The sequence below is a fragment of the Urocitellus parryii genome, chromosome 1, assembly GCF_045843805.1.
Source record: "Urocitellus parryii isolate mUroPar1 chromosome 1, mUroPar1.hap1, whole genome shotgun sequence".
Classification (NCBI taxonomy): Eukaryota; Metazoa; Chordata; class Mammalia; order Rodentia; family Sciuridae; genus Urocitellus; species Urocitellus parryii.
In genome coordinates this window covers 237,713,554-237,857,732 of record NC_135531.1, presented here as the reverse complement: position 1 = coordinate 237,857,732, position 144,179 = coordinate 237,713,554, and the positions used below count along the sequence as shown (strand labels likewise).

General features: G+C 35.5%; 2 protein-coding genes across 2 annotated transcripts; one reads left to right on the top strand and one right to left on the bottom strand.

Annotated features, from left to right (window-relative positions):
* Window positions 1-33,050: 33,050 nt before the first annotated feature.
* On the top strand, window positions 33,051-48,937 carry Zswim2 (zinc finger SWIM-type containing 2). The gene is made up of 9 exons (XM_026389074.2): window positions 33,051-33,215; window positions 34,387-34,463; window positions 36,225-36,265; window positions 40,972-41,179; window positions 42,225-42,476; window positions 44,302-44,386; window positions 45,050-45,165; window positions 47,090-47,243; window positions 48,128-48,937. Exons 1-9 carry the CDS (start codon window positions 33,051-33,053, stop codon window positions 48,935-48,937), a joined length of 1,908 nt encoding a protein of 635 aa, XP_026244859.1.
* Window positions 48,938-73,131: 24,194 nt separating this feature from the next.
* On the bottom strand, window positions 73,132-140,260 carry Fam171b (family with sequence similarity 171 member B). The gene is made up of 8 exons (XM_077799047.1): window positions 140,035-140,260; window positions 94,804-95,037; window positions 88,617-88,709; window positions 85,842-86,000; window positions 81,749-81,919; window positions 80,597-80,713; window positions 74,692-74,815; window positions 73,132-74,476 (listed from the first exon to the last, which is right to left on the bottom strand). The coding sequence occupies exons 1-8, from the start codon at window positions 140,258-140,260 to the stop codon at window positions 73,132-73,134; spliced, it is 2,469 nt and encodes an 822-aa protein (XP_077655173.1).
* Between the last annotated feature and the right edge of the window lie 3,919 nt (window positions 140,261-144,179).

Below are 144,179 nucleotides of genomic sequence, written 5' to 3'. Positions count from 1 at the left end.
TGGTAGGCACACATTTAACTCTTCTTTCCCTTCCACACCCCTCAGTTGCAAACCCTCCCATCCAAGCTGTCCCAAGGCTCCTAAACTGAACACCTTCCCACACTGAAAAGAAGAATGAATACAATAGACAAGGAAAATTGGGACAAAATAACAAAAGTATTCTCCAAGTTAAGAAAACAACTTCTGTTCAATTTCAACCTTTTGTTAATATAAGGAAATTTGGGAACAGTCTTACAGTTCTTTTGGTTTTTGTTTTGTTTTGTCTTGTTTTTTAAAGAGAATCCTAGAATTCAGATTTATACACAAAAGAAAACAATTTTAAAATGTTGGCAATATATTCAAAATTTCTTTTCCAAAAACACTGTGCTAGACAAACAGAAGAAAACAGGTCAGGTGAACTTGGCCCATGAGCCACTGTTTTGCAATTTCTAGTCTAAATTGAACTAAATGACACACAACTGGTCAATCTTCCAGTATCAAATTAATTTTGTGATGAGTAAGTAAATTGTGTCTCTGCTTTTTGTGATTTATATTTTTGCATCATGAACCAATTTGGGTAAAATAATTTCTAGAGGTTCCTACTACTTGAATTAAAGCCAGATAAAACCAGAGAGAACTATAGTGGAAAGGAAATACAAAATGGGAAGTTTAGGTTAAGTACTTTGGGTAAAAGAGAAGAAGTGCATCCAAGACTGTGTTGATTTCCAGTTCTATTTGCTAAATTAGTAAACTATATTAGGATTGGGGCTGAAACTCACAACCATAAAAGTACATGCTTGTCAACATGTTCTTCACTCATATGTCCTTCAAGTACAAACAAAGTCTGATAGGGCAACAGGTAACTGAATAGGGATATGTGATTCAGGTTCAAGTTTTGACATAACTTATAAAATCTAAGACTGTAGAAAATTAGACATATTATTAATGCCTGGGGATCATTAGGAACAAAAGAGAGGTAGAAGGTACGAAGCTGCTTCAGAGAATGTATCAAATATACATCAAATAAAGGCCAATGGAGAGTACTTTAAATATCTGACATTTTATCCATATTTTCTATTTTTTCACTTAATCAAGTCTATGAATAGTCAAAATTGGCAACTCTATCTAAACATTCACTATCTTAAGAATATTCACAAGAGAATTACTATAAATTTCTGAATTTAAATGTAGTATTTGTGATAAAGAAAGCCTGATATTAATGTCTACATGTAATATTTTAAAAATTCAATCAAAAAAGAGTAGTGACATCAGTAAGACATAAAAATAGTAAGCTTCAAGACAATGCCTCCCACAGAGACTAATTTGCTAATACCCAGATTAATTCTACTTATGAGAAATTCAGAAAACAGTTAAGAGGTTCTTGTATCCCAAGCAAACATGAAACCAGCTTCATCAAAGCCAGTACAAAAATTCATAGAACTCTCTCCTCACTATGGTCCTTCCCCAGGGAATAGTGCCAGCTGATCAGGAGGAAACTCTCAGCTCTGGCCTGTCTCTGTGTAATGGCTTGTCAGGGAAATGTCCAAAGGATTGATTTCTTTTTTACCTGTTTTCAGAGCACTGATGAGACCCACCATATTCTAGATGCCTGGGGATTATTGGGAACAAAAGAGAGGTAGAAGGCATGAAGTTGCGTCAGAGGATGTGTGATACATCAAATAAAAGCCAGTGGAGAGGAGTGAACTTTCCCTGAACAGGGAAAGAAGAGTGGGATATCTATTTCAACATTTAGAGGAGCGTCCTGAAGGACTAGTGTCTAACTTTTCTTTCAAATCATGGATAGATCCTGGCATATTTTCAATGCTTAGATGCTACCAAGAAGAAAGAAGAGTTGGGTAATATGCTGAGGACCATAGGATAGCAGAGGCCAATACAGCTTGGTAGCCTCTCAGAAAAAAAGAAGAGTGGACCAGTATCCAACGTTCCAGCTTTTGTGGGAGATGCATAAAGAAGTGTTTCTGTCAAGCCGGACTCTAGATGCTAATAAGACCTAGCATACTGTAGATGCCTAAAGGCCAGTAACAACAGTAAAGAACTGGGCAGCAAGCTATTGCTTCAGAGGACCTGTGAGAAAGCAGATGAGTACTAGAGAGAAAAAGAAGGAGAAGGAAGAGGAGGAGGAGGAGGAGGAGGAGAAGAAGAAGAAGAAGGAGGAGAAGGAGGAGAAGAAGAAGGAGGAGGAGAAGGAGGAGAAGTAGAAGGAGAAGAAGAAGGAGGAGGAGGAGGAGGAGGAGGAGGAGGAGGAGGAGGAGGAGAAGGAGGAGGAGAAGGAGGAGGAGAAGAAGGAGGAGAAGAAGAAGGAGAAGAAGAAGGAGAAGAAGAAGGAGAAGGAGGAGGAGGAGGAGGAGGAGGAGGAGGAAGAGGAGAAGAAGAAGAAGGAGGAGGAGGAGGAGGAGGAGGAGGAGGAGGAAGAGGAGGAGGAGGAGGAACAACCACAAAGTCTCTCTAAACAGGAATGTATATGCAAAAAAATCCAGGGGAAAAAATGTACTCAAAGAAAATGTTTCAGAAATTCTCAAAACCTCTAGCCTGTCTAATGGCTGAGGATCTTTACTTGTATAAAACCAATCTATAAAAACTAGTAGAGGCAGGTATATTTTCAAGTGTAGAAAAAGTTCTAAGGACCATGAATAAAAAGGTGAAATGGCCAAAGATACAAAAATTTCTAGAAAATAACCTTAATGAAAAGAAGGTGTGTGAATTACCTGACAAAGAATTCAAAATAACCTTCATTAAGATGCTCAATGAACTGATGAAAATGATACATGAACACAATGAGAATTTCAACAGTGGTGAAAAATAAAAAGAGCCAACCAGAAATTTCGGAGCTTAAGAATGCAATAAGCGGGGGCTGGGGATGTGGCTCAAGGGGTAGCGCGCTTGCCTGGCATGCATGCGGCCCCAGTTCGATCCTCAGCACCACATACCAACAAAGATGTTATGTCCGCCAAAAACTAAAAAATAAATATTAAAAATTCTCTCTCTCTCTTTAAGAAAAAAGAATGCAATAAGTGTATTGCAATTTTTACTGGAAAGCTTAGCAGTAGACATAGTCAAGAACAAAAAAGAATACAGAATAATTTTAAACTACCTAGTCAATGGAACAACAGAAAAGAAGGAAAAAAAGGGCAGGGGGAAAAAAAAAACAACTAAAGGTCTTGTGCAACACCATGAAGTGGACCTATATATGGATAATGGAAGTTGCAGAAGAGAAAAGGGGCATGAAATTTATTTTTTTTCTAATGGCTAAATAGACAAATTTAGAGAAGGAAATAAACATACAAATTCCAAAAGTCCAGTACACTCATATTAGCATGGTCCAAGAAATTTCACACCAAGCTACATTATAATCAAATTTTAAAAATTCAAAGACAAAGAGACAATTATGAAAGTAGCAAAAGTAAAGTAACATATGTAAAAGAAAGAAAACCCCCTTTAGACTATCAGGGAATTTCTCTGAAGAAACTTCACCAACCAGAAGTGAGTGCTTTAAAAAGTAAAAATTAAAAACCAGCCAAAAAAGAATACTATCAATGGTGAAACTATCTCTCACAAAGAAAGCAAAGACAAAGACATTCCCAGATAAACATAAGCTGAGAGATTTCATTGCCATCAAAACTGCTATGCAAGAAATTCTAAAAGCAGTCCCTCAAGTTGAAAAGGAAGTATAAGTATAAAGATAAATGGAAATAGTAAATATATAGGCAAATACAAAATATTATAATACTATTAACAATGGAAAATTAGTCACTTTTAATTGTAGTATAGAGCTAAGAGACAGACGGATAAAATTACTATAAAAATAAAAATGTTAAAGGATACACAATACAAAAAGATGTAATTTGATACATCAAGAACATAAAATGGGGAGGATCAAAAATACAGTTTCTGTATACAATTGAACTTAGGATGTTGTCAGCTTAAAATAGATTGTTATAAGGCATTTTATGTAAGCCTCATGGTAACTACAAAGAAAATGAGAAATACAAAATAAAGTGAAAAATGAGTCACAGTACAACACTACAATACAATTAATGAAACAAAGACAGTAAGAGAGGAAAAGAGGAACAAAACAGCTATAAGTCAAACAGAAAACAATTAGCAAAATAGCAATCATTAAGTCCTTCCAGGTCAATAATTAGTTTAAATGTATATAGACTATATTCACCAAAAAAACATAGAATAGCTACACAGGTTAAAAGAACAACAGATTTAGCTATAAGCTGTCTACAGATGATTCTCTTTAGATTTATGGACACACACAGGTGAAAATAAAAGGAGGGTAAAGATATTCCAGGCACATGAAACCAGAAGAGAGAAGGAGGCCATACTTACACCAGACAAAATAGACTTTGTGTCAAAAACTGTTACAAGAGACAAAGAAGGTCCTGAAGCAATCATAGCCCACTAGGAAGATACAACATACATAATGCATCAACATCAGAGCACCTTACTATACGAACCACATATTAACAGAACTGAAGGAAGAAATAGACAGCAACACCATAATAATATAGAACTCAAATACCCTACTTCCCATAATGACAGAAGATCAATAAAGAGAGAGAGGGCAAGAACAACACTATAGGCCTAATGAACTTAATAGACTAAACAGATAAACATTTTATCCAACAACATCACAATAAACATTCTTCACATGTTGTCATGGAACATTCTATTGGATCACAAGTCAGGTCACAGAACAAGACAGCAAATTTAAGAAGACTGAAATTACTATCAAGATCTTTTTCCAATCACAATAGAATGAAAATAGATATCAATAGCAGAAGGAAAACTGGAAAATTCACAAATATATAGAAATTAAATATTTGCTCTTGAAATGCTAAGTCAAAGACGAAACCCAAAAGCAAGTTAGAAAATATCTTGAAAGAGATGAAAACAAAAACTCAACATAGGAAACTTGTGGTATACAACAAAGTCAAATTAAGAGGAAAACAATAAACATCTGAATCAAGAAGAAAAGAAAAATGTCATCTCAAAACACTTAACTACTCTGAAGTAACTGTAAAAAGGACAAATTAAGTCCAAAGTTAGCAAAAAGAAGAAAATAATAAGTCTCAGAGAAGAAATACACGAAGTAACTACTAGAAATACAATGGGGAAAAAAAGAATGATCTTGGGAAAATATAAGCAACATCAACAAACCTTTAGTTAGACTATGAAAACAGATTCTAATACATAAAACTGAATTGAAAGAAGAGAAATTACAACTGATAGCACAGAAATACAAAAGACCACAAAAGACTACTATGAACAATTATATGGCAACATTGAGTAACTTAGACATAAACAGTACTTGGGATTGAAATGGAGCAAACTATGTTATATGCATTTATGAATATGTCAGAATGAACAGCATTATGTATAGATATGGTGCACTAACAAAAATTTTAATGATTCACATTCTTAGCTTTAAAAAACCTATCAAGACTGAAAATAAAGAAAATCTGAATAGTCGAGTATTGAGTAAAAAGACACTGATTCAGTAGCAAAAAGTCTCTCATCAAAGAAAAGCTCAGGACCTGATGACTCTACAGTTGAATATTTTTAAACATGTAAAGCAAACTGAATTTAACAGAGCATTCAAAGGATCACCAACCATGATCTAGTGGAACTGATCCCAGTGATCTAAAGATAATTCAACGTGTGCAAGTCAATAATCATGATATACCACATTAACCGAATGATGGACAAAAACTATGTGATCATCTTAGTAGACATAAAAGGACTTGAAAAGTTTTTAAAATTCTTTCCCAGTAAAAACTCTCAATAAATGGAATGGAACGATGTACCTCAACACAATAAAGACTATATATAAAAAAAACCTACAGCTAACCTCATCCTCGATGGTAAAAAGTTGGAAATTTTCCCCATAAGATTAAGAACAAGGTGAGGGTGCCTACTCTCAGAATTTCTATTCATCTTAGTACTGGAATTGCTTCCCAGAGCAATCAGGGAAAAGACAGAAAAGGTATCCACATTGGAAAGGAAAAAGTTAAAATGTCCCTGTTTGTAGATGATATTATATATAGATCATGATCATATATACAGAAAATTCCAAAGATTCCACAATATTATGTTATAATAAACAAATAGAGTAAAGTAGCAGGACACAAAATCAATGTACAAAATTCTGTAGCATTTCTATTTACTATCAACAAATCACCTGAAAAAAATTCCATTTATAACTCTAAAACTAAAATTCTTAGGGATAAATTTAACCATGGACATGAAAAATTGGTACACTATAAACTATGATGTGCTGATGAAAGAAATTAAAGGATACGTAATAAATAAAAATATATCCCATGTTCTTGGACTTTAGAAAAAATAATGTTGATAAAATGTCCATACTACCCAAGTGATCTACAGATTCAATAAAATCTTAACAAAATCCCAATATAATATTTTTCACAGCAATAGAATAAAAAATCCTACATGTTGAATAAAACTGCAAAGGAACCTGAGTAGTCTAAGCCATCTTTTAGCAAAAAGAACAAGGTAGAAGTATCATACTACTGACTTCGAAATAAGCTCAAAAGCTATGACAAACAAAAAAAGCATGGTACTGGCACTAAAACAGATACATAGACCAGCGGAACAGAATGGAGAGCAAATAAATTCAGACATTCATCATCAACTGATTTTTGGCAAAAGTTACAGGAACATACCACAGAAAAAGGATACTGTCTTTAATAAATAGTTTTGGGACAACTGAATATCCACATGCAGAAGAATGCAATTATACCCTTATTTGATACCATATACAAAAACCAACTCGGAATGGATTAAAGACTTAACTATAAGATCTAAAAATTGCAAAACTACTAGAAGAAAATTTAGGTCTCGGCAGTGATGTTTTGGATGTCTCTGAAAGCATAGCAATGGAGCAAAAAATAGGCACATGGGATTATTACATCAACTAAAAAAATTTCTTACAACCAAGAATACAATCAACAGAGTGCAGAAACAACCTAAAGAATAGAAGAAAATACTAAATAAACATACATATGACAGAGTTAAAATCCAAAATGCATAAGGAACTCAAATACATCAACAGCAAGAAAAATCATGATTTTTAAATGTGCAAAATACCTGGACAACTCAGAAGACATAAAAATGGTCAGCAAGTATATGAAGAAATGCTCAAAATCACTGATCATCAGAGAAATACAAATAAAAATGACTATGACATGTCACTGCAAATCTGTTAGAATGACTATTAACAAAAAAGATGAAAGATGGAAAGTGTTATGTGAAGAAGGGGAAACCTTTAAACTCCATTGGTGGGAATACACATTAGTGGAGACATGAAAAATAGTCTGAAGTCTCCTCAAATATTTAAAAACAGAGCTACCACATGACCCAGCAATCCTACTACTGGATATGTACACAAAGGAAATGAAGTTGGTACATCAGAGACATCTGTGCTGCCATGTTCACTGCAGCCCTATTCACAGTAGCAAAATATGGCATCAACTTAAGTGTCTATGAATGGGTGAATGGATAAAGAAAATATGGTATATTATACACACTTGAATACTTTCCAGACTTAAAAAAAATCTGCCATTTGTATCATGAATGAACCTAGGGTACATTATGTTAAGTAAGATAATCCAGGCACAGAAATAAAAATCCTGCATGACCTCACTTACATGAGCAATCTAAAAAAGTTGAAGTCACAGAAGTAGTGAGTGATGTGTAGTTCATAGGGGTTTGGTGTGGAAATAATGTTTGTCAAAGCATACAAAATTTCAGTTAGAATGAAGGAGTAAATTCAAAGGATATACCATACAACATGGGACTATAGTTAAGAACAATGTATTTTATTCTTGAAAACTGCTTGGAGAGTAGACCTAAGTATCCTTGTTGCAAAAAATAAATTCCTGAAGTAATATGTTTATTAACATTAATTAACTTGATTTATCAATTCCACATGGTATACATGACAAAAGAACATATTGTACATATTATGTACAATTTTTAATTTGTCAATTTAAATAAATAAATATTATAGACATAAAATGGAATATTATTCAGCTATAAAGAAAAAAGAAGGGAAATCGTTCTTATGAAATCACATTTATGAACCTTGAGGACATTATGCCAAGTAAAATAATCTAGTCACAGAAGGACACTTCATGATTTTACTCATAGGAGGTATCATAGTCAAGCCCATCATGGAAGAAAGTATAATGGTACTTTTCAGGAACTGACATGAGAGAAAAATGGGGAGTTGCTTTCTAGTGGGTGCAAAGTTTCAGTCCTGCAATATGAAAAAATTCTAGTGACCTATGGTATGACATTGTATTTATAGTTCACAATACTGTGATGTGTACTTATGAGAGTAAAACGTTCCATAGTTATATAGCAACACATCACTTTATTTGAAGATACAATCGCAATCCCTTAGGGTAATTAAAAGAATAATCATTGGAACAACATTTGTATTAACTTGTCTATTTTTTCCTAAAAGACGCAGGTAAAAACAATTCAATCTATGTCGTGTAATATATAGTAGTTAACATATTTTTACTGTCTTACAAGTGTAAAATGATGGCACAAACCTTTTTATTTAGACACCCCCTACAATCTGCACTTTACTCCATTCTCAGCTCTTGGGTTCCAGGACAGTTAAATTCTAAGCCCAAGTCTGGCACACAGCTATTATCAAAATTTCTAGGATTTCAAAATAATCATGACTTTGAGATCTTAATTCTCTCCATCTGTGCATTATTTTTGTAACTTGTGTCTCTGTGTCCAGCCTGGGATATAGTGCTACCAGCTTGGTATTTCACATGCTGCCAATAGCTTTAATACCCTGCTATTAAACTTCTCTGAGGCCTTGTGCTCAGCCTCTGATTTTCCAACATTTAATAAAGGCTTTTTTGTTTAAGGAACAAACTTAGCTCATGGGAAAAGGTGGAGAAAAAGGTATAAGGTGAATTTTATAGTGTAAAGAACACAGCTTTTATGAAAAACCAGACCTAGAAGATAAAAAGGTGTCAGTATTGTGCTGCTCTACTCCCTCTGCTTCTCTTACAATTTAGGAATATAGATCCCAAGTCAGACTACTTGAGTCTAAAACTTGTTCCATCCCTTACTAACTATGTGACTTTACAAAAACTAATGTATTTAAGCTTCACTCTCTCCATATGAAAAAATGGACCAAAGTGGTTTCTCCTAATAAGTCTGTTATGATACTAGAGATGTAAAGTGCTGAGAATATTCCCCATAGTATGTAGTAAGTGCCTCATATATGGCCATGGTATTATTATCTATCCTTATTCCTGTGTCTACACTGAAACACTCTAGCTCAACATGGCTGCCATTTCTTCTCCCTGATTGGCTCATTCTATTTGAGCCATGAAAACAATGATGTGGATGTAGTTAATATTGGGTTAACTTTCCACTGATGGCTCAAATAATAGTTGGCCATGGCAAAGATTATTAGAGAAGAGACAGGCGCATGCCAAATTCACACAGGCAAGGGATTCAATTTTGGACTAGTTATCCTGAATCTATATACTACATATTACTTAACACAGTTACTGGCATTTTTCTGCTCTTTTTTCCAAGAAACTGATGACACACACAGGGTTTAAGCCAAAGTGACTTATTTCTACTTGCAGACTTTTCCTTCTACCCTATGCCTCTAAATAGCTCCTCTATAATGAGTTATTGCATCTCTTTAACCACTAGTTTTCTCAAAAGTATAATGTAACTTATGTAAATCAGTGTTTTTCTAACTTTCTTCATGCATCTATGGAAGATAGCGGCTCCCAGGAGATAGATTCTCCCATGGACTATACTACAGATGATATGGAATGCAGATTACAGACGATTACTGGTAGTTTCTCTTCAGTTTCACCCCTTTTCCTCCAACTCAAAAGAAAGAAAAACACATTGATGAATAAATCAAAAACAGGTAGATGATCTCTAAGACCTCTGCCATTCTAAGTTACAACTCAAGGAAAGTTCAAGACAAATTCAAAGGAATTCTTTAGATAATCTAAATGATATAAAGTCATTGTTTCTACAGTTATCTATTAGCCTCATAATGTTAACTAAAAACTTAGATAAATATTCACAAGAATGAGTGTTTCATATGTCCTGGAAAAAAGCATAAAACAGTCTTTTGGACTGTTTGAAGGGATAAAACACATAAAATTATTCCTTATCTAATATTATTTGCAGAATCATTTTATGATATGTTGTCAAAGATATGCAGAGGTTATTATTAACCCCAAATACATCCGAATTTTTTTATTATCATTAGTTCAAGAAATAATTTATGAGATATCTTAAATATAAAAGAATAATTCATTTCTAACATCTTTCAAATTTACCTCTGGGTCATTATTGAATATGGGCCTTTCCTTCAGACAAAAACTTTCTCCCTGTTTGCCAAAGAGTTTCACATAAAACAGACATAAATATAAAATTATTGTCCATCTAATTTATTAAGATAAAAATTTGTTTTATTAACAAAAACATTTAATAGTTTCATATTATTGTATTCCAATATTTCTGCAGGGCCAATTACCCTCTCAGGCTATTCTCAGTAGGCACATCCCTACATTTATGGCAGAGAGAACAATTATTCAAGCACAGGATTTCCTGTTCAGTGGCTGCAAAATTAAAGGACTTTAGTTTGGAATAAGTTTGAGCCAAGTACTTAATAGTAAGGAATAATAACATATATTTGACACATTCCAGTTAAAAATTCATTCCTATCTACAGAAATAATTTTAATTCATTTTTTATTTTGTCTTAAGGAACTTAACTTTTATTTCTTCAATTCCACAATGAAAATGATATATTCTACTTTTATATATATATATATGTATGTATGTATCTTAAAATAATAAAATCTCTCCATTGAATAACTCTATTGTTACAATGATAGCATAGCCAACAGATTTTGATCTAGACTCCTTAAATTTTCCAGTTAATTCTCTTCTTTTTTAAAGAAAATAAAAGTAAAATTTATGATTAAATTTGACTCTAGAAGAATAATTCAGTATTTAATCAGTGAACAATATAGTTTTTACAGATATGAAACCTGAAAATATTAGGCAAGTATAATAAGTAGAATCCAAGAACAATCCTAAAAGGGTTATAATTGTATTAGTTAAATAAACCAATAGGTTGGAATTCCCCAGAAAAATGCTTAGGTACTAACATATTTCAAGTAAAATTTGAAGTTATTTAAAAAGTAGTGATGAGGATTTTCCAACTAAGGTAGTCAGAATTCTAAAACTGTGAACCCAATTCCTATCTGAACTGGCTTCTAGACTATATGACACTTTTCTCAGCAAGGAATCTCATTAACAGCAAATAAAATAATAAAATGGTAAATGAAGCAGGCTTGGTGACACATACCTATTATCCCAAATGTGTGAGGCTGGGACAGAAGATTGCAAGTTCAAAGGCAGCCTCAGCAACTTAGCAAGACCTGTCTCAAAATTTTAAAAAAGGGTTGGGGATGTTGCTCATCCTCAGTACCAAAAAAAAAAAAAAGGCAAATGAAAAATGCTTTCAATTATATCACATAATAAGAAAACTAAAGGGGGTCTATTTGTTGATGAGCTAATAATGACAAGGTTATGAAACTTTCTACAGTTCTCTTTACCTTTCCTTCATGGTTGTAATCTAGCTACCACAATTCCAGATATCACTTCTCTAAAGGCAAAATCTGGAAGGTGAAGGAACAACAAGAGGTAGAAGACTATGATAAATTCATGTTCATTCTCCTTTCTTACAAGGACTAGAGATAACTTTCCCAAGTATTCTCCAGCAGAGCTCCCTTCTCATTTGTCTCAACAGTTATGTGGACATTTCTGGACACAAACTGGGAAAATGGACTACTTATCTAAAGAAAATGAGATTCTCATGATTAGTCAGACTGCTTCCAAGTCTGCACAAATACATTTTATATTAAAAACATTAAAAAGGTGTGAGTCTTAGCAAAATTTAAAAAGGAATAAACTTCTGGTATGTGTAATAGAATGGATAAATTTCTAAAGAACTATACTAAATGAAAGATCCAGACTCTACAGGCTACATACTGATTCAATTTATGGCATTCTAAGAAAGATAAAACTAGAGGGACAAAAATAAAATCAGTCATTAACAGAGACTTGGGATGGTACATGAAGATTTTTAAGAAAATGTAAATATTATCTGTCTTAAGTGTAGCAAAAGTTCCATACCACAAATTTCTCCACATCCATAGAACCGTACACCTAAAAAGGGTTACTTTTCCTATATGCATAATATTCTTGAATAAACCAAAAAAGTTGGAGGCTTTCTCTTGTAAAGATAACAGCAGTGTGTATTATAACTCCCTCTCTAAATAAATCTCCATAAGACTTTAGTCTAGTTTGAAACTTAATCTGTGAATTAAGAATTAAATATTTTGTTTAAAGACATTTCTCCCCAAAAGTAGCCTAGTCCTGGAAAATTATTTCAATAGAGACTAGTTATGAAAAAAATCCAGGTGCTCCAGAAAGTTCCTGGAATAATCTCAGCATTTTTTTTTTTTTTTTTTTTTTTTTGCCAAAATCTGTTTCCCATGGTCAGCAGCAACACGTGGAGCCAGACTTGGCCAGAAAATGTTCCTCTGGCTCTGCTCTCTGTACACAGTATTCAGAATCTCATGTGCCTTTAGAGCATGGCTAATTAATACAAAATTGTGACCTAATACACATAATGGCAGTCATATTTCAGTATAAAAACTTTAAGAAAATGTTAATCTTGCAAAATAATATTGCATATAAATTTCTTACATTGAAAAACCTTATTTTAATTTTAAGGTCCAAGTCACTTTATATTGCTTCAATTTTATCATTATTACTCTAGTTCAAGAAAGCAAAATATAAATTACTTAATATCTTACAGTAGTTAAACCCAATATTTAATCTTATTAAAAGAGACATGGTGTAGATGATGCCTCTGAATTAATACTTAAGTGACCTTGGATAAACTTTTATGCACATTTCTAAAACACATATTAGCCATTGGTATAATGCTTAAATGAGAGCAGGGTTGGCTCAAAGGAGTGAATGCAGTAAACACTAAAACTAGATAACTTGACTTAAAAATTTATAAATGAGTTTCTACAACAGTACTCTTTTTTTATTTGTTTTAATTAGTTACACATGACAGTACAATGATCTCGACATATCATACAGTTGAATCAGATGGGATATAATTTCTCATTTTTCTGAGTGTACAGGTTGCAGAATTACATTGGTCATGTAGTCACGTATATACCCACAGCAATAATAATGTCTATTTTAGTACTCTTTCTTGATTTGGTTCACATGGCAGTGTTTTTGCAAAGTTAATAACATGCTAAGTAGACACAACAGTGAATATCAATAAAATCAGGAACTTGAACATGTCTATAATTTTAAACCTCTTGACAAACATTTAAGTGTTTAAATATTTCTTCTTTGCTTTATCCAGATATTTTGGAATTTTATAGAAAAGTTAGGAATGATAAACAATGAGACTAAAATACATCACTCAGAATTTTTATTTTAAGTAGGTTTTGAGAAACAGTCACTAGACATTTGAATGAATATTTGTGATTTTGAAACAATGGACAATCTCCATTATCTATTCTAAATCTTGAACAGCTATTTGCTACTGCTTTGCACGAATCTACTCCCTAAATGTGGTCACTCTTGAAAGGTCATATAGAGATCAACAGTACCCCATTAGTTTAGCTTTAGCTTTAAATTGCCTAGTAACTCCCAGGTTTCCCAAGCTTTCCTAGTTGAAGATTCAAACATAATACACTAACAAACACAGAGGTTCTGCTGAGTCACCAAACTTAACCTCTTTAAAACAAAGCATTTCTATTAAAATAACTTGTTTGGCACATCATTAGGGTTGTGCTATTATTAGTTTCAAGCAAACAGATGTCTTCCTGGATAAAATCCAAGCAAGGCATCCTTTTTATTTTGGCAAGCTGGTAACATGTTAAATTATACTTTTTCCAGCTTAGTAACTTTTTAGCATCAGTAAAAGATGCAATCTTGCAGTTCCATTAGAATTGAATTCCTAACTTACCCTTTTACAGTAAATATTATAACAATTTTGATTCCTTACAAAAACAAGATAGTAAATTCCATCTTTCCTAAAGATGTAGATATACTACTAGACAATGGCATTAAAATTATAACACAATATTTGTAATCATTTTGATATCATAATACCATTCTCTTAAAACTTAAAAATATGCTAATGTTCTTCCTAAAATGTGCCTAGATGTCAAATCTTGAAGCATTCCCCAACAGAGCCACCATATGCAAAGGACTCTAAAATCTAGTATACATACACACTGCAACATTTTTCTTTTAATCTAGAGCAGAAATTTCCTGTTTCATTTTCCCACATAAGCACACATTTCAGCAGTGTTTTCTGTAGTAAAAGTAATTTTTTAAATTTTCTATTTAAATGATTTTACATAAAAATTTAGAAGTGTTGCTGAGACAACCATTTGTCCCATGTACATTCGGACCTTCTTACTTTCAGTAACAGAACACCTCTGAACTCATGTAAATGCAATTGCCCAACTAGATGTCATTTTCCTAGCCTCCGTTGTCAATATGAATGGTGATATGGCCATATTCTGACCAATCAGATATGAAGGGAGGTGATGTGAGCAACTTCCCTATTATAGCCATAAAGAGAAGTTACTCTCTCCACCCTTTCCTCCTTCTCAAGGGCTGCTGCCAAAAAGCTAGCTTCAGCCTTTGGTCATGGAGAATGCAAAGTTAAAATAACCTTAAATCCTGAAAAGAATTCTAGAATGCTTCCCTATATCTAGAATATTCCTAGAGTTACAGTCTAATATGAATCACCATATATCTCATTTTCTTTGCTACCTCTGCTTCATCAATTTTATGCATCAGTGTTTATAATGTGGTTAATCAGTATAAACACAATATGTAAAAATGTTGCTTTATCTGCTAGCGATCCATTTGGGATATTTTTTTTTTTAAAGAGAGAGTGAGAGAGGAGAGAGAGAGAGAGAGAATTTTTTTTTTAATATTTATTATTTAGTTCTCGGTGGACACAACATCTTTGTTGGTATGTGGTGCTGAGGATCGAACCCGGGCCGCACGCATGCCAGGCGAGCGCGTTACCACTTGAGCCACATCCCCAGCCCCATTTGGGATATTTTTAATCCTTGTGGTTCAGCTTGGGATGCCTCTGTCATCATTCAGTTATCCAAAATTCATGTTGAAATGTAAGCTTCACAGCAATAGCATTAATAGGCAAAGTCTTTTGGAGGTGTAATTAAAAGTGATAATGGGTTAGCATCCTTGTACAGGGGCTCCATGTTGAAGGGAGCACCATTCTGCCCTTTCCTGCCTTTTGTAATGTCTCCCCCCTCACCTTGCTGTACCACATACACCACCTTAGATGCAGGGAAAGTAAAGTTCACTGACACCAAACCCAAAAGCATCTTGATCTTGAACTTCCCAGCCTCCAGAACCATGAAACTTAAGTTTCTATTTTGTAACAAATTAAAGTCTGTGGTAATTTGTTATAGCAGCACCAACAGGCTAAGACACCAATTTTTTCCACATGAATACAAATATCACAGTCTCTTCATTCAGTACTACACTGCTCTATCATGAAGGATGACTGTTTCAAGCTGGACATGTGACCCATACCAGGCCAAAAAGCTCTCCTAGCTGTTTTTGCTAAAACTGCCAGGAAAAAAAAAATCATTTTCTCCATTGGAACTTTAAGGGTAAGTACCACACAAGTTTGGAGACTCTTAAGGCTCTTGACCATCAAATGGGGTAAGTCTGCCTAGAAATCAATGCAACACAAAAGAAAATTGTTTTAGTCAACTTTCTTGCTGCTGTGACTAAAGGACCTGACCAAAACAATTGCATAGGAGGAAAAATTTATTAGAAGGCTCACAACTTCAGAGGTCTTAGTCCATAGAAGGCCAGCTCCATTCCTTGGTGCTTGAGGAGAGGCAGGACATCATGGCTGAAAAGCGTAGCAGAGGGAAGCAGCTCATGTGATGATCAGAAAGCACAGAGAGGGAGACTTACTTGCCTAATACAAATACATACCCCAAAAGCTATGCCCCCAATTAACAACTTCCTCCAGCCACATCCCACCTGCCTCCAGTCACAACACAGTTAATCCCATCAGAGATTGACCTACTGATTAGGTTAAGGCTATAACCCAAACATATCTCCTCTGTATCTTCTTGCACTTCTCACACATGAACTTTTGGGGGACACCTCACATCCAAATCATAACAACAACAACAAAAAAAAAGAATGAGGGAAAAAACGTCCTCTGGATTTGATCTTTTAAACCTTTGCATCCTGCTATGCTAAACCTAGATTAGATGCTCCCTGGGTTTCCCAGTTTTATGGGCCAATTTTCATTTGGGCTAAAAATGAATCGAAACTATGTGTGTGTCTGTGTGTGTGTGTGTGTGTGTGTGTGTTAACATACCATCAATTCATTCAACAGAAAATATCTGTGATCTTTGTATTCCTGTGGAAAAGGCTGGTATATTTGTCTGTTGGTGCTGCTATGACAAATTAGTGCAGATTGTAATTTATTACAAAATAGTATGCATTTATACAAAATAGTGTATGTAGGTGTGTGTGTGTGTGTGTGTATATATATATATATATATATATATATATATATATATATATATATATATATATTCTCTCCATATATATACTTTACTTTTTTAACCAGGGATTGAACCCAGGGACGCTTAACCACTGAGAAATATCCTCCCCAGCCCATTTTTGTTTGTTTGTTTGGCTTTTTTCTGAGGCAGGTTCTCAAGAAGTTGCTTAAGAGCCTCCCTAAATTGCTGAGGCTGGCTTTGCACTTATGATCCTCCTGCCATAGCCTTCCTAGCTGCTGAGATTCCAGGTGTGCACAACCACAAAAAAAAAACCTGGATTTCTATAAATTGCAACTAAACAACTCTTCTTAATTTTTTTCCCTTTCCCCCCTTTTTTTTGTTTTCTGTGTGTGTGTGTGTGTGTGTGCGTGTGTGTGTGTGTGCGCGCGCGCGCGCTCGTGCATGCATGTGTGTGATGCCAGGGATCAAACCCAGGACCTCATACCTATGCACCTGCCAAGCAAGTACCCTACCAATGAATTATACCCCTAGTCCCTAAGAAACAGTTGACTATAAAACAGGTATTAATTGTGATCATTTTAATGACCAGAAAATATCATTGACTTTACTCTAAAAATAGTTCTTAACTTCAAAGTTATCCACATGTTTCCAAGAATGTCAGTTGAAGATTATTGCTAATCTTCTTAATTTACATGATCATTTGGGTCTATTAAAATAAAATCTGGGAGAAATTTATCTTCATGATACCAAGTCTAATTAATGCTTTTAGCCTATTACTTCTTTGCTGTCTACCAAACACACAAATACTCTTTTCCTTGACACACATTGACATAAACAAATACTCTAGTATATAGAACTTAATTTAATTAATAGTATTATTTGAATTATATTTTTTTCCTATCTCTCTTAACAATATATATATATATATATATATATATATATATATATCACCTCTATCTCTATATCTCTTTTTTGTTTTAACTAATGAAAGAGATGTGAAAACTTTCAAACACAATAAGCTTTATTCAAAATTGACCACTCAAATTAGTTCCACCAAGTAAAGACTCAGGAGTCTTGGGCTATTTCCAATGACTGTCAATTCATTCAGCAGAAAATATCTGAGCAAACTGTGCCAATCAAAGTTTGAACATTGAGTATACAGCACTGAAGAAAGCCATCAAGCTCTTACTCGACAAGAAGTTTGTTTTCTGAAATGTACTGAATTTCCTCCCACCACCTAATAAGAAGTTTCTTTTCAAGATGGATCTATTCACAGTCATTGTTGAATGACTTCCTAAAAGTTATGTATCCTGAAGGGAAACTAGTGTCACAGAGTTTGCATCATTGGACAGCTGACATCACCTGAGGCCTCTGTCTACATCTGCTTAGTGCTCACAGACCTTGAGGCACTAATCCCATCCTGTCACTGTTCACCCAGGACAGCACCAACGCAAAAGTCCTACACTAACTTCCCCTCTCCCCTGACCTCCTCATTCCCACACACCAAACCCTCTTCTCTTTCCCAACACTTTCCTTTGTACCCTCTGGGGTTTCTTCTCTTTTTGTCTTTTAATTTACTTATGTAGCAATGAATAAATATTGTTTATGTAGAAGACAGTGTTCAGCATGAATTTAATTTCCGTTGTACTGTTTTTATGAATACTGAGAAAAATTGTTCACATAACAATGTGGGATGGGACAAGTAAAAAGTTTGGTATTAGCAACATAATTCAACTATTGATCTTCTTTCACATTATATGTCACAAATAACCTACAGCTCTCATTATATCATAATCTAAATCATATTATGTCATAATCTATCACAATCGATTATATCATAATCAGTTCCCCCAACTGTTTTGAAAGCAAAGAATTAGAAAGCCCCCCTGAGTTTCCAAAAGGTTTCTTTCTGAGCAATTAGATACATTCACTCCCTTAACATCGATAAATAATTTTCATTTTGTCTGGAGTCCCCATAAATTTATACCTTGAGGTGATGAATATCAGATTAGAGATAATATATAATTAGAGATAATATATAATTAGAGATGATATATAAGATCTTATAAAGTGATAGAAATGTGGTTGAAAAACTAAGTGGAAAAAAAAAAGAAATGCATGCTATTTTAACTGAAGTTCTCAGATTGGTTAATATTAGGAAAGAATGTACATAGGAAGTGAGGATTCAGACACTGAATCTCTTAAAATTATTCCAGGCTCAGGTACTTGGAAAAGTTTCTATGGACCTTAAGACATACACATATTTAAGTTTGAACACTGATGATCCACTGTCCCATAAAATTCCAACTTTGGAGTAGATTAGAAAACCATGAGCCACCATATTCTTTTGCTCTTTTCCTTTAAATATCCATAATTCACCAAAATATATTATATATTCACTATTTTAACTTCCTCATCTTCCACTTGGTTCTCAATCATACTTAAACAGTAACGCATTCTTATAACTTCACTGAACCAGCTCTAGTAAGAGTCATCGGTAATTTCCTAACTCACAAATGCATGACTTTTCATTGCTCATGACTAGATTTCTTTATGGCATTTGATCCTGGTGACCATTCCACTTATCTTGAACTTCTTGTGCTTATTGATTTATTCCTTCCTGTCTGCTTGTTTTCCAAGACCCTCCTTTGTTGTGCTCCTAAAATTTTCTTCGGCAAGGTTTCTTCTCTTGGCCTTTTTGTTCTCCTCATTGAACAAATTCTGCCCGGATGTTCTCATCCACCTTTCTGGCCCTTTCTACATCATGATAACTTTTGTATCTCCAGCTCAAACATTTCCACTAAATGCACATGCTTTACAACAGTGTTTGTTAGACAGCTTCACTTTGGTGTCAGCTTGTAATGTCTTAAAATGCCAAAATAGGAATTCATTCTCTTTCCTGCCAAATTTGTGCCTGTTCCTCAGTCCCAACTAGTTATGAATATCACCACCAAGGCCCTAAGAAAGCCCTAAGAGTCCTAATTCCTCAAACTTCTGCTTCAATAATTGACCAAGTCTTTTTAACTATTGCACAAAAACTCTATTTGTATCTTTAATTCATTCTTTTAACAAATATTATTGCATACCTATTATGTTTGGGGTATGATTAAAATTATAATAAATAGAGAATTAAAAGTAAGCATGCTTTTATATTATTGTAATATAAAAAAGAAGAGGATTTTTTAGATATATCTATTTGCCCAATATTTCTTTACACGTTTTCCCTACAGCCTGGAATAATCTAATCTCCCAAAATTTCTACAGTTTGTGTTGTTTAATATTGGCTTTATGTCACTTAACTGATTAATATTCTGAATATATTAACTTTTAAAATAATTTTTACTATGAGAAATAGCACTGTGAAGCAGAATTTTTCTATAAGTTTTGAGAAGAAAATCCAAAGAAAAGTTTCAAGATTATAACTGACAATCATTAATGAGAGGCTCAAAATACTTCAGTAAACTCAGATTACCTTTCCATTGAATACCACTCTGTTCCTTTTCCTTGTGTCTTAAAACTTAAGATGTTGACCACCTTAAAAACAAGTGCCTAATATTGCATGTTTTAATACATTTTTATGTATTGTTAATTGAGAAATACTTCAGCATGTAATGTTTTCCTTTAAAAAGTAGTAAGAGTGTTATTAGGCAAAATGACAAATCTTATACATAATCCAGGCAGACAGAAATGAATAGGAAACAACTTTCACAAACACTCATCTGTTTCTACCTGGTGAAAGTATGACTCTGGTCATGTTTGCCCTATTTAATTTAAGTGAAGCTTACCTTCAGAAGAATCAAGGTCAAGTCCACACAAAGCCAAAGCAAATGATGCTACTTGGAGTAGTGACAGGGGAAAGAAATAAGTTAAAAATATCTAGCTTATGAATTACCCAATGCATCCTCTTAACAAGAAAGCTTATCAGTCACCATGGCATTAAGCTACTCAATTATGGCTCATATCCTTTAAAGCATATTTATAAACTAGACAACAGAAGGTGGAAATGTTATACTTTTGATCTTCCCCGTCGGCCAAATGTCTTTCATAACCACTAAAGAAAAAAGCCACTGACTGAAAACCCAAAATACAGATACAGGAAGCAAACCCATTACTTTTATTCCTGTGTCGTAGGAAATTGCTTTCTTTTTCTATTCTATTGATGTAGATTAGCCTCAAAACTTAATGAATTTAAGCAGCTGACATTATTCTGAATAGGTTAAAAAGTTGGGTAGACAATAATAGTTACAATACACAGGACTATTGCATCATTGTATTTACATTTTATATCATCCTCCTTTGGGAAAAAAATAAAACCATGTTTATGTACAAGGAATGATTGAATAATTGTTAAGCCCAACAACATTCAGGTTCATAGTGATATACTGACACCTAGTGGAATAAAAATAGAATTCCAATGCTGCCAAGAAATCTGTTTTTAAGCTTTTCACATTTAACTTGTAGAATAAATAATATTCCCTCCCTCTCTCTCCATATATCACAAACATATGCAAAAACACAAGATGGCCTTGATGCCAATGAAGTTTGAAATCAGACACTATCAGATCTCAAAAACATCTCACCAAATTCTGAGAAGTGGCTTATTTAAAAGCAATCAGTATTCTTTATTTTTACTTTTGTTTTAATCAAAGTTTTTAACTAAAATAACTTAAAGAATCAATGTTTAAAACAAAAGTGTCCCTTGTCTTTCAATGCCTTATTGTCCCTTTGACAGTGGCAAGGGTGTGTTAGTGATTTTAGTTAATTCTTTTTATTTTTATTTTTTACTTTCTGGGCTGAGTGCTCCATTCTGCAGGACCATCTCCACAGTCTGTTTATCAGGATAGTCTGGAGTGGGGGCAGGGAAACAATCTACCCGGCACTTTCTGTTTTCCATTAGTCTCCCAAGGACCTAAAATCCCCCAACATTTCCAAGCCCTGGTTTTACCAGGTTTAGTATGAAGATCCTGCTTTTGGAGCACCACCCTCAGCCCTCAGGCTGACAGCCACAGGTCACTTTGAGGAATGTGAGGCCAGAAACGCACAGCCTGGTATAAGAGGAGGTGCTGTCAGTGTGTACTCACGTGAGATTGTCAGTCCTTCTGCTTCTGGGATGATGCAAGTGCCCAAAGGCCCCCAAAAGAGCTGTGGACACGCTCATCTGAGGTAGTATATAAGAGAGATCGAAGATAATTTTTTTTTCTTAATTTCAGTCTCTATCTCTGATTCAAGGAGAATCTCTAAAAACTAAACCAAAAACATCATATAGTCTATCAGTTTCATCTTATTCAAGATAACAAATCTGTAATTTTCTCAACTGCTCCAGTCTGGGCTCTTCCACTGGTGCACAATAACTCTCCTGGAGATTTCCCTCTGCCTATATCTCCTGTATGATTCACTGTGTTCTATGTCTTTCTCTTAGTGGTGTATCTCTGTTTTGCTGGAGCACATACTCTACTGAGGGAAGGTAAACAAAAGGGAAAAGAGATTGATGGGAGGTAAATATTTTAAAATAGTGTATGTCTGAAAATGGTTTTCATCTGCCTAATTCTTAGTTTGGCTAAGAATAGAACCCTAGGTTAGAAATCATTTTCCTTAGAATTTTGGAGACATTACTTCAGAGTTGTTGATAAATGAAAAGCAATTCTGATTGCAGATTCTTGAGTCTCTCTCTCCCTATTTTCTCTGTCTCTATCTCTCCATCTGTCTTCCCTCCTCCTCCTCCACCTCCTCTTGCTCCTTTTCTTTCTCCCCATCCTCTTCCTCCATAGGCCTTGACAATGAGCACTCAAGTCCAGCCCACAGGCATGTACTGCTGATCTCCAGTTATGCAAGTAGGGTGCTCCCCTGAGTGGTTCTCCTACCTGTTTGCTTACACTCAACAGACAGATTAAACTTGAAGGGCAATTTTGGTTAGTTCTAGCAAATTTTTAAAAATTACTTATTCAATTTTTTCATCCCATTTCTTTTCTCTGGTCTCTTTTTGTAATTTCTATTATTCTAGATTTTGAGCTCTAAGATTCTCTTACAATACTTTCTAACTTGAATTTTTCTGGGTTTGTTTTTTTTTTTTTTTTGGTGATATTGTTGATGGTAGTAGTGGTGAGGTTTAGCTAGGTTTTATTGTTTACTTTCTTTCATGGGGCAATTTCAACAACTCTTACAAAATTCTTGAGTTTTCTTTTGCCATAATTTAAATTGCTACAAACTCTTTTTCATCCTCTTAATACTTCTTTCTTATAGCATTCTATTCTTTTTTTTAATGGGTTCAGTAGACATCTCTGAAAAGATGGTGCAAAACTTTTCATGTTTTTCTCACGGCAGAGTCTCTTCTTCACGGATTTTTGCTTTCAGGAGTTGATCTCATTTAGGCTAAATTTCTAATCCTTAGTTTCCAGCTCATACTTCAGAGGGGACAGTGAGAAAACCCCAGCATGAAACTAGGGACACAGGGGTGTTAAAGTCTGTAAACAAGTCAGGATGGCGCCTGGCATTTTGCCAGGGGAATATTAGAGTCTGTAAACAAGTCTGGATGGTGCCTGGCAAAATGCCAGAGGGAGTGGTTTGTGAAGTAAGGCCAACGAGCCATTAAGTGTGGAGATTTCTTATTGGTTGACTGATGTATCTAGTTTATGCTAATTAAGATAAGCTGTGTGGAATGTATAAATACTACTCCTGTCCTACAATAAACGGCTCCCATTCCTGCTGTATCAATCTACACAAGTTGTCACCCCACCCCACCCCCCCACCCCGGTTAGTTTGCTGCAGCCGGACTGCAGCACAGGGGCTTCGTGACTGTAATACTACAGATGATCTGGTCATCACTGAGCCCCTTTCATTACTGTTCATATTGTGAGCTGGGCAGATTGTCTGAAGACTCTTCCTCTCTTCTTGGAAGGTAAACGCCTGACCACCAGAGCTACAGTTTGGGTGTTGAATGCCCCTGTGTTGAAGGGTTAGTCTGTACAGTACCACTATTGAGATACCTTGATCCTTTAGGAGGTGAGAACTATTGGGAGGGCCTTAGATTATTGAGGTGAAGGCATACCCTCAAAGGGATTTTTGTTTGTTTGTTTTTATTGGTTGTTCAAAACATTACAAAGCTCTTGACATATCATATTTCATACATTTGATTCAAGTGGGTTATGAACTCCCATTTTTACCCCGTATACATACAGATTGCAGAATCACATCAGTTACACATCCACGTTTTTACATATTGCCATACTTGTGACTGTTGTGTTCTGCTATCTTTCCTATCCTCTACTATCCCCCCTCCCCTCCCCTTCCCTCCCATCTTCTATCTCTACCCCATCTACTGTAATTCATTTCTCTCCCTTGATTTTTTTCCCTTTCCCCTCACATCCTCTTATATGTAATTTTGTATAACAATGAGGTTACCTTCCATTTCCATGCAATTTCCCTCAAAGGGATTTTTGGACCCCATTCTCTTCCTTTTCCTTTTCCTCTTTCTCTCTTTCTTTGCTTTTCTTTTTTGTCATTCACCCCACCACCACTACTTCCCTTTAGCTTTATAGGCAAGAGATGAGCAGTTTTACTCTACCCTGTCACTTCTATCCAGAATGCCCACCAGAGGCCCTAAGTAGTGGGACTGTTTGCTCTTGGACTATAACCTCCAAAACTATGAGCCAAAATAAATCTTTTCTCTTTTTTAAAAAATATTTATTTGTTCTAATCAGTTATACATAACAGTAAAATGCTCTTCGATTCATTGTACACAAATGGAGCACAATTTTTTAATTCTTTGGTTGTAACCAAAGTAGGGTCACACCATTCATGCAATCATACATGTACCTAGGGTAATGATGTTTGTCTCATTCCACCATCTTTTCTACCCACATGCAAATCTTTTCTCTTTATAAGTTAATTGCCTCATATATTTTGGAATAGTTATGGAAAGCTGAATAACAAAACTAGTGATCTAGTTACAGAGTAAAGTAAGTGGCTTAAATGCAACCTCTAAAATGCGTTATGTTGACTTCAGAACATTTTTTTCCAGTCTGATAGAACTACTTTCATTTATGCTTGGTATCCTCCAATATAAAGCCCTTCTTTTCTACTTCCTGCAGAAAAAAAAAATCTCTGCTGATTTTCCTGGGTGGAGGCAGTTGCGTAAATGTTCACAGTGGGAAATGGGAACTAAAGAATAACTCCTTCCTAAACAGCTTTCCATCAGCTTCCCTTATTTTAAAATATCATTCATGGCACTCTCTGACTGCCAATGGTAACTGTGCCAAATCTTTGGGTTCTTGGAAATCTTCAGAGTAAATGATTCTGTCTCACCTTCTCAATACAGAAGCTTTCACCAGATTGTTCTCCTTCCTACCACTCATCAGTCATTCCATTTTCCAAACTTATATAGCTATTGTCTCTATTCTGGTTCCTTTTGTACTTGTGGGAGTACTACACCCACATACATCCACATGTGTACAAATATGCACGCATGCACACACACACACGCGCGCGCACACACACACACACACACAACAATAACTTCCCTTCATGTCTTAGTTCAGTTTCCAACAAATCCAGCCTACTAGGTCACCTTCGTGAAGCCATACCACCAAAATCAAACTGATCTATGACCTTGTTCAGTATATGTCCACTCCTAATCCACCTGACTATAATAGAAGGTGGTGATGCAGGCTGCCTCCTATCAACAAATATTGTAGAAGGAGAGAGTTACTGAGAGGCAGGCATGGATGTGCAGTAGAGCTCTCTCTTCTTTTCTTTGTCTTACTTATGGCAACATTATCCAGGCCTACATAGAACTATACCATTGGAGTGCAAGAAACAACTTTTGGAAACCAAAAGATAGGATAATATTCCCATAGGGATATTTACTTCAAGTCATCATCTCATTTTGAAATTTCTCCCAAGACTTAGGTCTAATTATCATACACTCTTCCTGAATCTGAAAGCACATGCACACTATACACACAGAGACACATTTCAAATCCTTTTGCCTAGGGAATGTCATATTTTTCTGTTTATAATCATATGCTATGGCCCTGTCCTGAGAATGGAAGGTGTTGTCACTTTTTACAAAGGCAATATTTGATAATATATTTAAACTACAGATCAGCTAAATTCAGTTCCTACTATGCAGATGAGCATAGTGCCAAAAATCATACCAGAAAAAAACACCACCTGGATGGTAAAGAGAAAAGATAAACTAGATTTTTCCAGGTTAATGACTAATCAAGACAAAATAAGATGCAATTTTATTTAATATTCATTTATTTTTTTATTTACATAGATCCTATATTGAATATTTACACTGGTGACATTCTGGCCCATGAAGTCTACAAGAAAGATTCTCCAGTGAATAAGGTACTCAAATTTACACATAGAATATTGAAAGTTGTACATCTATTTAGAGAACTCTCAAGATGTTTTTATTTGATTTTCTTTCAATATGGTAACTAAGATAATATTTCCCTATATTTATAGGAAGATTAATGAATGCTACTGAAAATTGTATAACAAATCTTAATTTAGACATAACTTATATATGTCTTCAATAAAACATGTTGAAGTTATCCTTCAATGACAAGTAACAAAGAAAATATTCTGTAACAACAAAAGGCTCACCTTTCAAGAGGCAGAGGAAGGGTATTTTTAAAAAGACATTATAAATATTAGATTGCATATCTGTTTATATGCTTAGTAAAATTCATGAAAATATGTTGTCTATTAAAAAAGAGGGAAATAGTGATATGATAACTGTCTGCAATGAAAAAAGTGCCTGAGACGAAAGGAAAATTATGTGAACAACAGGCAGATAGCAAATGAACAATAAAGTGTAATAAAATAAACATGTCATGCAATAACTTTCAATGCATTAGAATGAAAAAAAAATATTAAAAGCTCACTTGAAAGCAGAAGAAACAGAAAAAAAAACAAGAGACAATAACAGATAAATACAACCAAAAATTAACAAATTCAGCTATAAAACATATATTTTGTGTTCCTTCAAACAATAACTGGAGGACTGGGGCTCAGAGGTAAATCACTTTCTTCGCGTGTGTGAGGCACTGGGTTTGATCCTCAGCACCACACAAAAATAAATAAAGATACTGTGTGTTCATCTACAATTAAAAAAACTTAAAAAAAAAAAGAAGCAACAGAACAGAAGCCATAATCAACAACATCACAGATGAAGACATTGCACTGGCCAAATGCCAGGAAAATTTAATGAAAAACTACTTATGAAATGATCTTGCTTGGAATCTTAAACACAAAGAACATACAAGCTTCCAGGAATAAAAGGGCTTGAAATTGAAAATTCTGGTTTCAGACTTATACCCTGTATATTATGGCTCATTTGCCAAATATATAGCAATTATGTTTATGGTTAAAGAAAAAGGAGATGAATTTAAGTATTTTATAACCAAGTAAAATGTCATTCATCTGTGAAAGCAATTTTGAGACAACTTGGATTATTCAAGAATAGAAAAAGCTTTTTCCCTGCAGAAATTATTCAAGAAGTTGTTCAGACCACTAAAAAAATGAACCAGCTAGATGGTATAAAAGGACATATGTCACCATTTCAACATAAAAATAACAAGTCTGGTTTTTTCTAGTATAATTCTCTATTGTTTTAATCACTAATCACGAGTAGTAAACTTTCTGAATCCTACATAAATGAAAATGACTTTCTTTTGTCTTTATATCTTTATGTCTTGTTAAATAACTTAGAAAGATATAAAATTCTTTTGTCAATTTTATTTTCTCTCAGAACATCTGCAAGACTTTTAGTATCATATAATTAAATGAAAAATCTAATACTTATCTAGTTTTGCCTTTTTGCACCTATTTTTGCATTCTGTGAATGGTCAGATTTTTTCTCTTTATCCCCCGCATTCTGAAATTTCTCAGCCACTTATTTAGGTATGAACCATTATTTATTCGTATTGCTTAGCACTTCATAAACCCTTTCCATTTGAAAATATACTTCTTCTAGTAAATTTCCTCTATTATAGACAATTTCCTCACCATTTTCTTTTGTGAAATCATAATAATCTGAATTCATACATCTCAAATTAACCTTCTTCCTTTCTTTTAAATATTTTTTTCTTCCTTTTAGCTCTATATTTGGATCAATATCTTTCAGTTTTTCTATTGAACATTTTATTAGTCTATCATTTTAAAAATAAACTTTTCAAACTCTTTCTTATTCTGATTATTCTTTTCTTTTAACCCATCTTCACCTTGTCACTAGTCAAATTGCTTTAGCCTCCTCATCTTTTCACCCCTTTTGGAAGCTCTCCAAATTTTTAACACCAACTTTCCATATTCCCCAAGATTTTTGTTTTATCCTCCAAATTTAAATACATAACTATTTTTTGCCAAGATTTGAAAGACATAGTGAAGCTCTAGAGAACATTGAAGTCCAAATGCAATCATAGTTGTGAAGTCCTTTACATATTATACAGCAAAGATAATGGAGGTATGATGTTTCTTGAATGACTCAAAGGTATTTCACTGGGAAAATCTGTTATGAGTGAACATTTCTCCTGAGTACCTCAGAGATCAAATTTTGTGGCCCTTCCTTTTACACTGTTGGTGACATTGTAAATTAGTACAACCATTATGGATGTCAGCATTGAAGTTCTTCAAAAGACCTTATGACCCAACTATCCCACTCCTCAGTTTTTATCCTAAAAAATTAAAGTCATCTTACTACCAATAATATATGCATACCCATGTGTATAGCAGTACAATTCATAATAGCCAAACTCTGGAATCAGGCTAAGTGTCCATAAACAGAGGAGTAGGTAAAGAAAATGTGATATATATACGCGGCTGAGTTTTATTCAGCCATAAAGAGAAATGAAATTATGTGATTTTCAGGAAAATGAATGGAATTAAACCATTATGTAAAGCAAAATAAGCCAAATTCACAAGGTTAAGGATCATATGTTTTCCCTGATAAGTGGAAAGCAATGGCCTCATATCCACTTTTTGTTACTGCATAAGAAAATTACCAAAAACACGGTGCCTTTAAAAAAAAAAAAAAAAAAAAAAAGCCTGTTTCCTAATTTACAGGCCTGTGGGTCAAAAATCCAGGCAAGTTCATCTAGATTCTCCACTAGTGTCCCGAAAATTTGAAAATCAATTTGTCATTCAAATTGTGTTCTTATATAACAAATCTGTGCAATAATATACTTTCAAACCAAACCCATTTAGTTTGATGGATGAAAACTGTCAACCAGAGGCCCCAGAATTCCTTGTAATGTGACCTCTTCCATCTCCATCTTGATTACCAGGAAGGTAATAACTCTTCCATTCTTGTCTCTCTTTTTGCTACAAGCTAGAAAAAACATCTCTGCCTTTAAAGGATTCTTAAAATTGGATTAGTCCAACCCAAGTTATCTCTCTTTAACTCAAAACCAACTAAATTTTAAAATTTTCTTTAAAAATGTTTTAATTGGTGATTTTTTTTCAACGTACTATGGTTTTAACTCATACATAATAAATTAAATAATAAGACAAACAACAACAACAACAACTGATTAGTAACTTTAATCACATCTGCAATGGCTCTTTTGCCAGGTTACATTACATATGAATATGGGAAGAACTTATACAATGGCAAGTGACATTGGGTCAATTCTAAGAGTTCTGCATACCTCAGCCCTTTCTAGTTCTCTTCATTGCAGTAGTTCAAATTTTTTTTTAACTTGAAAAAGAGTGGCATTACCTATCCAGTTTGGCATCTTCAAATAAAAGCCCCAACCACTAGTAGCAAGTTGTTCATTTATTTATATTACACATGGTAGCACAAAAAGTTGAAGTGTGTTTTCTCCATAAATGATTCAATCATCTTTGGTACCCTCCACTCTCTTTTATCACAAAAGAAAAAAACACCTTAGTAAAGTATAATCTAGTCTGATTTAATAATTTAACAGTCTTCTTAAATAAGTGACATTTGTTATCAAAGAAAAATTGCATTATCTAGAGTTAAACAGGTTTTGTTAATACTATTGCACAAAGGGAGAGAGAGCAAACTCAACTTCAGTTAATAAAATACAAGAGTTTTTAAGCATTGGGATGAGCTAGTGGGAAAATACTAGAGGGCATTAGGAAGGAGGTTGGTCCATGTAAGTAGGCCATCTGCATTTGTTAATTGGCACCTATTCAGGTTAGTCTCCTATATTGCCACAAAGTCCAGGATTTAGGAGTCCTATCTTTCTTGATGATCTTATTTCAAAGGGATGGCTCTAAGGTTCTTGCCAAAAAAAAAAAAAAAAAAAAATATATATATATATATATATATATATATATATATATATATATATATATATCTATCTATCACTGGGTTGTTATACTGGCAAGAGAATTGGAGAATATTAGCACCTCAATGAGAAAAAAACAAATTGAAAGTTTTCTACAGTGATATTCGAAGACCAGGAGACCAGGAATCTACATTGAGGAAGGAGCTTTCTTTTTTTTAATATTTTTTTAGTTGTAGTTGAACACAATACCTTTATTTATTTATTTTTATGTGGTGCTGAGGATCTAACCCAGTGCCTCGTACATGCTAGGTGAGTGCTCTACTGCTGAGCCACAACCCCAGCACCAGGAAGGAGCTTTCTTAAAGTTTAGTAAAGTTAAATGGAATGTTAAGACTATCTTAATCACTACTAAGGATAAAATGCTTCAAATTCCAGATTTCCACACAATCTCTATTTCTCCCCAAATATGTATGTACAATATAAGGAAACTGAAGCTTTCATAACCCTGTATCTGATAACAAAAAAATGTCCCCTAGATTCTTGCTGGTCCCTTCTGCAATGTAGCCAATCTGAACTGGTCCCTGTTGGTGACTGATCCTATTTGACTTTTTAAAAAGATGTCATATTGGCACCTCCCACTGGAGTCCTTGGTCATGACTACATGCTTTCAGTCTTGAAGTCAGTGAATTCCATTTTTTTTTTTTTGTCAGACACCAGTATTCTGCCTTTCTTTGTACCCTTTCACTAGAGTTAAACACAAACTAATATATTCATGGCACATCTTTAATCCTTCAGAACCAAGGCATTACATCCAGTTCATTTATCAGTCTTCCACAGGTAACTCTGCCTATGGTTACCATGTGTTAAACATAGCAAAAAGCTGAATATTCCTAGCAGATTACCTCTCCATAACTAAATTCCAGAACTATACTCCCCCCACACACACACCTCCCAGGTATTCTCAACCATCCCAAACCCACCTCAATCCATAACTCCACATAGTCACACCCAAACTTGTGCACATCTTTGTTGAACTTGGCAACTGACTTCTTCCACTGGCTTCTGTTACTCTTCTTCCCACCTTTCTAAAGTCAGTCTAACTTTTTACAACTTAAATGGGAGCTATAGTAATTTATTAATTTCTGTCTTTCACAATCAATTGTATTGCCAAAAAGGCTAAAAGTTAGTACATGAAATTCAAGTTTATCAATCCTAGAAACTCCCCCTATATTTGTTTCTAGCAGTGACCAGCTCTTTCTTCCCTCAGGCAATATGTCTCAAAATATACTTTGGAGGAGAATTTAAGAAGAAAATTAACTCTCAAATTTAATATTTGTAAAATATATCCTCTGTTGCACACTGTTGAAAGATAAAGCTAACATAAGGGACAGTCACCTGGCTATAAAAATGCTTCCAAAGTTTTAACTGACAGATATAAAAACAAACGTCTTAGAGCGAGACTGAAATTCTGTCTAGCAATCTGTGCCTTCTCCTAACTTTCATGAGGGCATGAATATTGTTATTTTTTTCAAGCCCCCAAAATGGAATTTATGAACCTGTATTCAATTTAAATAATGACTATTGTGTCTTAAGCACACGACTTTTTGGAAAAATGGTGTTTATCATTTACACATGGATCAAGTATCACTAATCTAAGTAAAACACAGTGGCTTTAACAATTATTGTCATGATGATTTTTAAATTCTTAACTATGTATCTATTTATATACTATATATGGCATATATTTGTGTATATAAATGCTATATACACATATATATAACCATTTATATATATTATACATACACACAGTGGAGAGGGTGATGAACAGTGATTGAAGTGCCTTAACTATGAAACACAATTTATCTTTTTATACTGGAAATATGAGTTATAATTTTAAGAATTCAAATAAATTAATAAGTATTAATATAGAAAATTAATTTAATTGATAATTTTTGTTCTCAGTATGAGATTTTTTTCCAGTGTATTTTATTTTACTTTAACATCTAGTACCATTAAGTTGATGTTAATGTTGGAAGTACAGTAATATGCATATTAGTTGTTATTACTCGAATAGAGGAGCAAAAACAATATTTGGTGGGTTAAAATGTTAGACCTAGGGACAGATGGTGTTTATCCAGGTATCTCACACATGAAAGCTGCCATTTCCATCATCTATTTTAGTATTGTGGTTATCCATTTTCTTTTTTCCTGATCTCAACATAATGCAGTTGTGGCTTCCTCCCATGATAAAATAGAACCAATATCTATGTCCTTGTCTGGGTCACCAATTGATACTATCTCCTGCTTTTGATTTCTTAGATTCCAGCAACATGGCTTCTTTCTCAGTAATTATGGCTCAAATGTTGACCAGTACTTTATTACAGTTCTCCTTGTGGTATGTGATAGGAAAGCTCAGAGATGACTTACATGATTGGGTCAACCTTGCATACCCTGAAAATACTAGAGGCTTATAAACGTAGAGGGCATGTACCCATAAGTCAGCAGATTCTCTACTACCAGCCCCAAGTCCCAATCTCTCTTCAAACATGAAATTTAGAGATTTCTCCTTGCTTTACAACACACACACACACACACACACACACACACACACACCACCCCATCTTACAGCTCCCTAGGGGTTGGCCCTGCTTTCTACAGCCCTGCCTATACACATTGTGAACACTAGGGAAATGTTTACGAAATATGGTGAAGTCCACAATTACTTCAGGCTTTCCAAGGAAGATGATGAATCACCATTCGGAGCCCAAACTGTTACTGGGCTTGCAACTGTCGTAATACACAAGATTTCATCAGCCCAGCAGAAGGAACGCAAGAGATTTGACAGATAGGCTTTCAAGACCGTCAGTTGGTTATTTGAAACACTTCTCAGTCAGGAGCCTCACTTCAGAACGCAGCGCAGGCTGTAGGAACTGCAGAATCCACACCCTCCTGCACCCTTGTCTGGAGCTCCACCACAGCGCAAGGAACGCTGGGAAGCCACGGAAGCTAACCACCATCACCAAGGCAACCGGCTCGCAGCACGCGGTTGTCATGGAGACCCTAGGGTGCCTCCAAAAGCCTCGCAGAGAAGCCGCCTCCGCCTGCACCCAGGCAGGATGCTTCGCGGAGGCTCCCGGCCCTCTGAAAGGCGAAGACTCTTGAACGACAGCCTCAGCTGGCAACAAGACCAGGCATTGAACAGCAGCATCTACCTCCTACGACAGATGGGCCCCACCGGCTTCCTGCTGAGGGAGGAAGAGCCAGAGAACAGGGATTTCCGAGTAACTACCGCCCCCAATTCACCTCGGGTCCCCCCAGGCCCACCCAATGAATTTAGCCACTGCAGACATTCGCTGCCTGACCCGAAAGGTGTATCCCTGCAAGTGTCCCAGACTAGAAAATGTACAAATTACAGAAGGAAAAAATATTCATCAGATTAGTTTATATATGGAAGTTAGGACCCCAAATTGCCTCCAACTCTTGTAAGATAATGGCCCTTGATCTTCAGGCTGAAAATGTTTGGTTTTTATAGACATGTTCGTTTTGCATTTGTACGTTCTGTTATTAGAAACCACTAGCCCAGTAAATTAAGCAAAATGGAAATCCTAAAAATCATCTTAGGTAATGTAAATATTTACTAAATAAATAAAATCAGTTTCTCTTTAAAAATATAACAAGGCCTGGTTAAAGGATATTAATAAATGGTGGTGGTTTGGATAGATCTTAATGAATAAAAGTTATTATTTTGCTGAGGGACCCATTCTCACCAGTCAGAATCCAGTCACCACACCACCTGCCAGGTGGTGAAACTTTTAACTTAAGGCTGAATATATTTTACAGTACTGAATATAACTTATTAATCTATTCTTGTCCAAAACACTTTTTTTTAATTGTTGCTTATAACATTTGCTTTAAAACTCTTCTGTCCAATAGTTTTGGTGAATAAAATTAGTTCTCTTGAATAAAATGATATTCCAAATGCAAAATAAAAATGAACAAATAAAAATGGAAAGTAAACTACCTTACAGAGAGCTTTTAACTCCACTCCAGCTAGAATGTCCTTACAGTTAAGAAATTTATAGTTTCAGGCCAGTGGTGTTTGGTTTGGTTTTTTTGTTTGGTTTGTTTTGTTTGGGGATTTTTTGATTTCATTTTATTTTTATGATTTCAAACTTTATTTTCATTGGAGTACATATTATTTTAAAAACTGTCTTAATTCACACTGTAAGTCGTTAACTAAGACAAAGAATATGGAAGTGAAAAATTAGCCCATAATGAGGGGTCAAGAATTAAGATTTCCCAGTAGACTCAATTCAGTAATAGACTGAGTTTGAAGTTACCTAAACCAAATTACCGCTTCAAATCTCTTTTAATCAAATTATATACCAACTCAGTTTTGCTCTCTCAAAATTACCTGGAATTTTTTAAAAGCATACCTTTCCTTTTTTAAAGGTTTTTCTAGGAAATCCTCATGTTTGTAACTGTTCCACATTTCTGAAAAAAGGGGAGCTTTGTAAGCATATATGCTGGTAAGTGACTTTTTAATGAAGATCATTCACAAAGGACCATCTTGAAAAATTACATATTTTGTGATTTTTCATGGTTTAAATACAACAAAACTAAACAAATTTAGTGTTGAGGAAATGTAAAGATTAAATGCTCATACCTTTCTAATTTGTTCTTCAATATTTCCTTTCATTCTGAAAACTAAGTTTAAATTGGGAAACATTTAATAATGTAATTATTTTAAATTTACAAAAGCAATGTTTAGATTTTCATTATGTGTATAAATGTAAACTCTAACTACAAAACTGGGTGGGGGAGGGGGAAGCATTCACACCACTAATGATAATTGTATGGTTCATTTTGAGACATTACTGTGCTTTAACAAATTTGTGTCTCCAAAAATACATTTTCTTAAAAATCAAAAGTGTTCTGTTTTCTTTACATAGCCATAGGATTGGAAAGTATTCACCCTTTTTCATACTGGTATATGTTGGTCAAGTTTAATAAAGTTTTCCTGCTCAATGAACATTTAGTTATGAAGCCTTAACGATAGAAGTAGGACCCTATTGAAGATCATTTTTCTCAAATCTGAAATTCGGAACCTATTTGTAGGCTAATTAACACCATAAATGGAAACAAAACAATCTCCATTTAGTTTAAATCCAATTCAATTCAATTTATTTTGCCTGCCTATATTTTTATTAACAAATAATTAATTAGAAATAATTTATAACTGATATTTGAGGGGGAAATAAAACCAAAAAAAATGAAACTCTGTATATCATATATATAATGCTTTTCTTCACAGAAAAATAAAACAGTATATATCTTTTTTTTTTTTCCTAATGCTTTTACTCACAAGTTTTTTGCTGTTTCATTTTGGTAAGTTTTCATTAAGTATGTAGTGACAGGTTATTTGCGCCTGTTAACATGAAGATAAAAATATAATCCTTTCAACACTTGCAATTTAGTATTATTATTATACTTACAATAGGTTTTTCCATTCTTATTTTATGTCCATTTTTATTTTATTTTTATATTCTATTCTGTTTTAATGTTTGAAACTCATTTTGTACAGTATTTTAACCATAAACTAAATGGAATCATAATTCAATATTCAATATGCAAAAGTATATTTAAGATATTTAAGTAAAAGAACTTAAAATGTATTTCCCACTTTTTAAAAAGTCACATTTCAATTGGTGAGACTTGAAAATATTTTTGTATTATCCATTAAAGTGGTATTTGTAGAAAAACAATTGCTTGACGTTCTATCCAGAAAATTCCATTGTTTTCAGGAATTTTTTTAATTTTTTATTTTTTTTTTGTAGTTATACGTAGACAGCATACCTTTATTTTATTTTTTATTTTTAATGTGTGCTAAGGATAGAACCCAATGCCTCACATGTGCTAGGAAAGCACTCCACCACTGAACTACAGTCCCAGCCCCTGTTTCCAGGGAATTTTAAAGGTAGTGTGATGAATATGTAAATTTGCTCACTCTCCTCTCTCTGAAGGATTGTATCTTATAAGAAACACATGGACTATCTAATAAATCTCTTCACTACAGATGTCTTTTGTTTCCATTAATCATACTTTTTCACATGTTTACTTTAAAACATAAATTTAACTACTAGGAATACAGAAATTTGATGAGCTTTAAATTTATTCATAACATTTTCAGTGGTGCAAATTCTGTAATGTTATTTCTATTTTAAATTTTTGAAAACTCTGTGGTCTTGTCAAAAATAAATATTTTACTTTTTTCTACTTGTGAATATTAGGGTCTTATTGAAAAAATTCAAGCTTCCAAGGAATCATGAATGTAAGTGTTCTGTTTGTTGTTGTTGTTGTTGTTGTTGTTGTTGTTGTTTTACTAATTTAAAATTAGCAAATAGAAAAATTTTTATTTAAGCATAATATAAACTTAGATGCTTATTTTTCAGGAGAATCTGATACCTATTTGTAACCCAGCTTGTTACACTTAAAAAAGTTGGAACATTTTTCTTCTTTAGTAGAAAATGTAACTTTATATGACATTTCCAAAATTAAAGGCACTTAATTAAAAACAGATAAAACAATGGCCAGTTATTTGATAGAAAATAACTTTCCTAATCCTAAGCAAAGATTCACAGTATGTTTGTACTGAAAGCTATTTTTATCATGAGAAATATAAAAATGCAGTTTTTCCAATCCCACAAATAGATAACATGACATATAATATCACTCAAAAAAGTAAACTAACCGAGCTGGGCACGGGGGCGCATGCCTGTAATCCCAGCGGCTCAGGACTGAAGTAGGAGATAGTGAGTTCAAATCCAGCCTCAGCAAAAGCAAGGCACTAAGCAACTCAGTGAAACCCTGTCTGAATAAAATACAAATGGGGTGAGGATGTTGCTCAGTGGTTCAGTGCCCCCGAGTTCAATCCCCAGTACCAAAAAAAAAAAAAAAAAAGTAAACTAACTGAATGTGTTTTGAAAAAAAAATATTTTAAAAAAGTAGTTTTCATGTCAGTACTTAAATAAGAGTTTAGAGTCAGGCATATAATTATATAATCTTAAATTTCAGAGTCCTCAAAATAAAAGAAAAATAAATACAGTTACAGATCATTTAAATTTTTATATTTTATAATAAAGCTACTATCATTATGAAAGTTTTCTCTGCAATAGAGGAGTTGATTTATCTATATTAGACCCATCTAATTTAATTTTAAAATTTATTAATAAATGTTCATAAAATCCCTAAAAAATTTAAGTGATAAACAGTTTTCACATTTTTTTCAATTCAAAGGTTCTATTTATACACAGTCATGTCCCACCCCCTACTATTATAGAAAAATATGTTAAAATTATATTAGGAAATAATTTAGTATTAGTATTTCACAAGAATTTTCTTTTGTAGTCTCACTTTACATGCTCTCTCAGATATTCAATTGTACCTACTAGATTCTACATATCCTGTTTCTCATATGTTCTAACGTGGCTCAATCTTCTTCAGCCTTTGGCTATATTTCTGTGCAGCTTTACTGTTTTCAGTTCCTGAACTTTGTACCTCCTCCTTCACACTCTAGACAGAAAAACATTTTTATAAAATAATCTCACTCTGTCCTTAATTCTCCCTTTGAATCCCTTCATATGTGATAACTGGGTTGTTCAATTTCATACATATTTGCTCATCCATCCATACAAAGTTAAATGTTGACCGCCTCTCCAAAGGCTTAGTTATTCTTAACATTGTGTATCCAAATCATTTTCCCAAGCTTCTATACTGAGAGGGTTCCAAATAGAAATAAATATAAGATGAGCCAAATAAGTAATTTTATAGTCATTTGGTAAGAATTTAAAAGGAACAAAGAGGAAATAACTTTAATAACATTTTAACTTAATGTAATATATCAAAATATTATCATGAGAGCATGTAATCAGAGTAAAGATTATGAGCCATGTTATTTTTGTTTCCACACTATCTTTTTGTTTTTATACTATCTTGTGTGTATGTTATACTTACAGTGCATCTCTGCTCAGTCATTATATTTTTATTGGAAATATTTGATCTGGATGGGGACTTCATAAACTTTTCAGTTGAAAAATAGATTCACAAAATACACATTGTTACAAACAAAGTTTTCGTAACTTTATAAATGTTATAAAGTTATAAATTTAAACAAAATTTAAAAGTCAGTTTTTAAGTCACATTAGCTAAATCGAAATGCATAATATATAGCCAATGGCCACTTCATTAGATGATATAAAACCATTCAATTAAATTCAACAAACATTTATTGTACTACATATCTGCCAGAAATTTCACTAGGTACTTTTTTTTATAAATTGGGCCATGTGAATTGCTAATATTTAGATTTTTTTTATCTACAAAACAGCAAGTTCTTATGTACCAATCTAATATTTTATGTTACATTTTCCTTTGCACTTTTTGAAGGCAAACTATTCTTTTTATAAAAACCAGAAGGGAATGTTTAAAAGTTTAAATTAATTATGTATATTAATTTTGAAAATGTATACTTCCTACTGAAATAAACATTTTTCATATCTTCTATATTTAAAATAAGTTTTAATTAGTTAACATCAAGAAAATCCTAAATTATACACAGTACAGGAATGTTCAAAAAAAGTAGAAAGCTTAATGACCTTGAAGTTTATCACATAAAATTAAGGCAATAGTATTATATGCACAAAAATTTAATTCAAAGAAAGCTATGAACAGTTTTTAATTGGGATTATATAGAGTACATAAATAAGTGTGGAGGGGGTGGAATTAATACTGAAGAGGGAATGCTTTGAACATCATTTATATACTCTTTCTAAAAGGATTTGGGGAACAATAATTTTACACATTAGTGTTATATATGAGAAATTTGAGATCTTTTTTCTCTTTGAAGCTTATAAAAAATTATTACAAGGAATTTTATTGTGCAAATATCAATTTTTAACACTAAACATTCTGTTTCCCATACATTCTCAAGAAAACCTAGATTTGTCACCTCATAGTTTCTTTTAAATGCTATTTTTTAAAATTATTTATGGATTAAAAATAAGATCACATTTAAGGGAAATTTTCTAAGTGTATATCACAAAACTATAATAAAATTCCTCAATTTTATTTTGCTTTTATGAAAATATATAATTATAAAAGATTATGTATATATGTATATATATACATACATATGTAGAATATATATATATTCATGTCTAATAGTATTTTGGAATTTTGTGTTCTGCTTTTATCACACAGAATTTCTGTTGCTTTGTATTTTCAAAGCTATATAATCTCTGCTTAAAATAATCAAAAGCTAATATTATATTTTTATTATACCACATAGAACAGTTTCTGAACATCTCCTTTTATGAAATTGCATTCTTTAGCATTTTCTCTGCCTTATAGAATCTTCATTTTCAAAACATGATCTTTTGTTCTTCATTTTTCTCTTCCTACTTTTAGAGAGCAGATGTTGCTGTGTCTCTGTGACAAATAGTCTTTCTCATCCAATTCTACTACTTTGGGATTTTTCACTAGCTGCTTTCCAGTTAGGTTAATTAAAGTATCTCCTCCCATAAGGAACAGAGGTCTCAGTATTGAAATATAACATGATGTCTTCAATATTTTTATTCTTAACTTAAGGTCTTTCCAGGAAAACAAAGCTTTTCATTATCTTATAAATCATTTTATATATATATATATATTAAATAATGTATAAGATGACTGGAATTCAGGAGATTAATAACAGTTAGCATTTAAATTATGGTTTGTTAAAGAAAGAGAAAGGGAGAGGGAAAATTAGGATAGGAGTAGGCCAGGAAATTAAAAATCTAGGATGTTCTGATCAAAACTATAGGTTCTTAGAACATAATTCCTCGTGAGAACATCAGAATAGAAAAAAATCAGAATTCAAAGAATGCATATCCCCAAAGGTACAAGCAATATAGTACCTATAGCATCCCAAGGCAAACTGACCAACTCTGTGAAGAACTTGGCCACTAAGATGTTCTTGGACAAGGAACAGTAGGCTGAAACAGGAAAACAGGCACAGTTGTTTTGCTCTCTCATTATCTGTTCATCTAAAGAGGAGTAATTTACACCAAATACAGTGACGCAGCCACTTAATGTTTATAGCAGCTCAATTCAGAATAGCCAAGCTATGGAACCAACTTAGGTGCCCTTCAACAGATGAATGGATAAAGACAACGTAGTATATATACACAATGGACTATTACTCAGCTATAAAAAAAAGAATGAAATTATGGCATTTGCCAGTAAATGAATGGAACTAGAGAATATCATGCTAAGTTAAATAAGCCAGTCCCCCCCCCAAAAAAAGTCAAATATTCTCTCTGATATATGATGCTAACCCATAATAAGAGAGGGCAGGGAGGGGAATTACAGAAGTTCATTGGATTCAACAAAGGGGAATGAAGGGAAGGGAGCAGGGATGGGAATAGGAAAGACTGTAGAATGAATTGGACTTAACTTTCCTCTATATGAATACACTATCAGTATAACTCCACATCATGTTCAACCACAAGAATGGGATCAAAATTGTAATGGGTTGTACCCCATGTATGTATGATATGTCAAAATACACCCTACTGCCATGTATATCTAAAAACAATTTTTTAAAAATACCTATTTCTTGCATCTATGCCCTATTTCTTTTAATACTTTTGTATGCAATGAAATATTAGCTTATGGACAAATGAACAGATCAAAGTGTAGGACATGATTATGACACCAATCTGAAAATAAACATTATCATATCCAAAACTCTTATAATGCAGTTTTACCTGACCCTTTTCACTAAAAGAAAAAAAGAGAGATAATTTTTATTCTTTTTATAAATGGTTCTTTTCTGGCATTTTTGTTATAAAGGAGTACAAAGACATGGTCAATGTCAGTATAATAATTCAACTAAAGATTTTTGATATTGGAAAGAAAATTCTAACTTTCAGCATAATTTATTACATCTATATTTCCAAATTTGCCACTGAATTCTTCTACTTTGGGATTTTTCACTAGCTGCTTTCCAGTTAGGTCTTGTAGAAGGAGAAATAAATGACTTGCTACGGGGAGTACATCAAGTTCAAACTCCCCAACCAGGAACAAGTGAAAATGCACATGTGAAAGAAGATGGGTATATTAAACAGAAGGAAATTGATTCAGAGGATATCTGCTCTATTTGTCAAGAGGTGCTTTTACAGAAAAGGCTGCCTGTCACCTTTTGCAGGTGACAGTATTTTCTCTTGTGATTCTAAACACTTGTGAAAATTTCTAATTTAACATGTTTCTAATTTATTGTATTATGACACATGTTGATGGAAAAAATAGAAATCTTTACCTATGACTGATATATATACTTTCTTAGTGTTCTTTTGTTTCCTAATGTATAGCTCATGAGAGGTTCTATTCTTACTCTAAATATTACTGAACTACATTTTAAGAGTGAAAATTTGAAACATTACAATTAGTTTTCCCTCTATTTAAGTAATTAAAGTAGTATAGTTTTTCATGTTTTTGTTTCATGCACATGAATAAATGACTTGGCTCAGGGTAGTACAAAGATTTTGAATTTATTTTGAAATTATAAAAATTCTCAGTTTTTAAGACTTCTATCTTTAAACTTAAATAGTTCAAATTTTGCTTATGCAAAAATATGTTCATTGAGAGGCTCATATTCATACTATTATTCATGACACTTTAAAGTTAGACTTAAAGAAATTAGGCATCTATTACTACTGAAATATTTCATTCTTTTTCCTCCTGATTATTTGACAAAATTTTCATCAATATTATAGTTTTTAATGTGTCTATTTCTGTTGTATATTGTAAGATAATTAGTTATTTCACCAAATATTATTTTTCCCCAGTAGATATTTCTTAGGGGTTCATTTTAGCAGATATTGTATGTTTTTAAAAAAAATTGTACCCCTGTTCTCAGTGAAGTATTTTATTTGAATAATAATTATCATCATGATTTTTCTTGGTGTGAAACTATATTCATTCTCACTCTATAAATTTCGATGCAAATTCCATTTTATTGGGATGAGAGAAATTTATGTTTGGATTTCTGATACACTAAATTAAAGATAGTAAATTAGATTTGTGTGTGCATGTATGTATAATCAAGCTATATCTAGGAAATTATTTCATAGTCTAATTTTATGGTAAATAAACATTGTAGTGCAAATTCTTGTTTATATGAATATATACAATGTATATATGGATATAGTTTTCTCTATGCAAATGGTAAACTTAAATTTTATTTCTGATAGATTTGGCTGTGGCAATAATTTCCATATAAAATGCATGAAGATCTTAGCTAATTATCAGAATGCAGTATCAAACACTTCCACGTTGAAATGTCCTCTGTGCAGGAAGGAGTTTGCACCACTGAAACTTATTTTGGAAGAATTCCAAAATGCTAGCAAACTTGTGACTGCAGCTGAGAAAGAACGACTGAACAAACACCTTGGAATTCCCTGTAATAACTGTAAACAATTTCCAATTGAGGGGAAGTGTTATAAGTAAGTATCACTAGTAAAATTATAAGTATGAGAAAAAAGTTTTGTTTTCTTTTCTTTCTTTTTTTTAACAAAACTTTAGCATTAGAGTACCTATCTTTAATATTGCCTTGTTCCTCCTACACTTATGGTATTTTCCCTATGACAGCTTTTATTTTCTTCACTTTGCAAAAGTAGTGGCTTTGCATTCTTGTCTAGGTTGCATATGAAGTAGCATCCTGTCTCAGCAGGATGTTTTGGCCTAAATAAGGTTTCAAGTACAGAGCCCTGCTGGATCTCTCACTCCTTCTAAAATGCTTTGGTCTACCAATGAGGTCATTGCTAGAATCTCCTAAAATAAAGCTAAAAAGATATTGACATCTATTTACTGAATTTTTAATTCAGTTCTATCTATTCCAAATTGCAAAGAGTATAGATTTTTTTCTTTCATATCTTATACCTCAACAATAGCAACAAAGCAAGATAATTAGAATGCTAATAAATTTTACTGCTATTATGAGTAACTCCAAACTTTCCTACAATTTCCACAATTAGACATCAGCTAATTGCTATGCATTGAATATTGTGTTTTCTTAGTTAATTTTTTTAATATTTTATTTTTTAGTTGTAGATGGACACAATATCTTTATTTTTATGTGGTGCTGAGGATCAAACCCAGGGCCTCATACGTGCTAGATGAGAGATCTACCACTGAGCCACAACCCCAGCCCTAAAATTTTTAAGTTAATGATATGTTAAGAAAATATTTTCTTTCAAAATTTATTAAAAACTTTTCTGAAATGCATTTACTTTTCTGTCTTCTTTGAATTACATTGTGATGAGCCCAATTTGAATTATATGTTTTAAATTTTCTCATAAAACCATAAAACATTTTTTACACCCCAACTACAAACATACCTTTATCTTTTGGATTTATTCCTTGGTTTTCTGTATGTGTCACACAGAAAATCATTATCATTAGTGAAAGTCTTTATCAGAAAATTGTTAGCCTGATAAGGCTCCAAAGGAGCACTGCAGCTTGAGGAAAAAAGGCGGAATTTTGACAGACATTTAGCAGGAGATGTCCAACTAATTTAAGGAATATTGGTTAAAGAGGATTCTAGGAAAAGCATGAACACAGCCAGTGTTTGTGGTTGGGTGTAAAAAAAAAAAATCCTATAGGAAATTAGAGAAAGAGATGACTAAAAGCTTTACATCCAGGACAGCATCATGAAAGGGGCATGTGGTAGGTACAATAGTGGTATCCTATGTATTTCAATACCCTTATGCCAAGAACTTTTAGGTTAGACTACAGGTCATAGGGGAATTAGGTTGCAGATGGAATTAAGGTGTGTAATCAGCTTACCTTGAAATAATGAAATTATCTTGACCTGCGTAAACCCACTATAATCATAAGCTATCTTAAAAGTGGAGGAGGATGGCAAGAAATTCAGAGGGAAAGGAGGCTGTTGGAAGAAAGGCAGAGAGATACTCCATTTCTTGCTTTGAAGATGGAGCAAAGAACAGGACAAGGAAAGGTCAAGGAATGGATTCTTCCCTAGAGTTTCAAAAAATAACACAGACTTGCCAATGTCTTGTTCTTAGCCCATTGAGGCCCATGTCAGACTTACCTTACAGAACTCTTAAGATAATAATTTTGTGTCGTTTAAGCTAATAAAGCTTTGGTAATTTTTACAGTAGCAGTACAAAACTAATACACAGTGAGACTTGAAATAGACCTTGTCATGTTTGGATGGTTCCCAGAAAGTTTTGATAAGAATTTTCATGAAAAGCCATCACAATAACTGGATTTTTTATTCTTGCACATTATGGTGTTTTGCATTTGCAGGTGTACCGAATGTATAGAATACCACTTATGCCAGGAATGCTTTGATAGCTACTGCCACCTTTCTCACACATTTACATTCCGTGAGGTACAGTATCCATCTCAAATCTAATATAGTGTTTAATTTATTTTGTTGTAAAGCTAAGTAAATCAAAGAAGAAGAAGAAGAATAGATAACACTGTAATAAAGATTTTTTTAAATAAAAACCTAAAACCATATACTCAGGAGAACTCTTTGTTGCGGGGGTACAAAAGGTACAAAAATTGCACTGGTAATTTATTAAAACCAAGCATCTGATGACATAAATAAATCTTAAGAACTGTAGCCATCACAGTTGAAAATTAGTTTTAAAATATTTTAGCCTTATAAATTGGCTTATCATAACATCAGTAGTAAACTTTATAGTTTTCTCTTTAAATTTTTTAACCAACAATAATGAAACATGGAACTTTATAAGATCATTTGAACTTAAAAGTATCTCCTAGTGCTGAATAATAATGCTAGCTTTTCTTTCAATTATCATGAATATTTTTACCTTAAAAATGTCATCACTGTAGCTGTGTAGTATGTGAAACTCAAAAACTTGCTAACAATTTGTAATCTTTAATGTAGTAAAAAAAATAATAGATGTTTTAAAATAATGAGTATCATTCACATTATTATCTTATTGATGTGCAGCCTACTAATTTTAATCCACAAAATAAAAATCCCATGACTTACAAAGTAACATATACTTTTTACATATTATAGAAGAGAAACCAAAGATGGAGATCATTAGACAAGAGACTGGATGAAGGTATAAAATATTTAAATGTTAAAAATGAGATAGAAGAAGAAGAGATGCTACATGTTCAGGAAAAGCAAGGGTGAGATTATCAGTAAAAAGTACATTTCTTGTATGGCTTGGAATTTTTTAATAACTTTTCAGTTTGAAAAAATTTGTATTTATCCCTTGATTTAATACTTATATTTACCATATTCTAGGTGACATTGTAGCATACAAGTGGAAAGCAAGACTCTGAAGTCAGACTATTTGAATTCAATCCTAGTTCAACCACATGTTGTCTATGTAAATTTTGGGCGAGTTACTTCTCTTGGCTATATCTTCCTCACCTTAAAAATGGAAATAATTATAAAATCAATCTCATAAGATATTTTATTATGAAATAAGTTAATACACATGTAAATAGTCAAATAACCTTGTCTGTTATTAATTCTATCAGATTGTACTTGGTTGAGGACACAACAGTTTTCTCAGCAAATAATCATCTAAATAGATGTTAAACTAAAACTATCATAAATTATATAAAGAAAAGGTATAAAGGGATTTGATATTGGCCTCTAGGAGAGGGAGGTGTTTGCTGCTTCATTCCACCCTTTTACCTGTCTACTTCAGCCCATGAACAGATTTGTCATATTTCAGAACATAGATTGGACTGTTTACACTGGATGGATCTCCAGAACTTTTATCATATTCCTTATTAATTGAATAAAATTGAACATTAATAATATTGTTAATAAATTATATGCATTGTAAAATATATTCTAAAGAGACTATTTTAAAGGACAGGGTAAAATTGAAATTATTTTAAAGTTCTAATGAATTAACCAAATAAAACTTATGCTTATTCTCATTAAATATATAGATATACATATAATATACCCCCCCCATACACACCACTACCACATATACATATATTCACACATATGTAAGTTTCTATTCAAACCTCAGTGGACATTTGACTTATGTCCAATGGATATAGCACACATTTTGGAGACTAAAGCCCCTGTGGGACATATATTTAGCTTATTCAAAGGCACTTCATCTTCATATCCCCTTCAGGTATCACATTTCATCCTATTGATTTAATTGTATAACTAAGAATTGGATTAGAAGATAAGGGAATAGAAGGTTTAGAGAGAGAACATTGGAGTAAGAAGGACATTCTGGGCAGAGAAAATGGAATAAACAAAGGAAATAATTTCAAGTTAAAAAAAAGGGGGGATAACCTTAGGAATACTATAAACAAACATGTTTAACTGAAATTAGATGACCTTTATGAAAGCAATTTTATAGCATGATGGGAACACATCTGAACAGTAATGAGAAATATGAGTTTTTATCAAGAATATATGGAGACTATTCTGAATGACTTCTGAATAATGGGAATGCATCTGGCCTTTTAACTCAGCTTTTGTTTTTAAATATTTGTGTTATCTATTTTGCCAGTTGCTAATAGAATCAAATTAGGTTCATTATCAATTAACATATCAACTTCATTATGATGGTTAGTCTAACAATATTATAGTAAGGATATACCCCAAGGGAAAATGAATTTCCTCACAGATTATGATTACCAATTTAACAGAGTAGCCCAGAATATGTAATGTGGTTTACCTGTACACCCCACTTCCTACCAGTTAACAAAGTAAATTGGATTTAATTTTTCTAAACATACACTGAGTGTTGACTCATACTGAAATAATTTGAGTATGTAGCTCTCATCAAAATTTTGTTCTAGTTTTGTAATTCAGATTAATATATAGATATAGATATACATATATTTAGACTAACTACATTAAATTTTGTTCTTTATATTGTTGGATCCCTCATCTTCAGGATAGATAAAATAGACTTTTTAATTCTACAATGTATGAGATTTATTATCATTGGTTCAAGAAAATCTTGGGTTCTGTTGCATTACTTATGTAGAAAACCTGTAATATGGATTACTTTCAGATCTGTAATCACATATGAACATTCAGGTATCTCTGCATTTTCTCCCTCAGTCAGGTTTATACACCAAAACACGTTGTAAAGTCACTACCTCTCCTACTAATTACAAAAAATAGTAAGCTGCTTGCTCCAGGGTACCAGTGTCGACTTTGTTTGAAGTCATTTCATCTTGGTCAACATGTAAGACTGCTACCATGTATTCATAAGGTAAAGTCACAGCATTTTATTTTGACTTCCCCATGGGACCAGTTTTCACAAACGAAGTGACAATTTAAGTTTCTACTTTCATTTTTCAAGTTGTACTATGTGCAGAGATGTTCAGATTGCACAATAGAGGCAGACAATTGCTGCAGGGATTTCTGAGAAGGCAACTCTGCCTACTCATGATTAGGACTCACTTCTGTATATGCTGTCTAGGAAAGATGAATGGTATTAGGTTCATTATCTGCTTTGATTATCTGTAAAAAGAAACAGAATGCTAACATTTTGTTGTATATTTTTATAATCCTTTAGGTGAAATAAATACCTAAAATGACATAGTTAATTATTTCATATAAACTCACTACAATAAAAGTCTTAGTATTGCATGATTACTATTTAGTTGATAACCAAGTTTTTTCCAAAATAAAATTGTTTCAATAAATACCTTTAGGGTCACCCATACTTCAAATATCTGATAACTCCTTTTACAACCAAAAATGTGATTTGTTATTTTACATATTACTATTATCAGATCAATTTTTAACTCCAATTGGTTGAAAATTTCTAATAATTTTTATTCACTAGAAATAATTACATACCATGAAATTAATAGCTTGAATGGTGAATTTTTTTACTGACTTGATATTCATACAAGACTTTGCATTTTATTATTGAAAATTGGAGATAAGTCCATAAATCATTTGTAAGTAAATTTCAAAATATTTTCATAAAATTTGATAAATTAAAGTTACCTTCAATTTTTTTCTAAATAATTTTAATACACAATTATGAAGCTGGGAAATTTTGTTTAAAAAGCAGATTTTAAACATGGTAATTATACTTATAATTAACTTATAATCTAATTAACTTATAATCTTTTTTGTTTTAAGTTTCATAGGAAGTGTATTGACAATTGGTTATTCCACAAGTGTAATTCATGCCCTATTGATGGACAAGTTATATATAACCCTTTATTATGGAACAGTACAGCAATGAATGGACAAGCCCATCAGTCTGCTTCTAACATAGACATCGCCCATCTGTCAAAGCAAGAAGAACCAAAACTTTTTGTTCCTGGTACTGGATTAGTCCTCAAGACAAATGAACTTAGAATCTTACCTAACATATCTCAATGTAGTTTTGAAAAGTTAAATACACTTCCAAGTCCAATAGATACTTATCAGAACATAACAATAGATGATCTATGCTCAGTCAAATTAAGTGATTCAAATTCAAGAAAATTAATCTATAAACATAAAATTAGCCAACATTTCCCCAGTCATCTTCAAGATTTACCCACTGGACCTTTTGGAGAAATATCTCAAACATTCCTTCCTTCTATTGCAAAAAAGAATATTATGTGTCCCACTAGAATAGAAAGCCCATGTAACAATGAAAAGTGCCATGCTGGTCAAAATCAAAAGATGGCCAAAAGCCGTAAACATATTACCCTTGATCCAAAGAAGACTCTTGGTACTAAAATAAGGGAAGACAACAGGAAATCAAATACTTTACTTCCAGAAGATTTAAATCTTATTATCAATTGGGGTAAAACTAAACTTAGTTCACCTAAAAGGTATAATAATTGTATGGGAAAAATTAGAAAAAGATGTAGTCATTTATCCAGACAACCTGTATCTCGCCCTTTAAATACAAAAAGTACTGAGCTATCTTTAATAATGGAAGGAGTTCAGTTGTAAAAAAGTATTTTTGATTGGCACCAGAAAATATTTCAATATTCAATATAAAAATGTTTTATTTATAGAACATAAAACCATATACTCATTCTTGACAAATGTATATAAAATTCTGTTATCCTCTTTCCTATTTGTCTATGAATAACTTACCATGCTTAAAGGAAATTACCCCATTACTTACAAGACAAGGCACTGTCTTAATGAATATGCTCAGGATATTATAAATTATGAATAATTATTAGAGCTTTCATATTTTATTTTACACTGATTAAATTTCTTATAAAGATACAGATTTTCTCTGCTTTGAGTCACTGCTTTCAATTGTTCCACTTGAACAAAACAACATGTAGGGATTATTTCCAGGTACTTGTATAGTTTTGTTTTGTTTTTACTTTTTGCCAATAATTACCACAAACCTATGGAAAATCTAGATCATGGTTTTATGGTTTACTTTATTTCCTTGAAGGAGGTTCCCTATACATGAAACAAATGTCAATTATAATGCTATAAACATTTATAATGTTCTTACCATTTTAAAGAAATTTATGTTCTATAGGTACTACCAAATTTTTTGATACCATAATTATTTAAGGAACTGTTTTTATAAACCCATTCTATTCTTAAAACAACTATATCTTCAAAATTCATTTGAAAAATGTAACCCTTAGATTCTTATTTTGTTTAAATTTTAATTTCTATGTTCTATAACTCAGTGAATTTTCGAATATCATTTTTAAAATCAATGATATTGATTTTTATTATCTGTAAATAGGGAAAAAAACTTACATGGTATTTTTTGTCATGGTGGTAATGGAATACATAGTTTTATGAAACAAATTTTGAAGACATCAAGCAAAGCTCTATTAAAATACCATTTGAATTTAAATAAATGATTAATTTGAAGTTAATCAGACAGAAAGTAAATTACAAAAAAATGTAGCTCAAAAACTTTACTTGAGAGAAAAGGAGTTGCGTTTAAAATTGAATGAAATTTTTTTCTTGTTTTTGATGTATCAGCAATCTAGGATTTTAACAAATTAATTGCCTTGAAAAATAGGTTTAAGGAAACTGCAAAATAATTTTTTAATTAACCAAATATTATTTATGTTCTAATAGTGCAGTTTTCTTTTTAAAATCATCCCTCAAAAGTGAATAAAAAATGCTTAGGAAGCAGAACACTTAAAGAGCTATGAAAGAATTTGGGATACTAGTGGAGAAAAACCAATGCCCCCAAGTTCATTTTTTATAAGAAAATTGTAATAAGGACACTATTCTTGTCAGGATTGTTAATTATCATCCTGCAATTATTTCAGTTTCATTTTTCAGTAATATATTGTATACAAAGTGCTCATGATTATGCTGAGCATGCTGGAGAATGCCTTGTAATCCCAGTGACTTGGGAGGCTAAGGCAAAAGTATCCCAACTCCAAGGTGAGATGCTGTCTCAGAACAAAAAATAAAAGAAACGAGGGATGTAACTCAGTGATATAGCACCACTGAGTTCAATTCCCAGTATGAAAAAGATAGAAAGGAAGGGGGAGGGAGGAAAGGAGGAGAGAGAAACAAAATACCCCTAATTATGAAAGTAGAGTAGAAGTTTTTACAACAGCAATTCCTTATTACTAGATGAGCAAACTTTGCTTAGAGTTAGGGTGACTAAAAGAGGAAGTTAACTAATTTTTTGTTTGTTTTTGTTGGTGGTGGTCAAAATAAATTTTACAAAGTGTGTCTTCCTATTTGTGAGGAAGAAGAAGTGGCCCCAGTGTTAGTATAATGCATATCAAGGGCAGTAGCAAATGACCTAACAATCTATCCAGGACCTAGGAGAAGATGAGAAAATTGTAGATAACTGGTCTAGGGCATGCGGATGACATATGGTCTAGGGCATTGCCAAAACTCTACCTGCTGGGAGGATTTTCTCTCCCTGTTTTTTAACACTACTCCTAGTAACAGAGAGCTGTTGCCATCCATCTTTTAGTATATACCCATATACTCAGTTGACCCATCCAGAAACCAAATCTAAATTTTTTGCTCCTCTGTCACCTCTTCACAGATGTGAGCCTAAGTAAGGTCAACAGTCCAACACTGGTGGATAACGGGAGGCTGGACTCTGCTCAAGGAAATTAACTTCAGTAAATGTTGGGTTTTGTAGATTCCCCATAGATAATAATCATCTGATAAGACTCCTGGACTTAAAAAGTATATGCACTCTAGTATGTCCACATCTCTGAATTTTTAGGTGCACCTAATGTTAAGGCATTCTGGTATCTCAGCTTCACCTTAGGAGTCATCTTGTAGTGACTATGCACCATCACCTGGAATGTTTACCAAGTAAATAAACCCCATTTCACAAGAATACTCTCAAGTTAGAAATTCTCCTCTGCCCAATATTATTTTGTGACCTTCTGATTAAGTACACTCAGAATTCAGATGCCTAGGTTCTATTTCTCAACACTTCTATTTCTATCCTATACACAGTAGCTAGGATATGCAACTTATTTCAAGGATTAGACCTTATTAGAACAGGCACATCCCTGGCTGGGTTATGCTATGATGGCTAATAATATGCCATGCAATCATAAAAAGAGGTAAAGGTAAATCCTAAAGAAGAATATATGATATTTTATGGGGGAAAGGATTCTGCATTACTCTCAAGCAAGAAAGATGGACTGTTCCTGTATTTTCAGAGTTCAAAAGACTCTGGACGCAAATATTTCAGGGCCACCCACCTAGGTATTCTCTTTTTCAGGTGTCCAGGTCCCTGTCGGGGGCTAGAGGGGGCGGGGGACAGGCTCATTTTTTCTAATGGGACTCTGATCTTGGCATAACCTGCCTAATCTAGTTGAACATCCTTGGGGCAGGCCCAAAATGGCTATAGTTAAGCCCCTTCACCTAGACTTCCAGCAGGCTATATTGTTTTATGTTGTTTTTAGTGTAGCCAGGTCTAGGAACCATCTACATTACAGTTTATCAAGGCCAGAAACACACTGATTCAGCACATATACTCAAGGTCATAAATATTAACTTGTGAAAATGCATCTCCCCTTATGTAACCTGTTGGCAATGTGCCTTATTTGAACTGTACATAAAACGGCCTATAAAAATAGTTTGGGGGGCTGGCCAAGGACTATGGCTATCTCCAAATAAAGGATGACCAATATCCCCAACGTGCCTCACATCTTCTTTCAACTGCTGGATTCTCAAACCTTCGTTCCTGGATGTGAGCCTTGCTCTCCCTCTAACAAGCATTTGACCTTATGTGGAGCTCTACTGCACAACTAAAGTCTGGTCCTCAGCTTCCTCTGCCTTCCTGAGGTGCAAAAATGTTTCTGCTCACTACTAGGAAAGTCCACTGGCTTTCATGCTAGGTGTTCCATTGCCCACCATCTTTCATTATCTTGCTCTAGGGTAGGTAGGGATTAACAGTAGCCATCTATTTCCATTGTCTTTGTAGTTAATATCTGTCCAGTATTTCTCAAACACTTCTCACCAACTACTACATACCCTCCTCCTCCAGTGGAGAGTTTCAATAATTGGACATCTTACCTTATTGCACAGAGATGTCTGTGTTCCACTTTTCAGGGATGGGCTCCTCATTGCAGTTGGGCTAAAAGTGTTCCAGTTCCCAAGATATCAGCTGCTTTTTCAGACGTCTTCCATTACCAACTGTAGAAGGTTTTTTCTTCCAATAGCAAGTGGCTGAACAGAATTCAGTAGGCAGGCTCTGTGTTAAGCATTGACACCTGTGAAAAGGGGCCTGCCTCTTCCTGTTTAACATTTTGATGTTTTGTTCATCTCTCTTCACCTTATTCCCTTTTTCTGGGGAAAGCAAACAAGATTTGGCAAAGGAAGAAGTAGAACCGTTAAGTCTTAGTCATACTCCTGCTTCAAGCAATTATGGGATAGAGGTCATTACAGGAAGGGTATGCACTTGGGTTAGGTTGTGCTCTGCAACCCAGGCAGAAACTGAAGAAGCTGACAGCTGCAGTCTATTGGCTGATAGCATTCTCAGCAGCTGAGATAACAAAGCCTGCCTTGGAGACTGATTAGGCAATATATCCACCATAAACAGAAAATTAGACAATTGGGTGGTGATAGATCAAGGAGGAAAAATAAATTCAAACAAATTCTTTTTGTGGTAGGACTTGTACACCTGGTTCCTTCCCTGATATTTTCCTGTGAATTACATGATTCACTCTTCATTATGGATGAACAATACTCCATTGTGTATATGTACCACATTTCCTTTATTCTTTCATCCACTGATGGATATCTATGCTGATTCCATAACTTCGCTATTGTGAATAATGCCATAATAAACATGGGTATGCCGGTATCTCTAGTGTGTGCTGACTTTGATTTCCTAGGGTATACACTCAGGAGTGTTATAACTGGACCACATGGTAATTCTGGTTTTAGTTTTTCTGAGAAATCTTCATACTGATTTCTATAACAGGTTTTTTTGTTTGTTGGTTGGTTTTTTGTTTTTGTTTTTGTTTTGCTAATTTCGTTTTCTTTTTTTGTTTGTTTGTTTTTGTTTTGATAATTTCATATTCTTTTTTTGTTTGTTTTTGGTTTTGTTTTTGTTTTGGTAATTTTATTTTCTTTTTTTGTTTGTTTGTTTTTGTTTTGGTAATTTCGTTTTCTAACAGGGAAGATAAAATCTAACGGGTAAGATTGAATCTCAGTGTAGCTTTGATTTGCATTTCCCTGAGGGATAAAAGTGTTGAGCATTTTTCATCTCATTAGTAGCTATTTGCACCTCTTTTGAGAAGTGTCTGTTCAGCTTATTTGCCCATTTATTGAATAGATTTCTTTTGAATTCTTTGTATATTGTTGATATTAATCCTCTATCAGATGAATAGCTGGCAAAGATTTGATCCCGTTCTGTAAACTGTCTTCACTCTGTTGATAGTTGTCTTTGCTGTGCTGACCTTTTAATTTGATGTAATCCCATTTGTCAATTCTTGCTCTATTTCCTGAGTTATTAGAGTCCTAGTCAGGAAGTCATTGCCTACAACAATATTTTGAAGTGTATCCCTTATATTTTCCTCTATCAGTTTCAGTCTTTCAGTTGTCAGTTTAAGGTTTTTGATCCATTTTGAGTTCAGTTTTGTATAGGATGAGAGAGAGGGATATAGTTTTAATCTTCCAGTGTGGATACCCAATTTTCCCAGCACGATTTGTTGAGGAGGCTTTTCTCTCTATTTCTATGTCTATTTCTATAGTAAAATGATGTTTTGTTATAACCGCTCTATAGAATATTTTGAAATTGGGTATTTTGATGCCTCCAGGTTTGTTCTTTTTGCTCAGGATTTGTTTGGCAATTCAGGATGTTTTATGCCTTCATATGAATGTTAGGATTATTTTTCTAGTTCTTCTAAGAATGCCATTGGTTTTTTGATGGGATGGCATTGAATTTGTAGATTGTTTTTGATAGTTTGAACATTTTGACAATATTATTTCTCCAAATCCATAAATATGAAATATCTTTCTACCTTCTAGAGTCTTCTTCAATTTCTTTCTTCAGTGTTTTATAATTTTTCATTGTAGAGGCCTTTCACTTCCTTGGTTATGTATATTTGTAGGTATTTTTAAAAAAAGGATATTGTAAATGGGATTATTTTCCTGATTTCTTTCTCGGGAGTTCATTATTGATGTATAGGAAAGCTACCAATTTTTGTATGTTGATTTATATCCTGCTACTTTCCTGAATGTGTTTATCAGTTCTAGGAGATTTTGGTGGATTATTTATGTGTTATTGGTAAAGAATCATATCATCTACAAACAGGGATAATTTTACTTTCTCTTTCCCTATTTAAATTCCTTTACTTTCTGTCTCGTGTCTGCTTGCTCGGACTAAAATTTCCAGTATTATACTGAATAAGAGTGGTGAGAGTGGATAGCCTTGTCTTCATTTCTAGTTTGGGAGAAAATACTTTCAGTTTTTTTTTTTTTTTTCCTCACAGTACAAAGTTGGCTCTGGGTTTGACATGTATAGTCTTTATTATGTTGAGATATGATCCTTATACATCTAGTTTGGTTAGTGTTTTTAAGTCATGAAGGGATGACGGATTTTGTCCGATGTTTTTTCTGTGTCTATTGAAATGATCATGTGATTTTTATCCTTCATTCTATTCATGTGAATTATATTTTTAACTTGAATAAGATGAACCAAATTTGTGTCTCTGTAACAAAACCAATATGATGATGGTTTATGACCTTTTTGGTGTTATGTTGAATTTGATTTACAAATAAATCATTGAGGAGTTTTGCATCTATTTTCATGTAGCATAAGGGTGTATAGTTTTATTTTTCTTTTGTGTCCTTCCTGAGTTTCGGTAGCACGATAAAACTAGCTTGTTAGAATGAGTTTGGGGAGCACGGGATCTCAGAAGGGGAAGGAAGCGGTACAGTCCCATCCCCCACAGCGGACACTCCACCGAGGCAGTCAGCGGCCACCATCCGGTAAAGCTGAAGGATACACCGCCACTCTCCCACAGAGTGCAGCATCAAAACAGGTTTGTGTCAATCAGCTCACCCCCCAGACATCGGGAATTCGTATAAAATCTCTCCTAGGCTTGCCGGGAGAGGGAGTATCAAGCTGAGCCTCCATAAAGACTAGGGGGAAACTAGAGACACCTGACCTCCAACCCCTCCTCCCAGTAGCTGCCAAAACGAAACCTGGCTAGCCAGCGCTGGGGGAGGGGCAAGCAGAAAAAATCAAAGTGATCCTCCTTCCTGTGGAGCACAGATAACTCAAGGAGAATAGGAAGGTGGCGGTGAAGATAACTCAAGGAGAATAGGAAGGTGGCGGCGAAGGGAGTGCATCACCCCAGGGCGCCGCGTCACTAAGTGGGAGAAAGACGATGCAAAACGGCTGAAGGATATCTTTGGGAAGTTCCAGTGAAATTGAGGTGCTACAGAATCTAGTGGACAGATTTCCATCGTGCGAAGTTCGGCTCTGAGAGCTCCATTTCTCTGCACGGAGGGTTGCATAGCCTGACAGGCGATCGCCCCGAGGCTGGAGTCTGTGGCACGCGCCGGGGAGCGGCAGGGTGCCGGAGCGGGGGGAACAGCGATACGGATCCGGGGGGGCTCCCGCCAGTGGTACATCGGAGCCCTTAGTGCTGAGTTCCGGCTTTGAAACAGAGGAGAGAAGCGGCCCAGTTTGGTTCCAGACACCGGTCGGACCACAGTGGAGGACAGCAGCCGCCATTTCGGAGAGATGATGTAATCATCCCCGTGTTCTACTGATCTCAGCCCACTCAACTACGGAACAGGTGATATCAGGCTGGTATTTGCCTGCGTCTAGCAGACAGATTTCTTGCTCAGGCTCGGGGCAGGGGTTCTTGTGGAAAATACTCCTAGAGGCGCGTGCTGGGCAAGGCATGTGCCGGGCACTGAGCAGCTGGATTCTGATTCCCGGGGCTAACCTGGCCCAGGTCTGAGGAAATTGCAGAAACTACCGGTGGAGGCCAGCTCCAAGTGGAGCGTGCGCTGAGCTTGGGGCGACTGGGTTCTGACTCCCGGAACAGTTTTGGCCTGGGGCTGGGGAACCCGTGGGGGTCGCTCCCTGGAGCCAGCTCCCAGCAGAGAGTGTATCGGGATCGGAGAGGCGGGGTTCCGGCTACCTAAGCTGCTTTGGCCCAAGGCTAGGGAACCGGCGGTGACTGCTTCTCAATCAGGGTCCGGCGGGGTGCTGTAGGGGCAGAGTGGAGCTTTCACCTGCGCCCAGAGCAGGCCAAGTGACCCGCCGGCATGGTACCATGACACCCCAAACGCAGCTGGGGCTGAAGAGAGCAGCCGCCCACGCCTAGAATAGGACCAGCGATTCCGCGGCGCGGTAGCCAAGAAACCTCATTTGGAGTAGAGGCTGTGCAGAGCTGACATCCGAGCAAGCAGGGCAGGCAGACCTGCCGCCAACTGGCAAGACAGGCCAGGTAGCTTGCCAGCGTGGTGGACACGTAACACCGAGGCAGTCGCGTCACACTGGTTGGAGTGGGGGTGGAGCAGGGTCGCCGCCCGGGTCCGGAGGGGGCTCAGCGACCCATTGGAGAGGTAGTCAGGTACCCCTGTTGGGAGTGGGGGCTGTGCAGAACTGCGACCCACCGGCCTAGAGTTCTGCCAGCGCGGTAGACTCGTCACACCAATTGGAGTGGGGGCCCAGCAGAGCCGCCACCCACATCCAGATCAGGACCAACGACCCCAGGGCGTGGTTGTTACATTACCACAATTGGAGTGGGGGCAGAGCAAAGCCACCACCCGTGCCCGTAGGGGGGGCAGACCTGCGACCGATCAGCGGGGTAGACAGACCACCATAATTAGAGGAGGAGCACAGCCAATACCCGCCCTGCAAGGGAGACTTCCCAACTATACAAGAGCAACATAAATAAATAGGGGGTAAATTTCAAAAACACAACAGTTGCACCAAGCAGAAAGAAACGCGAGCAGTATGAAAAGACAAGGAAAGAAAGGACCACAAGCAATGCAGGTCAACTCAACTCTAGAAGAGGTAATAGCTGCAACAGATGGAATGTCTGATAAAGAGATCAGGATTTATATGCTTCAGATGATCTGGAGTCTCCAGGAAGACATGAGACAGCAAAATCAGACAATGAAAGATCACATTGACAAACAAATCCAGGAAGTAAAAGATCAATTTCACAGGGAGATAGAGGTAATAAAAAACAAACAAATAGAAATTCTAGAAATGCAGGAAACAATAAACCAACTTAAAAACTCAATTGAGAATACTACCAGCAGAGTAGATCACTTAGAAGAGAGAACATCAGACAATGAAGACAAAGTATTTCAACTGGAAAAGAACATAGACAGCTCAGCAAGTCTGCTAAGAAACCATGAGCAGAACATCCAAGAATTATGGGATAATATCAAAAGACCAAACTTAAGAGTCATTGGGATACAGGAAGGCACAGAGCTCCAAACCAAAGGAATAAAAAGTCTATTCAGTGAAATAATACGAGAAAACTTCCCAGACTTGAAGAATGAGACAGATTCCCAAATCCTAGAAGCCTACAGGACGCCGAATGTGCAAAATCATAAGAGATCCACACCTAGACACATTATAATGAAAATGTCCAACATACAGAATAAGGAGAGAATTTTAAAAGCTGCAAGAGAAAGAAAGCAGATTACATTTAGGGGTAAACCAATCAGGATAACAGCTGATCTCTCAACACAGACTCTGAAAGCTAGAAGATCCTGGAATAACATATTTCAAACACTGAAAGAAAATGGCTTCCAACCAAGAATCGTGTATCCGGCGAAATTAAGCTTCAGATTAGAAGATGAAATTAAAACCTTCCACGATAAACAAAAGTTAAAAGAATTCGCAGCTAGAAAACCATCTCTTCAAAAAATCCTTGGCAAAACATTACAGGAAGAGGAAATGGAAAATAACATTGAAAACCAACAATGGGAGATAGGACAGTAAAGGGGGGAAAGTAGTCAAAGAGGATAACAAATCAGGGTTAGTAACATCAATAAACAAATATGGATAGAAGAACAAACCATATCTCAATAATAACCCTAAATGTTAATGGCTTAAACTCACCAATTAAGAGACACAGGCTAGTAGAATGGATCACAAAACAAGACCCAACAATATGCTGTCTACAGGAGACGCATCTGATAGGAAAAGATATTCATAGACTGAAGGTGAAAGGCTGGGAAAAATCATACCACTCATATGGACTGTGGAAACAAGCAGGAGTGTCCATACTCTAATAAAATAGATTTCAAGCCAAAGTTAATCAAAAGGGACAAAGAAGGACACTTCATACTGCTCAAGGGAACCATACACCAACAAGACATAACAATCATAAATATATATGCCCCAAATAATGGTGCAGCTGTGTTCATCAAGCAAACTCTTCTCAAGTTCAAGAGTCTAATAGACCACCATACAATAATCATGGGAGACTTCAACACACCTCTCTCACCACTGGACAGATCTTCCAAACAAAAGTTAAATAAGGAAACTATAGAACTCAATAACACAATTAACAACCTAGACTTAATTGACATATATAAACTATACCACCCAACATCAAGTAGTTACACTTTTTTCTCAGCAGCACATTTAACCTTCTCAAAAATAGACCATATATTATGTCACAGGGCAACTCTTAGACAATATAAAGGGGTAGAGATAATACCATGCATCTTATCTGATCATAATGGAATGAAACTGAAAATCAATGATAAAGGAAGGAAGGAAAAATCAAGCATCACTTGGAGAATGAACAATAGGTTGCTGAGTGATCAATGGGTTTTAGAAGACATTAAGGAGGAAATTAAAAACTTCCTGGAGTTAAATGAAAACACAGACACAACATATCGGAATCTATGGGACACATTGAAAGCAGTGCTAAGAGGAAAATTCATTGCTTGGAGTTCATTCCTCAAAAAAAGAAAAAACCAACAAATAAATGATCTCATACTTCATCTCAAAATCCTAGAAAAAGAAGAGCAAAACAACAGCAAAAGAAGTAGAAGGCAAGAAATAATTAAAATCAGAGCTGAAATTAATGAAATTGAAACAAAAGAAACAATTGAAAAAATTGACAAAACTAAAAGCTGGTTCTTTGAAAAAATAAATAAAATTGACAGACCCTTAGCCATGCTAACGAAGAGAAGAAGAGAGAGAACCCAAATTACTAGCATAAGGGATGAAAAAGGCAATATCACAACAGACACTTCAGAAATACAGAAGATAATCAGAAATTATTTTGAATCCTTATACTCCAATAAAATAGAAGATAGTGAAGGCATAGATAAATTCCTTAAGTCTTATGATCTGCCCAGATTGAGTCAGGAGGATATTGACAACCTAAACAGACCAATAACAATAGAGGAAATAGAAGAAACCATCAAAAGACTACCAACTAAGAAAAGCCCAGGACCGGATGGGTATACAGCAGAGTTTTACAAAACCTTTAAAGAGGAACTAACACCAATACTTTTCAAGCTATTTCAGGAAATAGAAAAAGAGGGAGAACTTCCAAATTCATTCTACGAGGCCAACATCACCCTGATTCCGAAACCAGACAAAGACACTTCAAAGAAAGAAAACTACAGACCAATATCTCTAATGAACCTTGACGCAAAAATCCTCAATAAAATTCTGGCGAATCGGATTCAAATACATATCAAAAAAATTATACACCATGATCAAGTAGGATTCATCCCTGGGATGCAAGGCTGGTTCAATATACGGAAATCAATAAATGTTATCCACCACATCAATAGACTTAAAAATAAGAACCATATGATCATCTCAATAGATGCAGAAAAAGCATTCGACAAAGTACAGCATCCCTTTATGTTCAAAACTCTAGAAAAATTAGGGATAACAGGATCATACCTCAACATTGTAAAAGCAATCTATGATAAGCCACAGGCCAGCATCATTCTGAATGGAGAAAAATTGAAGGCATTCCCTCTAAGATCTGGTACAAGACAGGGATGCCCTCTCTCACCACTTCTGTTCAACATAGTCCTCGAAACACTGGCCAGAGCAATTAGACAGACGAACGAAATTAAAGGCATAAAAATAGGAAAAGAAGAACTTAAATTATCACTATTTGCAGATGATATGATTCTATACCTAGCAGACCCAAAAGGGTCTACAAAGAAGCTATTAGAGCTAATAAATGAATTCAGCAAAGTGGCCGGATATAAGATCAACACGCATAAATCAAAGGCATTCCTGTATATCAGCGACAAATCCTCTGAAACGGAAATGAGGAAAACTACTCCGTTCACAATATCCCCCCAAAAAATAAAATACTTGGGAATCAACCTAACAAAAGAGGTGAAAGATTTATACAAAGAAAATTACAGAACACTAAAGAAAGATATAGAAGAAGACCTTAGAAGATGGAAAAATATACCCTGCTCATGGATAGGCAGAACCAACATCATCAAAATGGCGATATTACCAAAAGTTCTCTATAAGTTCAATGCAATGCCAATCAAAATCCGAACAGCATTTCTTGTAGAAATAGATAAAAGAATCATGAAATTCATATGGAATAATAAAAGACCCAGAATAGCAAAAACAATACTAAGCAGGAAGTGTGAATCAGGTGGTATAGTGATACCAGACTTCAAACTATACTACAGAGCAATAGTTACAAAAACAGCATGGTACTGGTACCAAAACAGGCGGGTGGACCAATGGTACAGAATAGAGGACACAGTAACCAATCCACAAAACTACAACTATCTTATATTTGATAAAGGGGCTAAAAGCATGCAATGGAGGAAGGATAGCATCTTCAACAAATGGTGCTGGGAAAACTGGAAATCCATTTGCATCAAAAAGAAGCTGAATCCCTATCTCTCGCCATGCACAAAAGTTAACTCAAAATGGATCAAGGAGCTTGATATTAAATCAGAGACATGGCATCTGATAGAAAAAAAAGTTGGCTATGATCTACATACTGTGGGATCGGGCCCCAAATTCCTCAATAGGACACCCATAGCACAAGAGTTAACAACTAGAATCAACAAATGGGACTTACTCAAACTAAAAAGTTTTTTCTAAGCAAAAGAAACAATAAGAGAGATAAACAGGGAGCCTACATCCTGGGAACAAATCTTTACTCCACACACTTCAGATAGAGCCCTAATAACCAGAATATACAAAGAACTCAAAAAATTAGACAATAAGATTACAAATAACCCAATCAATAAATGGGCCAAGGACCTGAACAGACACTTCTCAGAGGAGGACATGCAATCAATCAATAAGTACATGAAAAAATGCTCACCATCTCTAGCAGTCACAGAAATGCAAATCAAAACTACCCTAAGATACCATCTCACTCCAGTAAGATTGGCAGCCATTAGGAAGTCAAACAACAATAAGTGCTGGAGAGGATGCGGGGAAAAGGGCACTCTTGTTCATTGCTGGTGGGACTGCAAATTGGTGCAGCCAATTTGGAAAGCAGTATGGAGATTTCTTGGAAAGCTGGGAATGGAACCACCATTTGACCCAGCTATTCCCCTTCTCGGTCTATTCCCTAAAGACCTAATAAGAGCATGCTACAGGGACACTGCTACATCGATGTTCATAGCAGCACAATTCACGATAGCAAGATTGTGGAATCAGCCTAGATGCCCTTCAATAGATGAATGGATAAAAAAAATGTGGCATTTATACACAATGGAGTATTACTCTGCATTAAAAAATGACAAAATCATAGAATTTGGAGGGAAATGGATGGCATTAGAGCAGATTATGCTAAGCGAAGCTAGTCAATCTTTAAAAAACAAATACCAAATGACCCCTTTGATATAAGGGGAGTAAACAAGGACAGGGTAGGCAGGAAGAGCTTCAGAAGAAGATGTACATTAAACAGGGATGAGAGGTGGGAGGGAAAGGGAGTGAAAAGGGAAATCACATGGAAATGGAAGGCGATCCTCAGGGTTATACATAAGGACATATAAGAGGAAAGGAGGGGTAAGACAAGATAATACAAATCGAAGAAATGATTTACAGTAGAAGGGGTAGAGAGAGAAAAGGGGAGGGGAGGGGAGGGGAGGGGAGGGGGGATAGTAGAGAATAGGACAGACAGCAGAATACATCAGACACTAGAAAGGCAATTTGTCAATCAATGGAAGGGTAACTGATGTGATTAAGCAATCTGTATATGGGGTATAATTGGGAGTTCATAACCCACTTGAATCAAATTGTGAAATATGATGTATTAAGAACTATGTAATGTTTTGAACGACCAACAATAAAAAAAAGGAAACAAACAAACAAACAAACAAATAATCAAATAAACAAATGGGCATGCTCAAAGGGAACCAGTTCTGTTTAGAATGGTAGAGGTAAATGAAATTTTTATCTCATTACTTATATAACTAATGCTAGTTATTGACCTGCTACATTAAAAGAAAAATTTATGTATAAAAAGTTGTAAAATAAATTCCAATTGTCATACATTAATTGGCAAACAAATAAAATAAAATTGCAAAACAAAAATAAATAAATAAAGGTCATACGTACTTGTCAAAAAAAAAAAAAAGAATGAGTTTGGAAGGGTTTCTTTCCTTTATATAATTATATAAATTGTTTGAGGATCATTGGTATTAGCTCTTCTTTAAAAGTTTGGTAAAAGTCATCAGTGAATCCATCCAGTCCTGAGCTTTTCTTTGTTGGGAGACTTTTTATTATTACTTCAATCTCAATGCTTGCTATTGATCTGTTTTTTAAATATCTTCTTGGTTCACATGTGCCTAGAAATATGTCTATTTCCTCTACATTTTCTGTCAGATAATTTTTTGAAATATTCCTTAATCATTCTCTGGATTTCATTGATATCTGTTGCAATATCCCCATTTTTGTCTCTGATTTTATTTATTGGATTATTCTTTCTCGTTCTTTTGGTTAATTTAGATAATTGTTTGTTAATTTTACCTTTCCAAAGAACCAAGTCTTAATTTCATAGATCCTTTGTATGGTTCCTTTAGACTCTATTTTGTTTATTTCTGCTCTAATCTTTATTATGTCCCTTACTAATTTTGGGTCTGGTTTTATCTTTTTTTTTTTCCTAAAGCATTGATGTGCAGCATGAGATAATTTATGTGAGATCTCTCTGATTTTCTAATATAGGCACTTATAGCTGTAATTTTTTTCTTATAACTGCTTTCAATGTGTCCAATAGTATCTGATACGTTGTGTTTTTATTTTCAATTGATTCTACAAATTTTTAAAGTTTTCCCAAATTTCTTCAATGACCTACTGCTCATTCAAAAATGTGTTGTTCGATCTCCATGTGTTTGTATATTTTCTGCAACTTCTCCTGTTGATTTCTGATAATATGAGAAATCATTTCAATTATTTGTGCTTAAGATTTGCTCTATTGCCTAAAATGTGATATATTTTGGTGAAAGTTCTGTGTGCTGATGAGAAGCATATTATTCTGAAGCCACTGGATAAAATATTCTGTAAATGTCTGTTAATACCATTTGATCTTCAGTGTGATTTTTAACTCTGATATTTCTTTGTTGATTTTGATATATTTCTTTGAAAAATAGAGTGTGGGAAAATGATTGGGAAGTTGTTTGAAATATTCCCTTATTTCCTTGGAGAATTTCATGATTAACTGCAGACATACACTTTTCTTTTTATATGTTTCATGCCATATTCAAAATATATTCAAAAGGAGTTTTGGAATTGTGATTGTTTCCTGCATATATTGAAGCTTTTAGGAAGTGAATTTCATCAGTATGTGAGTAACATTAAAGTTAACCTTGTCTGGACCAATTTTATGTACTGTGGTCTAGCTGTATTAGTTGTCAATTTGAATACCATCTTATTTACACAGGAGTTCTTATCTCCCCCAAATTGGCACATCTTATTCATTTCCTATATGGCCCCTTCATTATAGCAGGCAAATTTCCCAAAGAAAATGAAATCCAAGAGGCATCTTAGAATAATTTCACACATCACTCTTTTCAAAATTTGAGCAAGTTTCTTTTTCCCTTACTATGAAAGTGAAATTAACAAAGTCTTCTTCCATCCAAAGCCCTTCTTCAGCTATGTAGGTTTGTAAGTTATCCCTAGTTTTCATTTCCATAGTCTCAGGTAGGGGAACAGAACTAATGAAGCATAAATCATTTTTCATTTTTAAGTTTTAAATATTCTCCTCAGAGCAAACTGGGAGAAAATAAGATGTGCATGTGAGTGCTATAAAAATGAAAATATGGGAATATTTTCATATATTCCCAGTGAAGCTTGGGACTGATCTATTGTTTGTAGCATCTAAGGATCGGTTATGGCCTCGTGTTTGTAGCACATGATGATCTAATCTTTCTCACTTGCTCTGTTGTAGTTTATTGACAAAGGTCAGAGAAAATCAGCAATTTTGGTATTCCGTTTTCCACCAATCATCTATTTTATTTTTCTACCTAGCTAGGGCTAACATTAGAGTAAATATTCCAAGAGATTTACAAAAGTCAATCTAAAGTCTAAATAATTAATATCAAAACTATTTTGTAGCTTTGGCATTTATACTTTTTGTGTCTCAGTTTCTTTCTTTAAAGAATATAGATGATTATGTCAATCCAGTGTACTACACTTATGATCTAAAGAAACAAATACAAATATAAGTATCAGTTCAATATAGGAATTTAGTACATTCATAAAGTAACAAATACATAATTAACATGGAGATTTTATTTTCTTTAGAAGCGAAGCCAGGAGGGGCTGGGACTCTGGCTCAGCAATAGAGCACTCTCCTAGCACAGGCAAGGTGCTGGGATCTATCCTAGGCACCATGTAAAAATAAATAAATAAATTAATTAATTAAATAAAGGTATTGTGTCCAACTACAACTAAGGGGAAAACATTTTTTTAAAAAAAGTGAAGTAAGGAGTCTGTCTTGGAGCAGATGAGATTTTAGAAATTCTTTTTTTTTTTTGTTAATGTAAACTGAGTTTTTTTCACATTTTTTAATTTGTTCTAATTAGTTATACCTGACAGTAGAATGCACTTCGACACATCATACACAAATGGAATATAATTTCTCATTCTTCTGGTTGTACATGATGTAGAATCATACTGGTCATGTAGTCATATGTCTACATGAGATAATAATACCTAATTCATTCTACTATCTTTCCTTCCTCCATACCTCCTCCCCTCCCTTCACTCCCCTCTACCTAAAGTACCTCTATTTTTCCCCTAGCTACTGCTCTTATTGTGAATTAGCATCCGAACAGCTGAGAAAACATTCAGCCTTTGGTTTGGGGGGGATTGGCTTATTTCATTTAGCGTGATATTCTCCAGCTCCATCCATCTACCAGCAAATGCCACCATTTCATTCTTCTTTAAGGTTGAGTAATATTCCATTGTGTATATATACCACAATGTGTTTATCCATTCGTCTGCTGAATGACACAGTTCCATAGTTTAGCAATTTTGAATTGAGCTGCTATAAACATTGATGTGGCTGCATTACTGTAGTATGCGCTGATTTTAAGTCCTTTGGGTATAAACTTAGGGGGATTTGAGAAATTCTATTATTCGGACTAAATTTGGTTTAATTTTAATAGTATTAAATTTTAATAGTATTAAATTTCACCTTCACTTCTACAAGGAACAGGAATTGTTTCCAATATCAAGAAGAATAATTTGTTTATTACAACTTGCCTCTATGTCTCATCATAAAAAAAGAAAATGATGGACCCATAGTAAGATTGTATTTTGAGAAACCAGGGTTTTAGAAGACAAAAATACATTAAAGATCATTAACATAAAATTCACTTTTAGAATTTTTTACCATTTTATTTACACATTAAAAAAAATAACTGGGTACAGTGGCACACACCTATAATCCCAGTAAATCAAGAGGCTGAGGCAGGAGGATGGCAATTTCAAGGCAAGTTTCAGCAATTTAGTGAAGCCCTAAGCAACTTATCGAGACCCTATCTCAAAATAAAAAAAATAAAAACGACAATACACTAAGAATTCATATCACTCCAGTCAGAATGGCAGCTATTAAGAATATAAACAACAATAAACATTAGCGAGGATGTGGGGGGAAAGGCAAACTCATACATTGCTGGTGGGACTGCAGCCAATATGGAAAGCAGTATGGAGATTCCTTGGAAAGCTGGGAATGGAACCACCATTTGACTTAGCTATCCTACTCCTCGGTCTATACCCAAAGGACTTAAAAACAGCAATACTACAGGGACACAGCCAAATCAATGTTTATAGCAGCACAATTCATAATAGCTAAACTGTGAAACCAATCTAGATGCCCTTCAGTAGATGAAGGGATTAAGAAAATGTGGTATATATACATGGTGGAATATTTTTTATTTTTTAAAAAAAGTTAAATGACAGTGGAATGCATTACAATTCTTATTACATGTACATAGCACAATTTTTTGTATCTCTGGTTGTATATAAAGTATGTTGACACCAATTTGTTTCTACATACATGTACTTTGGATAATGATGTATATCACATTCCACCATCCTTGCTAATCTCTTGCTCCCTCCCTTTCCCTCCCACCCCTCTGCCCTATCTAGAGTTTGTCTATTCCTCCCATGCTCCCCCTCCCTACCCCATTATGAGTCAGCCTCCTTATATCAGAGAAAAAAATCGTATTTGTTTTTTGGGGATTGGCTAACTTTACTTAGCATTATCTTCTCCAACACCATCCATTTACCTGCAAATGCCATGATTTTATTCTCTTATTGCTGAGTAAAATTCCATTGTGTATATAGCAGCACAATTCACAATAGCTAAATGTGGAGCATATATACAAAGTGGAATATTACTCAGCATTAAAAGAGAATAAAATCATGGCATTTGCAGGTAAACAGGTGGAGTTGGAGAAGATAATGCTAAGTGAAGTTAGCCAATCCCCAAAAAACAAATACCGATTTTTTTCTCTGATATAAGGCTGCTGATTCATAGTGAGGTTGGGAGGGGGAGCATGGGAGGAATAGACGAACTCTAGATAGGGCAAAGGGGTAGGAGGGTAAGGGAGCAGGCCTGGGGGTAAAAAAGATGGTGGAATGAGATGGATATCATTACCCTAAGTACATTTATGAAGATACGAATTATGTGAATATACTTTGTTTTAACATTAACACCCTCTATAATTGTCAGTATTCATAGTTTTATTAAATTATCCATATAATAATGTGAAGCTACTCATTTTTTAAAAATTAGAAATATAAAATGAACAAAAGGAGCAACAATGAGAAAATTACCCATAAAATGTTAACAATTAAACTTTTTGTATTTATTGGTTACAAATCTTTCAGAAATTATCTAAATTAGAAATTTGGGTCACAAAATAGTATGTATTACACAATGTTGGATAACAGAGATAGAGTTAAGCTGAAAACCTCAGCAAAGTACTTTCTATGTAAAACAAAAGTATTTTCTGATCTGAAATAGGAACACATAAAAGTTTTTCTAGGATATTTATTCCATGTTGCTTTACACCACAATTGTCCTCTTTAGTATGTTATTTAGGAAAGGATTTTAATGAAGCTGTTCAAGAATAATAAGCCCAGAGACTCCTGGGAATGTAATTATCTGGTTTGTTTTGAATCAGACAGTCTGCAGTTTGTCTAGTGTTTTAATAAGGTCTACAAGGATTAGAACCAGTCAACATATGAATTATGAAAACCCTAATCAATCTGAAAAGGGAAAAAAGACTAAATCATGTGGGAAATGGAAGAGTCCTTACAAAACCTTGGAATATTATTCATAAGCATATCTACTATAGACTTGAAAATCAGGAAATATAGGGTTCAACTAAGAAAAGTTTGTCTGCATGTACTTCTCAACATGTGAGCCTTCCCAACAGAAATAGGAAGGTATTATGTATAACTAACGAAGTGGATAACAGTGAATTGCAATATTTTGAGAAGCAACACAGGTAGTAAAACCTGAGATCTTTAAGCTTAGCTCTTTCAAAAAGATAGTTACCTCATTTTTTTCCTATGAAATTTGTCATTGTATATTTGATGTTTTTCCATGTGTAATCGATTTTTTCAACTTTTTGGTATTTAGCCATCATAAATTGCAACCAACTTCTAGACAATTTTTCTGGGGTCAAACCCTGACAAATATGCATCAAAGTGCACTCTACTGTCATGTGTAACTAATTAAAATAAAAAATGTAAAAATCCTGATAGAAGTCTACAGTCCCCAAATAAACTAGGGCTCAAAATAAAGGAAAAGAAAAAGGAATCTATATTTTGATGGAAAGGACAAATACAAATGCAAGATCATTGGCAGTTTCCTCAGAAGAAATTAGCTCTCCAATTGATTTCAAAGTAGGCTATTATCTCACTGTGTATCCTGATAAATATAGCTATAAAAAAGTGGCCAAAATGTTGATTTTATGGTCTATGTAATGCAATGTTGTGGCATAGTTTAATATTTTCCAATATATGGTTCAAAGGAAGGGTCCCTAATTATTTGTCACAATCATTAGTACTAATAGGTGAATCACTCTTGATAAAGTAAAATATCTCCTCTAACTTCCTTTCCTAGAATCTATATTTCCCATAGTTTTTCCCACATCAGTTTTCCTTCTAGGATGAGAATGTGATGACCAGCTCACTAATGTCATCTGCTTGGCAGTTGTGTTTGAGATTCAGAAAATCTTTTGTTACAAACTAGTTCCATGTGAGCCTGGGTTCCCGGGTGACTCATTCTGGAGGCACATCACCCCTGACTCTCCAAAGTGGAAACCTGGCCCTAGAGCAAGGGCAGCTATAAACTGGCTGGCACCTACAGGGCTCCAAGCAGAATCTCTAGCTCAATGCCAGTGGTGGGGGTTATAATGTCCCATTAGAAGTGACCAAAGGTATTTCTACTAACATACTAACATAAAAGTTAGGGTGGGCTATAGCTCAGTGGCAGAGTACTTGCCTAGCATGTGTGAGGCACTGGGTTCGATCCTTAGCACCACATAGAGGTAAGTAAGATAAAGGCATTCTGTCCATCTACAACTACAAAAATTTTTTTAAAAAACCATAAAAGTTATAGGAACTATCTAAAAACATGGAAGCCAGGACAATTCTTAAAACTAAAACTCCCAAACTGCCTGAACTTAAATATTGCTCAATTGACTAAGCAGAGGCTCTCGAAGACGTAACACTGCAAGTATAAGCAGCCTTTGGGTTATCAGCTTTAGTTATCAAGTCCAAATAATATTTGAAATGGGTGAATACAGGAGTTTTGTACTAAGAGTTTTGAGGAGTTGTAAATTATTTTGCATCTACTGAACTCTTTTAATCTCATTGCATGAAACAATTTATCCACACTCAGCTTCAACAGAAAAAAATGTGAACTACAGAGACATGAAATATATAGATATCTAATTTATAAACAGGTTTATTTTACTATGGAGAGTGGAATGAATAAAAAGTAATGAATATTTATTAAATTAAATGACAATGTAGGAAGCCCTTGCATTTTACCAAAAATTAAACAGCACATCAAATATGCTTTTACATTTATTTTATTATCTTTAATGAATTATGTTGAACATTTTACAAATCTTCAGACTGTTACAGTTTTCAGCAGTAAATATAGTAATAACAGCAATAAATACACTGAAATATGAGATTTCTCTGATCAAAGAATACAAAAGAAAGCAGTTGGAAACGAGGACAAAATGCAGACTCTAGATCTGAAATAGAAATTAATACAAATTCCTTTACAATGTTGGTGTATGGAGAGGTGAGTAATCCATACCTGATAAATGAATGTGTAACTCTGAGCTTCACCTTTCTGGGAAGTTTTGAGGGGCATTATTTGGCCCCCATCTCTCTAAAACCCTACAATATGTATTGATACTAGAGAATTCAAACACACAGAAGGCGATCTGAAAGTGATTGCTAAAGCAAAGAAGTGCTTTTATTCCTCAACATCTGTGATCTTTGTGATAGACTGTGTATTATAAAAGGGCATAATCCCTATACAACTGCATAAAGTCATAAAAATTGATTTTATAAAGTCTCAAGATCATAATATGTATTCAAAAATACATATAGCTGTGCTTTAGTAAAGGAATCCAACAGTTGAGTGATAGTTTTGCCTCTTATATCCAAAGTATATACAAAGGATCCACAAATGTTAACAATTTGTAATCAAAATTACCTAGGTTTATATTTGCAAAAGGCTGTTGGTTTTTAATTTAAAAATTTAAGAAAGTAGTGAATATTGTTTATCATCACTTGGGCTAAGAAAAAGTAGATGGCTTCCACTTTTTTAAACAGGAAATTTGTAAAGTACTCACAAATAAGTCATATTCTTTGATCACTAGAAAAGATAAACTTCCTATAATTCCCAATTGAAAACAGTATGTGCAGTGTCCAAAAAAAGGGGGGGCGGGGTTTGTTCTGAAACCAAACAACTAGTTCAAGAAAAGCCCTTGGGATACATTGTTTCATTTCCTTTACACAGAATGAATAAAATAAGTGGCAAACATGAATGGTATACGTATACCAATAAATCTATTTTACTACCAAGCTGAGAAATGAAACATTTTTACTTAAAGGTGGGGAAAAACATACATGCAATATATTGAGGAGGTACAATATTTTGCTATATTGTTTCTAACTTCATTCCAACATAATTTATTCCAACATAATTTATCAACATATGCTGAATTTTTTAAAGGGATTAAATACACAAAAGAAATATGACTTACATGCAAAATTCATTGTTCCAACATGAAACACTAGATCTATATTTTTAAATAAAAACTGCACATCTTTTTAATTTGGGTAACAAAAAAATGTACACTTAAGAAATGTTATTATATCCTTCTAATAATGCAAGTCTGTATCAAAGGCACTTCCACAGAGCATTAACTCCTTAACCTTTTCAAAAATCTATTTCATTCATGCTACTTTTACTGTATTGTTCTGTATATGACCAATAAAAAGCCTCCTCTAATTGTGAGCCTTATCGGTATTTAAAAAAAGAAAAAAAAAGTAAGCCTACATATTACCCAACACATTCATCTCTTCTATGGATCAGGGTACTATGTAGCAAACATATGTTCAGGTCTTTAAGTTCTTTGGGATACCACAGAAAGGGAGGAGTTATATGACAGAGTAGATGTTTCAGAACTGGTTCCAGGAGAATAATTGGATGAAGTCTACTCAGGAGGGAAAAGCTGCTGTGTCTCATTGTATATCTACCTACAATTTTACTAAAGCTCCTGTGGCTGATTTCAACTCTTGACTTGTTTAAGTGGCTTGAGTCTGTATGCTGCTTCTATGTTGAACAGTAGAGGATATGAAATAAAGCAATTTAGTTTCATTTTTCCCCCACCAAGAAAAGAAAAAGGTACACCAGATGGGTCTTCATGCAATTTTTTAAAAATGGGATGGGACCTTTATTTTTTTTTTTTAGGACTTATGAATGATACCTCAGAGCTGAAGACACATAATTAAAAATAGATGTTAACTGTGTTCAAACTGCATTCTTTGCTATGATGAAAAGGACAGGGATATAAGACTTCCAAAACTGTGGGGGGAGGAGGGGGGAAAGCTGCAAAAACTACAAGTGATGTAAGGAAAAGCTTACATTTGCCCTGAAACTGAAACTGTTTTCCTCAAACATCTTTTTAAAATGTCAACATTTGACACATATAAATAATATCCTGAAGATATTTTTTTTAGCCTCAGGAAAATGGCATTTCTTTTTCTGCTCATTGACACAAATGATTATTTTTCTCTGCACACTTTGTTACATTTTTTAAAAAAAAATTATATCATTTTAAAATCAAGTTTTATAGCCTTAAGTGACTGAGTTTGGATTTTTAGAATAAAAGAAATAAAACTCATTTGAGCCTCCATGTTATTAGTGAGCCTTAAACTAAAATAGATTTTTTTTCCAGATTGGAAAAAAAATTGATATCTAAGTATTTCATTTTTAAGGAAAAAATAAGAAACATTAAAATTCAAATTCGGTTATCAGAGCTTTCATTTCTCAAATTTCTATGTAACTTTGATTTATTATGTGAAGTTATATCCAAAACGTTGGCACTTCCCCTCTCCAAGGACCAAGAAGCTTCTTGCCCATCTTCCATGAGTGTAGGATTTACTTTGGGGATGACACAATATACATGCTATTTATCTCAAAAAAGAAAATGTTCTCTAATCTCTACAATAACATCAGTGAAAATGTTTATGTAGTGGCTTTTGAGTGCAGGCAGAGAAGGACATCATAGTGACATTTTACAGGGGTGATGCCTGAAGAAGACAGTTTCATTTCTAAGGGATCCATGGGGCAGTCACCAAGGCAGAGGTGACAATTTGGGGAACAGCTTTAGAAGTACACATTTTACTATGTTATTCTTAAGAGTCAGTACCAAATTGGCTAACATTTTCAGATACTAACATCTCGACGCTATTTTACACCTTGAAAGCTTGGATACTTTAAATTCATCACTCAAAATTACAGAAAAGAATAGGCCAGAAAAGGCATTCCTCAACATCATTCCCTCTGATTACTGAATTACCATTTTACTATTTACTCTGCTCAGGGCATGTCCAGGGCCAAGAGGTCACTCAGTCTCAACTTCTTAAGAAGTTCATACTGCAGTTTATAACAAGAAGCAAGAACGCACAGCACAAGACAGCAGAGACACAACCACCTTTGGAACTAATTGATGGGAATTAGGGGGCGCTCCTCTCGCTTCTTCCAGATGTTAGTCTTGCTATCTCTTTTGGCTAGTGGTGGTCTGCCCCGTCTTTTAGTGGGAGATATATTGGCTTCAAAATCTTCAACAGTGCTTTTTCTTCCTGGAGATTCTTCCCCAGGGTGCTCCATAATAACCCCACTCCCTCCATCTAAGATGTGCCTTAAAGCCGGGTCTTCTGGGGAGCAGACAGTGGTGCCACTCTCGCTGCTGCTCAGGTCTAAATCTTCTAAGTACAGGATCTTGGGCTGATGCATGCTTTTGATGAATGTTTTCTCCCTCTCAAGCTTTCTACTCGAGTGATGCTCATTCATGTCCACCCCAGAGTCTAGACTCGTATCATTGCTCTGGGTTCTCTTGCCCTTTTTCAGGTCTATAAAGGAGTGCCTCACTTGTGCTACTGGCTTTCCATCAAGAGACACAAACCATGCTCGGGGATGGGGGGAGGGCTTTCCTTTGGACAGCTCCAGGAGGGTCTGTTCTGAAATCCCTTGAAGTTCCGATGAAAATGGAGTCATTACAACAGCTTCATTCAGTGTTCCAGGAACAGAGACAGATTCCAGCAAGCTGTTGGAATAGCGGCTCCAATCTGAGGTCTGAGAAGGCAAGCTCTGTTGACCTTCAAGGACGATATCCTCTTCCCTGGCATCTGGGGTCTGTGTATGGGAATGCATTGGCATTTTGGGCAATGTCTGCGTAAAGTTCTCTCTGTTTACTGGTTCCATCAGTTGGCCATAAACTAACTGGCCCTTTCTTGGCAAAGTGGCTGACTTAGCAGCATGTAACTGCTCTGAAGTGGGGAAAAGATCAGATGTTTGAAGGATGGCAATGGGCTGGCTATAGATATGCATAAGCTGCTCAGGAATGTGGGAACGCCCATACCCCTCCTCATCACCTGTGAGATACCTCTTTTCCTCTTGAGCATCACCTAACGATGAAGATAGATTGTTGCTGATATGTTTTGATTGTTTGGTCCCAACATTGGGCTCCAAAGACTGTGCTGGATTTCTTGAGTAATTATTTTGATTGACTGATACAAATGAAACATCTTCATTGTAGATTTTGAAGTTGTCCCGGGTTTTTACCATGGAAACTCTTTCATCTGCTTCTGCCTTTGATGGTTCTTTTTTCTGAGGGCTGTAGGAGGAGTTTTTGGCATTGTATAACTGTGACTTGTCCTCAGCTTTTAAAGCAACTTTAACTGAACTTATATGATTTATGTGTGTTGTTGAAGTTGTCTGATCTCTTTTGAGGACCTCCAGTTTAGTGATATTTCTTTCTCTTTTCTGTGGAGTAACACACTTATCCCTAAAGAGGAGGAGTAGGCAAAAGTTATGATCTAGAAGGTTAACTTTTTAAACACATCACAATATATAGTGCTATTGTTAGAATATATTTTTATTTCTAATCTACATATTTTAAAGACTAACCTATTTCTACAAACTTTGTAATGCACAGAATATGCTGAAGTGATACTATAATAGTTTTCTGGATTTATGCATATTGATTAATGTTGTTCTTACCTGCAATAACAAAGTAGTACAGCAAAAAATCCAATGACAATAACTATTGTTCCTCCTAATATGGCTGTAAGAAACACTGTGTGATAGGCAGTTATATCCTTGGAATCCTCATTCAGACCTGAACCTAGATGGTTCAACATAAACCAAGAAACAAAGAGAAAACTTTATTTTAGGTCAAATTTTCAAGTATGTCACATCCTAGATAAGGCAGCTTGAATATGTATGCACACTTTTGTTTGCTTCCCTCTGATGTCAGAATTCCCCGTGAATTAGCATGAAGTATGCTTTCCCTACCTTTTGAGATTAATCAACTGGTTTGCTTTGACCAATGAACTATGAACACTTTAAATTGATGGTATAGCTCTACCCTCTTTCTAAGGCACTCTAATATGTGAATAGCATATCCCAGAGTGTATGTAACTAATCCTTCAAGCTGAGTTCTGGAATGAGAAAATAGTTGAAACTGAACCAAGCCAAATGCAACAGTACAGCAGTCAGCCTAAAACACTTCTACAAGCCTGGTGCAGGGATGCACACCTATAATCCCAGCAGCTCGGGAGGCTGAGCCAGGAGGATCTCAAGTTCAAAGCCATCCTCAGCAAAAGCAAAGCACTAAGCAATTCAGTGAGACCCTGTCTCTAAATAAAATACAAAATGGGACTGGGGACGTGGCTCAGTAGTTGAATGCCCCTGAGTTCAATCCCTGGTACTCCCCCCAAAAACAAACAAACAAAAACACTCATACAATATGGAAAGCAAATAAATGTTTGGTACTGTTAGCCACTGAGAGTGCAGGTTGGCTTTTACAAAAATTGGAATCTGGATGCTGAGATGCTACTAAAACAAAAACCTAAAATATATAAGAATGGCTTTCAGAACAGACAAAAAGCAGGGAAAAAATTGTTTCAGAAGGCAGTAAAAATGGTGATTTAAGATAAAAAACAGTAACAAAATATTTGGTAAAATAAACCAGGAAAAAAATATTTCTAACTAATGTGGGCTTTGTTCAATCAGGTTTTGAGACAGAATGTTGTGAGTGTTGATTATTAGTTGCATTTAATTAAAAAAAAGAAATTTTAAAAATATATTCAAAAAATGCTAAAGCAAGCAAGAATGTAAAGAACAGAAAAGTCAGAAAATCCTGGGACTTGAAGAATTAAAAGTTGCAAACTCCTTCTGTCTGGGCTCTGCAATAAGAAGACACTGTGATCCCAGGTAAGTTGAACCCAGCTGGGGCACAGTAGACCCACTATCCTCTTGTTCTGAGGGAGCACACTCCTGCAAATGCTGTGTAATAAGTTTTATTGCAGCAAAAGCTGGCTACTACAATAGGATGATCAGTGTAGCTTAATAAATTCTGCATAAAAGTGAATTCTACTGAGAACTAATTTATGAAGACTTCATTTTCCTCTGAAAAGTGTACAATAAGACTAGGTGGTTATCAACTAGATTGTAATGTGTATTCAGGGTGATGGTACAGCTGATTTTCTGATAATCTCTACCATGAGAAAACGTCCAGAATAAGGACCTTAAGTACACCAAGGACACTGGAAGAAAGTGAGGGACCACAAGGTCTTTAAGTCTATCCTTTACATTTTGCATCATCCAATTTTAAAAAAGTAAAGAAATAACAGCAATATTTAAAAGATTTGGAATACAGCATTGTGGTTATGCATATAAACCTTGGATCCAGAGTGTGTGAATTAGAATCCTGGCCTTGCCATTTATGTTTCCGTGGTCTTGGCAAGTTTCTCTTCTTTGTGTCTCATTTCTCTCGTCTATAAATCAGCAATAACAAAAGCCATACATAACCAATGTGGGTTGTTGCAACTTAAATGAGTTAATAGTTATGAAATACTTAAATCTGTGCTTGGCCCATGGTAAGCACTCAAGTGCTAGCCATACAACACCACGGTTGTTACAGAATGAAATGTTAAGGTTCCATAACAGGCACTTTTGTATTAGCTACAGATTCACAGATGGTGACTAAAAATAGTGTATCATATCTAACAAGTAAATAAATACAGCATTGTTCAATGTAATTTCTCTTAAAAAAAAAAGAAGAAACACAAGTGGCTTATTCATATCTGTAGGACCAAGAGCTACAACAGAAAAAATATCAATTAGGCAAAAAGCAATTTTGTGTGTGTATATATATATATATATATATATATATATATGCCTTTACAATAGAGTGCCACTAATAATTAACACTTCACAGAATTCTAGCAGAACTGGTTCTGGAAATAATAGGTTGGTATTGTTGGACTGGCTCAAATCTTACATGTATGACAATAGCAGAAAGTGTATGTCTGCTCATGTGCTTGTTAGGTACATAGAAGAGGTCAGAATACTAAAAAAAAATCACATATTAATTCAAATATATATGAAAATGCATATTTGAAACATTAATAAGTGGTTGTTTATTAAACTCTGCACTCATTCACCTACTTTCCTTTATCAGTCTGAAAAATTACTTTTAATCACTTAACCATTTTCCCCCCAAGGAATTCTAGAATTCTATTTTAAAATGTTAAAAACAAATTCAGTATACATTTAACCAAATTGTAACCAAAGTAACTCCAGCATACCAGACACTAACCTATCTGGGACTAATTTTGGCTTTACAGTAATATATCCTAAAATATTTAGGGACATTAATGATTGCCACATTAAATATATATATATTTAATCTCTTCTGTGGGTTCCTGCCTCAGAGCTCCTAAAAACCCTTGGGATTTCCTAGGTTATAGGAGTCATTTTGTTCTAATGAGATAATTCCTGGTGGGCTCCTGGAAGAAGGATGATCACCAGAGTGAAAGCCCAAACCATAAGGAAGATAGGAACTTGCAGACCAGTCCCTCACCCAGCCTCCAGAGTTTTCCACTGAATTTTCCTCCAGAGATTTCAACTCTCCAGAGTTCTGTGAGCTAGCACAGAAAATTATTAAATCTAAAAAGGCAATTGTGGGAACTCCCAATCTGAAGCCAAGTCATACAGAAGTGTAGGTAACCTGGGGAATCTGCTACTTGCAACTGGTACCTGAAGTGGCGGCAATCTTGAGGGATTGCCTGTGGTGTATGAAGATAATTCCAAGTAAGTACTGTCAGGATGGTAGTGTAGTACATGCAGAGAATGTTCACTAATAACTAGAGAGTCATGCAGTGTAAGGAAACCCCCCCACACAATTTGTGTCCAAAGTGTTCTGTGGTAACATTAAAAAATGACAACAAAAAGTTGATTTCTCCCTTTTCAGGGATGACCACATCTGTTAGCCCTAACCTTCATATATTGGATCCTTAGCTCCCAGTGTTACCATATTTGGAGACAGGGCCTATAAAGAGGTAATACAGATTAAGTGAGGTCATAAGGATAGGGTCCAATCAGATAAGACTGGTGTCATTGTAAGACGAAGAAGAGACACCACAGAAGTCTGTTTCCATGTATGCACAGAGGAAAGGCCATATGATGACTTAATAAAAAAACTATCATCCATCAGCCAAAAAGAGAGGTCTCATCAACCCTGAGAGCACCCTGATCTTGGGATTTCCAGCTTTCAGAGTGTGAGAAAACAAATTTCTGTTGTTTAAGCTGCCCAATCTGTAGTATTTTGTTATAGCAGCCAGAGCAGATAAATACAATATCCAACTCCCCCTGTTTAAGAACAAAAAAAAATGAATACTCAGATGAATACCTACTTCTTGCTTACTTAATTATGAGCAAAGTCAGAGATATTATCAAGTTATACATTTAATAGTGGAGTGTTGCTTTTACTACTATGTTTGCAGAATCGATTTTTCAAAGGCATTACTAGAAGGTGTCTAAGTGAGAATCCCATAATTCTATTTTAGTACTCTGTCACACACAAAATCTTTTACAATAAATAGATAAGCTAGAAAAGAACTTCTGGGCTGAAGGTTTAGCTTAGTAGTATAATGCACAGGATACTCTGGGTTCAGTCCCTAGCACCAGAACAGTTTAAATTGAACTTAAACTGTTTTTAAAAATTATATTGGCTTTTGTAATTCAAATGATCACATAGAAACTAGTCCTTTCGGATATATATTTTAGTGGAAGTACACTTTTCTGTAAAACTCAAGTACTCCTGGGTTATTTTTTACTTAAAATGAAATAACTAGATTTGAGTTTAGGCATTAAATATTAATTGTTCTTTTTAATCAATATTTCATTATCGTTGCAAACTGAGAATAGGATAAGGCCAGACAGCTGGCCAGACTGCATGATATTTTACAACATGAAGAACAAAGGTAACCACCCTCTGATTTGTGAATAAACAATCTCATAAGCACTAAGTTCAAATAGAAACAGAAAGAATATCCTTCTTGATCACATATGGCTAATGGCTCACATTTCATCTATTGGAATACTAAATATATTGCTTTCATTTTTTAAAAAACAGCCATGTTATCTTGCATGTTTTAAAATTCAAATGTTGCCAATGTCAAGTGAAAATCAAACTGGATTAAAAAATTCTTTTCAGAAAAAACTCTGAAATAATAAAATCACTCTGTTAGATTAGAGAATACTACAGAGAAGTATGTGTAAAATGTCATCCACATCCTGGATCAGAGTGCGTACTGCAACTATTTTTGACTAGCATGAAATAGCCAGGGAGTGGCTGCCTCTCAGCTAGGAGCCAAAGCACTTCAAAAGCCAAAAGAATGATCTGTGATACTCGATTGAAGATGGAGGAATTATATATGTATTTAACGTTCAATCCCAAGTCTTCCCTAAAACAACACTAAATGTTTTCATTTGTTTTGATCCTATAAATACACAATCTACAAAGATAAAAGAAAATTGAGATAACAGACAAGAGCAACAAAATGTTGAAAACTAGAAAGTTGACTTAACAAAGCTTGGTGTAGGGAAAGCCCTGAAGCAACTCGATTTCTGCCAGCAAACATCCAAAGGCCCAGAGAGCGGTAGCAAGCCTACCATTCAACCAGTCTGGACGACAGCAGGTTTGAGGATCTTTGTTTATTCATGAAAATTTAATGGATAAAATAAGCAGTCATTCAAATTTTTGAGAAATTTACTGAATGAGATTAATGTAGAGTCTTCTTAGGTTCAGATTATTTAGATCATCTGATACCATGTTAAATGGAAGAAAATAAGATACTCATTTATCCTAGAAAATTATAGTTCTTCCCTAGTGAATAATTCTTGGTTTGTGGCCACCGGCCCCCACGCACCTTCTGTTAAAAATGTCAGGTCAATTTTCATTTGGTATATCACCTATATTCTCTTCAAAACAGTCTGGAGACACTATTCTCCAAAAGCCCTTTCTTCCCCCAATTCCCACCAGAGATGTCCTTACTACCCAAGCAAATTCTTCACCCCTAGGATAATCAGGAATCAAATGAAAAAAAATGCTGGAAAGCAGTGGATTTGGCCATCACACAGCAACAACCTGGCATGGACAGCAGAGAGAATCCCCTAACCAGCCCCTGTGGAGTGCAGAGATTCTGCCTTTTAGCATCTGGTTGTCAACCTTCCCTAAGACCCTATAAAGTCCCCATATGCTTTTAAACTTGTTTTAAATTATCCAAAATGTTTTTGTTGCTTGCAACGAAAAGCATCAACTGATCTAGACAGAATTTATTCATGAAAAATGTAAACTAAGAAATATTTGATTTGAATAAACTTCATTGTTTGCAGACTTACGGGACACTCTATAAGGGACCTTAGAGTTTATGGAGCTTAATCTTCTCTTCTGTGCATGAAAAAGAAAGAAAAAAGAAGAAAAAAAGGTGAAGATGAGGAGATTAAGTGCTTTTCCCAGTATCAGACAGCTGGTAAGTGGCTGAGTGTCTATGAATATCAAATCCAGCATGATATCTAGATTATTTTTAAAAATTACTTTGTTTGACTTTCACAGTACCTCTAGTTCCTGGAAGTGGAGCTGCTATCCAGTAGCCCAAATGTGGTGCATCATAAGTCCAAATTAAGTGATTGTTATATTCTTTGACCATTCCCCGGCCATGGTTTACCCAAGCACCTGAAAAGAAAGGTAAGCAAAACACTAGTTAGCTTCTCTTATGTATCTTTAGGGTGATAGGAATTGATTGATAGTAATGTGAAGAATACAATACTTTTTGAAAAATTATGAAAATATATAATCAGGTAATGCATATTAAACATTAAATTATATTTAGAATCTATTATAATATGTAAAATAGAATTATTTGAATGATTTGTTATGACCAAAGGGAAAAAAATCATTATAAATAAACTAAGAATGCAGACATACTTAGAAGAATCATGACTTTCCAATTAGTGCTCAACTTGTGTATGCTCAGATATCTTTGAAGGTTATAAGTAGTGGAATCCCAATTTAATCAATAAATGATAATTGGTCCTTTGTCCTGGGAATTTGATTAAAAACTAACAGTGTATGTTTTATGACCTTATCAAGTTATTGAATATTGTTTTGTTCTAGTACTATTGGTATAGTTCTTTAAGAACTTATTTTTTTAACTTTAAAAAAATGTCATCTATTCTAGTAAAATCTTGCCATCTAGAGAAAACAGTTCAGTAAAGTCCTTACCTTTTATGAAGTTTTATGAATGTACAAATTTCATAATAAAGCTATTATAGGTTTGTTGTATAGTTATATATTTGTATTTTGGTGTACTGACTTGTTATAGTAAATGTCAATTGAAAACAATGTCTATTTTATTTTTCAATTGACACATTTGTATATATTTATGATGTGATACATTTTGACAATGTATAAACATAAATTTCTCAATTGCCTTAATCAAATTTTTAGATAAGCTCACATTACCTATCAGGAAAAAAAACTAAGAGGATAATTTTTTATTTTTTTGTAAGTAATTAATGTTGTATTTTTTCCTGTACATTATATATTGGCACCAATTCCCCCATGGTTATATTAATCAAAGTAAGGCCGACTTTAGTCACTAAACTTAGTGCATAAAATTATGTTACTGAAAACCTAGAACTGTACCAAATTCTAAGACAAGACATTCAACAGAAAAATATTCAAAATATATTCACCTAGCTAACGTACCTGTGTTCATATCAAACGTCCAAGCAGGTATGCGATCCCCCACGTTTATATCATTTGTATGTAAAAGGGGAAGAGAAACTTGAATGGAGCCATCCACCTTTAATTCTTTTCCTCCAGAATATATTTTCACACATACTGCAGCAAGAGGAGTCAGTTCAATATTTTCAAAACCTAGAAAAGACAGTTTAATAGAATCATGTACAAACAAAGGTTGCAGTTATATAGTAATTATTATGGATCTAAACTATCTGATTTCTCCATTTCACTCAGGGTTATGCATCCTTTGGGGGGGGTGTTGGGGATTGAACTCAGGGGCAATTGACCACTAAACCACATCCCAAGCCCTATTTTGTATTTTATTTAGAGACAGGGTCTCACTGAGTTGCTTAGCACCTTGTTTTTGCTGAGGCTGACTTTTAACTCACAATCCTCCTGCCTCAGCCTCCTGAGCCGAGTTATACATTTTAATGTCAAATAGTTAATGAATCCACATTAAGTATTTTTATAATGTCATTTCAAAATACTTTATATATATAATTTATGCAATGCAACATTGACAAATCAGTAGGAGTCTCAGTTTCCTAATTTTCTCAGAGTCGTCTGATTTAAGGGATCTTGAATCTAACTGAATGCTTTTAAAAATGAACTAAAAAATAAACAAACATGCCCAAATAAAGGCTCTACTGTACCATACCATTAATCCAGTTACAGGTTTGCAGCATCTGGCCCTGCTCCTCCCAATACCATCTGTTTCAAGGAGGGCCACAACAAACAGTTGTGGCTGCACTACTTAGTAAAAAGTATTCTTATTCAAAATGCAATTATTGATCGCTAGGTTTGGCAATTCAACATAAAACAAAACCACCCACAATACCATTATTTAATGAAGGTGATATGCTTTGATATGTACTTACTAATACTATAATGAAAAGAATTAGTATAACTGAGATTAAGAAACTTAGATTTTAAATATTAGTATCACTTAATTCAATGCCCCAAAAGTAGGAGAAAAGCAGGTTAATAGAAGGTTGATTTTACTGTTTTCCTAAAGGGTTTTGTTTTGGTAGCAGGGATTGAACCTAGAGGTATTCAATTACTGAGCCATATCCCCAGCCCTTTTTATTTCTTATTTTGAGAAATCACTAAGTTGCTTAAGGCCTCACTAAATTGCTGAGGCTGGCTTTAAACTTGTGATCCTCCTGCCTCAGCCTCCTGAGCCACTAGAATTATAGGCATGTGCCAACCTGCTCAGCTGCTTTCTTGATATTTTAAAGATTTGATTATATAATTGGTAGGATGACTTCTGAAATATCAGGAGCTATCTACAGACTTTGACTCTGGAGGAAAAAGCGTAGAAACTGCATTTCTTTTGATTTTGAAATATAAACAATGCCCAAATTATAAGATGTACCAGAATATCTACAGTAAATAAAAATATGATTAGATGTATAATGTTAAAATTCCAGTTTTAATTTCTATAAATAACTAATTATAAATTTTCTAAGTACTTTACTAATACATGAGAAATAGAAAAATTATACTTTTTACATCTTATTTGCTTTTGGTCTAAACTTTTTAATCTTTGACTTCAAAGCTTAAGTTTTATGCACTCAGTTACTGTTTATTATAAAACCCCATAGGTACCACACATTAATATGGATCACAAAGATATGGTAAGTACATGATCTCTTTTTGTATCACCTACTGTATATTTTTAATTGCTTGTTACTATCAAAAATCTTTTCCTTTAATCATGGTCAGCTTCTCTCCCACCTGAATGTAAGCACATGACAATTCAGAAAGGCAATGAATTAGGTGATCTAGGAAGAATCCCAAGGAGGGACTTTTGAGCTATAGCCATATGGTAAGGAGCTACCCAAGCAAAGACCTCAGAGAATACCCTTCCAGGAAGAATAAACAAGTACTAAGCCCCCAAACCAGATGTCATCCTGGTAGGTATAAGAAAGAGGTGGCCCAGGGCTTGGAAGGCAAAAGGAGAGAGAAGCCATAGTGCAGGGCCTTGGAGAATATGGAAAGTAGTTCATTCTCATTATTACTACTACGAGACCTAGATCTTCAGTTAGTAGAAAGGGCAAATACTGAATCACTGAAAATGTTCAGTTAAATATAACAATTTGTTGTAGTAAATTTCTTGAAATACTAATATCAAATAATCATAGTGAATATGTCATGAGCTTTGCAATGTTTTGAACAACCAATTAAAAAATACCAAAAAAAATAATCATAGTGATACCATACATATTTTGTAGACTAGTTCACTTGTTAGTGATCTAATGTTAGCACAAACCAAGCATTATATAATCTGCCGAGTAACTATTTCAAGATACATATTAAAGTCCATCAGCTGGCTTTCTGAAGTCCCTGCTTCAACCCCATCCCTCAGCTCTATGTAGTCAGTGGCTTCACAAACTATGAAGATTGACGCCCCATTTGAGATAATGTCAACTCAAAGGAGGAAATAAAAGGAAATGTGTGAAAGACAATGAAAAAGTCAAAAGAAACTTTTGACTTACAGAGCTCTAGAACTGCACAGTCCAACAGAGTAGCCACCAACTGCATGTGGATATTTAAATTAAATCCATTTCCTTGTTAAATTACTGGTCATATTTCAAGGCTCAATGGTCATATGTGGCTACTGGCTACCATGCTGGACAAAGCAGAAGAACATTCCCAGCTGGGCAGCACTGCTCTATAACTTGAAATGATAGTGACATTCTCAGGATAATCAAACATTTAATGAACAATTTCAAAAGCAGGTGGTAGAGAATGTTAAGACACAGAACTCATTTGGACCCCTTCCCACTGTATCCAGGGAGTCTTGTCCATAATACGCCCAACACAACTGGAGCTTCATTGCCACCATCCTATACATGCTTTCATTTTGAGCATGCTTTAATTTATATCTAGGGAAATCTTGTCAGGTATCTTAGATTGGCTTCCTCAAAAAGCAGACCATCAGATAATATGAGCTTAGACTGTTCATTTGGAAGGTAATCTCAAGAAGCATCTACCATTCAGGAAGTGGAAACATCATACTGAAGGAAGCCAACACAGGACATGTCAATAAGCAGATTATCACTGTGGCAACTCCAGCTCAGTCCCACTAGGGACAGAAGCCTAGCTGAGAACTGTCCTAGCCAAAGCAAGGAAACCACAGTATTTATGTATCATGTGTGCAATAGGAGTTAAGGTGATAGCAGAAGAGTGGGGATCATCTGGCTAGGCACTGATACATCAGCTATGGCAGGTAAGAAAAATACCTATGTACCCCCAAAGGTCCATTTGCCCATCTTAATCTCATTTATACTGCTCCTCAAATGAAATGAAACAAAAATTTGACATAACCAAAACCACCAGAATTTTAAATTGTTTGAGGTGATTATACTCAGTGGAGTTTCAGTTGTGTTGCAATAAGTGGTAGAAATCATGGAACAAATGTGGATATATTCTTAAGTGTGAAATTCCACCATTCCCTTAACTTTTAAACCACGACTAATATTAGTATATTAAAGCTATTGACTTTGGAAAAGATGTATTTTCAATATTTATTTGTATTTCACCCACAGAGAATAGCTAATAGCAAAAGAAAAAAATTACAATATTTACTCCAACCCATAAACTTAATAATCTTTTTTATATCTTAATAATCATGGACACTTCTCATCAGTTTAATAAAATTGAATAGGAAGTCAAATTACAAAAAGATATGTATAAATATCTTTGAATCTCTATTTGTATGTGTATTTTTTAATTTGCTATGTTTTATAATAATCAGTTATTTTCTATATTTTGCTTACATGTTTTGGATCAAATGAAATTTAAGGAACTAAAACAAAATTTTCATTAACTTGAAATAATGCACACCAAAGACTTAGGTATAATTGTCTTTTCATTGAAAAAATGGGAGTTGCTTATAAATATTTAACCCAATTTGTTTCAAATGTGACATGTATTCTCTAAAGTTGAATATCAAATTTTTATTAACTATCTAAATATCCAAATACATAATGTTTGGTTTATGTGTGACTATTTCTTATAAATGGTATTACATTATGTAAAAACTAGAAAATACCTGGTTTATTGAGAGTAATTCCAGGGGTATACAGAAAATTGTCCGCTTTCAAAAATTGTTGTAGAACTGTAAGAAAGCCGGTAACGTTGCTAATATGATGGTTGTCAGGAAGTTTAATTAAGGCTTTTGAAAACTGAACACTTGGTTGAGATTTGGCATCTGGAAAAAGGAAACCTCATTAACAAACAGATAAAACAAATGCATGTTAAGTATATCACCATTGGTCAGGATTTCACTTGAAAGGAAGTGATTATAATTATTTTTAAATGTCACTATCATGTCCTCACATAATTATTTTAAATTCAGAACTGAATCAGAAGTTGTCCCTTTCTTCAGATCACACAAAAGCACCTTTGTGCTGTTTGATTCTTTTGCCCAGAATTTCTTCATCGTTTTTTTTGGATTTCACTCTAAGGAACCACATACTGACCCTTTTTAGTTCATATGGTTCACTTGGGGTTTCCTTTATTTTCCAAAATGAATGGACAGTGTATGCCAGGAAGGCTGAAAACAGTCAAAAGCATTTTATTATTCTCTTGGCCAAAGTGATTTGTCCAAAAATAGGCCTTTCCCCAAGCACAGTAATGAGATATAATGTGAGTTTTGCTTGAACATGGTGGGAGTGGGGACTTGGTTTACCTCTACAGGATTTTCTGTGAACAGAAATATATCTGGGAGTAGCAACAGCTGTCTTGTAACCAAAAATGAGAGCTTGTTTAAAAATTGAGGCAACATTCATACAGTGGAGAGTTTAGAAACAGAAAAACTAGTTTTCGGTAATTTCAACTGAAGTACTGATCAAGCACATCTAAAGTGGGTCCTACTAGGGGAAGAGGGCTTCCCTTGGGTGCAAGCTTGTTTAGGACTATATTATCAGCTCTTTGCAACAGAAGGTGTCTTTGATGACATTTGGCCCCATACTTAGGTGGGTAGGTTCTCTATTAGATACCCAAGCATTCATTAAAAGTCTTCCAAATACCAGTTCCTCAATTTATAAATATTACCTTATTTCAATAACTTTGAATTGACTATCTTCTAACCTTTATCAACTGAGAACTCACAATACTGATATTTCTATAACCAATACACTTATTTAAGTAAAGGACCAACTCCTAAATAAAATTAGAAATTATTAGAAACATCAGCTTTTATTTTGGACTTTAATAAGATCACTGATAAAAGCAGAATAAATAAGTTGAATTATTAATAGAATGGGAAAAAAGCAATTTTAAAGAGTTGTGTGATATTAAATAATAAAAATGTAAACTAATTCTCAAAATCACTCTCTAGTTGATTTTTGATGTGTAAAGCTAGAAAAATAATGCCCAGAAAATAGAGGTTAAATAAAAGCAGCACAATCACATATAACTGTTCCCTTATTTAACAGAATAACCCAATACCCTCATATCACTTACAAGTACTATCTACAACTTACTCTTAAAATATGTGGCTTAATTGTATTAATATACCCTTGAAAATGAGCACTGTATGCAAAATATCCAGTTGAGCATCCTGAAGGATTCCCAAAGTTTCTGATTCATCCTTTCATCACAAATACATTCTCATGCCAAACACTTTATCACTGTACAAACTGAAGAGCTTTCTGTTTACAAATTTTATGAAAAAAAATGAAAATGTACAATGTCTACAGAAGTTTTAATACCACCAGAAACATCCATCCTTTCTTGCTTGCCTTTACCAATAGGTCCCCTCCCAATGGGACCTGCCAAGGGATACCCAATCCTGTCCAGACAAATGAGTCCTCCTCACTGCTTGGTACAGAGGCCAAGGAGTGGACAGGACATGCTCAGACAGGTCCAATGCATGGATTCCAGCAGAAAGAACAATTTCTAGTAGGGTTTGAAGAAGCCCATAAGGGGTAAGAAAGTGTAAAAAGACCAAACTGAATAAACCCAACACATAAGTGGGCTATGGAGAACCATATTTTAATAGGGCCCCAGCAACATAAAACGTAACCTCTGAAGATATGTGGTTCCTACTTCTTCCGATTCCTCCACACACAATTCCACATCCTCCATTCTGTCATACCCCAGCAGAATTAGTGGTTCAAAATTCTGCCACATTTCTTGACAGCTCAATAAGAGATCTACCACCTCACTCCAAGATTAACCAGGCCCAAGTTCAATGTCCCCGCTCCCCCCCAAATAATAGTATTAAGTTTTCTCCTAAGTACCAATTAAAGGGCCTGGGGACTTAAGGTAAGGACCAAAGGATCTTCATGGTTGGAAAAGAAGAACAGGAGGACTCAGCTTGAATCAGTACCCAAATAAGGCCATTTGCATTCTTTCCTTTGGGATAGGCAAGTAGGGCAAGCTATATCTGCCTAGCAGATCCACTACCCAGTCTGAGACCTCTCTCACCCAGGCAGCAAGGTTAACCCAAGGGACAAAAAAGGAATGACCAGCAATCGGAGAGCCCAGATGGTCTCTGGAACTTTTTCCTTATTTCACCAGCCACAATGCCCCAGTGAGAGAAGTGATGTAAAGTGCAGACAGACACTGTTTTCAGTATTTTCTAAAATCAACTATTCCTGTTTGGGTGTTAAAATAGTAAAAGAAAAAAAAACAATTCCCAGAATTGTTTTCTATATCTATATAAAACACATAATATAGTTTTATACTAAGATGAGAATCAGTTCAGATTATAGTCAATACTAATCACTGACCAATTTAGGTTTTTCCCCAAGTTATAATCCATATTAATTCATTTACATAATAATCATTTCAAGTGTTAAGTAAGAATTTCTGTACTTACCAGCTAATTTTCCAGTAATCAAAACAGTGTCTTCAAATAGCCATATATTTGCTTGGCTTTGTGGGAACAGTGAAAGTGTAATTGATGAATAAACTGTGAAATATAGCACAATTAAAACATTTAATGTAGGGGAAAAACTGAGACCAATATAGTTCTATTATCAGAAAGTCCTAAAAAGTGGAAAAAAGCAAACTACTTGATGGGAAGAGCAATTTAAGACAAAGGAAGAATGGATATGAAATATGACAGAGAAAAGTAATACAAATAGAAAAAATATTGACATCACTATTTTATTCTATTGGTCTTTTCTATTTCAAATAGTTTGCACCAAGGTGACTTATGAAGTTCTATAATGGGACCCAGATGCAAATGATGAAGTGCTTAAATAACTGTGCTATTTTCTCTGTATAATTGTTATTCAGTTCTTAGGATTTTGAAAAAACAAATTTTGGCTTCCTGACTCAAGGTTCTTTAGCTAGAGATATTTATGACATACCTACTCTTCACTTTTAACTGTCCACATAAGAGCACAATACTCTTCTGCTTACAAGTTAGTGTGTCAAACGAACTCAGAGTTGGCAGAGGAGGAACCAATTTAGCACACAGAAAATGATTCACAGGCAACATTTAGTAGTAATGCCGGATGAGTAAAGGTGGATCATTTGAAACAACTTATTTTCTCCATTTTTATTGGCACATTATAATTACACATAATGGAATTCAATATGCTATATTTGTACATGCACACATCATAATTTGATCCATCTCATTCCCCAGGACCTTCCCTTTCCTTCCCATCTCCCTGCCCCTAATTCATTTGGTCTGTTACTGATATCATTATTTTAATTAGTATATTATAACTAAATTGTTTCAAGATTGGGGTCAAGAAACTGGGACAAAATACATCTTATAAATAAGAAATCAAAAAAAAATAATAAGGCACACGCCTGTAATCCCAGTAGCTTGGGAGGCTGAGGCAGGAGGATCATGAGTTCAAAGCCAGCCTCAGAAAACATTAGTGGCTAAGCAACTCAGTGAGGTCCTGTCTCTAAATAAAAAAATACAAAATAGGGCTGAGGATGTGATTCAGTGGATCAGGTGCCCAACCAAGTTCAGTCACTAGTACCCAAAAAAAAAAAAAAAAAAAATGAGTTTTAGGATACTATCAAAACCACAACTTCTCATTTTGCATCTTTACTCTATGCTAGGTAAGCATCTAAAATGAAGGAAAATAATACAGTATCCTCAAACCTCTTAGAAGACAAAATACATTTACATGGAAATAATTTTAACACTTTTAGATATTTAAAAGACCGTTAAAGGAAATATGAAAAAAAGGGAAAAATGCTAAAAGCATCCAATGATGGGTGAAAGTAAAATGAAATATACTTCTAGTTACTTGCACAGAAAATGACTTGCCAAATGAAAGTGTAATTTCAATTTCAGGATACGTTAGGATTTGAAGTAGTGAATTTATTATACTGGAGAGGAGGTGGAGAGGTTGTAGCTTGGACCTCAGGAGGATTACAAGCAGGGCCTTAACCCATATTTGTATACTTTCTTTGTAAGAGGGATTTCCCTGACAGCTTCTTAAGACTACAAAACCTGAGGAGAATCTTTCTAAAACTCACTAAAATAACACTTTGATTTCTTTTCACTTAAAATTTTTTTCTTACTATAAAAGGGATATAATCTCCATGGTAAAAATGTTAAGAAATATAAAATGATGGTTATTGCAAAACCCCACAGAGATAATCATTAATATTATATCCTTTGATAATTCTTACTGTGATTTTTAAAATAAGTATATTATACAGAATATTTTCACACTGCTTTTGTCATTTAATAACATCAGCACTTCCGTCTCTAAACAGAGTCTTTTCATAATGTATCTAAGGCCACATGTCTCATTTGTTAAAGCATCAAGGTTTACGTAAGCCCTATACTACGTGCAATAATATTATAGATTTAGATTTCTAATAGTTCACTATTATTACAGAAATATTAGAACTAACATTCTGGTAGACGAATGTCTGTCCACTCTATTATTTGTATGTTTGTTTTCACAAGAGATTCTAGTAAGTTTGTTGATAAAGACTCTGAAGTCATTAATGCTACTACCTGTTGCTTCCTTACCTGCATTAATGCTCTCCTTTACAAATCTATTAGTTCAACCAAAACGCATAATGCAAGTTCCCCTGACACTAATCTAGGTGCAGGTTTGAAACTGGAACTCACTTTTTAAAAATTTGTTCTGATTAGTTATACATGAGAGTAGAATGCATTTTGATACAAACATAAATGGAGTATAATTTCTTATTCTTATTCTTCTGGTTATACATGATATAGAATAACACTGGTCGTATGACTATACAACCTAGGGTAATAATGTCCAATTAATTCTATTATCCTTCCTACCCATATCCCTCCCCTCCCTTCACTCCCCTTTACTTTAATCTAAAGTAACTGTATTCTTCCCTAGCTCCCCACCACCACCATTATGGACCAGCATCCACATATCAGAGAAAACATTCAGCCTTTGGTTTTCTGGGATTGGCTTATTTTGTTTAGCATAATATTCTCCAGCTCCACCCAGTTACTGGCAAATGCCATAATTTCATTCTTCTCTACTTTTTAAAAACTTTTCCATGGTGAAAATCTTAGAAGTGTGTATTTGGTGTTCAGCTCTTGGTTTATTAGGAAGGTACAGCATGCTAATTTGGAGGGAGGGCACGGGCACTTGCTTACTAATTTGTATAAGTTCTTCCATAGCAAAGACATCATCTCTTACTGTTTCACATACATTTCTCAGTGGCTCTTTATGTACAGGAGTTTGTGGGCCTTTTGCTGTTGTGGCTTTTTGATGTACAGGAGTCTGAGCCTTTTGTTATTTAAAAATGATAAACTTTTATGACATCTCTTATTGCTTTTAATTTAAACAGATAATTCCTAATTCAAAGTTCAGACAGGTTTTTTCCTTTATATTTAATATTATTTGATTGCATCTGCTCTCTTTGAACAATGTATGTTGGCATATGGATCCAATTAACTCATTCCAAACAGTTAACCAAAACAGCTCTATACCATTGATATTTCACTTTTCTCAATGATTTATAATGGTTCCTTATCCCAGAATACATATTTAATATGTTCAATTTGTATCACAATACAATTTCTTAGTCTAGAATGGCAAATGGCCCCTAGCAAATCTTTTTTTTTTTTTGAACAAAATGAATTAAGACTATAAACCAATTTAAGGAGAAGTGAATCTGGGGTTGTGGTTCAGCAGTAGAGCACTCACGTAGCATGTGTGAGGCCCTGGGTTTGATCCTCAGCACCACATAAAAATAAACAAACAAAATAAAGGTATTGTGTCCAACTATAACTAAAAAATAAGTATTTTTTTAAAAAGTAGTAGTAGTAAAATCATTACCATATTCAGGCTCCCTAAAAAGAAATGTATTTTTCCAGTTATCCAGGATTTTGGCTTATTCAGTTTTTTGGTAGTGGTTGATTTGTGTGTGTGTGTGTGTGTGTGTGTGTGTATTTTTATGTCTGTCATATTTGGTAGTTTTAGTTTCCTAACACACATAGCTGTTTTAAGGTTTTTTGTTTGTGTTTTTGGTAGGTTGCCCTAAATAACCTTATTGTTCTGTGAGAGATTCTTATTTTTCCTAACTGGTTACTATTGCTGAAATATAAGAACATATACTAATTTGTACAAATGCTAATTTTGTGATCAATAAATCTTGAAATTCCATTGATTTTAAGAATTTTAAGATTGATGCTCTGTAATTTTCTAGGAATATGATCATATCAAAAAATAATGTGAGCCGGTGCACATGCCTGTAATCCCAGCAGCTCAGGAGGCCGAGACAGCAGGATCTTGAGTTCAAAGCCAACCTCAGCAACAATGAGGTGCTAAGCAACTCAGTGAGACCCTGTCTCTAATAAAATACAAAATTAGGCTGGGATGTGGCTCAGTGGTTGAATGCCCCCGAGTTCAATGCCTGGTACCAAAAAATAAAAATGGTTTGATCTTCTCTAATAGTAATCCCTTCCCCCCGCCCAGTAACAGCTTTTTACTCTAAGAACCTCTACAACGTAAAATAGTATGAATATCTGTGTTTATTTATTTTAGTAGGATCACATCTAATATTTTAATTAGGTGTGTTTGTGAAATCCTTACCATGTTAAGCATACCTTCATTATTATGGGATTTTAAAGACTTTATTTACATGTAGATTCAAATATTGATATTATAAGACAGTAGTTGTAATCTGTTCTATTACTATGATACCTAAAGTTAATAGAGTTTAACATAGTTATCATCCCACAATCCTACAAGAAAAGAAAACTACTTGGTTTTAATAGGATGTTACACCTAAACAATGATAAACAACTTCTTACTATTCTGTTTTAAGAATGTTTCCTTTGGAATTACAGGTAAGATTGGTCTATAGAAGAAAGAGAACACATACATAAGAGCATCTATTGATATCACCTCTATTAGATCTTAGGATCACAGTACATTAGTTTTGTGAAAGATTTGGAGTACTTTTAAAGTAATCTTTGAATCAGGTTATTTTTACCTAGAATATTCTGGGCCTACTTCATCAGAAACCAGTATAATCATTTGTGTATCAGAAAGTTATTCATTTTATTGAACTTTTAAAGCTTACTGCCAAATTTGGTGTGGAACATTTTATGACTCTAAAGTTTTTATGTATTCCTCTTCTTTTCCTTGTCTTTTATTGCCTGTTTTCTGTTTAGGTTCGCTAGATACTGTGTTTTCTTTTAAATTTCAAAGAATCAGTATTTTGTCAATCATCTCTTTTTTTATATTTTCCTGTATATATCAATCCACTTTAATCTTCATTAGTTCTTTTGGATCATTTTACCTGGTTTCTTCTTTCATTATTGTTTTTCTGTTTATTGCATAAATAGTGTGGTTAAGTTCTTTCTTTGGGAAAAAAAAAGCATATATTTAAAACACAAATCACATTAAGCTCATTTCTATTATGTTTTTCTGGTTATGACTTTATTCAAGTTTTACTTGTGCAAATCTTATTTTTCATTTTGTTTATTATTAACAATTCAAGAATTCAAATGTTTTCAATATGAAACCAAATGAATTATCTAAATTCTAACAAGAACCCTATAATAAAAAGAAACTGATAATATAATGGGTCATCCTTCCAATCAGTCAGGCTTGCATTTCAGTATCTTAGGTGGCACAACTTTCCCAATATCCAATTAGTCACACTAAGCCCTGCCAATGCTTTCTTCAGTTTGTCTCTCGTATTCCCCTATCCTTTTCACTCCTTCTCCTAATCTAGGCTGTTGTCCCTGTACACCAGGAGCGCTGTCACAGTTTCTTAGTCAGGCTATCTGAGTCAATTTTAACACTGTTGCTTATACACTGTTGCATAGATCCAGTTTCTATATTTAAACTCACTGTGCTCAAGGATCTACAATATCTGCCTTACTATTTAACATACAAATCTAAATCTTTTGTCTAATCTTTTCCAAAGGTTCTTCCATCATCTGTCCCCACTACCTGGCCCACCCTGCTTTTTACTAATCCTTTGAAAATGCCAATCAATCTATTACCACCTGCAGACAAGCTGTGTACAGAGCAGAGATCATGCTCACAATTCCTTTAGGCTTCTTTAGAAGAAAAATGACTTCATGATTGCTATGGTTTGAATGTTTATGCTTCCCCCCCCCTCCAATTGTACTGAAATCTAACCCCAAGGTGATGGTATTAAGAAATGGGGCCTTTGTGTGGTAATTAGGTCAAGAGGGGAGAGCTTTCATGAATGAAATTAGTGCCCTTTAAAAATAGGCCAAAGGGAACTCCTTTTGGCCCCTTCCACCAAGTGAGGGCACAGTGAAAAGGTGCCATCTACATCCAGAAAGCAGACCCTCACCAGACACCAACTCTGCTGTTAGACTTCCCAGCCTCCAGAACATGAGAAATAAATCTGTGCTATTTACAAACCACCAATCTTCAAATTTTGTTATAGCAGCCCAAACAGACTATGTTTTCTTCACTGGCCTCCCTTCTTACCTACTTCCGTAGACTTCTTTAAGAGAAAGTCATTTTCAGTTTACCAGAACAAGGTAGTCCCAAGAGAGAAAACACATTTACATTTAGTGAATGCAAAGCAATTTAAATGCTTACTTGGCATTCTTCCAGTCTTCCAAGGCAAAGCAGTCAATACGTAGCCATCTTTGTAAGCAATAATGGTTAAGCTGAGGCCTAATTTATAGGGTACTTTTATCAACACTGCTCCATTGTTTTTAGTTACTGTGGAATTTGTCTTCGTGTAGTTTACAAATACTTCAACAACTGCTTGACTCAGGTATTGACGACTGATGATGTCATTCACCTGAACTTTCAGCATAAATACAGACACTGGAAGAGAAAAAGGCAGAAATTGTAACCTATTAGATCCTACAGTGCATGTCACTGTACTATAAAATGTCCCTCAAGTCATTCAAATAATAGTACAAAAATGGTTAAAGAAATATTGATGAAAGGATAAAGAGAAAAAAAATTCAACAAATTGATTCTTCTTCCTAAAGCTAAATAGATTCAAACACTTATTTTTAATAAGGCACAGTATTTTCTCCATTTTTTCTATTAAAAGAAAGCAGTACCCATTTCTTTTGACACATAAATACACTTTTATCATTTCACTAATTCCAATGAATCAAGTTACAGAAATTTAATACTAATTCCAAACGCAGTCCGAATTCTTAGATAAAATGCATCTCAATACCACAGAAGTGCATGACTAATTCCTTTATCTTGTTGTTTTCTCTGGAAAGCAGGGGATGCTTTTTAATTCCTAATATACAAAGTATCAAACAGAAATTATTCCCTAAAATATCAAAAAGTACAGAAAAATTAACATAAATTGAAGAAAATTAGAGTTAAAGCAGTCTTACTCCTCAAGTGAAAATCTTGACCATGTGTTCGCTGGCTTTACTAATGAGAGCGTCCAGCTAAAAAAGAATTTGTACCACACTAAAAATGCCTTTGCAAGCTTGCGTCACAACATCTTTGCCAAGCAATCATACATGTGCCTAGAGTAACGATGTCCATCTCATTCCACCACCTTTCCTACCCTCAACTTCTTCCCCTCCCCTTATTCCCCTCTACCCAATCCAAACTTCTTCCATTCTTCCCTTGCACCCCCAATATGGATCAGCATCCACACATCAGAGAAAACATTTGGCCTTTGGTTTTTTGGAATAGGCTTATTTTGCTTAGCATGATATTCTCCAACTCCATCCATTCACCTGCAAATGCCATAATTTTATTCTATTTTAATGCTGAGTAATACTCCATTGTGTATATATACCACAGTTTCTTTATCCATTCATCTGTTGAAGGGCACCTAGGTTTGTTCCATAGCTTAGCTATTGTGAATTGAGCCGCTATAAACATTGATGTGACTGCGTTACTGTAGTATGCTGATTTTAAGTCCTTTGGGTATAAACCAACAAGTGGAATAGCTGGGTCAAATGGTGGTTCCATTCCAAGTTAAGAAATATCTTTTAAGGACTAACTATTTTGCTCTGTATTTGCATAAAGTGATTTTCATCTAACATTTTTCTTTTAACCAAGAAAAGCATGTCAGATAAACATATCCTAGTCAATGTTGACTATGCTACAATATTAATTTTAAAAAGGCCATTAAGCCTTGTCTATTATTTGCTAAAATACACTGGACTTTATATTGCTTTTGAATAATAGGCATTCTAAGTACAAATAGAAAAAATTAACAACCACTCAGTCCTAGGGAAGGTACAATGAAGAAAGTTAAAAAAATAAATTAGCTCTGATCCTTTAAAAACCCTCACTGGAGAGGCAGTGTTGTTTTCTTCCTTTTTACATATATTGGTAACAGAGAGGTTTGACTATTGGCCACAGCTAACCCACAGCAGATGGGACAGGCATAAACTCAGGACTGCTCTCTTCAAAGCTTGTGCTCTTTTTTTTTGTGGTGGGGGCGGGGAGGGGTGGCAGGGACTGAACTCAGGTGCACTTGAACACTGAGCCACATCCCCAGCTTTATTTTTTATATTTTATTTAGAGACAGGGTCTTACTGAATTGCTTAGGGCCTCACTTTTGCGGAGGCTGGCTTTGAACTCGCAATCCTTCTACGCCTCCTGGGCCACTGGGTTTATAGGTGTGCATCACCGCACCATGCACAAAACTTGTGCTCCTAAGCCACTGCACTGTCTGATTATGTGCTTTCCAGCAATACTAGCCCCAGTTTGTAGGGTGGGGAGAAGAATTGATTGAGAAAATGTAAGAGAAGGAATCCATCAGTCCTTAAACTAAGGATCCATCAGTCTGTGTAAGGCTTTGCTAATTTCCAGGACAGCCAATCTCACATACAGTCCTATACTCCACAGTGAGGTTTTGGTCATGATGAGCTACATGAATGCCAGTGGGTTTCTCAGATTGTAATACAGGTGAAGAACTCCTATTATTTATGGACAACGTGGCCATCATAATTTCAGAGTACAAGGCTTTCCTTGTGTGTTTGTGGATATGCTGTTGGAAACAAACCATCTGGGCTGCCAATGCTATAAAAGCATATCACATACAATTGTGTACAATATGTAATGCTTGATGACAGGTAACAAGCAACTATGTTTCTGGCTTATTTATTTACTATGCTATTTACATTATTTTAGAATATACTCCTTTGACTTAGAAAGTCTTTTGTGAGATAGTGTGTCGTGTTATGCTGACAGCAGACTATCTCACATCTACTCTGTCCAATGGTTTGTGTGAGTACATTCTATAATGTTCACACAATGACAAAATCACCGGATGATGCATTTCCCAGAACATTCTTGCCATCAAGAAATGTATGACTATATACTCAAAGTAAATCTAAGGAAGAATTTCAAGACAAAATATAGAAAAATGAAAGATATCCACAATTCTGTTTTCTTTCACATTTTTAATACTAGCCATGTGGGAAGTCAGATTATTTGTGAGTAGTCATTACTATCATTACTTTTAAGATTTTTGGTAGAGGTTGGAGAGAAGATGGCGAGGAAGCAGCGACTCCAACGTCTCCACTTTAACGGGATAAGAAAGACCCACCTGGACAGCTGCAGCCTACATACGGAGGAACTCCTAGCATAATTCCCTTTAGAGGAGAGCAGCCATGATCTGGTAGGTTTATTGGAAGTGACAGTTTGTCCCAGAGAAGTGGATCTTGGGCGGCCACTCGGGCACAGAGGTCTAGTCCGCAGACATTAGCCACTCCGGCAAGGGGCTCCCCCGGGAGGCCTAGCTCTCACTTTGCAAGCAGCCACCCCACCTATCCGGTTCCTAACCACGCGGCCACAGATAACCGGCTCCACAGGTGGCAACGCGGCGGGTGCAGAAGTCAAGTCCCGGAGCCAGCAATCGTTTTTGCAGCGGCGGTTACCCTGAGCGGCTTGGGCCACCCCGCCCGAACCCGCAGTGGGCCTCCGCCATCCGGGCTTCCCCGGAAGGCATAGCGCTCGCTCTGGGAGCAGCTGTTTGTCCATCCCGGTCCCTAACCACGAGGCCACAGATAACCGGCTCCACAGGTGGCAACGCGGCGGGTGCAGAAGTCAAGACACGGAGCCAGCAATCGTTTTTGAAAGCGGCGGTTACCCTGAGCGGCTTGGACCGCCCCGCCCGAACCCGCAGTCGGCCTCCGCCATCCGGGCTCTCCCGGACAGCATAGCGCTCACTCTGGGAGCAGCTGCTTCTCCCTCCGGGTCACTAAACACGCGGCCACAGATAACCGGCTCCTCAGGTGGCTCTGCGGCGGGTGCTGAAGTCAAGTCCCGGAGCCAGCAATCGTTTTTGAAAGCGGCGGTTACCCTGAGCGGCTTGGACCGCCCCGCCCAAACCCGCAGTCGGCCTCCGCCATCCGGGCTTCCCCGGAAGGCATAGCGCTCACTCTGGGAGCAGCTGTTTCTCCACCCCGGTCCCTAACCACGCGGCCACAGATAACCGGCTCCACAGGTGGCAACGCGGCGGGTGCAGAAGTCAAGACACGGAGCCAGCAATCGTTTTTGAAAGCGGCGGTTACCCTGAGCGGCTTGGACCGCCCCGCCCGAACCCGCAGTCGGCCTCCGCCATCCGGGCTCTCCCGGACAGCATAGCGCTCACTCTGGGAGCAGCTGCTTCTCCCTCCGGGTCACTAAACACGCGGCCACAGATAACCGGCTCCTCAGGTGGCTCTGCGGCGGGTGCTGAAGTCAAGTCCCGGAGCCAGCAATCGTTTTTGAAAGCGGCGGTTACCCTGAGCGGCTTGGACCGCCCCGCCCAAACCCGCAGTCGGCCTCCGCCATCCGGGCTTCCCCGGAAGGCATAGCGCTCACTCTGGGAGCAGCTGTTTCTCCACCCCGGTCCCTAACCACGCGGCCACAGATAACCGGCTCCACAGGTGGCAACGCGGCGGGTGCAGAAGTCAAGACACGGAGCCAGCAATCGTTTTTGAAAGCGGCGGTTACCCTGAGCGGCTTGGACCGCCCCGCCCGAACCCGCAGTCGGCCTCCGCCATCCAGGCTCTCCCGGAAGGCATAGTGCTCACTCTGGGAGCAGCTGTTTCTCCACCCCGGTCCCTAACCACGCGGCCACAGATAACCGGCTCCACAGGTGGCAACGCGGCGGGTGCAGAAGTCAAGTCCCGGAGCCAGCAACCGCTTTTGCAAGCGGCGGTCACCCTGAGCGGCTTGGGCCGCCCCGCCCGAACCCGTAGTAGGCCGCCGCCAATTTCCAGCGAAATCGAGGGGCTCCAGACAGATTTCCATCGTGCAAAGTTCGACTGCGGGAGCTCCTTTTCTCCGCACGGAGGGGCGCATAGCCTGATAGGCAATCGCCCTGTGGCTGGAGTCTGTGGCGAGCACTGGGGAGCTACAAGGTGCCGGAGCGGGGGGAGCAAAGATACCTGCGGCCCACTGGAAAGACAGGCCAGGGGGTAAATTTCAAAAACACAACAGTTGCACCAAGCAGAAAGAAACGCGAGCAGTATGAAAAGACAAGGAAAGAAAGGACTACACGCTATGCAGGTCAACTCAACATTAGAAGAGGTAATAGCTGCAACTGATGGAATGTCAGATAAAGAGTTCAGGATATACATGCTTCAGATTATCTGGAGTCTCAAGGAAGACATGAGACAGCAAAATCAGACAAGGAAAGATCACATTGACAAACAAATCCAGGAAGTAAAAGATCAATTTCACAGGGAGATAGAGGTAATAAAAAACAAACAAATAGAAATCCTAGAAATGCAGGAAACAATAAACCAACTTAAAAACTCAATTGAGAGTACTACCAGCAGAGTAGGTCACTTAGAAGAGAGAACATCAGACAATGAAGACAAAGTATTTCAACTGGAAAAATACTTTCTCAGCAAGTCTGCTAAGAAACCATGAGCAGAACATCCAAGAAATATGGGACAATATCAAAAGACCAAATTTAAGAGTCATTGGGATACAAGAAGGCACAGAGCTCCAAACCAAAGGAATAAACAGTCTATTCAGTGAAATAATACGAGAAAACTTCCCAGAATTGAAGAATGAGACAGATTCCCAAATCCTAGAAGCCTACAGGACGCCGAATATGCAAAATCATAAGAGATCCACACCTAGACACATTATAATGAAGATGTCCAACATACAGAATAAGGAGAGAATTTTAAAAGCTGCAAGAGAAAGAAAGCAGATTACATTTAGGGGTAAACCAATCAGGATAACAGCTGATCTCTCGACACAGACTCTGAAAGCTAGAAGATCCTGGAATAACATATTTCAAACACTGAAAGAAAATGGGTTCCAACCAAGAATCGTGTATCCGGCGAAATTAAGCTTCAGGATAGAAGATGAAATTAAAACCTTCCACGATAAACAAAAGTTAAAAGAATTCGCAGCTAGAAAACCATCTCTTCAAAAAATCCTTGGCAAAACATTACAGGAAGAGGAAATGGAAAATAACATTGAAAACCAACATTGGGAGGTAGGACAGTAAAGGGGGGAAAGTAGTCAAAGAGGATAACAAATCAGGTTTAGTAACATCAATAAATAAATATGGCTAGAAGAACAAACGATATCTCAATAATAACCCTAAATGTTAATGGCTTAAACTCACCAATCAAGAGACAAAGGCTAGCAGAATGGATCACAAAACAAGACCCAACAATATGCTGCCTACAGGAGACGCATCTGATAGGAAAAGATATTCATAGACTGAAGGTGAAAGGTTGGGAAAAATCATACCACTCATATGGACTGCGGAAACAAGCAGGAGTGGCCATACTCATATCTAATAAAATAGATTTCAAACCAAAGTTAATCAAAAGGGATAAAGAAGGACACGTCATACTGCTCAAGGGAACCATACACCAACAAGACATAACAATCATAAATATATATGCCCCAAATAATGGCGCAGCTGTGTTCATCAAGCAAACTCTTCTCAAGTTTAAGAGTCTAATAGACCACCATACAATAATCATGGGAGACTTCAACACACCTCTCTCACCACTGGACAGATCTTCCAAACAAAAGTTAAATAAGGAAACTATAGAACTCAATAACACAATTAACAATCTAGACTTAATTGACATATATAGACTATACCACCCAACATCAAGTAGTTACACTTTTTTCTCAGCAGCACATGGAACCTTCTCAAAAATAGACCATATATTATGTCACAGGGCAACTCTTAGACAATATAAAGGGGTAGAGATAACACCATGCATCTTATCTGATCACAATGGAATGAAACTGAAATTCAATGATAAAAGTAGGAAGGAAAAATCAAGCATCACTTGGAGAATGAACAATAGGTTGCTGAATGATCAATGGGTTTTAGAAGACATCAAGGAGGAAATTAAAAACTTCCTAGAGTTAAATGAAAACACAGACACAACATATCGGAACCTATGGGACACATTGAAAGCAGTTCTAAGAGGAAAATTCATTGCTTGGAGTTCATTCCTCAAACAAAGAAAAAACCAACAAATAAATGATCTCATACTTCATCTCAAAATCCTAGAAAAAGAAGAGCAAAACAACAGCAAAAGAAGTAGAAGGCAAGAAATAATTAAAATCAGAGCTGAAATTAATGAAATTGAAACAAAAGAAATAATTGAAAAAATTGACAAAACTAAAAGTTGGTTCTTTGAAAAAATAAATAAAATTGACAGACCCTTGGCCATGCTAACAAAGAGAAGAAGAGAGAGTACCCAAATTACTAGCATACGGGATGAAAAAGGCAATATCACAACAGACACTTCAGAAATACAGAAGATAATCAGAAATTATTTTGAATCCTTATACTCCAATAAAATAGAAGATAGTGAAGGCATAGATAAATTCCTTAAGTCTTATGAACTGCCCAGATTGAGTCAGGAGGATATAGACAACCTAAACAGACCAATAACAATAGAGGAAATAGAAGAAACCATCAAAAGATTACCATCTATGAAAAGCCCAGGACCGGACAGGTATACAGCAGAGTTTTACAAAACCTTTAAAGAGGAACTAACACCAATACTTTTCAAGCTATTTCAGGAAATAGAAAAAGAGGGAGAACTTCCAAATTCATTCTACGAGGCCAACATCACCCTGATTCCGAAACCAGACAAAGACACCTCAAAGAAAGAAAACTACAGACCAATATCTCTAATGAACCTTGATGCAAAAATCCTCAATAAAATTCTGGCAAATCGGATTCAAATACATATCAAAAAAATTATACACCATGATCAAGTAGGATTCATCCCTGGTATGCAAGGCTTGTTCAATATACGGAAATCAATAAATGTTATCCACCACATCAATAGACTTAAAAATAAGAACCATATGATCATCTCGATAGATGCAGAAAAAGCATTCGACAAAGTACAGCATCCCATTATGTTCAAAACTCTAGAAAAATTAGGGATAACGGGATCATACCTCAACATTGTAAAAGCAATCTATGATAAGCCACAGGCCAGCATCATTCTGAATGGAGAAAAATTGAAGGCATTCCCTCTAAGATCTGGTACAAGACAGGGATGCCCTCTCTCACCACTTCTGTTCAACATAGTCCTCGAAACACTGGCTAGAGCAATTAGACAGACGAACGAAATTAAAGGCATAAAAATAGGAAAAGAAGAACTTAAATTATCACTATTTGCAGATGATATGATTCTATACCTAGCAGATCCAAAAGGGTCTACAAAGATGCTATTAGAGCTAATAAATGAATTCAGCAAAGTGGCAGAATATAAGATCAACACGCATAAATCTAAGGCATTCCTGTATATCAGCGACAAATCCTCTGAAACGGAAATGAGGACAACTACTCCATTCACAATATCCCCCAAAAAAATAAAATACTTGGGAATCAACCTAACAAAAGAGGTGAAAGACTTATACAATGAAAATTACAGAACCCTAAAGAAAGACATAGAAGAAGACCTTAGAAGATGGAAAAATATACCCTGCTCATGGATAGGCAGAACTAACATCATCAAAATGGCGATATTACCAAAAGTCCTATATAAGTTCAATGCAATGCCAATCAAAATCCCAACAGCATATCTTGTAGAAATTGATAAAAGAATCATGAAATTCATATGGAATAATAAAAGACCCAGAATAGCAAAAACAATACTAAGCAGGAAGTGTGAATCAGGTGGTATAGCGATACCAGACTTCAAACTATACTACAGAGCAATAGTAACAAAAACAGCATGGTACTGGTACCAAAACAGGAGGGTGGACCAATGGTACAGAATAGAGGACACAGTAACCAATCCACAAAACTACAACTATCTTATTTTTGATAAAGGGGCTAAAAGCATGCAATGGAGGAAGGATAGCATCTTCAACAAATGGTGCTGGGAAAACTGGAAATCCATTTGCACCAAAATGAATCTGAATCCATATCTCTCGCCGTGCACAAAAGTTAACTCAAAATGGATCAAGGAGCTTGATATTAAATCAGAGACACGGCATCTGATAGAAGAAAAAGTTGGTTATGATCTACACGCTGTGGGATCGGGCTCCAAATTCCTCAATAGGACACCCATAGCGCTAGAATTAACAAATAGAATCAACAAATGGGACTTACTCAAACTAAAAAGTTTTTTCTCAGCAAAAGAAACAATAAGAGAGATAAACAGGGAGCCTACATCCTGGGAACAAATCTTTACTCCACACACTTCAGATAGAGCCCTAATAACCAGAATATACAAAGAACTCAAAAAATTAGACAATAAGATTACAAATAACCCAATCAATAAATGGGCCAAGGACCTGAACAGACACTTCTCAGAGGAGGACATGCAATCAATCAATAAGTACATGAAAAAATGCTCACCATCTCTAGCAGTCAGAGAAATGCAAATCAAAACTACCCTAAGATACCATCTCACTCCAGTAAGACTGGCAGCCATTAGGAAGTCAAACAACAATAAGTGCTGGAGAGGATGCGGGGAAAAGGGCACTCTTGTTCATTGCTGGTGGGACTGCAAATTGGTGCAGCCAATCTGGAAAGCAGTATGGAGATTTCTCGGAAAGCTGGGAATGGAACCACCATTTGACCCAGCTATTCCCCTTCTCGGTCTATTCCCTAAAGCCCTAACAAGAGCATGCTACAGGGACACTGCTACATCGATGTTCATAGCAGCTCAATTCACGATAGCAAGACTGTGGAACCAGCCTAGATGCCCTTCAATAGATGAATGGATAAAAAAATGTGGCATTTATATACTATGGAGTATTATTCTGCATTAAAAAATGACAAAATCATAGAATTTGGAGGGAAATGGATGGCATTAGAGCAGATTATGCTAAGTGAAGCTAGTCAATCTTTAAAAAACAAATACCAAATGACTCCTTTGATATAAGGGGAGTAAACAAGGACAGGGTAGGGACGAAGAGCTTGAGAAGAAGATTTACATTAAACAGGGATGAGAGGTGGGAGGGAAAGGGAGTGAGAAGGGAAATTGCATGGAAATGGAAGGCGATCCTCAGGGTTATACAAAATGTCATATAAGAGGAAAGGAGGGGTAAGACAAGTTAATACAAATGGAAGAAATGATTTACAGTAGAAGGGGTAGAGAGAGAAAAGGGGAGGGGAGGGGAGGGGAGGGGGATAGTAGAGAATAGGACAGACAGCAGAATACATCAGAATCTAGAAAGGCAATATGTCAATCAATGGAAGGGAAACTGATGTGATACAGCAATCTGTATACGGGGTAAAAGTGGGAGTTCATAATCCACTTGAATCAAACCGTGTAATATGATGTATTAAGAACTATGTAATGTTATGAACGACCAATAAAAAAAAAAAAAAGGAAAATCATACCATAATTTAGGTCTGCCTTACCAGTGTTAGCCAGCATGGAGTTAGTTGGTAGTTCGAACTAGAAAGAAAAATGTGTTTGCTTTCATCAAAAGGTATCATTCCAACTCTACTCTCGTTCCAAAAATATAAGGAAATGTAAGTTGTAGGACTGAATTTTTAAAAACATGTTAGAATTTTTATATCTAAATGAATGTTTTCTTCTCTAAAACAATTATTTTGGGACATTCTATAATAATTTCAAAAAGCTACCTGTATGATGTCATTCATTTCTATCCCATTCACAACCTTTCTCTGAGAACCTGTCATTTGCATCCTGGGGAAATGCATCCCTATTTGCTGTGTAGCTTCACTCGGGTCACTGGTTTTAGGGATCTCAAATGCAATACTTTTATATACAAACAGAGATGTGAGAAATTGTTCTAAATGTGTAATAAGAATTGTGATGCATTCCGCTGTCATGTATTTAAAAAATAAAACCAATTAAAAAAAAAAAAAAAAAAAGATTTTTGGTAGAGTGCTTGCCTCGCTTGTGTGAGGTCCTGAGTTTGACCTCCAAAACCACCAAAAATAATAAAAATAATGGAAAAATAAATTTAGGAATGTCTGGTACTAAAAAGATCAGTTGAACTTTGGGTCTTAATGTCATCTGGTCCTCAACAATTTTTTCCATCATATAAATGCAACTTATTAACTAAAACCATGTAATAATTTAAAATCATATATAAAGAACTGGGAATATATACACATTTCTGTATAAAGCCTTTTATACATATTATCACAAAAAATCAATATTCCTTTGTAAAATATATGAAGTTCATTCTGCCAATGAAGAAATGAGGATTAAGACAGGTTAGGCAAGCTTCCCCAAACCACCAAGAACTCCAAAGCCATCTTTGTACCTTATAACACTGAGGTTTAGGGTCACATTACTAAAATTAACCCAAAGAACATAGGATCATGATCATCACTGACAGCTTCTATTCTTATTTGACATCAATTAATAAGAAAAAACAAAATGTCTCCTAGCAACACACATACACACTTATAACAACCTATGGCCTCAAATTACACGGGAAATAAAACTCTTGGGTAAAAAATAAAGTGTTGTATTGTAGATGACATGATGAACAGTTGAAAAGGTTCATCAGGCACAAAGAACTGTGAGTACAGAATACAGTACCCAGCCACCCATCCCCTAATCCTCTAGTCAAAATTTACTGAGCCACTTGCATAAAGTACCCCGCTAATGCAGACTGCCTAGACAGAGACTCTCAGGACTTCAAAATGTGAATAAAGACACACAGAGGCTGATGGTTCTAGAGTTGAATATCCTAGAAAGGTCACAAGATCCTACCATTATGCTTTGCACTCTGCCCTGGTCCTCTCCTACCAGAGTCTGGGTTGTGCAGACTCTGGTTGGCAAATCTGTGAGTTCCACCATAATCCTTCCTGTGAAGTCCCTTTACTTACTGTAGCAACAGTCAGTTCCTGTTGCTTGTTCCTCAAGCAAGTCCCTTAAATGATACATACAGTGTATTTTATCAGCAGGCCACTCACTTTTCTAAGAGGAAGTAAAAGAAAGGAAGGATAATATTAAATACTTTTCTTTGACATAAGGAGGCTGACTCATAATGAGGTAGGGAGGGGGAGCATGGGAGAAATAGACAACTCTAGATAAGGCAGAGGGGCTGGAGGGGAAGGGACCAGGCATGGGGTTAGCAAGGATGGTGGAATGTGATAGACATCATTATCCAAAGTACATGTATGAAGACACGAATTGGTGTCAACATACTTTATATACAAAGAGAGATGAAAAATTGTGCTGTATATGTGTAATAAGAATTATAATGCATAAAAAAGGTATTCAGTTTGGGGTATTAGAGCTCTAACTGGATTTGTTTGCATTTAGGAAAGATTAATCCATTTTTCTTCATTGTGGTAGATTTTAAAAAATTATTTTACTTTTATCTACATTAATATTAATTTGTAACTATTTTTATCATAAAACAATGACAGCTGAAGAACTTAAAAAAATAAAAACCATGAAAAATCAGTTGAGAGAGAGGTTGGACATAACTGAAAGTTAAGGGGGGAAAATAACTAAAAGTTAATTAGTACTCCTTATTTAAATTTGATAATTGTGTTATTCAAAACAAATGTGCTTAAAATGGCTTCTTTGACAGCATATCAAGAAATGAGATTCCATGGGGAATTTATTAATCAATTTGCTTCAAATATCAATTTCAAAAATTCTCAGTCTTTGAAATCTCAAATTCCCCAAGTGTGGTAAAACCTCAGTTAAATTCACAAAATAACTGCATGCTCCATCTGTTTCATCCTTGAAAAAATACAGTTGCCAAAATAAACCACACTCAACTCCCGACAATCTGAAGCTGTGTTTGATTCATAAAATGTTTTTTAAAGGTTTCCTGATCCAGAATGTATGATTTTATTTTTTTAACAGACAATGTTGCAAATTTTATGAGAAAATATATTTAGAAAAAAAATTTTACAAAGGTCAAATTTTGATTATCGAAAATACTCTCCCTCTCTGATGGGATCCCCTGTACCTTTGATGGTTCAGGAGACAGTGCCTAATGGGAGATGGACCACCAGGGTCCTTTCTAGTTCAACTTGGAAAAAGATAACTAGCTTCTGTCCTGAAATTGTTTCCTCCCCAATCCCATGGACACCATAAAAGCAGAAGAGACCAACACATACACACACATTTTATGTGAGACACACACAAATATCAGGCCCAAGGCCGAATATTACATATGTTAACCAATTTCATCCTAACAAACCCGCAAGACATTTTCCAATGTTAAAGCAAGGAAATTGAGGCTAAAGCTGCAGAGTTCACAAGTTCTTCCTAGTCCACATCCCACTGTCTGTGCTCCACACTCTCTCATTGACTTGCTCTTATCATACTTACTAGTGCACTCATTTTCCCTCAATCAATTCTGAGAAGGAAGTGCTCATTTACTATCTCTGAGTCTCTTTTCCCCATTCTGGAACCTGGTTTATCACTCACCCCAGTGCAAGGCATAGCTAAAGCAGCATGAAAAAAATAAACAAACCTTGGTCAAAGCAATTAACAAGACATGAACCTCACTTTATCCTTCAAATAGAAAGGAAAATTATAAGAATTATGTGTTCATATCTTAAATAGGATGCTTCTGACTTTTGTGGTGTCAACAGTTGGATCATGCAAATACCACTAGAAGCCATAAGCAATATATATCCACAATAATGTCTTTACTAGTTTTCTCCTCCAACAAAAGTACTTTGACATTTAGACTGGGCAGATTCCATGATTAAACATGTGATTTCAACCAGAAGTGCAATTGTCTCCGTAATCTACCTACTCTGCTCCATTGTGTATTTCAGCTTTTTATGAACATATTATTTTCTCTGTCACTTAATTATAATCATTATGTTTTGCCCACAAAATCTTCTTTTCAATATGTCACCCTTGGTTTAAAAATGGTTCAATATCAAATGATTTCAATTGCACCCTTAGGAAACATATAATTTAAATGTTGAGTAAAAATAAAATACATATCAATGAGCTAGGTCCTTTGGTTGCTGGTTACTATTTATCACATGATTAGAAGAAACATTATTATGTAGTTAGAATCACTAAGATTTGAATAATAATGAATAAGTAGGTATAAAGGAATTTATTTTATATGTGTATCAGAACCAAGACTATAATGATTTTGCTATTTAAAAAAAGATAGGTCAAAACTCAAAGTTTAGAAAGGATTTTTAAAAGTACTGCTAACTATATACTTGGGTGACAGCTACATCTTTATATGGGATGGACTGATAACATTATAACCCCACCTCTTTTCAAGAGAATCTGACATCAAACTATTATGCTGTCATCATTGTGTAGGTTACAACTGCACATATGGAGAAACGACCTCATTTTCAGATTTCTGCTACAAAAATCTAACTTCTTTCCTATCTGTGTTGCAAGCATCTCACTTAATAATCATTTAATAATGAGATTATTGTAGATGCTTACAACATAAATAGAACTTTTTTTCCTCTTTAGGAACATACTACAACTTTTTATCTCTATAGGAATAAAATGCTAAAATGGAAGCTTTCATAAACAGATAAACAAACCATGGGTCAAATTTCTGAAAATAAATAAATAGTTTGATGAAATAAATTCAAAAGTCTTTACTAAATTTTAAGTACTCTAATGAGGACTAGGAAAAATGAAGAGCACAAAAATATAGCTGAATAATGTATTTTTCTCAGAATAATTAGAAATATTACTTCCATGAATTCACTAACGAATATTTAATGACTACCTACCTTGGATCAGACCTACAGTCTGATTAACAGAACACAGTCTTGCCTTGAGGACAATTTATTCATTAAAAAAAACCTGCATAACTTCTAATAAAGGCGTTTAAAAAGTAATGTTGATACACACGTGAGAACTTTTTATAGTATCTAACATGATCTATGAGATTTAGATACTAGTTTAGAATATGCATAATTCCTATTAAGTATCCAAAAATATGGATCTAATATCTACTATGAAATTGGTCCATGCTGGTTTTCTGAACAGGGAGAATGTCTAATTTTTGTTATTGTTGTTCCAGTCAGTTACACATGACAGTAGAAAGCTCTTTAATTCACTATGCACAAAAGGAGCAGAATTTTTCACTTCTCTGGTTGTACGTACGTTTTTAGTTCAGATCTCAAATTCAAAGACCTGCCAGGGGTGTGTTTTGCTTTTTTCCGTATTTGTCTTTTCTCTCCATAGAGAAAGCTTTTTGAAAAACAACAGTGTTTTAAACTCAGCCCTGTGTTTTGCCAGAGTTCAATAAGGGATGGCAAATAAATACAGAAGAGAAAAGAGACAGGGAAGGAGATGAAGATGAGGAGAGAAAGAGTGAATGAAAGGAGAAATGGAGAGGGAGGAGAACGGAGAACATCAGAAATGACCAGTCTCTCCTCTGGGAGAAAATGACCACTGTAGGATTTGCCCAGGAGCCACCTGAAATTACAGGCAGCTTTACAGTGCCAGTATGATGTGCGAAATCATGAGCTTATTCCCACAGTTGCCAGTGAAAATATTTTACTTCACTACAATGATCACAAAAATAAATACATGTTAAGATTTCTCTTGATTTGGGAAATTAATACAACTTTTCCTTCTTTTTCTTGAGACCATCTAGCCTGGACATTTTAACTAGAGAATGCATAATAACAAAATTTCTTAAATAAATATAAGGAAAAGAATCACAGTGAAGATTAAATTTTATCCTTATTATTAGAAAACAATACCAAAAAAAAAAAAAAAGGAGTTCCACAGGTCTTTCTCTCAGGGTACTAGTACAATTTCCTTATTTAATTGGAATGAAAGCTGAAGGTTTAGAGAAGAGCCAAGAACAGCAAAAGAGATTATGAAGAGAGAGGACCTTATAATTATGCATTCTGTAAAGCAGAGAGGGAAAGGACTTAAGCAGTTTAATCTTCACAGCATTTCGAATAGGGACACACAAGCCTCCTTTTAAAGGAACAAAGAGTGCTGAATTTAAAAAAACAAAAACCTCAGTAAAGTATAAAAGATTCCTTTTCTTTACTTAAGTCCCAGAACTGGATCCGAAATTCTTTTTGGCTTTGGAGTTAAAAAAAAAAACAAAAAGTGTGCATGTTTGAGGAGAAAACATTTATTTGCAGTAAACTATTATTCATTTCAAAGAAAATGTCAAATCAAAGAGAATAGGGACATAATCTCCAAAGGCGAAAAATACTATGGAACAAATAAAATACACATTTTCCTCATTAGAACTGAAGGCTTGAGTAAGTGTGATTCATCAAAACTAATGAAATGGTAACATAAAAGAGTCTTTATAATTCAAGAACTAGCACAATGACAGACAACTAAAAAGGAACAAATGAGAGCACTGAGCCATTAGTATTTGGACCCAGATGCTTCTTGCCTACCCAAAGGGTCCTTTTCCTCAATGAAAATAAATAATCTGATTCAACATATTGTCCAGGCTCACTCCACAGGCATTTCTCATCCCAACTTTTTTTCTTCCCAATTTTTCACCCTGCTTTTAATAACTTATGAAATTACTTAGGAATGTATTTAACACAGGTGTTTTGTTGTTGTTGTTTAATATGTTTTGGGTTGTAGATGGACACCATACCTTTATTTTATTTTTGTGGTGCTGAGGACTGAACCCAGTGCCTTCCAAATGTGAGGTGAGCACTCTACCACTGAGCTATAACCCCAGCCCTATTTAACACAGGTTTGTTAAGTACACTGTATGTGAAGTCACAGAACACAGAGCATCAGAAAACTAAAAAACATTTTGTTAATTAAGGCATTTGAAAAAGCATTAGTCATGGCTGCTATGGAAGTACTAGATACCTCAGTCAAAATACGGTATAGAAAAGGGTTCTTTTGTGGAGACCAAAGTAGATGTTTTTTATGGTTATAGTGATTTATGAAATGGAGTTTTGAAGGCACGTGGGAGAACTGTGAATAGGGTAGCCCTCTGAAATCTGGGAACTCAATCACCCATCCTCAAGACAGCTCATTCCTTGGCTCTGCACCGAGGCCTTCTCCAGAGTGGGAGGGGATGTTGGGGGAACTGGCTCTCCTCTTCCTTTGAACTAACGGGACTCAACTCAAACAGAGTGTTCACCTAAGGTCAGGGTGATGTTGGCATCACCAATGAAGAGAGAGAGGAAGTAGTGAGCCTTTTCATCTGAATTAATTCAAAAAAAAAATGTAAAGACTGAAAAAAGACCAATCCAGTTATGAATAAGATTTAAAAAAAAAGACAGAAATAAATAAACTGAGAAAACATGAAAAACAGATATTCCTTACTAGAGGAAGGAGAGGAATTTACCAATTCATCCAACAAGCATATAATAACTCACATCATCTACCCCAAGAATGAATGTCCTTGTCTGATGACGTGCCCCACTGTCTCTCTGGGCTTATTTCCCCTTCTTTACCCTGACTCATGCTAATCCACTGTAGCCTCCTTAAACGTCCCTGAACATGCCAGTCATGCTCCCACTTTGGGTCTTCACACAAGCCGTTACTTCTTCCTAGAATTCTATTCTCTCAAGTATATAAATGGTTCATGCCCTCATCTCCTAAAGTCTGTCAAAACGATCCTTCTCATGATTCTTATTCTCCCAAGCCCTTCACCCTGTGTTTCAGAAGTCCCAGACTACCGTCAAGTGGTGACTCACCACAAGATCTCATGACTGGATGACAGGTTATACCCACAGCTAAGGTTTATTACAGCAAATTGTAAAGAATAAAACAGGAAAAAGATATGAACGGCAAAGTTCTCAGAGATCAGCATTGAATTCTGAGTCCTTCTCATTCTGGGATTACAGACCACGTTCTCTCTAGTTGTAAGTTACAGGTACACATGTAAAGTGTCTCTGTGGAAGGAAGGCCAATCAAGTCTTAGGGTCCAAGGCAGTCATAAGACACATTTTTGTTATATAGAAACTCATAGTAGAAACACCGGACCCTGCATAAATACCAGGGGCATATCATAAACTTGCTAAATAATCCTGAGAAGTCTTGACACGCTGAAAATATGCCCTATTGCTCCAGACATATAAATCATCATCATCATCAATTAATAACGTAAGAACACACCCAGGTCTACTTCCCAAGGAGCTAGCTGAGGGCAATCATGGTTCTAGGCTGCATGACACACAAAAACTGAGCAACCAGACCTGCTATATTAACACTCTCCTCATGCTCTGATCTATTTTTCCATAGTTACTTCCACATTATCTTCTTTACGCATTATAATTGACTCATTATGATCATTTTCTGTCTCCCCAACTAGAATGGTAACTCTGCAAGGTCATGAGCTTTTTCATTTACTGTGATAGCCTCAAACATCAAGACTCATTTTGTAATGAATGAATAAGTGAATTAATAAATGAAGTCCTTTCTCAAGTGCCATCAGTTGGGACCACTTGATTCAGAACCATTTAATGACTAAAAGGAAGGATGTAAATATGAAAAATGAGGTAGATAAGCCTTAAGCAGGGGGTATAACAAGGGAAAACACTGCATATGCCACCATTTCTGTGCACAGACTCTCTATAAGTTATGTACTTTAAGCAAAGTGAAAATTTTTAAATTCTTTACCACTTCCTTCAGAAACTTCAAGAAGATTATTAACTCTTGTGATTTTGAAAAATGACTTCAAAATACAAAATTAGGAGAACTGTTGTTGCTTTCCTTAGAAAAACAAATGTGATTACATTTTATCAATTAACTACCACATGATTTTAAATAATTAATTGAAAAAACATGGGAACCAAAGATGAAGCTAGCAATAAAAATGAGAACAAGCAGTACAGCTGGAGGTGGGGAGCTAGTGCTAGACTTAAGTTTCTTAATAAACTGCTATTTAAAAGGAGTCATTCACCAGGAATCTCTGAATAGTACATTTTCCCCTCAGGTATTTCAAATATACTGATGATAGAATATGTGGCAAAGACAAAAAGACCTTTGGGGAATCAACAATTACTGAATGTTACCTCTCATGAATCTAACAATGTAAGTCTGGTTAATTTTCTTAGCTAGGGTACAATGCCCCCTTGGGGATGAATTAAGAGTGAATTACTTGAATTGAATACAAGTACTCTAGACTCCTTTGCAACACAGTGACACAGTGTCCTTAAGTATGCCCAATTTAGTGTGATTGATGGATAGACCAGAGAGAACTATATCATCTCCAGGCCAAAAGGAGAATCAAGTGATTGCTATTTGCATAATTAACACCCTGAAAAAGGATTTAGCTTCTAAAACTGTAAATGTTACTCAAAAACTATCCCCCCACCCAACAATTTTCTCTCAAAGTTTCTAAAAAGGATGCAATATCTCCAAACAGCAAATAATTGTAAAGTATGAATCTGTTTTGAGTACATAACTTTAAACCAGAGAATCTGGAGACACAAAAGAAGTGCTTACTCCAGTCCATGGTAACCCTTTTAGCAGAATGAGCTTTAAGGTGAGCCTGTCTTCCAAATGCAAAGACCAGTGCCGTGCACCACATGCCAAGAAAACTTTGCCCTAAGCTTGACATCTCTAAATTCCCAGTCCTCTGTATTCTATAGCAGTGTTTTCTTTACCATTGGCATAAGCTGCATTCAAATTTCAAACACATTTAATGTTTGAAAAATATAAAAATGTAACAAAAAATAATGTTGGTCTCAAAGAATGTGATACTTAAAAATACATATTAGCACAGTGCCTGGAATTTAGTTGTTTTCTTCTTTTAAGTACCCATTTTTAGTGGTTCCACATCTTAATGCTGAAAAGAAATAGTATAACTAGTTTTCTCTCAGAATGTACACAGATGTTTGGCAATCATATCTAAACTGAATCACTTGAACAAAAAATTATAAATAAATAGTGTAAATGCCTTTTCTTAAAAAAAAAAATAATCACATGCCTAACATTTGAGCCAGTTTCCAAACTATTCTCAAAGTCACCAAAATGAAACAACAAACACACAGGAATGCCAAAAGATATTTTTAAATTTTTCAAGCAAATACAATGATACTAACATTTGCTGGACACCACATAAACTCAAGAGAATTTTCAACCTCAACATTGGAAAATAATACACTCAATTCAATGGTATTACATTTTTGTGAAGTTGGGTTTTCAGTGACTGCTCTGAGAGCGAGCAAACACTATAGTAAAATGAAATATGAACATAAAATCAGGGTGGCAGGATTCAATCTTACACAAAGTTGATGGTCATACAGTGCTTGACACATGCATCACATTAAGTAACAGCAAATATGTGTTATTTGAGTACTAGGTTATTAAAAGTTTTTTTTAATAATAAAAATAAGAAACTTACTAGGCACTAAGGAAACAGAACCAAAAAAGTTAGAAGTCTCTGTGTTTGTGCAGTCTTTATTATCCACACTTTCATTAAGCACCTACTACATACAATATCTGTACTAATCATTGAGATAAAAATCAGTTGCCTTCAAATACAAACATGAATCAGTTGGAGAGATTCATAATGAATGCCAAGAAAATTACAGATAAAATGTTTGAGAGTTCAGACTATACAATTAAATTATACTGGTTAACAAAGTTAAATGAGAAATATGTTACATATGAACTTTTAATGAACATCTTGCTAAAAGGTACTATTCACTTTATTGCCTTAGTAAGAACATTCTGGAAATGTTCTTTTTCTTTGAAGAAGTCTAGTATCATAAATATGCGCTTACTTAACTATTTTCTGGATGCATGACTGATTGAATGAGTAAATAAGCGAAATGTTGTACGAGAATCTTCCAAAAACTCAAAATTAGCAATTCCTGTAACATGTTACTATTGTTATCTTCTCCAGAATACTCAATTCTCTTGGCCGAGGATAGCACTGCTGAATCCTGACCACATGTCAGACTAACCTAGGGACTTCTGCTGTGCTCCCTGGCCCCAACCCAGTCTAATTATGTCAGAATCACTGCAGATGGGGTCCAGGGAATTGTATTTTTAAAAGGTCCCAGATGATTTTGGTGACTGGCCAAGGCCAAGAACCACTGAGATATAATAGGTCAAAGGCATAAACTGTTAAGAGCTTCTTGACATGTATTGCTAAAATGCTTTCCAGAATGTGACCAATTCAAACTATAAAGAGGAAAGTATTCCTATTTTATTTTACCATAGTCAATTTATCCATGTGGTTACTCCTGTCTCCCTGGGGAGTGAATGTGAGAATGATTTTAAAGCTTTACTGAAAGTTCTTTCTGTTTTCCTTTAACTTACCTTTCATTCACAACATTGCTAGTTGTTTTATTTTTTCACAACACCCTCTTGATAAGTTGAGAAAGTCCTTAGGAAGAAAATCAAATATACAAACAAAAGCCTGACAAAGGACAATGAGAACCCAATAGATATTCTTTTGTTGTTTTGCAATTCTGTGGGTGAATTCACATACTTCATTGACAGTAAAATAAAGTGGAAAGGACTTAATAAAACATTCATTTTTCCCTTTTACCAAAGTGTTCTCTCCTTATTCTATCTGCATGCAAAATATGTTTAAATCAATGAAAGAGAAAATGGAACTTACTTAGAAACTGCCAGACACACACTTCAGCACGTCATTTAGAAAGGGTCTAAAACCTGCTGTCAGCATTTCATTTAAGCAGATGATTGAGACCCCTATGCTGAGAGAGTGGTTAGGTTTAAACAGAAGGTGTCTCAGCATTCTCCCTAATGTTTCTTGAACACCTTAGTATAATGTAGCATTTTTCCCTGTAATTTGATATATGAAAGGAGCACTGACAAGCAAATAGAGACCCAGGTGCCATAAGAACAGGGTGTGCCTGAGACATTAGCCCAGCAGGAACAGTATCCTATATTGGCAGACACTGCTAGTGTTAAAAGAAGCAATAAAGAAGAATCAGACAAAAAAATAAATAAATAAAAATTTGTTTAGGATCTGGCAACTGATGCAATATTGAAATTTAAAATGTGCTGAAATTTAAGCAAAGTAACCATTCTTAAACTTATTCCTTCAATGAAAAATATTAAATCGAAAGATCTTAAAATAACAAAGCAGGTATGACACAATGCTTATGTTGTACATATTTTGTATGAAAGGAAAGCCCATTGGTAGCACCTCAATAGTCTCAAAAAATAAAACAGCCATTAAATTTACTCCAGCAAACATTTATTGAGGCTGATCAGGCATTAAGAAGGTGCAAAGCCCAGCAGAAGCATATATCACAACAGCTTCTGTTTATTCAATACCTTGTCAGTACCTACATTAAAATTTTCGTGCATTTTAGTATATTTACTCTTCTCTGATTTCAAGCCTAAAGAAGTTAAAAATCTACTGGGAAGAGCATATTTAAAAAATGAGATGGACATAGTGTTAATGGGTATACAAAAAAAGAAAGTATTAATTCTGAGGAAACCTGTTATATTTTCCGTTAGGAATTAGTTAAGATTGAAGTTGGAAGAACACATTTTAAAATCTAGAGTTTGGGCAAGGACATATCAGGAAAAAAATAACAACTTGAGAAAGATTACCAAGGTTTTAAAATTGAAAAAAAAAAAAAAGAAAAGAAATGTGGGTTAGTGTAATGACAGCCAGATGTGGCAATAAAGATAAATTAGTCTGGGAGCAATGGGAGATGACTGGATTCATTCCACCACCGATGCAATGAAGGTGGATCAGTGCATGACAAGATCTTCCTTTTATAAAAGGACTTCTATGGGAGCAATTTGTAAAAATGAACTCACTAGTAAGAAACTGGAGGTAGCTACTGAAATAGTTTAGAAGCAAATAAAGTCAAGATTAGAGCAAAAGCAGCAACAGAGAAGAATCAGACAAAAAAAATCATTTAGGATCTGGCAACTGATGCAATATTGAAATTTAAAATGTGCTGATAGTTTTGTGCTTTAACAACTAGAAAACTGTAATATTACTCAATAAATAAATATTACAGAAATGTCTAGAAAGGTGACAGGTTGTCTCTGATGGTCAAACAGAATAAAATAACAATAATCTCTAATCTATGAACTAGAATAGTCTAATGGGAGACCAAAGTCAAATCAATAGGCCATTTCAACCGAGCAGACTGTGCTTCAGTGACTCAAGTGCTGTGGAAACACATAGCAAGGACAAAAAAGCCAGACCAGCAGGATCCAGAATGACTCCTCATAAAAATGAAAGCAGACGCCACAAAGTCTCTCCTCACCTTAACTAGCAGTCTCTCCAGACAGTACAGAGTTCTAGGCTGGTAAGCAAAGACACCAAGGTCTAAAACAGCAGAGGACAGGAACTGCAGGTAGGAAAGCCTCACTATGGCAAGGAAAGGAGGGAGGAGCATGAAAGGTAGAAGCAGCATCTGAGCAAAAGTCCCTAGAATGATACAGTCATCCACTGTGTTGGAAAGAAAACACAAATGAGCATTCAAAGTTTGCTCATCCCAGTGACTCTGACATAACACCATTTAAATTCTCTCTCCATCTTATAGCACAACAGTAATTCTTTAATCTTTAATGCTATTGAGAATCTAGTTAATCTACATGATCTCTCCTTATACTCCAAAAATAAAAAATCCCATACTCATACAAATATTCTATGTGATAATTCATCCAACAAAGACTCCCATGAACTAAGGTTCTAAGTATTGCTAGGGATATCATCACATTTCATGGTTCACATTTTTTCAAACAAGAAAGGGATAGATTGTTTTAACTACCACTGCTAACTTTGTGGATAAGCTTTGTCATTCTCTTATAGAACGGCTCTTGCCATAGACTACAGAGCCTAACAGCCAAAGTTCTAACCAAGGACCATCCCCATTACCTGGATCATTGTGACAAGTTATACAATCTATTTGAATTTCATAGGTAAAATTTAGGCAATGACAGCACCTAACAAATATGCCTCAGAAGAGTAATGAGAGAATTATATGAAATAACATCATCAATGTACACAGAACAGCACTTAGCCCCAAAGTATGTATTACTAGATTTTGATATTATTATTCCATACTTATAAGTATTTATGACTTTTGAAAATACATCTCCTGATATTTTTGAAAGGATGTTTTGACATTTCCAAGGGCCCCCTCAGAAAAATTAGCACTTATGTTAGTGTGAATAATTTGACTCTTCTGGAAATTTTTCTTTCATTTTAAGGAAGTCTATAGAAACACTATTTCTATGTAACTAAACCTCAATAAAATACTTTACATAAAAGACCATTTATGATATAATGGAATGGGAATGTTGGTATTTACTAAAAAATCTTAGAGCAAATTTTGATAAATGATTCACATTTGTGAGTTACCAAAACATGTGATTTATTATTACTTTTTTTTAGGCAACAATATTAATCTCGTATTTAAACATCAATCTAATTAATCTGGGATGAACTGGAGAGAAAAGAAAGTCTAGTTAAGTAAGAAATTTTATGTATTAAACAAATATTAAATACATAAGAAATGTTAGCACTAGGGTGGATTATAACACTTTTGCTTGGTGAGTCATTATGTTCTAGGTAATCTCATATATTAGGTCATTTTAAGTCTCAAACATCTTAGGCACCATTCTTCCCAATTTAAAAATGACAAATAGGGGCTGGGAATGTGGTTTAATGGCACAGCGCTTGCCTAACATGTGTGAGGCACTGGGTTCTATCCTCAGCACCACATAAAAATAAAGGTATAGAAAAAAAAATGACAATTTGCTCAACATCTCATTCCTAGACAGTCAGGAAGACAGTGCCTTGTCAAATAAAAATATCCCTTCTCAAGTTGAAAAATTGGGGCACCCCATGATGTGACAGCAACCAATAAGAAGATTCTAGAATATTAGATGGACTTTCACATAGTTGTTTTTGCTAACTCAAATAATGTCCCAAGGTGTATTGGGGCAAATTTATTAAATACCAAGTAATATAGTCTTTTTCCACCCCCAAATCTAAGTTGCTCTGAAGAAACTATTTAATAGTCTAATTTTTGAAAGTGTCAATTCAAAGTATGCTACATACAAGAAAAGAAATTCCTACACTCCCAAGATAGGGATTGTTCTCTAACCATTGTAATACCAAAAAAAAAAAAATGAGCTTTAATATTCTTCAATATATGACAATCCTGCGGCCTTGGAATCACTGGAAACGTTTCAAAGTTGATTAACCAATCATTGGGAACCTGTCTCAGTAAGACAACCAATCAGTGACTAGCACCCCTAAGCATAAGCCAATCAGGAATGTACTCATTACAATGATCTACTTCTGAGTACCAATTCAACCAGTCTCCCATGAGAAGGCAGCTTCCACAGCCAACATATTCCTACCATCACCATGGGAAATCCTCCAATCCCAATATTCAATGCTTCCTCAAAAAAAAAAAAAAAAACCTATATTATAATCCACAAGAAAGACTGCCAGACCAGCAGAGCTCTCCCTATCAGCAAATAAATAATAATTCAGTTTTATTTTTTCAGGTATGATAGTCTCATTCTATGACACACACTGTGTTGTTCCAGGCCTTAGCAGACACTGAATACAGTATTTCCTACATTACTAAATAATTTGCAAACATTCTTCCAAGCCTAGAATTAAATCTCTCACACCAATACTATGTATGACATGAAATCATTTGCCTTATAGATCCTTTTCATTTTGAATGCTTCTAAGGCAACATTACTTCATACATAATTTAAAAGAATATAATACATATTTAAACAGAAATGATGCAACAATTATAAATAACTAAATATTGAAGAATTAAAAAGCATGTATGCTTTTAAATATTCCAATATTTCTCAAAGCTTTTTCAGAACTAGAAAAACAACATGCAAAGTTTTTAAAATTGTATTTTTGTTGTTGTTGTTTTCTTCTGTAAGCAAGTTAGATTTCATGTTAAAGATAATCTTGTTAAGTATCTGGGGAATGAACCTGGTCTACATTCTTCTAAGGGGAAATCTTTGACCCAATATTGAAATCAACAATGAAGCAGGTTACTGGGCCCCAATCCAAGATCAGATTAGTGGGCAGCAAGACCTGGAAATCTGCATTTAATTTTTTTTCAAGGATTTAAATCATTTCATTAAGTTTCCATCTTACACTTTTGCTATGGTTTAGATATTAGGTGTCTGCTAAAAGCTCATGGATGAGACAATTCAAGAAGGTTTAGAGAAGAAATCATTGGGCTATAAAAGCCTTAATCCAATCAGTGAATTATTCCCCTGATAGGATTAACTGAGTGTGGGTTGAAGGCAGATAGGGCATGGCTAGAGGAGTGGGGCATGCCTTTGGGGTATATATTTTGTATGTGGCAAGCCATTTCCTTACACCACACTCTTCTGCCATGATGTTCTGCCTCACTTCGAACCCCAAAGAATGGAGCCTGCTGTCTATGGATTGACACCTCTGAAACTGTGAGCACCCAAGTAAATTTTTCCTCTTCTAAAATTGTTCATGTTAGGTCTTTCAGTCACAGCAGTAAAAAAGATGACTAAAACAACTTTGTACAAAAATAAATTCCAAATAGGTAAAGATTTAATTATGAACAGAAACAGTTTTAGAATCAAGTTCTGAGATGGTTGTTTCATTGTTACATCAGATTAGATAAGGAAGTATTAAACTAAATAGGTGAATGTGATGATTAGTAAATATTGCTAAATTAAGATGTAAAAAATGCTGCCACAAGATTCTAAAAAGCAACATTAAAAGCAAGTCAGATACTAGAAAAAGCAATGTACAAAACATATAAACTAAAATATTTCTATTCAAAAGAAAGAACTAAAAAGATAACTCACACAAAAGAAAAATGGAAGAGGAATAATGGGGAGAATATGCTGTGCAGTTACCTCCAACCAGAAAATACAGAATTTACCACTACTTTTTTTTTTAATTGTTTAGTTGTTGATAGATCTTATTTATTTATACGCGGTGCTGAGAATCGAACCCAGTGCCTCACACATACTAGGAAGGCACTCTACAACTGAGCTACAATCCCAGCTCTTTCCACTACTTTTGAAAGCTATTTGGACACATTTAGAAACATTGAAATACTGAAAATGTATACCCCATACAAGGCAGTATCCCATTTCTTTTTATGAACCCTAGATAAATTCTTATACACATCTAAAAAGAGACACCTACTAGATTGATCAAGCTTCCTGCATAATAAAAATAAATAAATAAAATTTAACTGTAGTCTATCAGAGTGGCTTATTTATATAACAAAATGTTATGCAAAAATATCAATTAAAATGCTTAATTTTGTTTCTGGTCCTGTGAGGAGGCAGTACCTCAGGACAGAAGAGAATGACACAGCAAAGCTGCTCACATAGTTGTGGCCAGGAAGCAGGGAGAGAAAGGGAACAAGGAGCCATGGATCCTTTCAGGTCAGGCCTCCAGTGACCTACTTCCTCCAACTAGACCCATCTACTGAGGTTTCTGCCACTTCCCCCCCAAAATCCATTCAATGAATCCATCAGTGGATTAGTCCACTAGTGAGGTTAGCACCCTCAATTTTCCAATCATTTGCCCAAAGTCCCTCCTTTAAATACTGCTGCATTGGGCTGGGGTTGTGGCTCAAGCGGTAGCGTGCTCGCCTGGCATGCATGCTGCCCAGGTTCGATCCTCAGCACCACATACAAAGATGTTGTGTCCGCCGATAACTAAAAAATAAATATTAAATACTGCTGCATAATACAAGCTTTCAATACAGAAGCCTTTGGGGCACATTCCAGGTCCAAACTATAATAATGTGTATGTATAGCTATTATAATTTTTAAACAAAAAAAAAGATTGACACCCATTTCAGGACAGTTATTAATTCTGAGTAAGGATAGAAATGGAATGAGAATGGGGCTTGATTCCATCTTTAATTTCATTTCTTATAAATGAAGGAGAAAGGGGCTGGGGTTGTGGCTCAGTGGTAGAGCATTTGCCTAGCATATATGAGGCACTGGGTTTGATTCTCAGCACCACGTATAAATAAATGAATAAAATAAAGGTCTATTAACTAAAATATTTTTTTTAAATGAGGGCGAAAGAAATGTGAAGCAAATATAACAAAGGCTAATACTGGATTAATCTTAACAATTAAGTACCTAGGTATTTATTTGTTTGGAATCTTTTAAAAATAAAAATAGTAGTAGTTGGGGAAATAACTATCATGGTGAATATGTGAGAAAATATAAATCAAAATCTTAGTTTCTATTTCCTTAAGTTCTTCCAGCTAGCCTTATATTTAGAGACAAACAGAAAAATAAAAATAAAATTCTCCTTATTCCTTTCTAGTCACCACCATTTATGTAGGTTCTAAAACTGTGCTGATAAAAAAAAAAAATCAAATAAGAAATAAACAGCTGGGAAATCAGTCCCTTAATAGTTTAAAATTTGTCTTTCCTTCCCTTTTTTCCTCACTGTACTTTAAAATGCTAATAGAGCATATTATGACAACTTGCCATCTATTTATGTGTATGCCCTCTCCACCTATAAATATTACAGAGAAAATACAAAAAAAAAAAAAAAAAAAAAAAAACATGCTCTTCAAACTCCTTTCAAAAAGCCAGAAATTCAGTGCTTAGTAAATGTTCACTTGCATTTTCTGTGTTGAATTTGAATATTGCACTACAGGCCCATTTCTCTGCTTCAATCTCTTCCATTTGAACAGTTTGGTATAACATCTTTAAGGTGCCATTATTGGACCTTACAGACTTCAAAAGAAATTACTAAAGTAAAATTTTACTAAGACTTTCTCTGATGACAAAGCCTGAGGGAATAATAGAAAACTGAGTGACAGGGTTCAAATCTTTTATTTATCAGGCCTTCAATTTAGACACAGCTGCCTTATTGACCTTTGCCACCCTTATCAATTCCATCTAACTGATCAAGAAGTAAAGTTTATCCATCAATCTAACCATCCAAAAAGCTATTGCTATAGGCCCAACACAAGGGCAGGGTTGATACTGTCTTCCTGCTATTTGCCAAGCACTGGCTAGAAGCACAAGGCAAAAGAGGTCATTTAACGTGACTGAATCCTTTGTTTTCAGCTATAGCCAATGTGGACTAAAAGTAATTCCTAAATAATGCTCCCATTTCTTTTTGTACCACCAATTTTTCAAACCATCATCTGATTTGTTACTTTAATTTGGACATAATCCATATCACAACTAGGAATTTTTAGTAACTTCTGATGAATCCTATTTGGCCTTTATAATTCATGACTTTCTCCTTCGTGTAGATACAGCATGAAAGGTAAATAAATTCTGAACAGTTTTCTCTTGAAGTACAGTTTCTAATCATGATGAAAAAAATATTCTTTTACTTGTGAATATTGACAACATTTGAAAAATTTTTGTCTGGATACAATCAGCTTTGGATTTCACAGAACATAATCTTCTAGATCAAATCAATATATTAATCAATCAACTGCCTCCATTAGGATATTAATGCCCTTCTCTTCTGTGGAGTGGTAACTGCAATACTAGAGAGAAACATAATTGACAACTCCTTTGAGGTAAGTGTTCAAAATAAAAAGATTCCAACTACTTTGCAGCAGAATTCACTTCTCAAGAGACTATTCCAAAACACACCATTTTAATGGATATATGATATGACCCAACACAATGCCAAAGCTAGCAAGGACAAAAGAGAACTATAAAACATTCTGTTTTTTTCCATAAAGAAGAAACACTCTCTTTTTTTTTTTTTTTTTTTTTTTTAAAGAGAGAGTGAGAGAGGAGAGAGAGAGAGAGAGAGAGAGAGAATTTTTAATATTTATTTATTTTTTTTAGTTCTCGGCGGACACAACATCTTTGTTGGTATGTGGTGCTGAGGATCGAACCCGGGCCGCACGCATGCCAGGCGAGCGCGCTACCGCTTGAGCCACATCCCCAGCCCGAAACACTCTCTTTTCAATAAAAAGTTTTTCAAAGCACCACAGCCAGCTTTTCTTGTATGCTGAGAACATTTTAGTGCAAATTAAGAATTTATAGACAGAATAATAGTAACAACAACTACTCTTACTTGGATTCTTTGTTGTTTTAGTTGTAGATAAATAAATAAAAATAAAGGTATTGTATCTATTTTTATGTGATGCTGTGGATCAAACCCAGTGCCTCACATGTACTAGGCAAGTGTTCTACCACTAAGCCACAACCAGATTCTGCCTTTCTTAAAAGCCAATTTATCTTGTCTTTACAAAAGGGACCAATAAAACAGTGAAAAACTGAAGCTTACAGATGAATATTTCACTAATTTGTGTTTTAAAATATATTTTCCTTTCTTGCTTGATCTAGGTGATGTTTCAGAGAAAATATGGTTTCTCAGTTGTTTTCAAAGAAAAAACAGTAATTTTATTCCACATATGCTTACTATAAGAAGTTACTTTTCCTATTTTTTAACCCTATTTATTTTATCTTGTAAATCAATAAGATAAAACTATATTCTTCAGAAATATGAAATTTAACAAAAATTATTCTCAGTAATTGTTTAATGAGTACCCATTGAGTTCTACATATTTTACATACATCATCTCTAATATGGCAGTTTTGCATGTACATGTGATTAACTCCATCTCTGAGTTCAAATCGTTTTCCAAGAATGGATTTTCTTGAACACATTTTGAACTCTAAATCTCTAAACACCAGAACCCATCCATGCGCTGGCTACGAAACCACATAGCCCTAGAATGAGTTCTCTGCAAGTAATCAACTACAGAAGCCCAGGAGAGATCAGAGAACCTGATGCTCTGCCTGACCATTCCCAAGCTCTGCCTCCCAGCCCAGGACCCTCTCTTTTCACTTTGAGGCAGACACACTGGCCTTCTTGCAAGTCTCAAATTCACCCACTTACTTCTTTCCTATCCAACCTTACAATCATAAACTGATATTTAGTTAGTCACCTAGTTTTTTTTTAATTGCAAAAAAAAAATTATCGAATGACTGTCAGTTGGCTTTTGTGACAAAGAACAATTTGGTAATTATTGATGACTAATTAGTGAAATGTACTCGTTTGCAATGAGATTTAGAAATGTATTTTTATAAGCCAGAGGCCCTTGAAGAGTATTTAAGGAGAATTCAAAAATTCTGTGTGGAAGAGAGACACCTAAGGACATCTAAATTAGTACTGCCAAGTGAGGGGGAAAATGAAAGTGAGAAAAAGGAGGGGAGCAGGAGTGAGAAGGCATGAGGTTACTGTCATGGACTGAAAAGTGACAAAACTAAGTGCTAATAAGAGAAAAAAAATAAAGGTAGAAATGGGAACAAAAATATAGAACATGGGGAAAAAGTTATTCTGAAAAAGTGTTCCAGATTTAAGAATTGTACTTTAGTTCAATAATACCAGGATTGACTGATTTAACATCAGGTTGACTAATAGCGCTAAATCTCAAAGCATATTTTGGTGTTGTGCATCATCTTCTAACTTATTTAAATATCAATATTTTGCCATGAACTCATAAATCTGAGAACATATTTTAAAATTCTGGAGTCCTTAGTGTGTGTCTAGCATTGAGAGAGGCATGGAGATACTGCAGAAGACCACAGAGAGAGCTCCTGGGCCTTACTCTAACAAGACAGCACATATGACTCCATTTAAATATATTTTGCACTGAGTGTTAGATTTGCTGGGATATAAAGTGGTGAATGAATACATCTATGCTATGAAGGATTCCAGAAGCTCAAGAGACTCAAAATAAACATACCAGAAACAATTAGAAACTAATTTTAAAAACATATTAGCAAATACTGAATTATCAAATAGAGCATGTTTGTGAGCTAGTGAGAGAAAGATAATCACAGACAAGAAAAGCTTCTTGGGGAAAGGAGGGCTGAGTCAGTTTTTGCTGGAGTTAGGGCTAAATGCAGATGGGAGAAAAATGTGTCAAAAGATTTAAAATTTGCTTAGAGTGAGGACATCTGTGGGAAATAATATGGAAAACTAATTAGGTCTTTGGCTTTAATAATTAAGGAAATCCAATAGTAATTTGATGAAGCAAAAAAATATATGAATTTATCAGCTCATGGAATACCTGGAAGGGTTGGCAAAGCAAACCATGCTGACAACTGTCCATCCTGATCTTGGGAAGGACTGAAATCAGGAGTTCCACTTCTATGTGAGATTCATCCTTTCTGTTGTCCTTGGCTCTCTCCACTTGGTGGGGATCGAGGCTTACAATAGCTCAAGGGTTTTACCTCTTGCCATCTCCTTCATCAAAAATGGAAGAGTAAGCATGGCATAAGAAGAAGAAAGGGAAAGAGAAGTACTGAAAAGAAAGTTCTGATACCCACCATAAAAACTACATATAGCATAACTGACCAAGAGGAAATGACCCGAGATTGGCCCCAAATGACCAAAGAACAAAATAAATTGACGCCTTGGCAGACAGTAATGTAGATAAAATGCTACCTTTATACAATACTCAAGTCTCACCGCAACCTTATGGGCATATAACTTAAATGTATTATTTGCACAAATACAAGTCAATCAAAGTGAACCTTAAGAATCTACCAGATGGGCTGGGGCTGGAGCTCAGTGGTAGAGTGCTCACCTAGCACGTGGGAGGCCCTGCGTTCGATCCTCAGCACCACATAAAAAATAAACAAAATAAAGGTTATTGTGTCCAACTACAACTAAAAAATAGTTTTTTAAAAAGAGGCATGCTGAAGCTTTTAGGGATGAAAAAAATGTTTACATATGTGTATACACACACACATTACATATGCACACAAAGTTTATATCTCTATAAAAATGTATATTTCTATATATATGGAACCAACCAAGTTTCAGTTGGTTCTAAAATATTGTGTGTAAGAAATAGCAATAAAAATAAAGCAAATGACACAATTTTGACAATTGTATCTTGGTGGAAAATATATGGATCACCACTACTCTATTTCAATTTTTCAGTCTATTTCAAAATATTCATTAGAAACAATTGGAGGTAGGTAGAAACCTGATAGAGACTTCAAATTTTAATGGCAATTATATATATATTTATATATATATATATATATAAATATCATAAATCACATTTTCTGAAACAACAGTTTCAGGAAGATGCATGCAGAAAGGTCATGATTTAAGTTGGAAGAAAAAAATGGGGAGATCAACAGAGTATTATACCAGATGGAGAGGGGACCTGGACAGGGAAAATGACCATGAAAATAAAACAACAGGAAGATACACTAAAAACTCTGTGAATGGATACTTAATATGTGGGAAGAAGACAGACCCAGTGGTAATTCCTGGTTTGCTCCGTGAGATGACTAGAGACACAATGGAAACAGAGAAGGCCCAATGGGGGAGCAAATTTGTAACGACAATGTCATTTATTAAATATATTTATAAATGGCCTCATCCACATAAATACAGTTCACTCTCTCAATGGTGGCTATGAGGTGTCATCTCCCACTTAGCTCTGAAAGCCTAAAAAGACACACGTCACAAAAGTACCCTGAGAATGCTGGGCCAGAGCCCAAGGGAGAGCAGCCACAGTCGGCCCATATGTTCCCCGTCTCAGTTCCCCCGGCCTGCAAGATTTACAGAATTTCAGAGATTTTTTTTTTTTTAATGAAGAAACTGCATACAGGGTACTCCAAATGGTAAGAGGAAATATTGGTTGTATTCACAAAAATACATACATCAATGTATATAGCTTAAAGTGAGTGTGATAACTTTATTATTTCTATTATTGGGTGTGTGTGTGTGTGTGTGTTGCTAGGGATTAAACCCAGGGCCTCTCACATACCAGGCAAGCATTGTACCACTGAGCCATTCTTGAAACTCATTTTAGGTTTGCTTTCTTCTAGGAAAGTCAAGCAAAATTACTGTCTCCAAAACTTGTTTCCACAGTAACCTATATATCCTTCTAATATACTTATCATACTCTATTTTCATTTGTCCCCACTATTCTCTGCAAACAGTGATAACGTATTTTATTTCTATATATTTGATACCATGCATAATGCCTGGCAAGGAGTAAACACTCAATGACCTTTGTTTAAAAACACTTGGGGCTGCTGGGCATGGTGGCACATACTTATAATCCCAGTGGCTCAGGAGGCTGAGACAGGAGGATCCCGAGTTCAAAGCCAGTCTCAGCAACTTAGTGAGGCCCTAAGCAACTCAGTGAGACTATGTCTCTAAATAAAATACAAAATAGGGCTGGAGATGTGGCGCAGTAGTTGAGTACACCTGAGTTCAATCCCTGGTAATCCCCCCACCAAAAAAAAAAAAAAAAAGGGAGGTTAAGCCTGTATCTCAGTAGTGAAGCACTTGCCTAACACGTGCAAGTGCCTGGGTTTGATGCCCAGCACTGTAGAACTAAATAAAATATAAATTTTTAAAAAATTAAATGAATAAAATCATTTAAATCTTCTGTTATTGCCACACCCCTATATAAACCAGCATTATAATGTGTTGAATTCAATAGCAGTTCTTCCTCCTGTATAAATTTTTTTTAAAACCAGCATTGCTCTGTATCAAGAACTATATACTTTGGCCACATCACTCCTGAGGACCTTCAGCCTTTGCCCTATGAAAATCCTTTAAAAATCAGCTCAAGTGTGAGGATGAAAAAATATATTCCATCCCCCAAACATTTATTTATATGGAGTCATTTATTCAATAAAAAACTGTATCGGTATATAGCCCCAAACAAAACAATTATGGCACCTGGCCTTATCTGGCTTCCAATCTAGAGGAAAAGACAAACATGGAAATATGGAACAAGTGCCTAGCCAAAAATGAATTATAGACCTTGATCAAGTAGAAGGTGCTTATGACAGAGGAATCCAGTTCAGACTGGAAAGTCAAAGAAAGAAATGTTTTAAAAGAAATGGCATTTAAATAATATCTGAAGTTTGAATACAATTATCCAGATGACTGGGGTATGTCTGGGGGAAGTTGCTGGATGATAGAAGAGTCACAAGCAGACAAACAACCTGTATAAAGGCCCTGAGGTACCTGTTAGTCTCGGATGTATCACTCTCAACACACAGAGAATTTGAGCATCATGGTGGAGAGAGAAGCCAAAGCCAAGACTGAAATAGCAAATCATACAGAGCCTGACAGGCCATGTTAAGGATTCTGACTTGGCTTTCAGGGTAATGGCTCTCAGTATACAAATTTGTACTTTAAAATAATCACTGTGAAAGGAGGATAGATCAGGGGAACAATTTCGTGACTTTCCTGGGGAGTATGGATGTGAGCATCCAAAACAGACATGAGACAGTATGTAGCTATTTGTATCAGTATTTCCATTGTATAAAATGTAAATGAATTTAATATTTGTTTTTTTTTTCTTGATAGTTGTAGATGGACAACATGCCTTTTTTTGTGTGTGATGCCGAGAATCGAACCCAGTGCCTCACACGTGCTCTGCCACTGAGCTACACCCAGCCCAGATTTAATAGTTTGAATGTTAAAAAAAAAAAAAAAAAAAGACATGAGGGGACCAGTTAACATGCCAACCTGCAGGGGCAATGAAAATTAAGAAAACTCAACAGGTGAGGAATACTGAGGGGTAGACTACTAGACTTGTTATGTGAGTAGAGGAAGGTAGAGCTGGTGGCAAGAACGCACCCACGACTCTTTCATTGGCCAGTGAGGCACATCACTGATTTTTAATGACAGTAAGGAAGGAAGCACTTATTCTGTATGATGTGGTGGTAAATCAAGAGTCCAGTTTTAGATGTGATGAAACAGATCCCTGTGATATATCCACACAACGAGTTCTAGGGAACCTTAGCGTATAGCTGATATTTAAAGCAACTTTAGTGGATGAGATCACCTCACGATAGGGAAACAAACAATATTAAATTGGAAAAAGCTACTTTTTCTGCTTTTTTAGAATATAAAGATGTTTTAATGGTTCATATATTATAATGCAAACATCTTATGGCTCTAACAATATCTAAGTACAAATCTTCAACATAATTATTAGGTAACAAATCATTTAGGTGTTATAGAGTTTATACTGTATTGATGGGAAAGGAAAGGGAGCCAACATATTTCCATCTGACATTGTCAAACCTCTCTCTAAGCTACTGGATTCATGATGTCCCCACCACACACAATCCCTTTATGAAGCCCTAATCCTAGAGCCACTCCTTACATACAGCAAGCATAATGACCATAATAGGTCTTGGATTTTTCAGGGACACCAAAATCCATTTTCCCCTCATGTCTTTGCCCCATGCTGTTCTCTGAATCTGCAGCTTTCCAAGTCTCAACACACTATTATTTACCTTTGAAATATCACAATAGGTGGAAATACAAATTTCTGCATTTGGATTTTCAAATCAAAGAAAGACTCTTCAAGATAGAGCTAGTCCTCAAAACAAGGAAATCCTTCACTCTGCTTTTCACTCTTCATAGTATCTAGCTTTTCCAAATGCAATCAGTTACCACTGAAGCCAAGAGAGGTGTGAATCAAAAAACTACGAAAAATATGGGCTCTACTGAGTTTAAAGATATTAACTCCAAAGTCTGAAACGATGTTGGTGACAAAAACAGTACTTTACACTACAGATCTAAATCACTTTTAAGCTGAAATTACTTCTTGGACCCCAAAATTGTTTAAAGACCAAAGTTTAATATTTGTTTCAGCAGGTGGGAAAGGTTTGGGTTTTTATACATGCCTTCCTAGGGATTACAACCAAGGTAGGCATGCTAAAACTATTTGAGACTAATCAACACATCTCAAAGAAGAGATGACTGGGAAAGCCATCAGAGCCCATATTAATCATTAGTTTAATCTCAGCAACCTATGCTTCAGTATGGTAGCCAAGAGCAAGATACAGAGTTTCTGGGTTGACTGCCAAGGGACTCTTAACACAGGGTTTTTCAGCTATAAGCTATCCCACTGGTTTGTTACCTAATAAAATCTGGATATAAAGCAGTTCAAAGTCAAGTGATTTATCAAAAGATATTTATTACATATTGGTGGCCTCTGTGCAAACAGAAAGGGAAAGCTAAAGGCTGAAAGGTTCGGTATTGCCTAGGTACTACATGCTAAGCTTCACTGCTTGCCAAGATTAAAGCCTTCTCATTGAATTGGTTATACAGCCTATTTTACCCATCTCATCTGCAAAATAAGAGAAAAACCTCACACATATAAAACACATATAATAAAACACAGAAATGCTATTTGAATCAAACTGTTGTTTTTTTGTTTTGGTTTGGCATAGCAAGGATTGAACCCAAGGGTGCTTAACCACTGAGTAACATCCCCAGCCCTTTTTATTTTCTATTTTGAGACAGGGCCTTGCTAAGTTGCTGAGGATGGTTTTGAACTTCTGATCCTCCTGCCTCAACCTCTTGAGCTGCTGGGATTAAAGGCATGCGCCACCATGCCCAGCGAAGTATATTTCGAGTCTGAATGTTACCTTTGCTCTTTTCTTACTGAGTCCACTGACAAAGGCCTAATTAGCCATGGAGGTTTTCTTGACCTTTTAGAAGCCAGGAATTCCTTTGAAAAGCTCCTAGACACTGAACACTGGACAACTTCAGATTGTAAAATTAATTTCAGGGTTTTTATGAACCCTATTCACCCCCACTGCCCCCCCCCACTACAGGTTCCCTAGAACCTCTACATTATTAGACATAAGGAATAGGGAGGACCTTACACATCCAGAAGAGAAACAAGATTCCCCACTTAAGAATATTTTTTACCTCAGCAAACTTGACTTACCTGACCCCCTCTCATCACAGTGATTTGTAGTATCTCTTCTCTAGGGCTGCCAAAATCTTCACTTCCCACATCTTTACTTCTGTATTTGCCAAGCTCTGTTGAATCACAAGACTTTTTCCCCATTTGAAATATGATACAGAAGCAATTTTTAAAAGACCCATTCTTTTGGTTCACAAACTTGAATCAGGCAGTAATGAAAGTTTGAAATTATGAAAAAGCTCATTCTCCACTATATTTGCTACAAAGGAAACCATCAAATTATCCTGAACTAAATTCTATCAGACTTTGTAACTGCCAGGCAACACCACAATTTCTTTCAAGGATATGTGGTGGCTTTCTTTCATCAGACACTTTTCAAACATAGCCAGAGGAAAGCATTTAGGAGAAGGCAATTTCCATCTCATTCTAGTTCCTAAAGTTCAAGAAGGCTTATCATAAAGCATAGATGGCAGCAGAAATCTGCAAAATGAACACTTCTGTTTAAAAATGATTATTTTATAATTTGGACATTGCTTCATTGTAAGCAGCATTAGATCAGATATGTTATCTCATACCTTACCATAAAATATTTTTCTCATAATTATAATGACAAACTTAACTAATATAAAGGCACATTTAAATTTGGAGACGTTCAAATCATAACATTCTTGGTAAACCTCTAGAACGTAACAGTACAAATATATCATAAAATAAACTCTGAGAAGTACTTACAATGTGACATGAAACTATTTATCTTTCAATGTAAATATTTTTTAAAATACCAGTTTGTTGAAATAGAAATAAGGTGACAAGATTTTAACTTCAGGTACACACATTTAATTAACCATAATCTGTTTCACAGCATGCTCTTGTCACTGAACCGTGCATGGTTCGTTCTACTTAAATAATTAAATAAATTCTACTATACTCATTATTCTTGTTGACATCTTTCCCTTACACAAAAAGAATGGTCTCCTTCCATTTCATTTTGACAGTAAATGGATATTCTTTTGGTAAACTTGTCTCAGCTCATTTATAAACAAACCCCACTAACACAAATGTGAAAGACCAGTATCATATGTGTAAGTTTTTGAGGAAATGTAATCCACTTAACTATTCTGAGCCGCACTGTGACATCCCTTAATTTCTATCCTTTCCCCAAATACAGGGGAGCAGGCAAGTGTGGAATGGGTTACAGAATCCAGTGAGTCACAACATCCAAGACCTCTGCAGTCTCTATTCACCTTCTGGTTATAATTAACACATTAGGAAAAATAAATCTTCTATCAAACCATCTGTTTCTGTTTCTGTCACATTCCTATTTTTAAAAAGCAGAGGAGTCTGTAGATGGGAATAACATTTTAGAAAGGCCAAAAGATATGGAGTTCTGTAATCTCCCCAGAGCATATAACTCAGATGGAAGCCAGAAGCCTAGCAGTAGAAGGGACGTGACTATCAACTTCCACCTGGTCAAATCGTCACCTTTTAAACTCCACAAGCATTTGAGTCCACAGATATGAATTTTAATTTGCCTAGCCAGGTAAGTGTTCTAAATTTCAGCAGAACTAACCAGTGAATTAAAAATATTTTATAAATAATATTTCTTTACTGAAAAGTACAATAATTGATAATACTTGTAAATGTTTATTTAAATGTTAAATTATTCCCTAAAGGGATGTGACATAGAAACCTGATTAAGAAGCATATTGAATAGAAATTACTTATAAATCAAGTTAATTTTAAATCTTATCTTCTGTGCAAGACAGAACCTTAATATGGAGAACTTTGACGTCGAACTCAAGGTTTCAAGAGTCATGATCCATTACTGAGGCACAATACAGTCTTGGCTCATTAGGTCATCGAGGCGTATTTGATATGTTAGCAATGATGGAAACTGATTGCCATTTCCTTCAAATCCACTGCCCTACATGAAATGGCAATCAGAATCACTCACTCGTTTTATGCCCAAGTGAACTGGCCTTTATATTCACAGACATCACCAAGAAGTATTTAAGAAGGCAATCTAGTGATTATGATATGGATAGTCATAAAAGAAAAAGAATTGAAAAGGCACAGAAACCCGATATGGCTCAGACATGTGGACTGTGCTTATACAAAAGGTCAATTAAAAAGGCATCTCCAAAAAGAATCTTCAAAGCAAACAGAAGCTGTTTTCTTAAGCTTCCATTTCACTACACACATAAACACATAGCTCTCACAGTTTAGACTCTTCCAGGTAAGTATTCTAACGCACACTTTTTTCCAGTTACAGGTGGAAAATATAGCACTGATCTCCCAGCTAGAACAATTTGGAAAATGGAAATTAAGAAACATTACACTAAGCCAAGTAAATGAATGACTAAACATTGCAGCTAACCTAGTCAGACAGAACTTTGAAAGGGAGTCAAGTTCAATATTTATATACTTGGGGGGCAGAGTTTTGTTTCATAAAAATATTTGGTACAGTTTCTGTTCAGTCATATTAAAAACATTATAAAACCACCACTAAAACAAACTGGACTTAAATTCAACCTGTAATCAACACCAAAAAAATTGCTCCTTTTCTTTGTTAAAATCCTGGAAAGAAATCATATTACCCATCTGGGAATATGACCTTCACAGCATGAGTACTTTCAAAATAGAACTGTCAACGTCTAATCCCACTTTTCCTATTGGTTTCAAGTTCCTTAAAGAGAAAAAAAGATAAACAAATATTTGCATAGGTGGGAGATTTAAATAGGGAATAAAATAGTGGTTATCAGGTGCAGAAAGAAATAAGATGCAGGACATGGGTACAAAGTTGCAAACATGTAGGGGGAGTAGGTCCAGAAATGCAACATTATAATATTGTATTGTATCCTGGGAATTTACAAAGAGTAGGGAGAAAAGGAAAGAAAAGGCTAACTATGTGGTAAGGATAGATACATTAATTTATTGAATGTAGTAATTATCTCCTTATATCAAGATATCACGTTACATACCTTAAATGTACACAATAAAATTTTTCAAATAGGAGCTGGGGCTATAGCTCAGTGGCAGAGTGTTTGCCTAGCATGTGTGGAGTACTGGGTTTGATCTTTAGCACCACATAAAAATAAATAAAACAATTATGTTTTTAAAAAAATTTCTCAAATAAATTTAAAAAGTTTAAATCAAGTTACTTTTTAAAACCATACAGCAAGGGGCTGGGATTGTGGCTCAGTGTTAGAACTCTTGTCTAGCATATGCAGGGCCCTGGGTTCTATCCTCAGCACCACATAAAAATAAACAAAATAAAGGTATTGTGTCCAACTACTTCTAAAAAATAAATATTTTTTAAAACCATACATCAACATTCTATATTAAAGTTAGTATGAAACATTAATTTAAAGTTAATTTTGAATTTTTTAAATTATATTTTAATTCTGTGTATTACACTTTATTATTTTTAATTAATAATTTTATTTGGTGACTCAGGTCCCACCTACATGGAACATGGGGGGAAATCCTTTTAAACTTCAAAAGTATACCACTTGGCCAAGCAATTCCACTCCTAGGCTTTTATTTTATCCGCAAGATACAAAAACATGTCCACATACAGACCTGTATAAGAATACAGCAGCTTCACTTACAATAGCTAAGGCTGGAGACAACCCAAACACCCATAACAAAGGAAGCAATAAGCAACAACTATGGTGATTCATAGGATGGAATACTACCCGAGAATAAAAAGAAACTACTGAATGTGTTCTAGTGAATGAAATCCATGAAAATCATGCTATGTGAAGAAGAGCTGGATACAAAAGATAACATGCCATCTAATTCCATTTTTTGAAGTTCTAGAAAATGCAAAGTTAATCTCTGATGAAAACAATCAGAACATCAGGTGAGAAGCAGAAACTGCCTAGGAAGGAGACTTGTGGAAACTTCTGGGTGATGTAAATGTATGTATCTTTTTTTAATATTTATTTTTTAGTTGTAGTTGGACACAAAACCTTTATCTTATTTACTTATTTTTTATGTGGTGCTGAAGATCGAACCCGGGTCCTCACACATGCCAGGCAAGTGCTCCATCTTTGAACCACAATCCCAGCCCCAAATACATATATATCTTAGTGGAGTGATGGTTACCTGGGAATCGTCATTGGTGAAATGTGTAGTTAAGGTATTAACTACACATTTAATTTACAATATATTTTACTTCAAAAAAAATCATGTAGTAGAAATAGGTAGAGATGTGGGTGAAATAACATGGCAAAATTTTAATCATTGTTAAAACTGAGTTACAGGTGTAGTCTTTTATTATGCTATTCCTTTTGTTTTCTATAAAGTTTAAAAATATACATCACTAAAATACACAATCAAAAAATTTTATACCACACAAATATACTTAAAGAATTTTTTATTTTTTTTTAGTTGTAGATGGAAACAATGCCTTTATTTTATTTTTATGTGGTGCAGAGGATCAAAACCAGTGCCTCACACATGCCGGACGAGTGCACTACCACTGAGCCACAACCCCAGCCCCAAGAATTTTTGTATGCAGAAGGCATTCCTAAAGATCTATGGAGATCCCCTGTGTCCTATGCTTCATGTGGAGAATTTTAAATGTAACTCATTATTTTCTCCAGCTCCCCTCACCCCAACTCCTAGCATGCCTCCCACCTAATGGACCATCAGAGTGAAAATATTATGGTTGTCTCAACTACCACCAGCCCCCAAATTAATTCTTCTCTAGACCCTAACTTACTTATTTCTAGCAAATATGGTACAGATGGAGAAATCAAAGCTGCTAGATATGCTGGAACAAACAAATGATTTAATAGATCCCAGTCTCAATATTTCTTTATTCTCACTATTCTCTGAAGACAATGTTTGTTTTTACAAGTTATAGACATGAATTTTCAGAATAACGAAGTCCACAGAACACTAACCAAGGCAGATGATCAACTTCTGTACTATGGACAAGTACCAATCAGTGAATGTGTCAGTTTTCTAAGTTCTTCTAAGCTTTGCCTGAGAAAAATTCTATAGCTTTCACCTGACATGTCCATAAAATCAGAAGCACCACACAGAGGCAAAGGATAAACTCAGGCTCAAGCACAGATATTTAAAGGTATAATACGTTAATACCCTCCTTGGTAATAAGAGGATATTAAGTGCACCTCGGTAAAGAATCTTCATGACAGGACCTAGTAAGAGGTCTCAAGTATCAGTATCAATTAATTCTCTATAGATAACATAAAATAAACGTTGAAATTAGGTAAAATTAAGCACCCAAAATTTATATACTTTATCACTTCTACTACAAATTTTTGTTTTTATTGGAATTTAGCAAAAAAATTAATAAGAAAGTTTATAAGAAGTTAAATATTTAGAAAATACTCAGAAAGTAAAAGTGTTCATTGGTACCACAGCATATTCATCCATCCAGCAAACCATTAAATGTCTGCATACCAAATGCTCTTAACAGCAGTGAAAAAAGTCTATGCCATACAGAGCTAACATTCAAGTAATGGGAGACAGGCTGATAAGAAGGGCTGAGGTTAAGTACCCAGGAGAACAGAATAATCAGGGTAAGGTCAGAAGGATATGCAGATTACCATACCTGGCCAGGAAAGCCTTCTCAGTTACAGTGATATTTGAGAAAATCTGAAGAATGTGAAGTTCCAGAATTCCAGGCACCTGAACCTCTTTGCAAACTTAAGAGACATGGAGCCAGTGTGGCTACAGTGGGATGAACTGGGAAAGCACTGTGGGAGTGGGAAAGAGAGGGCAACACAGGATTCAGACCACTCTAGGCCATTTTTAGATCTGGGCATCTAGCATGAGAGAGATTGTGAGCAGATTGGAGGATTTTAAGCAGAAATGATCCTATTTAATGCTTTTTAGAAGATGACTGTTCTGTATGAGAACAGACAGGAGGGGAACAAAGGTTGAAATGAGGAACAAGAAGAGACCATAACATATTCAGAGGGGTATGTTAACTTCACTTATTAATACGCTGTTTCATTATTCGACACCATATTCCAATAACTCAAACATCAATCAACTGAATTGTTCTTATTTGCACTGGACAGGGGATTGGAGTTTTTGAAGAAGAAATAAGAGACATATGCTATTTTTCAGGTTCTAGTTTGACCTATTACACAGTGGTTCCTTACGTCAATTAGTGTAGTAGGTAAATAAAACAAAGACTGCTAGCTTCCCGATCATCCTTTTAAAAAATCTCTCTCAAAAGGATCAGAAAAAAAAAATCAATATTTTATTTTCATACTGGATTCAAAATGTTCATACTGCTATTATTCATAGCTCTCATCACAACATACATATAATGTTGTAGTGAAAACCCACTTAACATATTCCTGAAAGATAAATTGAAATAAATATATTGCAAACCATGAAACCCATTAACACTCTCCAAGACTTCTGTTTCATAGTTATTTATAAAATCCCTCCTGTAATGAAGACACTTGATCACTATCTCCAATTTCCTTGATTTAGCATGTCTAACAGCAGCCTCGGCCACACCATGTTATTATCACTTTTGGGTACTAAAAGCTGGTTAGGAAAACCAACAAACACTGAACACCTTTCAATTCTTTCAGCTATGCTTGAGTGTTATTAATTGGTTTAAGAGGGTGTCAGAAACACATGCTTTCCTGCACACTTTGGTGATTTCATCCTATGCTCAAAGCACTTCCATAAATTAAATCATCCTGGCTATGTCATGAATCGCAGCTGGCATGCCTGAGTACTGCTCTTTGATGATGAGCAAGCAATACAAAATAAGATGCTGAATCCACTCTTCAGAATTTCATTTCCAGCATCTTGTATGATGTTACTCGGCAGGATTTTAAAACAAAAATAAACGTTATGATATAGTTCACTTTGGTTTTGCAAAACCTAAGCCCATTAGCCAGAAAATTAATGGCTTTTTCCCTTTCCAAAAAAGCAGGCTACATCTATAGCCAGGAAGGGAACTGGGCTGGGGGCTGGGTAAAGGCTATTTAAATGGATAATCCAGCTTTTAGCTTACCAGTGGAGATTCAATGGGGGAGTTGCAGGCTGCAACTGAGAGTCTGTTACAGCCACATACACTGCACCCCTATGTCTTCACCCTCACTGGATGTGTCAAGAATCTGCCTCATTTAAGTTCTACTAACAAGTAAAGAGATTCTCCTCTCTGGGGGCAAGCTTGTGCTGCACTAATATTGTTCCAGACTATCTTATCTGTAACTAAAGGGAAAGGAGAGTGGGAACAAACTCCTGTTTCATTTTTATTTCATCTTATTGTATTGGAGACAATTTTTTTTTTTTCAAAATGCCTTAAACCCTTCCTGGGATAAGGAGAGAGAAAAATAAATCAAGATTTCCTTCTCCAGCTCAAAATTTAAATATAGCAGGCAAGGAGAAACGGCGAAAAGGGGTGTGTGGGTGTATATGGCAAGATTTCTCGGTATCTAAGAGAAAATGGATAGAGGGGGGAAAAAACATGCTAAAGAGATCTGAAAGCAGTGTATGTGTACACAATCATTCCCAGAGCGGAGGGAGAAATTCGGGAAGAGGGGAATGAAAAGAAAAAGATCAGTCGAAGCAGTAGCCCACCCCGACCCCTCCCAACCCACTGCAGCGCTCTGCGCTTCCCAGAAAGCTCATCCCCAATGAGCAGATTTCCGGCGGGCGCCAAGCAATGGACCAAAGGGTGGACAGGCAGTCTGGGGAGGTCGGGAAGGACGGGGATGGATAAGGACAGGCTAAGGGATGTGTTCTGGCTAGGGAAAGAGCGAGGAAGCCAGCGAGGCCAGATGAGACCGCTTGCCGAGATGGAAAGGCAGGCCAGCACCTACCTGGAATGGTCAAGGTAGAAGATGCCCCAGGCACCTCTGGCTTCTCCTCCTCCGCCTCCTCCCGCTGCTTTTGCTGCTGCTGCTGCTGCTGCTGTTGTTGAATGAGGCTGAGGTCCGAGCGGCTGAGTTCGGCTCTGGCGGCCGCCGGGACCAGCTGTGCCTTTAGCAGCACCGCAGCCAGGCCGAGAAGCAGGGTGCAAGGGACGCGCCGGCAGAGTCTCGCCATGGCCGAGAGCCAGAGGGCCGCGGAGGCATATTGCGGGGATCTGGTCGGCGGCCGGCGCCAGGGCTGCGGGCTCCCGGCAGCGCCCGCCCGATCGCTCGCTCGCTCTCTCGCTCCCCCTCGCGCCGTCTGCCTCGCACACCCTCACCAGGAGGGGGAGGAGGAGGAGGCCCGGGAGGCTGAGGGGGCGGAGGGGCGGGGGGGGGGGCGTCAGCATCCTCGCGCACGTGACCCGCCGGGAGGGGCTAACCAGTACCCGCGGCCCCGCGCCGGACTGCCACCAGAGCTTCGGCACTGACGGTGCTGGGGTCGTGCCCTGAGTGGAGACAATAAGGCGAGACTTCTTGGGGCTAGAAGACCCTTTAATCCATACTGAGGCGGCGGGAGATTTTCCAGAAAGTGGAATAAAATTGCTCACACCTGACCTCAAAGTCAAAAAGAGGTGGCACCTTGATTACCTTCATTTAACGCTTAACAAGGCATCAGCGGATCCCAAAGCCTAGGTCCCTTCACCAAGTAGGTTCTGCGGCGTCAAGGTCTTCTTACTTAACTAGAAGTTATCTTGAGGTTCCACGGATTTTAATAAACTTCCTTTTCCCGCCTGAGCGAGAATTTCTTTCTACATCATAAAATATTCCTAATTTCCTTTTTCCTAATTGTAACCTCCACTTTTCATTTGCTCAAAAAAAGTATCTTAACCAAATACTTAACTAGGTGCTTACTATGTGCCATCATTTAATCAGGTGTTTGAAATAAGTAAAATACAATCCCTGCCTTCTAAGAGTTCACCTGTTAGGGGAGAGCAACTTATCAACAAAACATGAGCTAATGTAGTGGTTGCAATTGAAGAAACATGGCAACATTCAGAGGTTGCACAGAATTGGAAGGAATTAACTAACGTATGGAAGAGGGTTATGAAACACTGGGAAAGGCAGGATGTAAAGAAGAAGATGAACCAGGCTCTCCTGTAATCCTCAGCCTCCTGAGATAGCAACTCAGGAGGATGAGGTAAGATGGCAAGTTTGAGGCCAGCCTCAGCAACTTAACGATGCCACACAAACCTGTCTCAAAATAAAAAGGGCTGTGAATGTAGCTCAATGGTAAAGTAGCCCACCCTCCCCTGCAAAAAAAAAAAAAAAAAAAAAAGGTTCTGCAGCTTCTTGGTCTTCTTACTTAACTAGGTGTTATCTTGCGGTTCCTGCCCCCCCCCACCCCAAAAAAAGAGTTCCACACAGATAGGAGCAACCAGGTCATCTAAAAGTGAAATTGTGTGTGTGTGTGTGTGTGTGTGTGTGTGTGTGTGTGTGTGAGAGAGAGAGAGAGAGAGAGAGAGAGAGAGAGAGAGAGAGAGAGAGAGAGAGAGAGAATATGCTAGAGTGAGAGCTTGGGCGCCCAGAGGTGTATAATAGTACGGTGTACATGGAAAAACATGGAGCCTTGATTCTAACAGAGGACTGTTTTAAATTGAAAAGGAGAGGGGAGACCATGTCATTAAGAATAATAGCAAACTTCTATACTTCATAGTACTAACTGTATCCGGCACTGTTCAAGTACTTTACATTAACTCCTGTAATTACCATGGATACTTTATAAGGGAGTTAAAATTTACATCGCAGGTGACTATGAAAGATCTTAAACAGGGAAGATAATCACTACCATTCTTGCATTTTAGAAGGATCACTTTGCTATCATATGGAAGATGGATTCAAGGAGGATAGATTGAAGGAGAGCAGGCTAACAAAACCACAGGAGGAGGACCTGTGAGACTGAAAAGGAGAGGAAAGGAATGAGAGAGATAATATGGCTGGTATTTACAGGGTAGCCAATTTGGGTAGATGGAGGAAACACGGGTCTATTATGATACCCAAGTTTCCAGATTGAAATCTTGGGTGACTGGTTAAGGTATTACCAAGCTTGGCTGGTGGTACAGATCACAAAATAGTTCAGTTGTCTTGTATTTGTAGTACCTGTGGGATATCTGTCTAGGACATCATTCCATTTACCATCACAGCCAATTCAGCTGATTGGCAGATGGGCTTTTTTTTTTTTTGACCCTATATCATTCTTATGTATGTCCCTCCTAATATTTCCAACTTGCTGGAAAGCAACAGAATTCTCAGTAGTGGAAAATTATTTTTTTTGGTTAAGGGTATGAAAATAATGCCTATATAACTATAAAGTAAAATAATAACAATAGGCACATTACATATATTATTTCATTAGATCCTCAGAGAAGCTCTTCAAATTAACTCTCATCATTTAGCAGATGGAAACACTGAAGATCATAGAGGCTCCGTGTCTTGCCCAAAGTTACACTAAGTGTATGTGACTTCACCTTTTTGCACTGTTTGAAACTTCTGTCATGAGCTTGTATTAATTTTTTTTAGTGAATAAAAAATAAACTATGTGGGTCGAATATGATTTGGAAAGTAGATGATAAAGTGAAGCCCCTCAAACTGAAGACTCTTGTTCTGTCATAGCTTTGCCTCTTGTCTGAGTAGGAGCTATCCACAGAGGGTGCTTCTAGCTGAATGTAGCAAGTCTTCCTTAGTCTCATCAAGCTGTTTTTGTTGCATTCTTTTCCAAGTTATCTCTGCACCTGGAGAAAAGAAAGGGAGAAATAGAATTGGCTCCCAAAACTTGAGTGGTGGTGGTAAGGAAAGGAATGCTGGCAGGATTGTGATGGCGAAGTCATTCTCATATTTTAGCAGCCGTATTGGGGGTAAAGCCATTGAAGCACAGCCCCTAGTAGAGGGTGGACCTCAAATTCTCAATGTGTAGGGCTTGGGTTGTGGCTCAGTGGAGGAGAACTTATCTAGAATGCATGAGGCACTGGGTTTGATCCCCAGAACCACATAAAATTTTTTAAAAATGAAGATATTTTGTCCACCTAAAACTGAAAAATAAATATTTTTAAAATTTCTCAATGTGGTGGACTACTTAAAGAGATAATACTTTCGTCAGTCAAAAGTATTTAAATGCTCTTTAAATGCCCCATTACTCATGTGGTTGAGGCTTAATGTCTATACAGTGAACAAAACTCATATTATCTGATGCAATCAAAGCATTAAAATAGTTGGTTGAGATACATAAAAATCAGTATGTTGAATGTATTTAGATCTCTTATTTTAACTTAAAATAAGTAAACCTATTCATTCACCAGTATTTTGATGTAGGGCCAAGAATTTCTCTGAGTATTTAACCCCATTCTAGAAGCCATAAAACACAATCGTAATGCTTCCCTCTCATTTGCAGTTTTAGCCTAAGTGGGAAGAGGATGCTTGACACACACACACACACACACACACACACACACACACACAAATTGAGTGCCAGATACCTTGAAGTTCATTTATTTTCCCTAAACATTTACAATTTTGCTGGGCATGATGGCACACATTTAGGAGGTTGAGGTAGGAGGATCGTGAGTTCAAAGCCAGCCTCAGCAAAAGTGAGATGCTAAACAACTCAGTGAGACCGTGTCTCTAAATAAAATACAATATAGGGTTGGGGATATGGCTCAGTGGTCAACTGCCCTGGAGTTCAATTCCTGGTACCCAAAACAACAACAAAATTTAAAATTTTCCCCACACATTTCGTATCAAATTTCATAGGAAAAATTATACTTTTTTGACACTCACATTTATTCATTCCTATAACATGCGGCACTACCAAAAAATACCCTAAGTTTGTGAACAAACAACTGAAATTTGGTCTATGCACTAAACTACTGATGAGGGTAAAAACAAAGGGACCTTCAGGAAAATACATCCTGTTAAATACATGTACCTCATCTGTCAGTCTTTGTGTTTACAAATGGACGAAAAATGCCAATTAATCCAGAAAGTTCTTTTCAGGTGCATAATCCATAATCATGTCAGGTTTAACACAATGTAATCATTAATGTTAGAAATTTTTCATT

Bases quoted from the DNA above. Each gene is read 5' to 3' on its own strand.
- Fam171b (XM_077799047.1), bottom strand. From the start codon at position 140,260: ATGGCGAGACTCTGCCGGCGCGTCCCTTGCACCCTGCTTCTCGGCCTG. The intron at 88,710-94,803 runs GTAAGCATTTAA...TATATTTCACAG, and splicing joins GAAGACTGGAAGAATGCCAA to TTTATTCATCAATTACACTT. The intron at 86,001-88,616 runs GTAAGTACAGAA...TCCTTTTTCCAG, and splicing joins GATTACTGGAAAATTAGCTG to ATGCCAAATCTCAACCAAGT.
- Zswim2 (XM_026389074.2), top strand. From the start codon at position 33,051: ATGCTTCGCGGAGGCTCCCGGCCCTCTGAAAGGCGAAGACTCTTGAAC. The intron at 33,216-34,386 runs GTAACTACCGCC...CCTTTTTTAAAG, and splicing joins CAGAGAACAGGGATTTCCGA to GTTTTTCTAGGAAATCCTCA. The intron at 42,477-44,301 runs GTAAGTATCACT...TTGCATTTGCAG, and splicing joins ATTGAGGGGAAGTGTTATAA to GTGTACCGAATGTATAGAAT.